Genomic DNA, 134,137 nt, shown 5'->3' with positions numbered 1-134,137 from the left:
TGTCCTCTTATTAGAGAGGTTCTTAATGTTTTAAATTTTTTTAAATGAAAATTTATGCCACATTTCCAAGATGCTGGAGAATAGAAGTATATGATAAACTGCCAGCAACATCCCATTATTAGTGCTTCATGGGTACTCAAAAGAAATCTTATCCTGGGGTAAGCTGTGAATAACCAAGTTCTTATTTGAACTGGTCAAGGAACAAATACGTCTCTCCTAGTCCCAGATGAAATAGGCAGAAGGAAATCTGCAACAAATATACTTGTTTTAGTTGGCAGGTTTAAATAGCATCATAAAATTCTGAGCATGATATCTTTGCAGACTGTAACTACAAACAGTATTGCGTGTGTTTTTGGAGGGAGGTATATGAAAATGAATCCTCTCTCAGTTTGCAATGGTTGTTTATCAATGCCACTTCTACGAACAAAGTATTATGATTACTGCTATCACTGTAAAATGTATTCTCAATATATGATGCTTTGGAAGACTTACACATGAAAAAGGTACATTACCACAGGGGAGCCTATCCCTTTTGGTGCTCAGCTTTCAGACTCAGCACTATTTCAGTGCAATGAGCTCCTCACACAAAGTGCTCGGCATCTGTCATGACACAGTCAATGCAAACGCAATGCAAACTTACTCCTGTGTTGCAGCATTTTCCTGGGAAGAGTGAAGAAGGATCAGCAGCGATGGACAGAATATGCTGGCTGGATTCTGAATAACAAATCCAAAACTCAACTTTAAATGGCCCTAGGAAAATCTACACAACTCCCCTTGACTTCGGTTGTTGCGGAGACTTGTGGATCAAATGAAAATAAATGCAATATTGTTAGTGTTACAGACAAATAATTCTGGGTCTGGATTTAAAAATGTCCTCCAACTAAAGCCACATGCAAACATACTGCAAATGTGAACATATGGCTTGAAGCAAGGCCCAGAGGTTTCCAGCCCTGAGGCTGGCTAACAGTCCAAATGAGCCATGAGTAATGGCACATCCTTCCTTCCTTGCAGTCAACGGATCAAGTGTCTTTTTGAAAGCAGTGCTTTAGCAAAACGTGTCACTGAGCTCTGTACAGGGATAACTGTGAAATGTAAAGGCTCCTGATGCAGCCAGGACAGATGAGATGATGCCTCTCTCCGACGATGAAGTGTAAATTGGGCAAAAACAACTGATCTACTAGATATCCCAGATGTCTGAACTGGAGACCACACGTGCCTAAATTTGCATGTGTAGCCAGTTTGACTACACACTCAAATTAGGCAAGCGGATTCACCTGCATTTTTGCACATGGCCTTGTGTCCTTCATGGTTTCAAAACCAGGCCCAAGATATTTGATTGTATCAGGTACTGGAATATAAGACATTTTCATGTGGTCTCCCCTTTCTCTCACTGGTTTCATCCTGTATCTCACAACAGACCTTGGCTCTAGACTCAAACTGGAAATGTGAACCAAAACTGGCTTACTTTCTGATCCCTGGTAATTTCAGTTTTCTATCCTGTTCCCATCCTGTCAAGAGTACCATGTAATGTACTGCATCCATGTCAGGGATCTAGCCATACCCAGCTCATTTCAGACTTGAAATCAGACAAACTAGCCTAGAAATTGGGAATTAGAGGCAGAGGAAAAGAGGAGGTTTACTAGAATGGGAAAGGATGAACCATTTAGTTTTACAATATTTTCAGTATTACAACTTTTTCTTTTATGGCTTTATTTTTGAGAAGCCGCTGGAAGAGATATTCCCAATTCTTTCTCTAGAGTAATTGTATAATGACAATCAGCATTAGCCTATGAAACACAGCTTGTGATTTGGAATGGCCAACTAATTCCTTACAGCGTGATCTACAACTTGTAAAAAATGGTCCTATAACATGATGAAGGACGTAAGATATGGTGATGTTATACATCAATATGTATATAAGTATTTTTATATAGACTTCTAGAATACTGCCAAACATTTATGACAGCTATATCACTGCCTTTTGTTTATATTTTTTTTAACTGTGATATATTCCACAGGCACGTTAACTGTTGCACTTTGAATGTCCAAAAGTTATATTTTAGAATAATAAAAAAGGAAGTGTTTCCAAAATGGTGGCTGTTGTGAGATGTTTGAAGAAGGGCAAACTTGCCTGAGTAATGGTAGGCATAAAATGTATTACAAAATGCCCCTGTTGCTATTTTGTCTTTAAGAAAAAATCCTGTAAATTAAGATCTTTATATTTCAATAAATGATATATAATTTAAGGTTATGTGAGGGGTCTATACTCACTTCTTGAAAGATGGCTATAAAGAATCAGTCCTTTTTTTTTGTTTGTTTGTTTTCTTGTTTTTGGTTTTTTCACATGGTATTGGTTAATTGCCAGAGGCACTTCCTACACTAAAATCTGTCCCTTTTTGCCAAGGGGAGCTAGGTAAGGCTTACTGCAGAAAAACACTATGAAAAAAAAACAGCGTTAACAATCTCCTGTCCTTGGAGTGGCCACATTTGATGAAACCATCTCTGAAATAAACAGCTCCCTGTCCTTCACCAGCTCCTGGCAAAGCAAAACTTCTCCTCATTTTGAATAGGATGAAGTAGCCTCAGCCCATACCTTCAAAATGAGTTTAAAGACATTTGCTCTCCTTCACAAAGAGAACTCTATCCTGAATGTTGCAGGGACATAAATAACGTCCTTTGGTCCCAGGGTTTCAGGATAGTTATGGTGCTGCTTGTGTCCTTACTTCTGTCCTCCTCAGACTTAGGATGGCTCCTCTGGAAAATCACAGATGATGCGAGACATAAGAACAGACACAATTGTTACTACTGCTGAAAAAAAATGACAAAGACACCAAAGTCCCTCCCCACCTCACCTTGGGTACAGAGCTCAGTGGCTCTCTGCGATGCTTCTTTCCCTTTGCAGAAGAAGGGCTCTAATCACCAGTAAGACACCACATATGTGTAGGGGACCGTGTAGGGGAAGCATTGCATGCTCTTGCTGAAGGGATGCATTTTGTGCAAATAAATGGAGCTCTTGCTGCACATGCAGCCCAGGTGTCCTGCAGGAATAGTTTCCATCTTTTCACTCCCTGTCCCAAGGTCTCTGCCAAAACAGGCCTAGACCTAGGGACCTGCCAGTGTGTGGAAGGGGCAGTTTGCCATATGGTACGAGCCACAGCACATAGGGTGATGTGCTGGGGAACCAATTGGGAGCCATTAGCCAAAAATGAGCCCGCGACCTGAGTGCAAGGACGCAGGGTTGCAAAACATCTGTAAGGAAAGCATAAAAGGCGCATCAAGGGCTGCTGCTGGACCAAGAAATACCAAGCGTAAGACAGGGCAAGGTAGGGAGGAGCCCTTAGCAGAAGACTTCAGCTTACACAGGTAAACAGAACTTTGGGGTTGCCATTCATTCTGCCGTAGGTTAGAAGGACTATGGCTATGGGGGAAACAAAGGCACCTCATGGGACCTGGGCTGGCCACTAGGCTGGGAGCTGGAGGCAGAGCCCGTGCGCCAGGGGAGTCCACGGCCAGTGCCCACAGTCTCCGTGGGAGGCTGAACTCAACACTCGTGGGCCTGACTGCCTTGCCACGTCTCTGCCCTCCACCCCTTGCAGGTGCACAGGCAGCTCTCGAGGGATTGCAGCACAGCAGGACTGTTGGGCAGCCCAGGAGCCTGTCAGAGCCCCTTCGTCTCCTGGCAGGATCGCTGGGACTTAGGTCATTCCTCACCAGGGCTTCCTCAGCCTTCAGCCTGATGGAGACTCCAGGGATCCTCAGGACATTGGCCCCCAATGTGGGGCTACCCCTGCTGATAAGACAGCTGATGGCAGGAAGTCTTCACCTCAGAAAGCTTTTACCCAGCTATGAAATGGGAAAATGGATTTCTTTTCTATTAAAATGGCTGACTTTCCGCTTAAAACAAACAAACAAAACCCGGAAATCAGAAAAAGAAAAAAGAAATGTAAACTTTTTTTTCCTGAATTTTAATTCCTTTCCCCCCCGCACCTCCCCCCCTTTTTTTTTCCAATGTCTTTGAATTGTCTCCATACCAATAACAGGAGAAAATATCCTGACAGCAGATTTATGATCTCCAAAAGTTTTAAGGCTTTCTTACATATGTTAATACCTTTACTGAACTGGGTAGCAACCCATTTACTTCTTAATGTGTAGTATTATTTCTACTACAACAAAAAAAGCTTTAAAACACTTTCAAAGTATTGCTGGAACCATGTCAGCAAGGAATAAAGCTTTTCTGAGTTGGCCACAAGATGGAAGCATCAGACTAAAATCCATTAAATAGTCTTCTTTTTTTTTTTCTGCTTCCACAGCAGCACAGATGTGCTGCCACTGCAGATGCAAAGCAGCTGGGATCTTTTACAGAAATAAGAGGTAAATAAATGCATATATTTTCCATCATGTCCAAATGTTTTGTTTGGAAATATTTTGAATCTGGGTATGATAATCATTATTTTCCATTGTGTAAGACCTGTAGTAGACACTCCTATTTAAGAATAAAACACACACGCAGCTCTGCTCTTACCAACAGAAAATTGAAACACAGTCATCATTATAGTCAAATAAGTTGCTTGGGATTTCCCCAGGGCAAGGTTATTTATTTTGTGTTGCAGTTCTTTATGTAACAGTATAAAGCCTGAATTCTAGTAGAAAAGAAATTTCTGTGGAAAGCACCATGCTATTCCATTGGTGTGATGGGTATGAAGGACACTTTTGCGTCATAAAAATATGAGTTTTAGTGGAGAGAGGGGGGATTTAGAATAAAACATGTTTTTATATGAGGGGGTGTGGTGAGAGCTTACATAGCCCAAGCTCAACTGAGACTGCTTTCATCACCTCCAGATTTATTCTCGTATTGCTTTGCTGTTTTGTTGACATTAGATGAAGGGCCTAGAAAGTATACAATATGCTTTGGATGAATTTGCAAACTCTTGCAAATCCTGGGGCATACTGATAAATCACACATTTCAAATCACACTTTGGCATTGCTGCAGTCTGCTATGAGGAGCTTCACCTTCTGTATCATTTCTCCACAGAACTGATGCAAGATTTGTAAGGAGGGAAGTGTGACTATGACCAGCTGATACAACTGAAAAAGAAAAACAGAAGTAACTCATGTTGGGGCTTGAGGAAGAGCTTGGATATCTAAAAACTTGACAGTGTTTTCCAGCTCCACTAATTAGTCTAGTAAAATACAAGTTGTGACCCCAAAACTTGCCCTTACCTTTCTGATCTCCTCAGATCTTCAAAGTTACAACAACTATTTCTTTCCCCAATCACTTGAAAAGAGTAGCATTGCAAATTCGCTTCTGGGTGGCTGGGACAAGAACCGCTGTGTTGTCAACAGTAGCATGTGCCTAGCTGATGTTGGAGTCTCGGAAGTGCCTATATAAAGCAGGCTTTAAGCTTTGAAATCTGAGCCACTTTGTCAAAGGTAAGCCAAGTATGTATGTATGTGCTACCAGCGACAGCACTACAAAATAAATGGCTACAATTAGCAAATGCATTTGGGTGTATTTGTACTTTTACAAAGTGCATTTGTCAACTTGTTGATTGACTGCTTCCAAAGGTAGAGTTTTGGGTTGCTCACAATCTACTTGACATGCAAAATGAAGGGTGTTTTGGTAGGTAAAAATGTTGCTATGCTGATGCAGGAAGGATGTCAACACTTTAAAGACAATCTTCAATTATAGGAATGAGTCTACTCATGTAATCTGGCGTGCTATATGACACAGACCAGAGGGTTTTCCCAAATTAATTTCCATTTGAATCAGAGCCTGTCATCTAGTTAAAAAAAAATGCATTCTTTTCTCATCTCTGTGAATCCTTGTGTAAATATCAGGTTTTGCAGCTGCTTACATGTGAGACATATTATTAGTTTGACACTCCGGGCATGCACCAAACCAGGAGTTATATTTCCACACTGTTTTCTTAGAGGAACTCAGAAACCCGTTAGCCATCATTTCTAGGCTGATCGTCTGGGTGAGCGGGGGAGCGGTTGGATTTCATCAACATATTTCAATCATTTTCAGTTCAGGTTCTCGTTTCTGTCTTTGGCAGTTTTGGTTATGGGTGCGCAACGCTCTGATGCTCTGCGTAAGCAACAGAGCTTCCTCTGGCTTGAAGTCAGTGGAGGGGGGCCAGCCCGAAGGAGGAAAGGTGCCTGGAGCCAAAAAAGGATATATAATATTTCCACCCTGCAAGAAAACACAGCAAATTCAGTCAAACATTAATATTTCCCCTCTCTCTCCCAAGAGGTGGGGTAGACTCCTTGGCTGTGTGGTTAATAGAGAAAACCCAGGTGGGATTGTCTGGAAGATGTAGAGGACATGGTGTTTTCTCCTTCTGGCCGCATTTGTTCAGCGTTGCATTCGGCTTGGCGGTTTTGCCTCCCACACACCGTTTTCAGCCTTCCCCTGGCAAAGCAAGCCAGGAGAAATGTCATTTCCCTGATCCAGCCGGGCTGCCAAAGGGTCCCCAGGGCCTTGCAAAGCTAATATGCTGCCGCTGCTCTCTTCCTGGGATCGCTGGCGGTTCCCTGGACAGCAAGCAGTCCTCCAAGCTAAATCCTGTGATAAGCCCTGTTGAAAACATTCGAGAGAAACTGGATGTTGAAGGAAAAGGGAGTTGAAAATGTCAGCATTCTGTAAAAGAGAAAAAAAAGAAGTGGTGTGAAGATATGTTGTTTTACTGACGAAAACTGAACTGCCCAAACCTATCCTGCACTGCCAAAAATTAAAAACTTTATTTTTTGGCTCAGATGTTTTGGTGTTCACATTTTCTGCTGAAAATGCCATGTTTGCTATGGGAAATGTCGACACAAGCTTCTTCTCTGCTGAAATACACTTTCACCTTTCTCCTCCAGAAAAGACTAGAAAGCACCTTATAAGGTCATGTGCTAAGAAAGAGACTCTGCTCTTACCAGGACCTTTCAGAGGAACTGCTCTTGGGAGTTGCCTTCGAACTGCAGTGGGGTATCCAGCAAGATTTGTTACCCCGGCAGGTTGCAGAAGTGCTGATGGCCTCTCCAGATGGGTTTGCGGACACGGATCCTTGCGACCCACCCCCCAAAGGACGCTGCCGGCACCTGCCCGCTCTCAATTTTTGATCTCATAAGTAAGCACAGAAGGGTCCAAATCCTGCCTCTGCCTTGCTACTTCACATGGTCTGAGATGCTGACAGCACCGTCTGGGAAAAAAAATGCTGAGGCCTGAAAAAGTAAAACGAGCTTTGAGAGAGTACGGCTTGAATCTTGAGTTTTGAAAATGAAGTAAGGCTTGTAGGAGGAACTGATATACTTTATTAGGTCCACCGATGTAATTTGTCTCTTTTATCAGCTGCATCAGTAGTCCTAATATAAGATATCACCTCTGCTTGTGAATCCTGTGCCGCTGTTATCTTGAGACCGTCTCATCTCAGGAGCTCTACTGCACCAGCACTGCGTTTTCTGTTGTGATGCTGTTCAGCTCTTCTCACTGAAGAATGAACATAGATAGGCCCTGGGAGAGGTGTTGAAGTAAGAGAAAGGAAGAGGTCTGTTTTCTTATGTATTTATTGAAAGGTAATAATGCAGCTTATGGCAAATCACTCTACCTTGTCCTCCCCTGACAGGGTGGGACTTGTCCCCAGATGCCTACTGAGGTTCCCTAAGGTACCTGCACTACAAGCCTTAGATCAGGCTGACTCGTGACGTTATCCACCAGCATCTCCTAGCAAACCATGGTATAGGAGCTGACAGATAGAATGACCAATGGGTATGATGAGCACCCAATCATCTCCTGAAGTGTGCCTGCATCTTCATGTGGTTGAGTGTCTTGCCTCTGCTTCACCTCCTCAGCTGTCCCTAGTGGGCAGGTGACTCGCTGGTCCATGAAACGTTTACAGCTCACTAGAATGTCCTTGGGGATACTTTCTGGTGTTTTCCAGTGGGAAATGCCAGGCTCTCAGACACCTTTGCACGGGCAGCTCCAGCTGTGGCCCAGCACCAATGCCTGCAGCAGTAAGTCCTAAAGAATGATACTCTCTGATCAGCTTGGATGGACATAGGGAGAGCTAAGGATTTACCCTTGAGGATATCACCAGCAGAGCTTCAGAAGACTGTAAATGGATTCACCAAAGGAGGCTCCCATAGAACTTTTTATTTCTGCCTTGAAGTTTCTTGCCATCATTAAACATGCCCTGGTTGAGTTTCCAGTCTCTCAGGTTTTGTGGTACTCTCTGCAAACCAGAGTAATGGCAAGAAACCTAAAAATACACGGGTAGGCCACTGACTCATTTCACTTAAGCCAAACAGCTGTCAGATGGTAAAGATTTTCCATTACTGTTATTATTTCTGTTGGCAACCTGGGTTGGATTCAAACAGCTGACAAGCTATATACCCTCTTATCAACTCTCCAAACCACCCATTCTGCCATTTTGTTAGTTTTATTGCATCTAGTAGCAGAAATACTGAGAAATCATTATTTTTTCTTTCTTTCTTTCTTTCTTTCTTTCTTTCTTTCTTCTTCTTTCTTTCTTTCTTTCTTTCTTTCTTTCTTTCTTTCTTTCTTTCTTTCTTTCTTTCTTTCTTTCTTTCTTTCTTTCTTTCTTTCTTTCTTTCTTTCTTTCTTTCTTTCTTTCTCTCTTTCTTTCTTTCTCTCTTTCTCTCTTTCTCTCTTTCTCTCTTTCTCTCTCTCTTTCTCTCTTTCTCTCTTTCTTTCTTTCTTTCTTTCTTTCTTTCTTTCTTTCTTTCTTTCTTTCTTTCTTTCTTTCTTTCTTTCTTTCTTTCTTTCTTTCTTTCTTTCTTTCTTTCTTTCTTTCTTTCTTTCTTTCTTTCTTATGTTGTTCAAACTGATGTGATGTGATGAGGCTGGATTGTTCATGCTTCTGAAAATATATATGTGCCTATATCTTCTTATCTCTTTGAATGATCAAATGTTCCAAGTATTTCAGTTCCACTGAAAAATGTTTTCTACATCTTTCATGAAATGAAAAGAAAGATTTTGTTTACTTTTCATTTCATCCTAATACCAACCAGAAAGTTTTAGACAAGTTTGGAAGTTTCCATTCTCCTGAATATAGAAAAAAAAAGTGAGAAGAGAGAAGACGCTTGATTTACTAAAAAGAAACAAGATATTTTAACAACAATGAAAAATCAAACATTATCCATCTTACATGACCCAGACCCTAATCTGAGATCACATCTTTTCTATAGATAAGGTACATCTTGAAGACATACACTTTTTGCTAACCAGTTGAATTCTTCTCGCTTCACTAGTTCTATGATTGGAAATACTTGAAGGCTGGACGTAGTATTAATACTTCAAAGCATAAGAGAATATTAGTTTATTGCAAAAACTATACATCTTTCAAACTTTTTAGTACATTATAATGACCACATCAAAAGGCTTTGCTGAAATTCTGTCAAAAATCTAAACATAGTTTCAGCATATCGCCTTATGCATGTTTTAAGTAAATTCTTCTGAATATAGAAATGTATGGCTATAAATCTGCCAAAGCCCTTCCAAATGTCCTATAGTTTCTCTTTAGTGAAGATATTGTTTTGGATGGAGTAATAAAAGTGAAGGTAATAAAATGGTCCTAGAGGAGCTGTAGGCACAAGGACTATCTGTACAGTGACTGGGTTTGCCAGAGTGCTGCTGCCAACACGTCCTGCACCAGTATAACCACCACTGGTTTAGCATTCAGCAAGCGGAGATTTTTTGCCAAGAGAGTAGCAGAGAGCCTCCTTAGCACAACAACCAAAAAAAGGCCTCTGATAAATATGTGCTTTTCCTGCTTCCCTCCTAATGCGGCAAATGTAACATTGTGGAGGACATCAAAAAGCAGTCTGGGTCTCCTTTCCTGTCCTTCTCCTCCCTTAAGGCCACATCTCCCCCATGACATGTCAGTGGTCAGTACTATGGAAAATCAGTTTGACTCCTTCTTCCTTCCCTGCAGGTGCAGTGACTCATTCTCCTGAACGCAGCTCCCGAGGACACGGATCCTTCGCTATATGCTGCAGTACTTTGACTTGTAGCCTGGTCTTGGGTTTAAAACCTAACAGATTTCAAAGGAATTTAAACAAGAGTGACCATCCAGAACAGAGATGGACCCTCTCTTTAAAAAAATAACTGTTTTGATGTAAGGGCTTCCCATTGGAGGAAGGAAAGAAGATGCAGAAAAAAAAACGGTATCATTAAAACAATGAACGAGATGAGCAATATAGACTGGCTCCTTGGTACCACCTCCAAAGGCTGAATTCATGACTCTTCAGTCTTTCATAAATAAGGGTCCCTTCCTAGGAACACTCTATTTCTAGTAGGTTATACAAAGGGTGGTCAAAAATGTCCTCACGTGGTTTTTAAACACATGCATCGTCTAGTTACAGGTCTGGAAAGATCCCTACTGACATAAAGAAATTTGACTCAGGGCCTTTCTTGATTTTGTAGTGTCCTATATGCTCCTCACTGACTGAACTTATTAGCCCTTGATAACTGTCTAGCAAGCAAAACGGCGATGGCCCTCAGGAAAGATCGGAACTATTGCTGTTCCCGAAAGCAAAAAAATCATAGGCTGATCCTTACAGCCTGGTTTAAAACCAAAACATTCTGGGCTCTTTCGTTTCCCCTTTGTGAACTTGCAAGTTGCATTTGCCTCAAGCTAGGATGCTTATAGGAGAACATGAAAGCCAGCAACACACCATGCAAGAGGGCGAGAGAAAAAACAGCAATTCCAGCAAAAGCCACGCACTTATTTGGAGCCGAGACTTTCTCTTTCCTCTCACCCCTTCCTGGGGAAGCAGCCATGAGCATTTCCTATCTTTGAAGTCCGTTTCTTCCAGCTACTCCCTGTCATTTCCTAGCAGGATTTGTCTGTGTATGAGAGTACAGCTGGAGTTGTTTGCTTTTTTTTTTCCCCTCCAGTGACTGCACGTGCATGCAGAGAGCTGTCAGCGAGGCCATAGGGATCTCGGACACAACGGCAAGCAGCACAGGAGCAAGGGATGCTGGAGGAACCTGGTATCGAGTTCGTCCTCAAACACAAATCATCTCCATGGTTTAAATTCAGTGCTTCCTGCAGATTTAACTGTACAATCGTTTTCACTGTTTTGCTGTTTGGGGAAAAAAATAAAAGGAACAGCAAGCCAGGAGGAAAGCTTCAGTTGTTTAGAGCAATGAAAAGAGGCAGAAAAAGAGCAGCAGCAAGTCCCCAGATAGGGAAGCACTGGAGATTAAAAGGATCAAAGTTAAACCTGTCCTAAAGTTTCCAGCTAAGGAGCAGCTGTGGGTAAGGAAATGGCAGGGGTAAAGCTGAGGGCTAAACTGCAGCTGCAAAGCCCAGGGCAAACACTATTAGACTTCCTTCAATTTCTATCACTCCATAGCAGCCATTTAACAGTGATGCTAAAGACACAAGAAGATGAATTTAAAACATGCTTTTCCCAGAAGCTGCCACCCCGCATTGCCCCTTCGATTTGCCCACAAAATGGAAAGCAGGCTCTTCCAGGCCTACTCGCTCTCGCTAGGAAGTCCCTGTCGTACCTTGGGAATCTTGAGCCGTCCTTGTCAGGAGGACGCTGTCACACTGGGGACTGTCTATTTGCCAAAATGAGCTAAAAGCAGCTTGGGGATTACACCTGTCTTTGCCAATTTTTGTCGCGGTAGAGCTTCCTGCCTCCAGCCTCATGCCTTGTTTCCTGCTGGTGTCTGAAGGATGCGTGCTGACAGCAGGACAAAGTGACGGCTGGGACACCGTGGCACTGGCTGCAGAGCCACCATCCGCAGCAGGGCTAGCCAGGAAGCCTGGGCGAGATGTCTTCTTTTACTCTGTCAGTACTGGAAAACTCTTACCAGGACTTACGAGTACTCTTTACCACCGGAAAAACGTGGCTTTGGCTTATCTGCCACTATCCACTCATCAGGGTGAATGTGCATGTTGACTAAAGCACATGCTTATGGTTCGGGAGCTCCAAGTTCAACTCTGCCATCTCTTTGAAGCTTAATTTTGCTGCGTCGCACCCCAGGCATGGGCCCTAGGTTGAGCCGGGTGAGCAGGTGCCACGTCTCACTTGCTGAAGCTGTAAGACTTTGCATACAAAGATTAAATATTTAAAAGTTCCCATGAGTCCCAGTTCCCACCTGGGTGCCCAAATCACTGCCCTGCAATGCTCTCTCTTGCACTGTTCATGTTTATGTTCATGTTCATGCAAAGAGAGACCACATCAAGAGCAGAGATGGCAGAAGTCTTTCCATGCTGCACCATAGTTTGCAAGGCTAAGGCAGTCTCCTGGGGAAAGGATGCAGGTACAAATCTCCTTGTACACAGAAAACAAGAGACAGATTTCCTTCACAGAGACGAGATTTCCTTCACCTTGAATATCCATCCCTGGCCGTAGTTTGGTGGGGTTCCCCTTCTAGCATGCAGATGGTAAGTGGATGATTAGGCAGAGGGGAGCAGCCTCTGATAGAAGAAGATGAAGTAGAAATACACACTTGCTTGGCTTGTATCAATTCAGGTAAGATACATTAACATGTTCCTAAGTCTATAGACTCAGAATCGGGAGCCCATTACATCTGGAGATATACAAGTACAGAGCAGAGTCCTTTTCCTTTCAAAAGTTCACAGGCCATAGTGGGTAAATAGAGTTCAGACACAAATATGTTTTTAGCTTAGGAGCGTTCTTTTAGATCTTTTCTCTCTGTTCTGAGAGTGCCAGTTTGGAAGTAATTTCTGAAATGTGGACATCTGTCTTCTGGGATCTGTACTGAAAACACCATCTTTTTTTCATATGGCTCACCAAACAAGCCATTCATTAGTGACTAGTTTTAATCGGTAATGACTTTGGGTCTGGTTCATGGCTGTCACTCTTAAGCTTTGTACCTTTATCAGTGGGCTTTGCATGAACAAACATCTGGGGTGCAGAAGTGGGGCTGGTCCTGCTCTCGGGTCACACTAGAGATTTGAATGTGACATTTCACTTCTCATCATTGACTTCATGAGCCTTTTTAATGTCTAAGGAAGGAAAGAAAACCCTACAGAATGATGCCTGCTCAGTGAAATTGCTTTAAAAATAACAGCTAATTTTCTGTTTGAGATGCTAATTTGCAGGAAGAAAGGTTTTGAAATAAAACCTAAATCTTTTAATTATGTGAGTTTTTTGGAGGTATAGAAGCAATTCTTCTGTCCTTAGCTGAGAAAGTATGTGCTATTTTACCCACATATCTTTTAGCACTAGCTAAAAGGTATTTCACACAAGTGCACATGTAAGAAAAAGCTTTTCATCAGTCTGAAATAAGGTATAAACAACCTCAGGAAGTTTGGAATATGTTATTAAAACTGTTCTCTAGTATCCTTGTTATATGGCGTTTTGGCATTACATACTTTAGTATAAGCTTATGAAACTCAGTTGTTGGCTAGCCTCTGCTATCGCATGATTTCTCATCAGAAAATCACATCCTTTTATAAGTGGGCTATGACAAGGAAAACTGTGTGCTGCCGTTCATTTAATGATTCATCTCTCTTGTTCTTTTCCTCTTGAATCCGTTCTTTTTCTGCATTCCAGTTTGCTGGTATCTCAGGCATTTCTCCCAGCTTTTCCCTACACATACACCCGCACCTAAAGCAGTCCAGCCTGGCCCAGCACCTGCACCCAGGAGGTGATGGCCCTTGTTCATCAGGGACCCAGGTAGCTGCGTTTAGAGCTCCCAAGCAGCTGTAAACTTGCCTTATATATGCCATGCTGTATATATGCCATATTGATCTAAAGCAGGTCGCAAGCAGATGCTATGCCTAAAGGATTTGGAAAATCAACTAAAACATCAGCCTTGGAAAATGCTGCCAGGCCTTGTAACTGTGGAGGCAACGTGTATTCATTAATGTTAGGAAGGTATAAGTATATAGGGTTGGTTATAGGGAAATATGAAAATGAATATGAATGAATATGAATATTAAACATGAATATGAAGCATTTATAGCGCTATATGAGGAAAAGTGTCAGGTAGTTATTTTCTTTGACAGTACAACTTGAACTGATTAGATCTGTATGTACCTCATATGACATTTGTCCCCACTTATATAATTAAAATACAAATTGTTCCCAAAAGGATTAGTTGTCTTCAGACTTTTGTCACAGGGCCGCAACTGCAATCATCTATCTCTTTAGAAGACCCTTGTTCTTTTATTGGGTGTGCGCATCACACTGAGCAGAACAAAGATCATAAATCATCCTATAGATTAAATAACAAGGCTGAAACCAGCACAGTAATGTGGAGTGCTGAGCATTGCCAGCACCAGTGGAAAAGTCAGCTCAGGCTTCCGGTGGGATTAGGGAACTATCAGAAGTGTCCAGAAGTCCCATAAGCGATCCGAATGCAGTCTCCCTAGGGCTTCCCGGTTCATCAGGTAGCAGCAGTGAGCACGGATGCAGGCCACTGAGCAGGCGGGTGCCGGTGCACAGGAGAGGACGGCAAAAGGAACCTTTCCAGCTTTCCATTCAAAATTACACAGGTGTTAACGATGCATTATCTATTAATAAGCACAATCCTTTATATAAATGACAAGTTTTTGTACTTTCTCTGGCTCTATGTTTTATATCCATTGAAAAATGCAGTTTTGGATCTACTTATGTGCTTATCTGAATTGCTTTTTCTGCTTTTCTACCACTCCTAAAAAAATTACTAGGAAACCTCCCTGCAAAGCCTCTGTAGGAATTCAAACTTTTTTTTGCTTGATGGCACCATAAGTAACAAATTTCTTCAAGGTCAGTTGCATCAGAGGTGCTGTTTAAAGCTTTAAAAATAGCTGGCGTAGTGCTGAATCAAATATATTTTTTTCTTGACTTGCTTTGTATTAAAGGCTTGAGCTGCAAACCTTACCCGGGCAGGATCTCCATTTATTTTAACCAAGCGCTCCTTGACTTTGCCTCCTTCCGCTTCTTGGTTCAGTCTGCTTTTGGTAGAAACCAGAGTGTGTAATGCATTACTGAGCAGCTCTAGCCTCCTGGAAGCAAGCTCTCCTTGCTCACGTTTTCCCAGCACAGTAGGACAGCTTTCAAAGGTGCAGAGGTGGCTTCACACCACGCAGTGATGCACTTTTCCCTGATAACATGCAGTGAGGTCCCCATGGAGCACAATTGCTGGTGCATCACTGGTTCCTGGTTGGCCCCACACTGGGTGCCTGGAGGTTTTGGGAAGTCATTAGCACCTTACGACATGGTACCAAGAGGTCTCCCCAGGTGATAGCTCTATCACCTCCATTTGCTTGCAAAGCAGGACCTCAGCTCCAGGGCCCCCCACAAGTGGATCCCCTTGACCCTGAATTTCAACCCATCAGCTCCACATACTGCTCCTGAGATCAGGAGGACTCCAGCATGGAGCGCAGTGGGCCTCAGACGTGGCCCGCCAGAGATGCACAAGTGGCACGATGCAGGAGCCCATGGAACTGCTGCGGCTCCGGGCACGCGGCCGAATCCGGCACGGCGCCGGTGGCAGCCGGCATCTGGCTCTGCTCTCACATTCGTGTTTACAGGGCAGGCAGGAGGAAAGCGTGTGTTTTTGTGGAAATGTTATTAAAATCCTGGAGAAGTAATGCCTGCGGAAGTCAGTTCTCGGAGACAATTTCTGTTTATGAAGGAAAAAAAGGGCAGGCAAAAGGAATGAAAATTTGGGAAAACCATTTCCTTGTGCTTTGGCCCAGCAAGCTCCACTTAGTGGAGGAAGAGTTAGAAAAATGTCACTCAGTTTCTAAGCTAATTAATAGATTTAACTTTTTTATACATATATACTCAAACCTATTGTTTTGAAGATAAGACAGGATTTTTCCCTTCTTTAAAACAATGGTTAAACTTGATATTCTTTTGCTTGGCTAAGAGACTGATAGGATTAAAATCTAAAAATATAACAGATAGAAACCAGATTGTGTTATCTAAAATATACATCCTCTCCTGTAGTGCTGGTAACTTAAGTTCACACAGTGTAAACACAGCATTAACAAGCTCTGGTATTGTCATTCAGGTTAGGTTATTTTCTTATATAAACTAGCTCCAAGCAGCTCATGAAGCTCTCTGAGAGATCAGGTACAAAGATTTCAACACATCTTCAGTCCATGAGTGTTTGATGGATATAGCGCAGTACTCTTGTTCGTGTAAATATTTGAAGTTAGAAAAACCTTCTGTTTTTAATTCTGTTAAAAAAAAAGTCAGTTTAAGCTAACTTCCCAGAGCAGAATGCTTCTCTCACCTCCTCTCCGACACACAAATCTGTGCCCTGCTCTGCTTCATGTCTGTACACGCTGCCGTGAGAAATGGCTTCGTGTAGCCACTTGGTCCTCCTTGTTCCTCTGGACCTGAACTTGCAGGAAGGTAGCAGGGGCCTTCCCAGAGCCTCCATCAACCTTGGAGGACAGTGGGAAAGCAAAGTCGTACAGTTCCCTGCAAATCGGCCACTTTCCAGGTTTCACACAAGCGCTTCTAGGGGATTCGGTCATTCTTCATGCAATCTCCACCACATAACTGCCAAGTTACCCAATGACTTGCAAGACCCCTCTGCTAGCAACAGCCTGTTTGTTTGACTTCTATGAAAGCTTGCTCCTTGTATTCACTGTTTTCTGAAAATGAAATACTATGGTTGCATCTCACTGTTATAAAGCAGGAAAAACTTCCCATTTCCAATTAGAGAGGACCTTCATAAACTAATATCTGAGAGAAAGGAAATATGGAAGCTGTTCAGATTCTCATCATCTTGTAGCATTGGTAAAAGTTACAAGTAAGAAAATCTAGAGAAAAAAATGCCAGCAATATGGAAATTGCAACTGACACTAAAAAAAATACATCCTGAGATGCCTGGCTTGACAAATTCAGAGCTAGAAACCATGTGTAAGAATCAGCAAACAAAGAAAACAACATCTAAATGTCAGAAAAATCAAGAGGCTGGTTCTGTAATCAGGGAAGGCAAAAGCCATGGCAAAATAGACAGCATGAGGCAAAAAGAGACCCTTGAGTTCTGGGATATGCTTGCTCCTGGGCTTTTTTTTTTTTCCTGTTTTCTTTTTTTTTTTTTTTTCTCTAATCTTTGAGGTTCTCTAATAGGATGCCTCCTTGCCTACACACTTCAAATGAAAACATCACTCTTCTGGTTACCAGCTGTACCTACCAGAGTGCTGAGGAAGAAGCCCTCTCATCATAGCAGCTGAGGCCAGAGAGGAGATGGTTGAACTACTGCGGTCCCACTCTTTGGAGGACTTTGGTTTGAAGATTAATAAGCCCGAGCACCAGCAAAAGTCAGGAGCAATTTCTGCAACATGGGTCGTGTGCCAGCAGCAGCCAGAGCTCCGCCGAAGGCTGTGGCGAGCGTGACTCACCGCACGCGGCTTCGCTTCCAGCACGCCTCAGTAACAGGCAGTAAAGTCACCGGCGCCATCTGATGCGCCTTCCCTGCTCCTGTTAAACACTTTGGGAGTCACAACTCCTGGGGAGGCAAATCCACAGCGGTAAAGAGGCTCCGACCGCCTATTTCTGTCCCCATCACTGTTCTTGGGCCCTAGCGGCCGCCTCGGCTGCTGGTGGCTCAGGACCGGCGTATGAGAGTGGCAGTGGCCCCGCTGTCCCTTTTGCTGCTCGAATCCCCTAGAAATGTGGCTCTTGGCACACTTAAGTTTGCCACTTCACCAGCCCAGCTCTTTTGCGGGTTAGTGTGGTTCTGTCCATAGCTTTTCTGGGAAAACAGAGGTTGCTTTGCAGTGGGAGAATTTTCTTTTAGAAAATTCATTAAAAAAAAATAGGCTAGATATTTTTTCCCCCTGTGCTGATTATGTGGCTTTGCAGAGAGGCCCAGCACAGGTCACCCCACGGCACCTTCATGTAGGGGTTTGTGCTGGGGGTGACACCAGGTTCCTGTAGCAAGGCCTTGGCGGAGGCAGTCGGTACATTAGCACATTGCTGTCTGGCTCCATGGTTTAGGTGCAGGCTTTAAGATCACTGCTCTTAGCAGGGAACAGGAAGCTGGGAAATGCAGAATATTGTTCTGGCACAAATAATACTGCCTAACACAACCCCAGTGATTTAGCATGTGTGTAAAAAGTCAGATAAACCAGACAGTCTCCCTTGGAAATAGCATCTGGTGAATAAACTTTTTTTGTTGTTCTTTTTTTTTTCCACTCTGAACGATTTCCAGTTAGGAGGATACACACAGAGAAGCTTACTTGGGTCAGAGATGCGTCACCCATCCCTGTATCTCCAAGCATAAGCCAAACAAACCCAGCCTGCGCCACATCACCAGTAGCGAGGGGGATCCCCATCAGAGCCAGCCTCAAGCTCTGCTTTTCCTGCAGAGGTTAATCCTATGGAATACAGAGCTGGCAGGGACCGCATGAAGTCTAAGGGAAAACAGGCAGCTACGTATACTTAGGGTGAAGCTACAGGTGGTCGGAAAGCAAGTCTCAGTGTATTCAACAGTCATCATTCACTGTTGAGAAATCTTTCCTGCTAACCTGTGAAGGAAACTACTACTTTTACCTTTACACTGAGGAACTTAATCGAGGATGTCATGCAGGATTTTCCTAATTACCCAGAAAGCAGACAAACGCCATGGTGGGTACAGTAAAATAGTCATGGTCTAGCCTTGGCTGCATGGAGCTTTGCAGGGGGTGATTTGCTCCCAATTAGCATCATGTGCTCAGTTATCTGCCTGCTACCCTTTGCCTCCCGTGGAAATGATCTGCTGCTGAGCTGCCTCGTGTCCTGGCCTTCACGGGACCCGGCACAGCCTTACACACCAGCATGTATTCAAGAAAAACTGAGACTCTGTTTGCAAGCTGTTCATTCACTTAACATGGGATTTACTACTCACAACAAATTTATCCTCACTGATTTATTCCCATCTTTGGTAGTGAACAGTTAATTTTCCTTGAGTACGACCTGCAGGGATGAATCAAAGCTTTTCAGCATCTGTAACTGAGTTTTAGCCATGTAGGGTAACCAGAGAAAGTATATTAGTACTAAATTACCCTTTAGTACATGGTGTAGAACCTTCCCTTGTCAGATACAAGTACTTTCACACACTGCTAAGGTGACACTGTTCTGGCATAAACTACCCTAGTTCCACTGTCAGAGTGACTTCCAGCCAGTCCGCACAGACAAGAAAGTTGGTCTGTCTTCCACAGGAGTGGAAGTGGAGTATCCCTAAGAGCCCTAAGGCACTGGCCTGCTTGCCAGGGCAATGAGAACTGAAACAATGAACTACCTGGTGCCATGGCAGAAAAAGAACAAAAAAAAAAGGGGTGACTCCACTGACAACCATAACGAGCTTGTTTCTGGGATGCAGCTGTCCCAGTCTGGGGAAAACACATTCAATTCAGGTCAAAAACATGAAGAATGCTACCATGCTCATAGAAAAAGAGAGTGATTTTAATAATGGAGATAAGAGAGACAACTCCTGTTTTATTAACAGTTTCCCTATCAATTCTTTCTTTTTTTATCTGAATGCTTATAATAAATATTACTGGGAAAGCATAGGCCAGCAGTTTCACAGATATGCTTCATCCTGACCAGTGTAGGACAGGTAGAGCTTCCTAAGGGGACATCTGCTATGACATCCAGCTGTGTGTGTGTGTTAGGGTTTTGTTTCTCCTGGACATCATCTTTATGTTTTGAAAGAACAAAAAAAAATGCCTGCTGCTGTCTGTGGATACCTCAGGTCTATTCATTTTATTTTGTTGTTTTTCAAAGTAAATATATTCTTCCTGAAAGTGTTTGGTTCTCTTTATGCACTGGGAAAAGTTTATTGCTGGCCGTTACTCTCTCTGTTCTTGAAAAAGAGCCCAAATCTGCAAAAACCTCACACCTGTGAGCAATACTTAAATAAATGCGACATTACACAGAGATTAATAGCAGGAGTAAGGATGATAAAGCAAGCTTGCCATTATGTATGAAAATACTCCTGAGCCCAAACAGGAAATGGCAAAAATGAAAGTTAAAAGTAAAAAAAAAATAGGAAAAAGAAAAATCTGAATGCCAGACTTTTAAATCCTAGGATCTATTTTCTGCACAGAATTTGTAAGTGAACTAATTGCAGCCACAGATGTGATGTCCACAATCAAGTGTTGAGCCGTGAATGCCATTTAGCCACTCTGTGCTTGATGTGTGGATATGAGCAGATGATTAATGGTTTCTTTATTTCGATTGCACCTGGTCATAAGTACAGCCTGCAAAAATTACCCCTCAGTAGCTAAAATGTCAAAAGTAGATGAGAAGCTGACATAAGGGTGGCTCAAAGAGCATGTCACTGTTATTTTAACGCTTTAGAAGTGAAACACACCCCATCAGTGCCAGTTTCTTAACCCCAGTGGACTTGGGTCAAATCAGTGCCATGGAGATGATACTGCGGGCGGCAGCATCCGCACATGACTCCGTGTTTCAGAATGGAGTCTACTGTCTGATGCACCAGCTAAGGCCTGCTGAAATACAGCAAAAGCTCATGCCAAAGTCCCTAAAGGAAGAAGAGGATCCCAAAGCTCCGATGACAAGTTCAAATGGCAATTTGAACGTTGTAAGAGGAGCCAGCTCTGGGAAGCACTGGCAATGGATATTTCTCACTAAAAGGGACAGCTGCGAGCGCTGATGTTGTTCAAATGGGATGGGGTTATCAGATGTGCTGCTATGAGCCACGCTTCCCAGGAGGCCCTATGAGATGTCAGCTTGAAAAATTAGTCTTTTCATTTTAGAAGGTAGATAATAGGTTTTCCAGCAACCTGTATCTGGGTTTTGCAAAATGTTTGGATTTGTTCTACATCCATCGCAATGTCCCTTTAGTTGTTAAATAGAAGGCCTTCGTTTAAGGCAAAGCGAGAATCCAAAATTCAGTTTTGCCTTTTACTAATCCTTTTGAATGAAGATGAAGGAGAATCCCATAGGCTTTTTCTTTCTTTTTTTTTTTCATATCATTTTATACCTTTTTGTGCTTTAAACAAGATGCATACAATTTCCCGGGCTGTATTACCATGGACTTTTCCAGCACTCCAGAGCAGCTGTGTCACTCCAGCAGGTAATGGTCACGAATGGCTGTGGTGCTGTGGCTGCTGGAAGGTCACAGCAAAGTCATGGCAGTCAGGTTTCTGCCTGATCCTCCTCAGATACGGGGCTAAGGTAGCACTTCAGAAGCACAAAGGCTCAATGTTATGGGTGGAAACGATGCCAGGTTTCCGGAGTAAATCCCATTCCTCTATAGCCCTTGCTGCCACAATGAGAGACTGACGAAAGGCTCTTCGCTAAATAATGTTAGCGTCAACATTTCTGAGATATACTCACTTGAGAGTTGTGCTGCTGGGTCCAACTGTCTCCAGAATGTAAAGAATCATGAATGTTCTTTTTTTTATTTATCTAGAAAAGGTCTTTAATGAAAATGTTATTCAGGATAAATAAATCTCCCAGCAAAACCAGCTTTGGCACACTAACTTTCAGCAGTTACTTCTACCATCTTTTCATCATGGAGTATATTATACTGACATGGACACAAGTTTTCGTACTCCCAATTGCTGTTTCATATTCTTACTCTTAAAGGGATTTTTTTTTTCTTTATTCGTGCAATTCGATTACAACAATGTAAAACTAAGATTATAGTGCAAGAATATAGGATTTTTCCTTGCCTGTGCTCAGGTTTGCTTCCTGACATAAGGTCTAATATGTATGTATGAAAAGCACTGCTATGGAAGATTCAATTTGTTGAAAAAGCATAGTCATTGATTTGTGATTCCTTTCTTCAGCGCTAGCCTCATCCATTGTATTAATGCAAATCAAATTGCTTTCTTTGTGAAACAATAGCTTTTATACAACTGTATGGCATTTTTATTACAGCTCCATTACACAGAAGGTATAGATTTACTTTAGAAATTCATCTTCCACGCTTTTTCTTTTTTTGAGTAGCGCAGAGTTTAGCCCAAAGCAAATACTTTTCAAGCAAAATTAACCAGAGTTTTGTTAACTGTGAATAGTCCTGGCTGCTTAAGGTTTGTTTTCTGTGGATTTTCCTTCTGTGGGAGTATCTGTACCAGGTCAGCTCTGGCAGCATTTGATCCATGTCTTCACTGTCGCAGAACCCAAGAGAAGACGTTACTGCTATGAGCATGCCTATGTGCTGGGCACTGCTTACAAGAGACTTGCTTCTATATCTTTGTATAAGCATCAAACTTATAGAACTTTTCAGAAAGTAACCTGCTCACAATTTAATGTCTGTCAGCTTCAAATAGTGTTTCCCCTAGACTGACATTTCCCTGATGCCACATTGTGGTGCCACAAGAAGTATGCCCTGCAGATGCAGTTGAAGTGTGGGAGAAGAAAGGTGCAATAGGTGGCAAGTTGCAGTCAAGAAGAGAAAAGCTACTCTGTTTAAAGAGAATCCAGAATAATATACTTGTGAAAGGAAGATTTTTACCTTAAATCCTGAAAAAAAAAAAAACTACAAAAAGTTGCCTGAATATAAAACGAGGCCGTGGCATATTCTCTTGCAAGTGTCATTTTTATAGAGTGTATCTTTTTTGGAGGCTGGTTAGAGCTGTGATGATAATTTGCATGTCAAGCAAACTGTCTTAATTTCCTTGCTCTTGCTTCACTTCTAAGATGTTTCCACCCGGTATGTGTTCTAACAAACATGTTTGTCAACGACGAAATCACAGCAAATGCTCAAGCTAATGATAGCGTTAGCTGTTAGTTTGGCATTCTGCTCTGACTTCTTTGGCAAATTTGTCTACAATGATAGCCAGAAATGATCACACTGAGCAACTTGCTTAAGCAGGGCAAAACATTCATAGGCTCAGGGAATCTGTGAGATATTGTATAGCCCAGCATTCCTATTCACAGTCAAGTTAATTTGAATTTGAAGTGCTTTAATATTAGCAGTTTTGATTGTGGACATGTACCTGCACACATTGCTGGTCTAAAATGTAAAAAAAAAAACACCTCACAATCATACAGCTGTCATTTAAATCACCTTTGTCCTTTGTAACATCAGCCATAAACCTGTGAAACTCTAAGTTCATTGCCATTATAATGAACCCCCAAGGTTTTTCTAACCCATCAAAAATGTAAATCATAGAATCATAGAATCATTAAGGTTGGAAAGGACCTCTAGGGATCATCTAGTCCAATGCCCCTGCACGCACGGGGTCACCTAGAGCACGTGGCACAGGATTGCATCCACGCCTCCCACCCACCTTGTCCCCTGAGTGTAAGCAATTTTTGATCTGGAAGACCAAAACAAACAGATATTTCAGGAACTCAGTGTTGTAAAGTTAATGATGTTATTGCTTCTGCTCAAATAGTGCCTGTCGTAGCACATATGAAAATCTGAAGGCGGCCTGATGTAGAGTCAATCACATTGCACTCGTATGGAAATATCCTTGCCAAGAGCAGTTTTAATTACTGCCACAATGGAATTACTTAAATGAGGAAAACCTGAAAGGGTGAAACGGGAGGAAAAAAGGTAAATTCAGAGAAAGAGTGAAAGAGCTATCAGGGAAAGAAGGAGACAGTAAACTAGGTAATACATTCTCATTTCAGGGTTCACCAGAGTTAATAATCTTGAATGTTCTGCTCATTGCTGGATCTTCATGGTCAGGTAGAAAATATACAACCAAGGCCCTTCAATTTGCAGTAACAATAAAATGCCTTCTACGCACTAGTGTTAATAACACTTTTTACTTAGGGCTCCAAAATCTCGGAGACATTCACACTGAACACTGCATAAGAGCTCTTGTCCACAAAGGGGCCAGAACCATGCTGAGCTGCAACACTTTCTAAGCAGATAACTTTTAGCTGCATTAGAAAAGGTCACTGTAGATGGGCTTTCAGTTTAACTAAAATGGAGGAAGTAGATCTTTGTAAATTTTGAATGTTTGTCCTGCTGAGGACAAACATTGTGTGAACATTGTGTTAACAATGTTCAGCTTCAGAAAAGTAACAAGGATGAGAGGTTTGTTACTCTGCGGTGTCTATGCTCTTCCAGGCTTAAACTTTTCTGCCTCATGTAAACTTTATTTATTTATTTATTTATTTATTTATTTATTTATTTATGGAACATGAGCCCTGTAAGGGTAGTTATTTCCACATGATGGAGATGAGTGGTACATCTCAATCTTATTCCCCGCCGGACTCTTTGCCAAGCTACACTAAAATAGCCAAGACACGTAACTCATTTGTAGAAGACACTCAAGGGGTGCTGGACCCTGAAATGAGAGACAACGGGGGCAATGGAGGTGCATATCTCCTTTGGACCTGGTAGCAGGACAGGGCAAATGCAAATGCAAATGGAGAAGAGGCGGTGACTCCCTATGGTGTCTTCTCCGAGTCGTGCCAGAAGGCACCTCCTTGCAGGGTTACACCGTAAGGCATGATTTGCCAGAAAGCTATTTGCAGAAATAGCCCTGGTAACTCATGCAGAACCCCTTCCTGTGGAGGTTTTCCCTTCAAAGGAGAAGGCAGGGGATTTCAAATGTTGTGTCATGTATCACACAGCAATAAAGCAGGAAGCCCAACATAAACACTGAAGTGTTATACAGTAACCTGCCCTTAGTATGTATTTACTACAGTATAGCAAGTCCTTGATGAGTTGTTGATAATTGTAAAAAGACAGGTGCACCTCGCATCGCTTTTGAGATAGAGCTTGAAGTTAAGCAAAATGGCCCATTTTTCTATAGCTCATGCCTCTCCAAACTGAAAGGCGTCAGGGGGGATTAATTATAAATGACAATGATTTATCCCAGCAATAAAAGTGAGTACTGGGTGCTAAGCCAGCATGCCACTTCTTATTCATTTAAAATAGCAGAATCCTGTGTCCCTGAGGATGATGATAAATATTTTACCACACAGATTTTAGGCAAAAATTAAATGTTCTAATTGACGATCACTGAGGATATATTTATTGAAAATTCACCTTCCAAAAGAGTAGCAGTGACTTTTCTTGCTTTCAAAACTAAACTTTGTAGTCTTCTAATCCCATTCGATGCCTATAAACAGAAAGTTGTCCTGCAGTGAGCCATCTCTTTTTCTTCCGCCTTCCTTTCAAAATACTAATTCTCCACCCATCTGTTTTGGCACAGAGGTACATTATCAATTAAAGTTCCTTGCAGATGTGTGTTTTATAGTGCGTTGTAAAGCTTTTTTTTTCCTAAAGGTCCTTTTGCTCTGCAGCATGTGTGAACTGAACTGAATGACTTTCTCAGTGTCTTACTGCACTCAGTCACTGAGAGCGAAGGCTCTTCCTCTGCCTGGCTTTGCCGATGCTTGTGCATTGAGCATTGTTGCTGCATTTCTAGCTTTCACAGATGGATAGCTAGGAAATGTGTGAAACTGCCTTGGGCACCAAGAAAACAGGGGCATCAAGCCAGGACTTTGAAAGAATACTTCCAACAAATGCAGCTGCAACGTGCCATGCGCCACACTGAGCTCGGCTCTCCTACCCTTGCTGGCTCCCTTCGCCTTCATCTAGGAAGGAGGCTGCATTTTAAGTACATGCAAGTTGGGAGATTACAGTAAAAGTACAAAATGAAATCTCCATTAAAGCATATGCAGATGCTTTGCTCATTGCTGTGTTATATCCCCACACGTGAGATGAGCAATGAAAGTGCTTAGACCAGAGTATCTTTCATCAGATCCCTCCCTGTTAGCGCCGAAGGGAAGAGAGGGCAAGGAGCAGTGTATGGATTCCAAAATTAAACAGTGTCAGGATTTTGATGATTCTTTTATTCAAATTGATTATTCTTCTTTTGAACTTTTCACTTCTCTGAGGATCTCCACTCATTATTTGAGCTGAGTGGTGATCCCCAACAATTCAAAATATTTTGACAGGAGAAATTGAGGACAGGAAAACAGACAAGCCTGCTCAGCAACAAGCCGAAAGGAGAGGATGGGAATGACCACTCCATCTCAAAGCCTAGCAGACCTGAGGCACTCTAGAAGCAGAGGAAGTCAGCCCAAATTTGGGTCTAAATAAGGAGGGAAGTGCTTGCCAAACCACCTAATCACAGGCTCTAAGAGGCATACCTGTCCCCCAAGAAAGAACAGCACTGGAGAATAAAAAAAGTCTTGCAAAATTGTAGCTAAATGACAAAATTACAGATACTGTATGAGTTTTTAAGGAATTCAAAAAAAAAAAAAGAAATATGTGATGCTAACAGAAAAGGCATAAATACAGACTATCTCAGCACAAACTTTTCTGCAGCAAGACCAAGGCATCTTTTCTCTGACTTAGAATGCATCCATCAGTGGATAACGCAGTGCAGGTTACCATTCTGCATGCACCTGGAATGAAAAAACCACAGCTGCTGAAGACCATCAGGAGGAGAATATGGAAATGCACCATGATAGAAACAGATGGTATCCCCCCCAACCTAGATTAATATTTACATTTGAACCACTTCATCTCAAAGAGACCTAGCAGAAACCAAAGAGGCATAGAGAAGTTATAAAAATTATAGTACTAGAGGGAAAACTATCCTGGTAACAAAGCTGGGTTGCAGAAGAAGACAAAAATGTACAAAATAAACTGGTAAATTCTGTTTCATACTATAGGGAAAAGAGAGGAAGGCAATGGAACTAAAAATCTATAATCGCAAAACTAATTAAATCACCATGCTTTGTCTTTATATAATGTATAATTAATATGTCACAGATGTTCTAGAGTCAAGAGAGATGAAACGATTATATACATAATATGAACATCTGCAGCCATGTGATACAGGATATAAGTGCTCATGTTGTATGGTAGTGGCTAGGTACTCGCTGCCAGAGTTTTGAATGAAACTTCTCTTATTAACAGGTTATTTCATAGCTGCTCTGCACTGGGCTTGCAGTATCTTTGAGCAGTTGGCAGGCAGCTGCCATCCTGTGTTCCTGCTGCTGCTGAATGATTTGGCCTTTTCTGACCTGTCATTTATTCTACTGTAATTTAGAGAGAGATGTGTATATATCAACCTCACACAAGAGAAGCTCTTCTGAAGGAAAAATAAATGATTGAGTTCTTCAGGTGGTTTAAAGCAAAGACTACATATTAAAGACTTTGATTACTATATATATGTATATATACATATATCTGTATGTGTGTTTATATAATATATATATATAAATTCTGCATATATTATACAGAATTGATCATACAGATGCAGATCTCTTCCTTGGAGTGCTGGCTGCCTTTAAGCAGCTTTTGCCTTTGAAAACTCTGAACCCTGGATGTGACAAAATCATTAAGTTTGCATTTTGGAAGAATCACAATGAGCACTAAAGAGACCCCACTTCCCACATGCAAACTTTCTAGTGATAAAGAGCCTTTTCAGCCTGTATAATCCTATTTACTGTTCTTAATTGGAGAACTGTGTTTGTCAAAAAGTACAGAAGTCTTCAGTTGTTTGGAAGTGAGTCTGGCTCATCAGCTCCCAAGGGAAGAAAAGAACTATTTATTTTAACCGTTAAGCCCAAATACAAACTGCACAATAAATCTGTCTATCCAAATACTGACCTATTTCATGTCATGTCAGGATGAAGCTGGCCTTGCTGTATGAGGCTATTGTTGCTAATAAAGAAAGTAAACCTTATTAAGGGAGCCACTAACCCGCTTCCAGGGCACGGCCCCAGCAATCCCCATCCTGCCGCCCCTTGCATTGAGCTGGCAGTTGCAGCATGCAAGGAGGCTAAAAATGAACCTCAATTGCCTAGCTCCATCTAGTGCCTGGGAAGCAAACCTTCAAGACCCTGGCTAATAATTCATGGAAAATAGCTCTGTTTGGCTATTTTGGCCCAGGGAGCCAGTTGTGCCCAGTGGGCAGTGAGGGGTGGTGCGAGGCCAGATGCACGTGTATGAAATAGCAGCCTTTCCTAGGTAGTTTTGCCAAGCGGGGCAAACCCAAAGCAACAGTGTTGCTCCGTGCCCAGGAGCCTATGCTGTGCCTTGGCTTTTTGCTCAGTCTGTGAACCAATGGATAGCTGTAAAATCTTTTGGAGGCAAATGGGGGAAGCTCGCCCGATGAGGTAGCTCTTGGTTTGGGCATGCTAAACTTGCCAAGAGACCGGCGCCTCCCCTGGGAAATTTCTCAGGGTCAGCAATGGGAAATCTCTGTTCTGCATTGGCAGAATTTATAAGGAAGATATGCTTTTAAACTCCTTAGGAATGCACCAAGGTCTGCTTTCCAAGAGGAAAATGCCCCTGGCATTTCTAGACAAAAGACAAAAAGGTCCTATTCTCTCTGCTCTCTCCTAAGTTTCCCGGAGGAGACCTGCGTAGGAAAGCAGAAGCTCAGGAGCACAAAAGGAAAAGGTCGTCTTTGGCTCTACTCAAGCCCAAAGTCCCCCTGAACCCACTGGTAGCTCCGCTCCTGCCCTGCCTCCTTGCCTCATAAGGGATTTCTCTTTGACAACCATGAGAAGAATTCCTGGAAAATGTAGAGCTGCTCAACTGTCAGTCACATTTCCCTAGTTTGACATGTTTCAACCGTGTGTCATTGGGAAGAGACAAGTTAGGAAAAGAGAGCAGTGGCCCATCCTCATCAGCTTGCCAGTCTGAGCATTTTGTACAGACCTCAGAGAGAATAGCCTGAAAACCATGGCACTGACTTCGAGAGTGAACCAGCAATAAGGAGATTCCAGAAAATGTTTAAGAATCTAATAAAGATTTCCATTAAAAATGAGCTAGTTTTCTTTCTGGTCAGATAAAAATAAAGTTGCTTGTTTCTTTTTCTTCTCTGCAAATACTCCCATATGGCTGGGTTTGCTCTGTACTCCTGTCAAATTTACTGGGAATTTTGTGATTAGTCCTTGGGAAGCGGAGCTGGCCCCACTCTTGCTCTGCAGAGCAGCCTTGGATGTCTCCACAGAAGACCAGCCTTCATTTGAATCCCTGGTAGCATTTCCAGGAAGAGCTGCCATTGTCCTGCGAGTGGGTCAGCTTTGCCATATGCAGAGTCTGCTCTTTCTTCGGTCATACCAATATCTTGTAACTCCACAACAGCAACTCTTTGCTCCGAGGTATCTGATTTGCATAATAACTAGATAGATGGTTATTGCGGAAAAAAATGGGCAGTATGCAAATCCCCGGGCTGTGGGAAGCTGGCAGACTTTGTGAGCCAGTTACAGAGAAGGGATTTGAGTAACTGCTATGCATGCATTTTTTAGGGATACATTTTCCATTAGTTATTTTAAGGTGGCACAACTGCAGGCCACCACCATCTGAGCATCTGTCTTCTCTCCTAGTCCCTTGCTTCCTTCCCAGTCTCTCTTTCCAACTCCAGATCCTCACTTTTTTTAGGAAACCCCAAGGAGGCCAAAGTCGCTCCCAAAGTTGCAGCTGGTTCCCACACCCTGCTGCACGAAGGAGCCTCTGAGGTGTTGACTGCCCCAGTGCCGATGTCCAGTACTTCAGTACCGTTATCCAGGGCTATTAACGCATAAGCCCTTTGCTACAGCACGATGTTGCTCAAATACCCCTAAAACTGAAGAGTAGCTTCAGCGGCTCCTCCTCCTTTATTCCACAACGTCCCCTGTTGCCTCCTTTTTCTAAAGCCTCCTTTAATCAACCCATGGCTAATCCCATCCATGCCTAAATCAATGTAAGGTAGTATAAGCTGCTTAGTTACTTAATGCCCCACACCTACATCTCCCAGCTTCCCCTAAACTCTCAGATGCTAAAAGATAAATACTAAAAGACATCTGTTGTGGCCATTTTGCAAATTTCCATTTTGCCAAAAAAAAAAAAAAAAGATAATTTTGCACTTCTTTCAGCTTCTCTTTAGGATCAAGATACCAGATAATATTTAGTCTGGTGACACAATAGTAAGGGGCATTTCAGAAAGGACATTTTGACAGAAAAGAAGGAAGGAATTTGCAGGTAGTGGCAGCTGGACATAAATGTAGCTTTAAAATGAGCTGCCATACATTTAAACAATGCACAACTAAGAGACAGTCATCATTAATAAACTTATATCTCTTTGGAGAGATAAACATCAGTATATTCTTTTATCTAACAAGCTACTGTAGGTATCATGAGACTTATTGACTCATGATCTTCAGTACAGTCACAAACCCACAGTCACATTTATCTACACTAAAACATTTTGCCATCTATGCTATCAAAATATTGCAGAAGTCAGAAGAAAATAAGTAAATCTCCCACAGAATCTAAAATATTTTGTAGCAATCGCAGCTAGGAGAAAACCAGATTGGAAAAAGGCTCACACACTCTTAAGTTGTTCAGAGTTAACTTGCTCATGCAAAAGATGTTAAGAGATCATTTTATCAAAGAATGTGACAGTTTTTTGAATCTCAAGTTTTCTTGAGAACATGGTTCTGTGAATTTGTAAATAATAGCCACCAAAAAAGAAATAATTAGTTGGGGGTAAGGAGGGAATATGTCTGAATCTTTGACCAAAACATACACAGAAGAACTTAACCTTTCCTGGCCTCACGCTGTTACTCTCTCACTTCTAAGCTTCCTGGATTTGACTAGCAGTGGAAAAGGCATAGTGAAAGGGAAGAGAAGTGGTTTTTATGGTATTTTGCTCAGAACAGACCAGGAAGTATCAAAAATCTAGATAAAAAATAAAGTCTGAAAGTAGGAGATTTTTAGACAAATTTCCCCAAGCTCAAGGTTTCAGAATAGTGTGGCTAACCTTAAGATAAATATTTCAGCTTGTCTGAAGAGATAAGGTCTCTAACCTGTACCCCTTAAAACTCAGTGGAGTTTTTTCATGCCTTTTGGATTGGGTTTAGGTGGGAGAATAACCCCTGGAAAAGATCATAGTAGTATTAATCAGCATGAAGGGCGTGTTTGTTGTTATTTTAATAACACCTCCTAAGATCTCTGCTTTTTACGTAACAGAGTGTTGAGATAAGATATCAGTTGAACCTTCGTAAACAGAACGTGATACTTTCGTGTTAATGAGAAACGTGAGATGTTGTAGTGGTTGCCTACGAGCTAGGGTGCCCTCTTTGCACCGTGGTGGGGCTGGCGACCGTCCTGGCCATGAAGAGCTGGCCAGGGACCCAGTGGCAGGGTGGTGCTGTGGGACCATGGCGTAGCCCTGCTGATCCCGTGCTGCCAGGCATCCCTAGTGGGATCCTGAAATCACGCAGCTTTTGGAATATTTTGGAAAAAAAAATGGGTTTCTAGAAACCCCAAAGGATTTAATCATAAATTTCAGGATCCTGCAGGAAAATTCTTCATTTGACACCATTTCACAGTACTTTTCTCAAAGCAGAAACAGGGTGAGGGCTCAGCTCTTGCTGTTTTCTTGGAAAGAAAGTTCATTGTTGGAGATGAGGAAAAGCACCTCTGAGAGTTGAGAAGCAGCAAGGAAGCAGCATTCCCATCTTTGGAGAGTACCTCCACAAAGGGAAGAGGGGTCAAATCCATGCACTGTTCAGGGAAGCCATGGGATCACTTCCAACAGCAGCAAACCCTTGCTTGTGACTGTGCTCCCTGTGCTCACATCCTGCAGCAGTGACAGCACTGGAACTCAGCTATTGCCACTGCTCTCCGAATGAATCTCTTTGGCAATGGGTAGGTTTTGAGTTCACACTTTGCCAGCAAGTCTAGGTGTGCAAGAGCGAGAAAAAGATATTAGGGTGGTTCAGTTCTCCTAATGTCAGGCTGAACAGCACTAGCAAGACTGAATTGCACTGGCTATCAGAGGACACCTGTCTATGAGCAAATAAAGCTGTTCAACAGCTCTCCTTTGCCTTAGGATTTCTCCAGAATAGATCACACTTTTTCTTCTGCTGCAGATGGCAAAGGGCCAAAATAAACACCCTGGTATACGTCTATGCACCTGAGCACGTATGTACGAGCAGAGGTTATCTGCAGTAGCAACGAAGCACACTCACCTTGCCCTCTTCCATCACCCCCACCGCCGCACACTAAACACCCCAGGTGCAGAGCGGCAGCAGGACGGGGTGCTGGGAGGCTACACGGAAATTGGAGGTGCCCGTTTGGTGACTAATGAGCTGATTATAATGTCTGTGGATGAATTTTGCATAATACTTGTGAAGGAAGAGCAGAGAGGGAAGTCAATAGGCTTGGACCCATTTGTATGCAAACAACCAGGCAGTCTGCTGCTGATGAACTTACAGACATTTGTACAGAACAAGGGCACGGAACAAGCTAAGCTAGGTTTGTTCTCTACCTATATCTTCAGACCAGTGCTGGGAAACTAGAGATAGATCAGTGACATTCATGTTACATTTGGTTTTAAATGTGGGGAAAAAAAAAAAAGGAGAGAAGAACTAATTATATGTTGCTGGCTTGATCTGTGCTTTACAAATTTGCGTTTATGAATTTTTTTCTCATGATTAGCAATTTCTATTTGAAAGGGTGAGGAAGTGCTTGGAAGAGTGAATTACTGTTCTCCACCGCTGCCAAGTCTCATGTTTTAATTTCAAGTTTCATGATTTTTGATGCATTTTTTAAAACTCATATTCTTGGAATAAAGATTCTTTAACATCTCCAGCTTTTTTAAAATGTAAAACATGAAGCAATTGCACCTAAAAGATCAGATCTAAAAGGCAAATAAAAAGAAGACAAAATGTGTTATTTTAAACCAGCTTCATGATTTTTGGTCAGGTTGTGTGATTTGGGAGGCCCGATTGATGAAGTTTTAATAAAGTTCTATGCTCTATTCATATGAAAAATAGTATGTCAGTTATAAAGGTACTTTTTCAAAACCAGTTGCATTAGCCAACTAAAGAGAAATATTTGCAGTGGCAAGTACAATGAAGGTGTTGTTTAGTTTACATTTTCCTACGGTACATTTCAGTTACCTCTCAGTTTAACATGTCATTGATATGGTAAAGAGACTGAGAAAAGGATCTGAGGTGGTTAAGGAGCAGCAGGTCAATAAATATGGTTGCCTTGCTCTGCACTTGGGCAGCGGATGTAAGGCCAGTTGGGCAGATGAGTTTTATTGCCTTCTTAAGAAATTCCTGGGATTCTGAAACCAGTTTCATTCTGGAAACATTTCTTAGTCGGTTACCTATCTTCTGCTTCAATGTCTGTGTTATTTCAGAAGTGGCCTATTCAAAGAAATGATTTTGATCTGAGCTCAGGTTCATCCTGTCAATGCATAAGTAGGATTTAGACTTTTTCTTTTTTTCCTTTGTATTTCAGATTTCTGTTCTGCTACAAATCCAATTTGCCTGCTCCAAGTCTATTTGTCAGGAACTACTACAATGCATCAGCCATCACAGTGCAACTGAAGAAGTTAATGCAAATTAAATAGTTCATTGCCATAGGAATATTCCATTCAGTCCCAAGAAGACATAAATGAGTGTAATAGAAGCAGCATTTTTCATTCAGCCTCAATCTCTTGCAGTACTCTTTTCTATTTCATTAAAGGTAGAAGCACATTTAGTGTGGAATAGGCAAGAACGCTAGAGAGGTTTGCAAAAAATAAGATGAAAGGAATGAATTAAAGGGAAGAAATAAGAAAGGGGAGACTGTCCTCTTATCTGGGCTAATTTTGTGAACACAGTGTGGTGTGTTACAGGAGTCAAATGACTGTCAGTGTTGCGAATTACTCTACCACATGCCAGACTGAGGTCAAATCCTCAGTTTCCAATAGCTGTTTTCCCTGGATCAGTGTTGATTCTTCAGGCAGACAAGCTCTGCTTTTTTTTTTAATTATTCTTTATTCTTAAAGGTCAAATTTAGAGACTGTAAAATTTGCTTGCCTCTGTCCTTAGCATAAAAAGAGGCAGAGTGCTGTTCTGCTTCCCTCCCCTTTCATATCTGTTTCAGCAAGCTTTTCTTACAACTTCTTAGCATTTTTTTTGTGCAGTGATAGTGCCCTTTAGCCCTCAAGCTGGATGCTGTGCAAGCATATGACATAACGTGATCCCTGTTCCCAAGGGCTTACAGTGTAGGTAAAACAGAATTATAATGATACAGGAAATGCGGCTTAGAGAGCGGTGATAAAAAAGGAAAATTGTCCATATTGAGTTTCTGATTACACCAAGTCAAAGACCTGGTGGTCCTGCCTGGACCTGTAGTTTCTCCCATGCCCGCAGGCAGTTGCCAAATGTGGACTCTTAGGACAAAAAAAGTCACAAAACTTATAGTTGTTTAAAGATCTGTGTCAGGAAAGCTAGTGAGGTTGAACCAAATAGATTTAAAGTATTTTGGCATCTCACCATCCTTTGAAACTCACTGTTAAATTATAAGAATTTTTTAGACAATTTTCTTTCTTTAAAGTCTCTTTTCAGGTCCCTTTTCTGTTGTATGAAAGAGCTATACAGAGCAACAGGGGAAAACAAGACAGATAACGGATATACAAATAACTCTATCTGATGCACTGCTGTAAAAAGTTATCTTTTTACATCATTTCTGAGAATAATCTGATTTTCATGCAGCAGAGCAAGGTTTCTTAGAAGTCATTGGTGTTCCCCTAAGAAGGGTCAGGGCAAAGCTGCTTATCCTGCCTCCATCTCAAAGCCTGGGAGAGGACTGGGGCCGACAACACTCCCAAGTCTTTCTTCTCATTTCTGACCTCCTGCAGTCATCCTAGAACAACAGGCAAAGGAGAGAGTTCTATCACAGCTTAATATTCTTAGCAGAGAGTTTACAAAGATAATTTAAAAATATACCACAGAATAAGGGAATAAAAAAAGAACCCAATCTAAGCATCTCTGTATGTGTGCATCTTGTTCTGTGACTTTGGGATGCTCCTTTTTCCTCCTCAGGCATCACTTTCCAGACCATAACTTACCTTGTTAAGCACATACCATGGCAACTGTGAGTTAAAAATGATAATGAAACCAGTTAGCAACTGAGCATTTTTTTCTTTTTTAGCTCTGGTGCATATATGAGCTGGGGTATGCATACGCTTTTGAAACAGGCAGAAGGAGATCACAGTTCCTACAGGGACAGATTTTCCTTCTTTACACTGATCTTTTTGGCTGCATCTTGCTTTCTGGTGAAGTGTAATAGCCACAGCTGAAGTTAAAGGTCACATTGCCGCCAAAATACACCAAAAGCTGGACCCTGCTCCAGGATCACACAGTCTAAACAGACGAGGCAATGAGAGTGAGGAATTGTTATTTAGAACGCATAAACATGTTTAAAGAGAACACATTTTTAAATCAGTGAAATGTCAGGACGTGGCATTTTTTGCTCTAAGATGTTCCTGACCCACATTTTCCAAAGTGGTGGGAAATGTGGGGTTGGTTCCTTTGGTGAATCCACACAGAGATCCCTTAAGGAAATCTGATTTGCACAAAGTAGGGATGGCTCGAATGCATCTTCAGGTAAGTGCCTGGAACAGCTCAGCACCAGCTTTCTTGTGCTCTCAGCAGCAAAGACACTTCTTTCATGATGATTGCTACGTATGGCAGGTAGCACACCTCCCCAGGCTGAGCAAAGTTCACCCTTCTGTTTGGGCGTCCCTGCACTTACAGTGAATCACCCAAATAGCTGTCAAATAGCCCCATGAAATAAAATCATACCCCAACAAGCTAAAGTGGTGAAAACCCTGCTGCAGATATAAGCCTACAATCTAGACTGCTAATGCAGTTTATTCTGATTGGCAAAAAAAAAAAAATGAACACAAGTTGTACTGAGACAAAATCTCTTTTCTGAATACAAGCTGATTCACAGCAAAAAATACGTACTGCTCTAACTAAATTGTACTAAACATTTGCTAACATAAACAGGGTTTGGGGGCCAAATGCACAAATATGTCTAGGTACTTAACTCCAGTGAAATTAGATAGGAAAATTGGCAGATCGGGGCCTCAGCATAGTTTCTATCTGCAAATTCTCACATGTCAGTAAAAGAATGCATCCTAAAGGTTACTTTTGCAACCAGAAAATAAAGTTGAAATAGAGATTGCGCAACATATGCAAGCTTCAGGAAATTCATTGGAAATTGGAAATTCATTAAATCTTCTGACAATACATATTTTGTGAGCTTTTGAACTCACGGTGTTCTTGTAGCATCCACACTGAGATCTTGGACAGCAAAGCTGACCCTGTTACAGACAGCCTTGCATGCTGGCTTTACGGGTTGCAATAATACAGCAGGTGCCTGCACAGTCTCAGCGCAGACTTGTCATCTCTTCAGTGTGTTCTTATTCCCACCTTAAGGCTTCAGGAATTTTTCCCTTTCTCTGTCACTGCAAGCAATGTCTAATTCATGGGTGAATTTCTGTCGAAAAAAAAAAAAATCCAAAGCCAGCATATTAAACCAGGAAATGGAGTGAGGAGAAGCAAGACATGCATGTTTCTAACTTTAAACTCCTGCTATGTGAGGATTAGCAAAGTGCCTGAGAATGCCACGTCTGCCAGTTTTCAGATGCAGACAAGCATTTCCTCAGACTACGTGCATACAGCCAATACTGATTTGTCAGCCACTTTGCCAAAATTGGCCAGAGACCCCTGAGAGGCAATAAACCTGAAACTAAGCATAAATGACTGAAGTAGAGAAATTAGAGTAATCATGCACTGTGACTGTGAAATCCTAGGTGAAGATATAGCTGAGTTTAACTTTGTTTTCAGTGCTCAAATGTAATTTAAATGGAGAAGTTCAGGTGCCTAAAACTAATGCCTTTGTAGATGACAGCGGTTGCTGGAGTTGTCTACCAGGGCTGGCAGCTCTGAGGTGGGATTGATGGGAGGATTTCTGCCCTGCTGGAGCAGCAGCTGCAAGCCAGATGGGATTCGCAGAGCTTCTGAAATGACATCAGACAGCGCTTATATTTAAGAAACTGAATCTCTATACATTACTTTCTTGGAAATAAAAGTTTTAGTGCCCATTTTACACTACTACTAAGTGTGCTGCTAAGTCAAAAGAATGTAAAATTGTGTAATCAAACACAGATTAAAAAGGACTGAAAGAAGGCACCTCAGGCAGGCTTAATGTGTCTTCTTACAAGTATGCATCATGACAGTCTTTATGATATCATATATCTTTTTTTCTACACAACTCAAGTCTCGCTCAGTGTTCTTTCAAAGGCAGGTAGATATTCAAACCTTTCCATCATTTAATTACTGCATATCTTTCAGACTGCTGTGAATACAAAATTATTAATTTCCTCATGGAAAATTATTAATGAATATTAATGAATACTTCTTTACAGCACCTCTTCCTAAGGAAATCACCTCAACTCCCAGTTTAACGTGGCTGTTGTGATGTCAAAATCCTTAAACTGACAAGGCAGATAGATGGTGGGGACAAAGCCCATTGACACTACATTCATGCTGTGTCCTGGTGGGTAATGTCTGCCCTCTCCTGAAAGCTGAGAATACACTCGAAATTGTCAATTGACAGAAGGCTCATCCATTCGATACGTTTCACTGTTACATGCTAAATGGTGCCCCACTTTAATTAGTCTCAAGACAGGTGGCTGGGAGCAGGGAAGGTGAGGGGTAGCAGCAGCAACGAGTCACCAGAGCGGAGGAAGCAGTAGGATCAGGTCAGTCTGGCAGCCGAGCCGAGGTGTTCGTGAGCAGGGCATGGGCAGTGCTGCTGTACAGGGAGCTGTTCTGCTAACACTTGAAATGCCCAAGGCAAAGCTTCACCAAGCCTGAGGAACATCCCTCAGGAACCATGATGACAGTCTGTCTGAAACCACCTGCCTAGTGTTTTGCGGGAATGTTGTAGTAGAGCTGGGCAGGGCTGTGCTAAGGAGAACAAGACTTAAATCCTTTGCAGACCCAGTCCTCAAGCCTCTAGGGCAACACCCAACTGCTCCACCTATAAGCGTGTCCTTTCTCCTCTGTCTTCTTCACATAACAACTTTCCAGCATCTTCAACAGAGGAAATGGGTCCCATGGGGTAAAAAGAAGGTGTTGTGGAAACCAAGCTATAATGTATATGCATAAAGGGAGTCAAATTAAGGATGTCCAGAAACTCTTAATCTTGTCATTTCCTAATTTCTTCAGTTACATTCCAGTGACAGGTATTTGAAAACAAAATAATAAAAAAGAAATATTTTCCCATTTTCCATCAAAAAGAAAATTCAAACAAACTACAGAAGAAAATTAATTCTATGATGTGAATCTGTCTTAACTCTTACCAGTGGGATCGGGATCTTTTCAGGTCCAGAGCAAATCCTCTATCCTCTGTCATTAAGGTTTTTTTATGCTTTTACTTGTTTTGCCCTCCATTCTGGTATGTCTGTAGTTACTTGTTTTGCCCTCCATTCTGGTATTTCTGTAGCAGAAAAAGATTTCATGTTCAGGAGGGCAGTATGGTTACAATATCTCTGCATATCCCCCTTTGTCCCATCTCCCCTTCAATGCCTGCACACTTCAGCTCACCCTACCAGCTTGCCTCACTCCCATTTTCTTCTCTGCCCCTCCCTTGTTGTTGCCCCTCCTTGTGCCCTCCCTCCTTTCCCCTTATTCCCTGGCTCTGCTTTTGGCCTCTTCCATCCACAGTCTCTTCTCTCTGTCTTCTCTTTCACTGAACGCAGTTCCCGCTTTGGTGTCTGCCAGTGGGCACTGCCTCACCCCTCCATGCCCTGTACCGATAGGAGTATTATAATATGATGACTGCAGAAAAATAGGATTAGCAGAGATAGTGTGTGGGTTAATGTCGTTCCTAGTTAAATTGCTCTAATAATATTTGTTGTATATGTGAGGAAAGATTTTATGTCACACGTTGAGAAAAGGCTGTCTCCTTTCTTTGCAATGATGTGCTGTGGGCTTGGCAAAAGGAACACTGTGCTGGCTCCAAAGTCACATTTCCTGTGGCCAATTTAATATTGAATTAGCATGGGGCTAAATCCATAAAGAGACTGAAGCTTCACAGTGCTCAAAGTCATGATCAAATCTCAGCCTTTTCTTGAGACCAAAAACAACTTTCCAAACTCCTTTTATACACCATGGTGCTTAGGCTGAACACAGCCTAAGATGCTTTGGCTCGGGGTGGTGCCCTGGACACTGGAGAGGATGGTCCCTCTCTGTCCGTCTCTTCCAATGGACATTATGGTAGTGGGACATGGGGTAGCCAGAGGCTTTGCAGGGTGTCAAGGCCATTTGTGCCCTGACCGGTAAGTGTGCATTAGCAGGAGGCAGACAGACACACCACAGATTGATTACAGCTTGGAAAACTTCATGCTTACTGCTTTTAGTAAATGCCAATACTGGAGACTTACTTCCTTGTGGCTCTTGTTGTCTAACATATTAAAGATGAACTCTTTAAAGCACATGGGTGTTTGGTGCTTTACATCTCCTTACTTAGTAAAGCAATTTTTCACTTGGCCAGTTATTTTAGTGGTTATCGAGACGCACTGGGACGACTGTCAAGAAGACCTAGGAGCTAAACCACCTCGCAATGCTTGTCCTGGTGTTGTAATAGGTGTAAAATGTTAGTTGCCAGGTTTGATGTGCACAGCCTTGAACAGTTGCAGGAACTGTACGTTTTACATCCTTGAGGCTAGGACCAGAGCCAGCTTCCTCGGTAGGTGTTTACCCTTGCCACAGGGCTACAGATCCCATCTGTGGTATCCTGGCCTGCTGAATATTCAGTCTTTTCATGCAAATTACAGTCACTTTAGTGGAAGAGACTGAGCAAAGCCCACTCCAGGGACTCTTTGTGGTTGGAGTGGGAGATGTGGGCTCACGTCTCTGCTTTATCTCCAGCACTGGAGACTTGAAGCCCGTACCCCAATGCCCTGGTGGCTTATTCCTTGCTAGTCTGAACATAAAGTTATGCTCCTTGCAGTTCTCTATGGAGTTCTTATGCCATTACTTTAGAGGTAACACAAGGCATGGGAAGCTGTGCAGAAACACTTGCTGGGAATTTGATGTGAGCTAGGGATGATTCTGGGCAACTTCTAGAACTTTGTGCAAGGCCAGTGGGAAAAGTGGCACTTGCAAAAGCTGAATGAGACTTTTGACCTTCACCAGTGGGCTTCAAACTGGCAGACAAATGTGTAATAAGAAAATGGTGGCAGGAAATATATGCTCAACTCAGTAAGTCTTCAGATGGCATGCAGATTTTTAAAGGTGAAAGAAGGTAACCACTAGAAAAACTTGCCAGAGGATATGGTGACTGACTTGAAAAAATATGATAGTTTGGGTTACACAGGCTACCAGGATAAATAATCACAAGCAGCCCTTTCATCTCAATAATTATTTTGAAAAGAGCTACTGGATATTTAAATAGCCCTGATGGGTTAGACCAGTTTTTATCTGCCCATTATATGCTATTGTGTGAACTCAAAGAATCATTTAAAAATAAATACGTAATGTTGTCTTCTTCCTGAAACTTCTTCAGCATTTCCTTTTGAATGTCCTTCTTTTAATCAATGGTTATACTCTAACACCAAATGAAACATGTAATTTTGGTTCACTTGTTGCTAGTCAAAGTACCTCCCATTTAATTACAATAGAGGAGAAATTTTCCTCTTGCCCCATCTCAAATGGCTGACCCAGTTTCTTCCCACCTAATTTCAGTTTTCTTAAATCCTGTTCCATAACGTCCTTCTTCCTCCAAAGGGAAGTGACAAAAATTAATACTGAAGAGCTCATGACATTTACAAGAGGAAAAACTTGAAGATGGATTTTTAGATGTGGTGTTCTGCCTAACTTTGTATTTCTTTCTGCATATTATAAACTGAAATGCTTGTTGTCAGTACACGTGAATGTGTTATAACTGAATTTGCTATAGACCAACTGGTTAGGCATCATGTGTCATGATGCAAAGCTGTGAGAACTTGCTGAGTATGAAAGATTCCATATCAATCCAATCTTATTTTTTTTGGTGGTACAGGTGAGATATGTTCCTGCCTCCTTTTCAGTAATGCAATCTTAAAGTTTATTATATGAGATGCCATTTTCATTTGCACGTGGCAAACTAAGGAAACTTTTCTCTTTTCCTCTTTTCCTTCAGCTGAAGTAGTTGGTTGTTGCACATGCACAATCTGTGTTACTAAGCAAAGTTGTATTGTGCAATGTTTGTAGTTCCATATGCACAATTAAAGCACAAACTGAGATCTTTGCCAGTCCTCTTTAATAGCACTTATGAATATTTAATAGTTGAACAGTATTTGTTAATCTCTTGTTGAATGCCAAGAACAGCACATTTCCTCACGTTCAGAACTGGTCTGCCTCTTTTCATACCAATCCACCAAGTTTCCTTAACTGTATGCTGTACAGTCTGGGGCCATGCAGACACCCTAGCGGGAGGACTTGGTGTGGGAAAGGTTTGAGAGAGAGAAGAGAGGGAGGAGAGAGGAGAAGAGCACTGAGGTAGAGAAGGAGCACATTCCTGTAGAGCTGGCAGCGCCTCCTGGCCCGCTTGGATGACAGGCTAGCAAAAAGTTTGGAGAAATAGGTGAGTGTGGCAGCTCCTGCCCTGTTCCTCAGTGTATATACAGGCCATTTGCCCTTCCTAAGCCCTTCCCCATTCACCTTCTTAGAACCTGTGGACTATAGCAATGCCCAGAATTGGGAATTTTCCTGCTGGAGCATTTCTGCTGAAATTTCTGCTATGCTTGATTGTAGAAGTTCCCTCATTACAATTTTCAGTCTTTGCTTAAAGGTATGGACCCTCTAAGATTATGTGTCCTTGGTGCAGAGCCAGCAGTGAGCTGTGGCAGATAGCGTGACATGTGGTGTGGATCTGCCGTGAGATGAGGTGGCCACTGTCACTCTCCAAACATTTGTGGTCTCTGTGAAGGGGACGGGCTTGGTCTCCAAGGAACCTGTGTGGGAAGCGCTGTGACAGGAGACCGAGATGGTCTCTGGCTGAAGTGCATGACCCATCAGGTGTTGGCAGGCCGTTATGGGGTGGAAAAGACCTAGTTGTGCCTCAAGAGGCACAACCAAGTGTCAAGACACAGAGCCCAGGATGCCAGCTCCTCAGAGACACACAGGAGGCAGGACCAGGGCCAGAAGTTTGGAGATGGGGAAGAGAGAGTTGCCTTTCCTAGGAGGTTCCTCTTCAACCCCTAAGCCTGAGGGGCCAGCTCTGCTCCTGCCTGCTTCACCTAACTGCACTGCCACCTCCCAGCCACATCTGCTGCCCTGAGAGCTCGCCCCTCTGCCTCCACCCTGGCCCTGGCAGCTCCTTGTAGAGCTGTGAGGAGGCAACCCCCCACCAGAAACTCCCAACTCTTGTGGTCTCTCTAGCCACAGCCTGGGAAGGCCTTAGCTGCTGCTCCACAGAAAGGGAAGGATGGTTGGTTCAGGACTGTGGGAGTCAAAGTCACCAGCCAAAGCCACCAGCCAACATTTAAAAGAGACAGAATTGATGGGGGCTGGGGAAGGCATAACCAGAATAACTACCCATGCCCAAAGACATGTTAGGTCAAATGCCCCTGGTGATTGAGGCAGGAGGGTAGGAAGAAATTCCTGATGAGGGGAGATGACCAGGAAATTCTGAGAAGCCAATTCTTGATCTTTGCATAATTACTACAACCTTCTTCCTCACCTGTTCCTCTTTCTTTCATGCAGCTGAGAGCCTTTTACTGTTTCTTATAACATCCTATGGAGGTCTGACTCAGCTTGACTTTTGGCAATACTTTTATTGAACACAGATTTCTTTGCCAATCAAATATTTTTGTGATACTTCTGAGCTCTCTGCTACTCCTAATATAACTTCTGAGATGCTGACTCAGTTTGCTTAGTCTGGAGCCCTTTTCTGCAAGATTTTCTTTTGCTTGGGATAAAAGTTGCAGATATGGTGCCTTGCCTTTGGCTTACATGCGTTTATTTCCATTCATGTCTCCTACTTCCTCAACTAGCTGAATTCATTTCATTACACTGTAGAAACTGAAAAATGTTTAAATCTTCCACTAAATTTAAGCTGAATCAGCTCGCAATCATGAACCTAACTTATGTTCTATAACCAATTATACTTTATAACCAGAGAGAATATAGAAAATACTCTAGATTTTCTAACATCTTCTCTCTTATCTGAGGATCCTTCCTGGGCCAAACATGAGAGGTCTCTGAAGCCCCTTCCCTCCCCTCATTGCAAGTGACCAAAGCTCCCTGCCCTGTTTCACACCCAGCGGGCATCCTGTGGTTCTTTGCTTCTTCCAGAAATTCCTGCCACGTGCCTGACCATGAAACCAATGAAAAACCTGTTGCCTTTCACTGTGGCAGTAGCCTGGGAGCATTTGTTCACTAGGAAACTGGTAGTTTGTATACCAAGAGCATGTGTCTGCTGAGCCTTCCTGCAGTGATGTGTACTCACATGCTGACCTGAGTGCCCCTTGTAGCACTAAGCTACAGGAACTACTTTTTTTTTTTTAATCCTCACAGGACTCCAAGCCAAACATATCCTTATCCAGGCTTTTCCTGCTTATTTCTTCTGGTCCAGTAAACCAATTGCACAGATACCAACATGTAGCCATTCCCAGCTTGAGGTATGAACAAGCCCTATGGTGCAAATAAGCACTACAACTGCAAGACAATGCCCATGGGGGCATGACATTTTTATCTTATTTCCTGATGTATCCACTAAGTACTGACTGAAGATTGTGATTCTGAGGATGATGCCTCATCATTAGCAAATTAGATGCTGTAATCTAGTTCTAAATGAATCTTCTTAGGGGGCATTATTCAGGGTCAGATTAAAATTAAGTGAGAGAAAGACTGATTAAAATGTAAGGTGAGCTTCCGTTCTGCACTTCTGGCGGGTGCCGCACAAAATCCTCAAAAGGGCAAAGGTATTTTTAAGCTATCTTTCATGCCTTGCTGTTTTTGGCCTTCTGTGTGACTTTCTCTAAATTACAATGCTTCACAAATCCCATAAGGATGTGCTGCTCCTCTGAGTCCCAGTCAATGGGCCAGGAAAGGGAAATAAGTTCTTACGGAGCCTAATACCATGCTAAGAGAAGGAAAATCTCTTTACAACTGAAGGTGGGGTTTAATGGTTGTTGAAGCCACTTGGCCTATGGTTGCAATCTGCAGCAAGGTCTGTGCAGGCTCACAGGAACTTGGGCTAGCTAAGCATTTCAGCTATGCTAGTGTGTGTCCATTAAAACACAAGATCCCATGTTGGATCATGCACTGCTGAGGGATGAAAAAAAACAATCAGAGGCCTTCTCAGTTTGCTTCTCTGTTCTTTCACCGAATATTGTCCTGTGCTTCTGAGAGGGAGATAGCCCAAACCAGGGTAGCAGAGACCAGCTGCACCTTACTCGAGGCCCAGCTTATCTGGGGATGTCTCTGCCTGCTTTTGTGTTCCCTGCCCTAGACCAACCCTTATTTACCTGTTGTAACCTCAGGTTAATTCCGTCTGGATTCAGATGACTGGGGTGCCTGTACTGATTCCATTAGAGTAACGCGGAGTGCTGCAGATGGCCAATAAAATAATATTTGCTTTTAATTTTGACTGAAATAAGTGACTTAATGAGACACTGTATTTCAAAGCTTTGCTACGGCAGATCAAAACTGTCCTTTTAATTAACTGCCGTGTTAATTAATTAGATGTGTGTGAGCTGATGTTTAGCTGCAGTCAAACAGCGTCGTGTTTATTTTTCTCACGCTTTCCAAATGGCATTAGCATTTCTAGTTCCTCATCTCATATCTGCTTTCTCATTTCATGAGTGAACATGAAGGGTGTTTACGACAAATAACACTTTGAACTCTTCTGACTTGATCTCCTCTCCGCTGCCTGCATGTGCTGCAGTGCCCAGGGGGAGGTAGACCTGCTGGCTAGTGCTTCCCAGCACTCCTCAACCTTCCACCAACTCAGGCAGAACCCCTGTGCCACTGCCCCAGATAGACCACTGGTGCTCAACAGGCACTGCCCCACGTGGCTGAAAACATTCTCTTTCAGGCTACACATTGGAGGAAAAAATATTATTTGTTTCTAAGCAGGGTAAACTATAAAACTGGTAAACTACCCAGCTATACAGCAGATAAGCGATGAAAGATGGAAAGCGCGTGAAACCGTCTCTACTCCCAGCTGCCTCTTGCCTGGCCTTGGTGGAGACCCTTGCATCGGTGTGACATGGGAGGAGGACCAGGCCACCACATTTGGTGGAGAGATGCTCCAGGGACTACTATGAGAAGCTGATATTTTCTGTTTCTATGTGCAGTCCTCCAAGGGCCTGATTCCCATCTTAGGCCTCAACTCTGCACTTTGGTTTTCACTTTCTCTGTGTCACCCACTAAAGCTCCTTGTAGTCTTGGTAACTGCAAGGGAAGTTGCTTTTCTTCACTGACCAGTAGGTCTGCATGGGGCTTTCTGAGCCAATTAGTACTGTCTTAGTTGAAGCCCTCCTAATCTAATTAGGTGTCTTTCGTGGACGAACTGACCACAAAGGCCACATATCCACAACTACAACTCCATGTGCTGTGTCTGGTGACTTTTCTGTCCAAGATTTCTAACATAAGAGCTCCACATTTGTTGGGTGATATATTGCACTTTCATGCCAGGGCAGCCTGATCCAATTCCTACAGGAGTCCATAAAAAGGCCCCTGCTGACATCTGGCTTTCACTCAAGACCTACATCTTTATCAGAAAGCTTTGCTGTCTGCCAGTTTTCTGAGTCTAATGCACACATTCAGGAAAATGCCGGGGCAACTGGAAGAGTAATGTTAATGAAAATAGACAGGTATATCAGGAATCCAGTTTAAGTCTTTTAACCCAAATATTTGGCACAACAGATTCTACTACAATAGATCTTAGCCTTTCCTCTGAAATCCCTGACAAATAGTTTTAAAATCTGGCTAATTTTACAGACATCATAAGGGTATTAGCATTTATTTCCAGGCCAGAGGATAATATTACTGCATTTAAAAAAAGACAGATACTTGAAAAATTCCTTTCTTGTCACTTGGCCCCAAGGCTGGTCTAGTAATGAATGAACAATCAAAAACAAAAGCAAGATCTTACCAAGAAGTGGTGACAGCTATTCAAAGAGCAGTTTTTCCTTTTTTTTTTTTTTTTTTTGAAAGTCTGCTGTGTAAGTATTTATCTCCATTTGGAGTATCATGATCGTGCTTCTGGTGTTTCTGTTGTCTTTCTTTTGAGGATAGACTAAATTTATATTAAATATATGTATATATTAGTTCATATGATTAATGTGGGGTTAGATATATATGGTAGATGTAGGTATGGGTGTAATAAGCCTTTCTGTAGGCCAATTTTGAAGTGGAAAGAGAAAGGCAGGGATCTCAACTACTAGGTAAACTGAGAATAGATTCAAGATGAGCCAGTGCTGATGAAAGCAAGGAGGAAATACACGGGGGCAAAACAGGCCGAATTCAAAGTACAGAAAAGTAGCTCCTGTTAATAATATTAAAGAAAGAGAGATTGCTAAAAACCTACCCACCAAACAAAAGGAGGAATTTCAATGGTCCCATCTATTTTTAAATGATAAATGGAGAAAAGAAAAGCTACTTCCAGGAATGGAAGTATAGGCAGATACATTCAGCATGTTAAGAAACAGGGGAAATAGAAATTTTCTAAGGACGCACTTTAGGCAGACTGCAAACTAAGTCTGTGATGGGCATTTATATCCTGCCAGCTATATACCAAATGCTTCGGGTTTCAAAGTCTATCTATCTTGGCTATTTTTTGATCATATATTTTTGTGAATTTCTGGAGAGAGGTAACTGCAGAAAAGAGTTTCACATGCAGAAATCTTTCATGATCAGGAAATAAAGGCCCCAGGATGAACTGATTAACTTTGGTAACTAACTGGAAGAAGTTACAAGTTGATTCTCCTCTGATTTCCATTGGTGTAAAGTCAGAATAGCTCCATTCCTGTCAGTGGACTAAGCCAGCAAGAATGAGAGAATTAGTGCTCCAAGGATATTTCTCTGTTTCGAAGTCCTACTGAAGTTCAACAGTGGTTTTGGATTACTTGAGATGAAACATGCTGTACAAATGTAAATGTGTCTTACTGCAAAGTATCTGCTAATTTTATTCAGGGAAATAACCCTCGCTGCTCTGAGTTCAGTGGCAATTTGCATAATTTCAGGTAAGTGAATCAGAAATGTCTTTCAAAAAGGAGGCTAAACCCTAAAGAATTTAAAATGAGAAATGACACAAAAATGTTGAAACTCTCACGAATTGCCAGATTCTTTTCTTTATATTTCATCTTTTCATGGGGATCAAATCCCAAATAAGAAAAGGGAATGAAGGAGGGAGAAGGATAGAAACAAACAAACCAAAACAAAACAAAAAACAAGCTGAATATTCAATGAAGAAAGGGTATAAATGAAGAACAATCTTTTTTTTTTTCACTTGAGAACAAGTGTTGTCTGATGACTATTTTAGTATCTCACAGTGAAATTAAAAATACCATGTCAAGGATAGAAAGATAGATAGTGTTTTGTGTTTGTTTTTAATTTACTGCAGTAGAAAAAATTCCTTGAGCCCCCTTCTAATGTCATCATTTCTGTTGCAGAAGGTTTTCTATTTCTAAAGCATAAATACCTTTCTAACCTTCTGCCAGATTCTGCCTCCTTCCCTGAGATATGGTCATGAATGTGACTATCAGAAACACTGAAGGAAAAAAAATCAGCACAAAAAAGGCTAAATCCATCAAAATTAAGGGCGGTATGGTGGTACTCGTCCTGACTTTACTGAAGGCAGGATTTCAGCAAGTAAATGGAATTACTGAACACATCACAAGGCTCTGTGTGCTAGAGGGGCTCCTCCCATCAGCTAATTGCTTTAGAGTGTTTTCTGCACATTTTACAACTGGCAAAGATTTCCTGTGAAATCAGGCAGAAAGGAATTGCCTGGTCTAAGATGGTTCTCAGATGGTCTTCAGGGGAAAAAAAAAAAAAAAAAAAAAGTGTTTGGAGTCCAGATGATGAAGGGTGTCCTTTTCTCCAGGCTCCAAATATGAATGGCTACTCTTTCAACAACAGGTTACTTACTCGATCCTTGACAAGAATCTTCATGACAAGAAAATGTTGGGCTTTCTCTTAAAGGGCAAGTGCAGAATATACTTAGAAGATCTACTGTGACTTAGTGACAACAAGCCTGTCTTAAAATACTTAGAGATTTTGCTTCCTTACTCCAACTGGAAATATGTTAGAGGTCCTCTGAGGATGAGAAATTGCTTTCTAATTCCCAGTCAAAATTATTGATGGTCACTTTACTGTCACTTGTCCTTGTGCCAATGAGACCTTCTCACTTAAATAATACTTTGCCCAATGGTGATTAGCCATTTAATAGATTTATACAGAATTATCATAACTTGATCTTTTGGGCTATACCATCGACACTGTTTTGTTCAATTTCTGTGAGCTGAATTCTCTCTTCTCTCTTCTTTCTCTCTCCTTTTTCTCTTCTTAGTTGTTCTGTGTTACATTTCTTCTTATTCGGATTCACATTTTTGAGTAGGGGTTGTACAGGGTGGTCTGAATCAGGTTGTAACAGTCTTTTTATAATGTCAAGAGCAGATCTCCAGCTGCGAGAAAAACTGAGCTGATGCACCCCACAGTTACATCTGTATTTTTCTGGCTACATCACACTGATTGATCACATTCATCTTGTGATTGCCTGGATACCAAGGACTTTCTTTTCCTCAGTCTCTTTACCCTGACAGTTTTGCTTTTGTGTGCCCAGTCATTTCATCAGGAATGACATACAGCATGCAATCATTTAGTTAACTCTTTTTACATGGGTCACCTGCCAGTATTCAGGAGGCCTAAGGATAAGCTGACCATGGAGTAAGGCATTTCTTTGTTGTCACTGCACTGACTACAAAAATCGCATACAATTTGCATTTCCTTGAGTTATATGTGGAAGAGTCACACAGGAGAAGACGATTGCTGTGCTGGCAGATCCCACCTTCTTTTGAGCCAGTGCAGAGACTTCTCCCAGTGCTTTTCCTACAGGACTACAACCAGTGCTATCGGTGGGGCTTCTGTGCCACTCCTCTCTAGTTACTTTGGCTAATGCCATGACAGACTTGTAGCTCCACCAGAATAAGGGAAGGAGGGTTGTCACAAAACTAAGAAAGATGAAGAGGTTCTTATGTGTAAGCATGAGCAAGGAGGAAGTTGCTGATACAGCCATCTCTAAATCTGGTTACCTGATGTAATTTTCACACAGATGCACACACACACAAAAATGAAATGCCTTTTTTACATTGCTAGTGTTCACATAATTTTAAAAATGCATATACACGCAGGTGTTGCATGCCATGCCTGTTAAAATCCCTAAGCATTGCTTCTGGAACTGCCAGTGAGAGATACTAGGTGGTCAAAATGTGTTTGAGAAGATTTCTTGTTATCACCCTTCCTTGCTGCTGCTGTTCTGCTACCGTGCTCTCATAACACGGGAGGTTTGGGTTCTTAATAAATAAGGAGACAGTTATTATGCTTTGGAAAGTATCCAGCATTGCTTCCATGACTGTAATGAGCCTCAGTAGCCTAGCCCAATTCCAACGAAAGTCCAGGAAAACTCAGATCTTGCTGACAGACCAATTCAGAAGCAGATGGGTAACCTGCAGTTAACAGCACACGATGAAAGTTGGAAAATGTAGATGAAGATTAGCTTAAGTTTCTCCAGCATAAATCACAGTAAATGGTACCCCAAGTAGGCCAGAGCCACAGTCCATAATGCAAATCTCAAAGGAATAGCTGCTATCCGGGTTTCATAATGTGTCTTTTTTTCCCTCAACCATTATAAAGACAGTAATGATAAAATGGAAATAAAAATGCTTTCTACCTGAAGCATTGCCAACACTGAGTTTGGCAAAGTTAATGAGTTTGATGGGAAGGCTGTTTTGAAGGGAGGCTAGGATGGAAAGGTCCATCTGTGGGATCTAAAGAACCTTCCAGATAAGAAGTCAGTCCACCGGTGTGGACTTTATCCAATGTAGACTGCTGGAGTGAAAACATCTCTATCTGAGCTGGTTGTTTAGCATATTCATTGGAAGGAAAGAAACACTTCTGGGGTGTGAGTCATTTAATGCTAAAGCAGATGTCTACAATACTTCTGATGAATTACTCCCGAAAATGCTGCTTTCTGTCTGTTGATTCCTAAACAGATAGCCAGGAAGAACACGCTGTATTGTAGATGTTCAAAGATACATGAAATGAGCTTACCCCAGTGTCTGAAGCTCATTAATAGTTTGGGAAAGCTGTAAAAAATATTGCTGTTCTGTAGATAATCTTCTGTGCTATGTATCTTTCAAACAATAAGACTTAGGATTCATGCATGATCATGCATTGTGACTGCTACTCCTGCTAAGGGACAGAGCTGCTATAAGTCATTGGGTACTGTGTCCTAATTTAATAGTGCATTGGACACAACACACTTTCCTACCCTTCATCCAAATAATACTGTAAATGTTAGATTCGAACAAAGAAACAGACAATAGGGAAAGACAAAAAGGAGTTTATGCTTATTAAAATCTGAACAGGTCAGTCATGCCTCAGGCTACTTTAAAACAGCAAATTAAGTGTAATTTCAGATAGGAAAACTGAGGTTAAAGACATCATTTCCCTATGAGATAGCCAGCTTGAGTGCTGCATGGAGAAGGATTGTACTGGAGTCATAAAAAAGGTACAACCATATTTCTCATTTATGATCATAGTGCAGATCATAACTTGCACAACACTTGCACAAAAAAAAAATTCTGCAGCAGAAATCACAGAATAATCATGCCCTCCAACAGACCAGTCAGTTGTTACAGTGGAGTCCAAAAATGAAGTGCCCAAGGTGTTGCAACTATTTGCGATTTGTAGTGGCCCTTTGTAAAAGAAGGAACCAACAACAAAAAAGTACATATCTCTTGCCCAAAACAATGTCACTGAGACATAATGGGAAAGATAATCCACCACAAGAGAAAGCCACACTGAAAAATATAAACTGCAGCTTCAGGAGGGTCCAAATGGTACATATAGATATATGGTTTTGTCACAGATAGGGAAAAGGAAGCTGCTTTTTTGAACAAAGCAGAGCCGAAAGGAAAACAAAATGATATATTTTCCACTCTTTCATTTCTTAAGGATGTGGCGGTCAGGTACTGCAGGATATTTTTCTTTAAGAATGTTGTTTCTTTTCCTTCCTCCCTGAATTTCCTTTCCCCCTAGATTTCCATTGCATTTCAGTGTGCTTCAAAGTGCTTCAAAGCAAAGTGCTGCTGGAGGAGGTTGTCTTGAATCTCAACATGCGAAAAGGGAGAGTTTTATCTCCTACAGGTAGGCAGGTGTCACCTGAGAGCAGTGCCACTGCTTTGAAGGGAGGCGCTGCCCTTGCAGGAAGGAATTTGCAGGTGAGTCCTGACATAAGAGCTCCCTTGAGAGCAAACAGCTCTCTATCAGCTGGAGCAACACTTTGATGCTAGGGGTAAACGACCGGTAGAAGTAGGTGCCTGCAGGCAGTCTATATGGTACTACGAAAAAAAAATCCAAACCCAGAGAGAAAAATAATTAAGGAAAAATAAAAAGGTCGAGGGGATGCTGGTTCTGAGTGTAAGAGCAAAGCAGGAATGTACATTCCTTACTAGCAGTGCCCTAGGTTACACCGGACAAACAACACCTTTACCAAGCGGAGACCAGTAGAGCTGATGGCTTCCAGGAGCCAAAGTCCCCGGGGATGGGACCCGTACGAGGACCAAGGTGCTACAGCAGGCTCACAGCATGGGGATTTTCCTCTATTACTGCATCAGTCCTGGAATATCCAAACCACCTTGTCATCTGTGCTGCATACCCCAGGCCAAGGAACCAGATACAAGCAGGCAAACAAACACTGGTTGACTATTAGCTATTAAAATGAAGGGTTCCTGTTATTTGTTGCCCTGTTATTTTTGCTCTTTGAGGTTTATACTATATACATGGCACATATTTGAGCTTTTATCTATAGCCATTAGGACTGGAACTTTTTAAATGAATGCTGAGATTCTCACATAATGACAAGAGCTGAGGAAAACATCAAATATCATGAGACATGTGAAAAACATCTTAAGTTGGCAGAACTACACATAAAAAGAGACAGCTCTTGCCTTGAAGAGCTACGGTCCAAAAACATGAGACAAAGAGTGGTAGAAAGTAGAATTACCGCAATTTTATACATACAGGAAGATTAAGGAACTTGCTGATGCTGAAGCTAGCACAAATCTGCTGAAACTAAGTTTTGCGCCCTAGCTATAGGCATACATTTCGTCTTCAATATACAGTCTTAATTGTCATAGGGAAAATAAATTATTTTGCATGTTGCCGGAGGATTTTATTTTCCTTGCTAAAACAGGCAAATTATGCTATTTTCGTGACTTGCAATACTACCATATGCTTCATAAATAGAATTTTTTGCAGTATCAGATACTAATATTTTTCAGTGAAACCAATGAAAACAATGTTATAGCTCCCAGTGAAAATAATTTGGCAATAGATTCTGTTAGCATTTCTCAGATTAGTTGTGGGGCAGAAAGTATGTGTGAAAAAGAAAATGAAATCATATGTCCTGAGATTCTTTAAAGCATCAGGAAGGTGATGGTGGCTGTGGCCTTTACTCTTATGTTGCTCTGCAGAATATTATTTAAGCATTAACTGCAGCATTGAACAAGATAAGCCACTTTTACCCGTTGATGTGACTGCATCATTTTCTCTACGAGGTTAATTTGTTTTAGTCTGCCAGATTATTTTCATCAAAAACCTGGCCAGTTCTCGGCTGCAGCGTATTTTGACAGTCATTGACAACAGAGTGTTCCTTCAAGTTGTGGGAACATTGATTATAGTGGTTGTAGAGATGAGATAAAGCTATATGTCCTTGTTCTGTATTATTTAATGACTCATTGAAATTAATAACTGTCGTGTTCTTATCTTGCATTACAGTTGAGAAGCACATTGGTTATAGCCAACAGTAAGTTGAAAAGCTGGTTGTTTTGCTAATAATCTGTTGCATTTGTGAGTTGTACAGTCATCACTTAGTCTCCAGAATTTTTCTGTCTTTGTGTTCTTCAAAAATCCTGTAATATCCAGAGGCTATTTTTTAATTACTTGATTATATCCTACTTCAAGTTAATGGAAGTGAACATATTTGTATTACTATTAACATAATGTAACTAATCGTGTTTTAATTTCTTTGCCGGTAGTTGCACAGAATAATGAATTGATTAGCATGGCAGCAGATGCCATCTTCATCAATGACTGAGTTAAAAAATAAATCCAGTATTGAAGCAAGATCTTTGAAATGTTAATCTATAAAAAATCTCTAAACATTTTACTGATCAGTAATTTTATAATAAAACTCTTAAATTAAAAACAACCTAATACTAATTATACTGTAGCTCTTCATGGGCACTTATCACTGTGGCTCTTGCTGCAGTCCGACTATTTTCCTTAAGTTTTCATTTTAAGCATCAAATATTTTACATGACTTCCACATATGAACTAGAAATACTCAGTAATAACTTTGTGTTAGTGTTCATGGTTGATGAATTGCTTCTGAGAGTTTGGGATGTCCGTGAATTAGCTCGTGCTGGCAGGACGGGGCACGGGAAGCGTGGTGAGCCTCAGCTCAGCCAGAATCTTACCCGGGTGACACTCGGTTTGGTTTGCTGGGTTCGTTTGGGATCACCAGATCTGCTGACATAGGCTAATGCCATATCTTTCCTTCAAGCACTGCCCTACATAAACATGACACGTGGCTTTGCAATAGAGTCCCTGACAAAAGTACACAGGAAAAGATTTCTGAAGATGCTTGACCCCACTTCTAAGTCCTTTGTGATGTTGGCTTTGTTTACTTGTTTTGGGGGATTTTTTTTCCTGAACTTAATAGCAAAATAACTTTAAAATCTTTTATTTGGTTGCCACATACAGGTACCATAAAAACCTCCCCTATGGGTAAATAGGTATTTTTCCCACCAGTGTTTCCTCCCCCTCCCAGTTTTCACAGCGCACAACTATTTCCACCTCTCCATGTCCTGCACACAGAGCAACCCTCTGGTCAGTCATGACATTTCATTGTTATAAAGTAGGTCAGAGTATTTACTTTCCTCTAGAAGTCAATCTGATTGATTTTTCTTTCCTTGTCTATTGATTGTAAACCTTAAAGAATATTGCTATTGTCATGGTTGCCTCAATAAGAGAAGATGGAAGGGAGACATAATAACAGTCTTCTAATATGTAAGAAGTAGCCGGAAGGAGGACAGAATAAACTCTTCTTACAGTGGTTGAGGCAAGAAGTTTAGCAGCTTAAGATGCAGCAAGAGCAATTTATGTTAGGCAATACGAAAACTACTCTCAGTGCTGAAGCTGTGGAAGACGTTGCTAAGGGAGACTGAGGATCACTATCTTTGGTGGTCTTCAAACTCTGGCTAGACAGGTATGGTTGAAAGAGAGCTAAAAAATTCTTAGGAAAGCAGAGTGAGCTAAACAACCTCTCATTTCTTTCTGTCTCCTACTGTCCTGCAGAAGACAGGTTCTGTCCCCTCAGCTCTCCAGAGGTTCCAATACAACTTAGTAATGAAATGGAGATGCTAAGTTTAATAATCTATGGGCAGATTTCTTTGGGTGAGGCACCACCCTGACTGCAAGACCCCTGGAGCAGCAGTACAGCACGGCATGCAGACATGGGAGTATCTACAAGAACCTCTCCCTGCGGTTTTCCCCTACCAGGGACATCCCACACCTTCCCAGCACCTCTCTATATATTGCATATTCCACCCCCCACAGACTGCAACCCAAGTTCATCCCCTCTTCCCACTTCTAGATCTGGAATGACGGTTCCCTGCGTCCCAACACTTTGGGCATCCTGTAGTACTCCCATGCACTGAGATCTTGTACATATTCATCCTGCCACATTCCCTCACCACCTCACCACTGTGAACAAGGAATTTAGTGGAAGCCTGTACCTTACAATCTGACAAAGGGGAGAAACCTTGCTTTCTGTGTTTTACAGTTGTGCTGCTCTGAGGCAGTATGAGCAGCACCTGAGCACTGCAGCTGGGAAGACCTCAGTACCTTCCATGCTCTGCGCTGTCTGGAGCTTCATGGCCAACATAACTCAGCTTTGTGCCTCCTCCTTCCCTGAGCTGCGGTGGTTTCCCACACCCACGGGACCCTGGAGCTCGACGAATAGGCACTGCAGAACTAATATTTTTCTCTGCTACATGATGGGTTGAATGTTTTCATGCTCAAGATGTCCAGGTTCTGGCAGTTAAAGTAGCTCAGACGAGGCCATTTTAGTGGCTGTTGTCAGACACCTCAACACTCTGTGTTGATGTGACAACCCATCATCACATGCAGACAGGAAGCAGCAAGCAGGCGAGAGCGAAAATGTAACAAAAAGGATTTCTCTGTCTGCCAAGGGAACAGCCCATGGGCAAAATCCTGCCTGCTCAAAAAGTAGACGGCAGAGTCAGAAATGACAGCTTTGGATTTTTAGCATTGTCTTCTTAGTTGAATTTTCATTACATATCCATCAGCTAATAAAATGTAGGTGAATGCAGACATCATTTGGATTTCCTCACAGGTTTCCACCAATTAGCTTTCTCTAAATCATGTATTTCTACATCTGCTTCTGCATTTATGCATCTAGATTTTAGTCAGCTATATCACACAGGGAGCACATCATAATTTCTCTCTGTTTTTCAACGGATTTTTTTTAAATATATATGCTAAAAAAGTGAATTAAAAATGACTCTCTTTTACTTCAAAAGTAGAGTAGAAATTGCCAACATCCTCCTCCATTTCAGTTTCACCTCTGAATCTAAATTCACGCATTCCCCTTTTGCTCTTAAAAAAAAAAAATCCATAAATTTACTTCATGGCAGTTGTAGTAAACTGTAGCACTTTAGAACAGACCTTCTGTGTTTCCTTTTAACATAGACCCTGTCCCCAGTAAGATTTATGCATAAGCAAAAAAGGACATAATGATAGAATTTTTGGTTAAAATTTTCCCCAGACTTTAAGCAATAAACTGATCGCAGGCTCAAACTTCTCAAAAATTGAAATCTTGTGATTTTTATCAAACTTAATCTTCCAAAAAAATGCTGACTTTTTTGAAGCAGACACTTTTTCAAAAAAAAATCCGATGCAAAACTCTATTTTCCTATCGAAGAAGACTTGGATGCTACATTTGTCATCCACCTACCCATTTCCCTTGATGCATTAGAAAATCCTTCCTTTAGTCATAAATACTGGAAGCTTGGAGAGGAGGAAGCAAGCCCACTGCAGAAAAGGATCCACAGGCTGCAACTCAAGACTTACCTCCGATAAGCCTTTGGGGGCTTATATTGCTCTCCTGTGTACCTCAAGGCTATTTCTCCATTATTTTATTTCATGATTTTTACTTTTTGTAGCCTCCGAAAGATTTGTCCTCATGCAGAATACATCATTTGTGTGGGTATGCAGCTCCTTCAGTGCACTCCGGATCTGAGCAGAAGTGCTAGTGGAAATGCACCTCATGCCCTGTGGCAGCTGTGGGTCATTTCACTGTCTGAAGCAACCCTGGCCAGTGTAAGCTGTGACTCTATTACTGGCATTTGTTAGAATATCTCTTCTGCCATTTGCTGGATGTTTTAGCATAGCTCTGTTAGCAAAGCCTTTTTAACATAGGTAAGAAGTGATGATCCCTTGTGAAGGGAGGTTCAGGTCCACGTCCAGTCTGCAGCAATGCCCTAGAGAGTTAAGAGGCATGTGAGATCCCTGGAAAGCGAAACGGAATGCAGGTATTCTCCTGCTTATCTGACTCTAGCTGTATTTCATGGGGTTGTCCATGCTGGGAAACACAGGTATCAGTGAAAATTCCTAGCTGACACCAAGGGGCAATTGCTCCACTCACGAATGCTTTCAACAGAAGGGTGGCTAAGACAAATTAGTCCCAAATGGGAATGTCTACACAGAGTTTTACCATGGATTCATTCATCCTTTCTCAGAGTACAGGTCTGGTAAATTCAGGCCAACGTAAGCCCTGTATTTCTATACACACGTATACACGAATATACACAGAGTGTATATTCACGATATACACGAATATACTGATGCTCCCGCCTGCGTCAGTAAAAGTGTGACATCCAGATTCCCTCCAGTTTCTCGGTGCTGGAAATGCAGCCATTCTGGTGCAAATTAAATGAGTCCTTCACAGATAACACAATCATTGCCGCTTCCTGCATGGAGGAGCCCCAAATTTTCATCGTGTTTAATAATCAGACACTGCAAAATGGCATTTTAAATGTATTCACAGCTTTCAAGCATCTGGTGCATATTGCTGATGTGTGACAGGCAAATAAGTTGTCTTTATTTAGGCGTGTAATGCCACAGCCAGATTATTTAAGGGAGACTGTATGAGAGAGGCTTATCGGGGACCTTACCTGGCACTGCCCTTTATTCATCTTTCGAAAGAGTATCCGTGTTCAAAGAGTATTTGCATAACTTGAGCTGCTCAGCAGCAAAGCAGTCAGCATCCTGCTATCATTAGTTTTTACCTCACTTATACAAAAATCTATTTATATGGTGAGCAACACAGATCTTACTGTTTCTTATGTTTTGAAACATGCTTCAAAATTGCTAGCTAAGGAGACAAAACTTTATCAGGAATGTTTAGTCATTTTGGAAGCCAAGAAATATTATCCTAAATTTTGGCTAAGCACTTTGGATATTTGTTTCTCTTTTCATATCTTCTTTTTGTATTTTGTATCCAAATGCCAAACTTCTGATATTTTATGGCTTCTTGAAAGATAACACCTACCAGGTCTTCTCCGTTTACTCTAATCAATTGTAAAATTGATTGAATTTGCGTGTATTTTGAAGATACATTTTAATCTGAAAAGGAATCTCAGGGAGCCTTTCCCAGGTTTGAAGATCTTTGCCTTTTTAGGGGTTCGTATGAAGCTGTTTGCTCATATCAGTGAATGCAGCCCTGGCATCCATGCCACACACAATAATGAACATACATAATCTCCATCCCAATAATAAACATAAAACTAATCATTCATACCCTCACTGTTAAGGAGAACATACATTTAAGAAAAAAGGTCATGCAGGAACTGAGAGCTTAAGAATAGCCGTAAAAATTCAGATCAGAAAATCTCGTCTCCAACAAGTCAGTTGTCTTATTTAAGAAAATATTATTCTAGTTTGACAAGATTTGTTTCCATATCTATTTTTAATCGGCATCAGGTTTATTTCTATCCTTAGAGTCAGGTCTATACACACTATTCAACATTTTGTTTTCGTTCCAAATAGTTCCAATAGAGTTGTAATATCCACACTTCCTGCTACAGGTTTTTAAAATACTGACATGCCATTGACTTTCTTCCAGTCTTCTGGAAACTACTGGAAGTTTTCCAGTGTGCTGAAAATCACCATTTCTGGTCCCGAGTTCTCTTCAGTCATCTGTCTTAGAAATCACAGGTGCAGGTTATTCAGACCTGCTGATTTTAAATGTTTAATCTTAGTAGCTGCTGTTTTATGTCTTCTAGCTTTATATTTAGAACGACAATCCACACATAATGATGTGATCTCACCAGACTTAAACTAATACAAGTTGCACATGGGGCCAAAATCCTTTACCAGAGGTATCCCATACCTTTATCAGAGGACCCTTTTCAACCTAAACGGGTTAGCACTATTTCTGAGGACTCCAAATGAGCAAGCACACAGACCTGAAGCAATATTTACATCTCAAAACCTATCTCGTCTTTCATTTTTACAAGCAAATAAACTTTTTGCTGTGAAAGCTGAAAGAAAATCCCATGAACCTGAAATAGATGTGCCCCTGAATCTGAAGGGAGCCTTGAACAAGCTGTGGTGAAGCCAGAGGAATTTTAAGCAGTTTCACTCAGGTGCTAACTCAGGGGATGAGGGACACTAATCCTTATCTCAGCCCCAGAGTAATGAACTTGCTCCCAAGTACTCTGGAAAGTTCACACTTCTGTCAGTAGTTTTGGAAGCTTTTTGGTAGTTTGGTATTTTTTTTTTCCGAGAGTTACACCCCAATTTACCTAAAACTCTCTGGCCTCCAAACTATCTTCTTTGGTGCTGTTTCTAGCCACCTAGTACCAAAGCTATGAGGCATTTTTAATGAACATTTTCTGGTGTGTTTTAAACATGAATGAAAATGGAAAAAAAAAAAAAAGCCCTCCTTGATCTAGAGGGGATACCTCTCTAACTTCTACCTTCTTTGGTAGCATCGTGGTGGTGGCTCTCCTTGACTCTGTGGTCAAAAAGCCAGGGTCCTATTTGCAATGTGATGGGGGAACCAACATGTGTCCAGAACAGAGCTGCACCCAGGTTTCCAGACTGTGCTCCATGGCTTTTGCCTTGCCTTCTCCATTGCTGGCTAACAATCCAGCATCTGAAGAACTACCCATCCCTGTCCTGTTATTAGCAAGCAAACAAGAGGAACCTATTAAATACATGCTTTAAAGCATTACTCTGGACAGTAAACACTTTGTTGACACTATAGTCTGTGATGAGAGAAGAACTAACAGGGCTCAGGGTCACAGTTTGTGCGATGATAAATGTTAAGCACTGTTCATGCTATTCTGGTTCAATGTGGTTTACCTCAAATGCTTAATGCTGGGTGTTATGTATTGTGTACAAAAACAAACAAAAAATAGCTGCTTTTAACGTCCTTGACAAGATATCTGACTTTATAAGTTCCCAGCATTCAGATCTTGCCATATCATTTGCCTTTGAAGTGAAACCGAACAGCAGTTGATAGGAGTGTTTTGATGAAACATTTTCTCACGAGAAAATGCAGATTCATCAATATGGAAAATTTTCATGGCAACGTATAGGAGCAAGATAGTAATTTAGGGTTAGGATAAAAATTCTGAGTCAGAGGGAGAACCCACAAGTGGGTGAAGCATCCTGCTGTGATATAAGGAATGAATCTTTCAGGTAGTATCCTCAGTGTACCTAAGCCAGTGTCAGCACTAAGTCCTTGTTCAGTGTTGGAAATGGCAGGTAACATTTTTGGATAGGCAGTAAAAGTTTTGCAGTATAGAGCTGGCTTTAGGTATTGCTAATCAGCAGTGGTTACATTTCTGGGCCTGACAACTGAATTCTGATGATGGGGAGCATTATTGAATATTTAGAGTGAATAACTAGTTGGCTTTACCCTCACTAGGAAAATTTAGCATGTCAAATAATGTTTATCACCTGCTGTAAAGCTATAATGCACTTTTGTCCACATTTGCAAGTTACTCAACCAAATACCATTATAGAAATAACACATCAAAGAGACTGTATATTATAGAGCTTAAGAACCATAGATCAGAACCATTGAAGTGTGACTGAAGGTGTTCACAGAAAGACCTAAAAATTAACATCACTGGAGAGACTGTAGGAAAGTGGGTGGAAGAAGAAGTGAGTTATTATTCTGCCTTCCCACAACTCATCAAACTGAGCTGCTGCTCCAAGCAGTCTCCCATTACACACACTGGTTCCCATTGCCAGTCCATGAATCACTTGTAGCCATGGAGTTAGCTATGGAGGGTAAATGGTGCTGCCCACTCTGTGCTCTGGCCCTAAAGGCACAGCCAGGACTATACCTGAGCGCATCAGCCCACCTGAGAGTCTACAGGACGTTTGACTGACCTCCGTAATAGAGGGTCAATGCCAGCCCAGATGGTAGACCGAGCTAACGCATGACTGTCTTGTCTTCACCAAATCATCAAGCCCACTGACTTTCATCAAAGGGCTTCTGTGTAATGAGGTCCTTCTGATACTAGAGCTGGGGAAAAATCCAAGTTCAAAGCCTCCCTTCAAGCTTTGCAGTAAAGACATTAGGAATAGAAAGCACCACAGGCAGCAGGGTTATGCTAACTTGATCCCAATAAGTCTCAAACTCCATAAAAACACAATACACCCTATAGGTAACTTCTTCCACAGTTGACACTCATCCACATGGACTCGTGCTGCTGCACACACTTCAGACAGTAGTCCTTCTCCATTCCTAAATCACATGGTCACAGACTCCACTTTCCTAAGACAGCACCATCTCTAACCTGAGTAGAAATGGCTGGCCTCAGGCTAGGTGTCCAGGTGGGCAGGTGGTGGGATGCAGCTGCACGCCCAGCCCCACAAAACCTATCCTGTATCAAGATGAATGAGGGCCTCCAGGTGAGCTTAACGCCATGAACTACTTCTGGAGGTCAGAGGGTCAGCTCCTAATTTCAGAAAGAGGAGACCGCTTTGGTCTCTGTCTTTACAATGCAAGAGCAGAAGTATTGTCCTCTTGACAGCTTATCTTCCTCTCTTTTCTGGGAGGATACTTTTTCAGAAACACAATGTTTGTTTTCTCTCCTCTCCAGATAAAGCTGCCTTTTTCCTCTAGCTACAGCCTTTTTAATGCAAGCTGCTAACATCAGTCATTGCACGTCTGTTAAAAGCAACCTGCCCTTTTCATGGCGTTGGAAAAGATCTGCCCCATTGTACCCTGTGCCTGGTTGGAGTGTTGACTATCTGTATAACCTCTTGCCTTGTTTATTTACACTGAAAAAAAGTTAGAAGCTTTGGAGACTGAGTAATTCTTCAAACATTTCAAAGGTGAAGAATATGTCTTTCATTGGCTTAAGTCATGATTACTGCACTGCAATAAATCACAGTCCTAAACAACTACACCTGAAAATGTTTATCTAATTTGGTATATGTTCATAATGAAATGCATTTAACTAAAAGCATAATTGCTGCTGGAAGAACATCTGAGCCTTATTGCCACAGGATCTGGAGATGCAGAAAGTGTTCAGTAGTCCAGTGACATAATAATGATTAATTATACCTGCATTTCTAAGGTATCTTTAACATATTTCAGTGGAGGTTACTGGGAAGGCTCTCCCTTTGAAAATAAGGTTTCCTCTTCAGGCGAGTGGACAGGATCAGAGAAGAATAAGCCTAAAAATTATCACCCTTTGCATTTTATCTGTATTAGTCATAAGCAGAATCAACAATATTTCAATTCATATAGGATCAAGTAGAGGAATCTGATGCTGGGATTCTGAAACAGCAATAAGAGTGAATAAAAATAAACTGTGTGTCTGTCATTGGCCTGAACATGTTCTTGATAACAGAATCCTGGTGAATCTGGATCTCTCAAGAGGTCAGGCAATATTAATTTGGCTGAATTCATCCGAATAGGAAGCCATACTGCTGCTGTGACTGCTTGTATAGTGCAGTTACAGAGTGTATAAGCCTTGAGAAAAGTCCTGAGTTTTTGTGTCAAGGCCACTGCTCTATGGACAAAGAATTACTGTGTTCTGGAGAGTTTTTCCCATGGCAGAGGAAAGGCTTTTTGGCTGTGACAGCGTTATAAATGTCCGGATTGGACACGCTTAAGATTTTCAGTTTTCAATTTGCATAGCAATTTTTATGTCCAAGCTAATCTGAATTAATTTTGAGAGGAAGACTTTGTGAGGCACTGTATCAAATGTTGTTGTTGTTGTTTTTAATTCAAATTACAACTACCATGTGTTCTTCAGTTACTAATTTACCAAAAGAAATAAGAGCCACCCACGAAAAGCTATCAAGTTCCCCAAGTGAGATTTGATCTCTTCCAGAAAATGCTTGCATACGTTTCATTCACATTAAACACTGCTGAGAATCCAAAGATAATGAAAATTAGGCTACGTCTTCCTGATTTCAGATGTGTAACTCAGAGGCAAAGGGTGCTTTGAGGACGCATCATGCAGACGCTGGATTTGTGAGCTTGACATTAATCATATTTTTTCTGTCATGCTTCACGCTTACTGTATTGCTACATTATTTGCATTATGCAGTAAGCCACAGTCATAAACAAATATATCTGAAAATCTGTATTGTGAAGGTTCCAAAACTGCTTGAAGACATAACTCCTGCTGCCGCACTCACATGCATTGAAAAAGTGCTAGTAATTGTTGGAAACATTTGAACTCTGCAGCAATTTCGCTTCTCTCCTACTTTTCCTTCACAATCACTTTTCTTTGGTTAAATGCCTTATTATTTAAAGAGGTTTGTGAGAAATGCGCTCCAAAAAAAAAAAGTATTGGAAAGTTTTCTTCCACAGTGAAGTCTGCTGGAGACACAACAAACTCTGTGGGGAGTGTTAATAAATTACGGCGTATCTGAATCCAAATATGACAGACAGTGCCAGAAGAAGCTGCGAGTGCCTGGAGGATCTTCCGCTGCACATTATGATGCTGGACAGGTTTGAGTCAGAAACTCAGTGCCATTTCCAGACAAGTGGAGGAGAAAGATAGTTTAATGTTTGAGCTTCTTCTATTTCATTTTTTTTTTCTGCAAGAAATGCCTGCTGCAGAATCAATCTGCCTGGGATATGTGATAGCTTAATAGCCAAGAAAGTTTAGGAATTTGGAAACATGGAAAATTTGGGAAAACGAGTAATTACTCCACATGTGGGCATCTATGTTCACCATTCACATTTAAGTGCATTCAAGCAGATGAGTTGCAAGCAATACGCCCGCCCGCAGGCGCCACGGTCACGTTTGCAGGAGTGTATATAATTATTAGCTCCCTGGATCCCTGCCTTGCCCCAGCAGAGCGAAAGGCCAGCACAATAGTGGCCTTGGGTTTTGTTTGCCATTGTAAAAATGTGACCAAGTTGCATCATAGTTTCTTCATTAATGTGCACAGGAATTTCACCAGATACAGATCTACATCAATACAACAATAGCTCATGTTGGGTTCCTAGGTTATGTTCTGTTCTTTTTCCTCAGATTGGCACGTTACCACTTTAAAAAGTGCACTGTGTTATTACTATGCAACTTAATCTTCAGCACACTACCCATAAGATTTAAAAACAAAGCATACTCTTTTAATTTGGGTTATAGCTTCTGTGACATTTATATTTACTTTCCCTTTTTCCTATTCTGATAAGTTAAAATGCCCTGCAGTATTTTGCAATTTATGTTGGTATGTTTGTTTCCATGGAATTACACATTTCATGTAGCAAGGACATACATTTATCTCAAGAGTTAATAGACCTTTTTTAATCTTGCAGATATCAATAAAACCAAATAGCTCTTTCCTTTTCACGTTAAAAAAAAAAGACATTCTTTCTATTAATGATCATTATTAGTGGCATTTTCCATTCCCAATTTAATAGTCACCTCCTGTGTTTACAACTCTTTCTGCACGAAACAAAGACACAAAATAGCTCATCAAGGGGGAGAGGCTATGATGGATTGCTCCTTTACTAAGGGGGGCTCCAGATACATGTGACTGAAGTGTTTATTTCAGAAATGTATTGCTTGGACCTAAATTTTTTTCCCACTTCAAAGCCTGGGGGTAACTAGATCAATTCACAAATATATCTTCCTTCTTTCATTTCCTTACTGTGTCATGATCACATGAAACTTTCCAAGGGTCAGATCAGAAATAATTATGGTATTCTTATTTATAATGGAGCATAGAAACATGAGGAAAATAAGATGAAAGAGACCAAAAAGAAACTGGGGGATGTCCCCTCTACTTAGCAGATAGGAAATAGCTGCAAGAAAGGACCTCATGTGTGTCTGGGCAATATTTCCTAGGGTTAGCAGACACACAGATTTGCTAGGAATACAAGGAATAGAGGCATTTGCTTTATCTGAGTTGCACGTCCACTACAGGTCAGGATGGCGAGCAGTCTCTTATATTCAGCTCACAGAAGCATCCAACTCTGCCTAAGGAATTGTTCATATTTATCAGGAGATTAGATAACTTGGGAAAATCATCACCACTTCCAGCTTTTGAAAGTTATTATTGATGATGACTATTACTGATGATGGTCCATTGACCTCGGCTAACTGGTGATCGCAGCGGTGCAGCCCTTTGGTCCGCCTGTGACCAGACTGCTGATACCCACGTTTGCCTAATCAAATTCAGTGTCTCAATTCGAGTTCACGGCTGTCTCAGAAAGGAATGAGAAATCAAAAAGATCTTAGTGAAGGAACGTGACAGGAGAAGAGGCTGGAGAAGTGGGTGGGAAGTTGGGGAAGAGTGAGGAGAAGGCTGGCAACAAGAAAAATAAAAATAAAATGAGATAGCAGCAGAGGAGAGGAAGGGATAAGTCCAAGCAATTGAGGGGCAAGGAAAGCTTCCCCTCTGGTACAAAGGGACCCTGCAGAGTGGGTGCTGGAGCTGGTGCCGGCAGTGGCAGCCAACGCCACAAGCCCAACACAGCAGAGACTTTTAAAGACACATTCAACACGAGATGCATTTCCACAGCGAGACAGACCTGGGGTAATGCAAGAGAGATTGCAATGACCCTGAGAGACTCTCCATGAGTCACAGGGGACTGAATTAATGGCAGACATCTAAGACCATAATTTGGGGCCCTGAGTATTTGACCCTTTCTACAGTTAAGCGAGCACAGTCATATGCCTCTCATTTAGCTCATATCCAGTCTTTAATCAACACAGGCTAGTGCCAGAGACATCAAAGTCCCAGATCCTGCCAGCACTGCTTGTCACTCCTTCCCCTGGGTCATAGGTAATGCTCCATTTCTTTAATACCAAGCAGGGGAGGAATCCACCGCTTCACTGTTTTTTGGGCCCGGAGGTCTCAGCATCATGCGGAAGACAGTACGTCCAAGGAGGATCAATTTTCAACCTGGGTCATCAATGGCTGAGCAATCTGTGTAAACAGTTTTTGGAAGATTTTAGCAAAAGGCAGTTCAACCATCCTGTGCTTGAGGAGTTTGAAAACTAGAGGACTTTTTACAACAGGAGGCACAAGTCACATGTCGCTTCTCTGTCTAGCAAACCGAAAAAAGCACGCTGCTTTCCAAAACTCCAGTTTTGTAATAGGCAGTATGCTCAAAGAGAACAGTGATATATCTGAAGAAACAGCAAAGTTACATGTGGGCAGTATGTGGCCTTTAAAGGGATTTAGGCCCGGAACATAGCTTTGCAAAAATAACAGGAACAATGCACATTTTTCTGCATATTCCTTGCAGATGTAAATATTAGTGTCACTTGGGCAATAATTCTGTAGGTTTAAGTTCCCAGTCACAGCAATAGATTGGTCTAAAATTTTTGCTGGGGTAATTATGCCAAGCAGAAGTCAATAATACACAGCTCTAAGCAACACAGCTATGCTAGTGAACGCTGCTAGGTTCGCAAAATTGTCTTCAGTATTGCTTATTCTGCTCAGAAAACTGGAACAAGCTCTACTGGGAAATTGCTTTATTTTGGTTTAAGCAGCCGTTCTTCGGAGAGTTTGCCAGCATTCCTCCACCAAAAAAACATCTCTAGTGCAGACAAAGACTTTGCAGTGAAATATTTTTTTGTAGAGATGTCTTACAATTCCACATTGTACTTGCATGTCTTGACTCTAATGACATTCTAGTTAAAAGTAAAAACATTCCCTGCTGCCTGGTTTGATTTAGCACAGAAATTAGATACAGTTTGTTTAAAAAAGAACTTTTAATTGTAGCTCAAAATAGAGTGAAATGGCATAAAAACTGATGACATGGTCCAAAAATATGATTCTATTTTGAACATCTAAACCGTATCTTGTCTTATAAATGTTGCGATTATCATAAAAGTAAAAAAGAATCGTAAGAGCAGTAAGACTGTTCTTTTATAGATTGGGAAAACCTATAATAATTTGCCTAACAAAAAGATGCTCTGTAAAGATATGGCTGCCACTAAAATTGAAATACTTCTTATATCTATTGCATATTTGGCTAAAAAGGAGCTAGCAAACATACATCTTTTTATCCAGCTGCAGTCAATCAAATAGTGCAAGACGACTACAAATGAATATGAATTAAAGTTGTCTCTGAGAAACATAACATATATGTTGGTCTTTTCAGAAAAAAATATACCAAGAATGTACTAAAGTCTACTACCAATTTACGCACAAATGGTTCTTCCATAGTCCTTCCAAGGTGGACTTACTTACGATGGATGATGCTACTTAATGTAGTGACATCAGCATACATAGGTCATACACCTATGGGTGACAGCTTCCTGGTGATACTCCCTACAAAAAGGGTCACAGGAGCACAAAGCCTCTGCTCCCACCCACTCAGGGAGTTAATGTGGATGTGGGAGGGTTGTGAACATGTTGGAGCACACTGAATAGCTATGGCCAGGAAAATAATATGTCTTTGCAATGTTTAATGCTTATCTGTTGGGCAAAGCTTTCTGACACCAAACCCTAGTGCCTTTTCCAAATGCTAGTGGTGCTGTCCCCATATCCATTCCACAATCCCCAAATGCATCCATGATTGGGGATGCTCTGCACTTGCTGGCAGCAGGAGACTCAGTACAGATGAACTGAAAAAAAGTATTTCTTCTGTCTCCTTTCTCCTCTAATATCTCTGCAAAAAAAAAAATGTAATTTATCTCAAACATCTTTGGTAGAAGGAAATTGAAAAATCTATGTGGAACCACAATCTGGCTGAAGGAACTGAAAATTTTAGTAGACGCGGTGTCTAGAACTTGTGAACTCTAGGAAGCAGCATCTAGAGAACAAGTGCCTAGGTTGCAGTCCACTATGCACCTCCAACAGTGCTTAAGCTTGACAGTAGCTTAGGCAGCCCTATTCTTCATCTTCCTTTTCTGTATTATGGTTTGCTATATTTCAGCTTAGGTCCTGACTAGATCTATTGTATGGCCACATATCTTTTCCTAGCACAAAGGAGTGGAAAGAGCAGAGTACAAGTTACAGGGGTCAGGAAAACACAGCCAGCTTGAGGATATGTGTTGCTGAGGTATCTCAGCAATGCAGTGATACAAAAAGCTTTCTCATCTACTACTGCTTCTGGCCCATCTTAAAAACATCTAGGAATACTCTGCTTCACTAGCACACAAGCACTCCTAAGGGATTAAGAAAGCCAATATGTACCAGCAAAGGAATTTTCCTAAAAATACAGTTGCTAGGCTTGCTGAACTGTATCAGGCAATACTCTTTGCTCCATGTCACAAAAATTCAGAATAGCAGAGGGAAGCCAACTGAGTGGCAGGGTGTCCACAACCTGCAGACTTTTTGCTGTGTTCATTTTGATGCAGAGAACAGAGAGGAGCTTCAGGGAGGAAGGCAAGCTGGACTATAGATGGAGAGTGCAAGTCTGCTAGCGAGGCTCAGAGGCATATTGCTTTATCTTGCCAGAATGTGACATCTGCAGCATGGCATGCTGGAAGTGCTCAGCAGCTGCTTTGGCAGGATAATACCTCTAGATGTAAGATCTAGATCCATGCTTGCTATGAATAAGAAGTCTCTGTGTCTAAACGCATTGTAGTACTCTTTTTGCTTTATTTACGGAGGAAACTCCTTGCTGGTCGTATTTGCCAACCTTACTGATCTTTACATAACTAGAGGAACTTATTGGTAACCTCTGAGACTAAAAAGCATATGCAATTTAGAGTTGGATCCATTTAATGTTCCATTTCAGCCACCTGCCTAAAGCGGTTGTGTAGATTTTCCCTGAGGACAATGACATTCTGCGAGTGTGATCATCTCACTTGCACTAGGTTGGGTGAGCGCCACTCCTGAGGTGCCTCTATTTCTTCTGCATTGGATATAGAAGTCAAGTAGGCCTCTGTTTACAATGGGAATCCTATCTTCATTACGCCATGTAGCTGACCACCAGGCAGTATGACATGGCTACAGACCAAATGGATATTTGATATACTAATCCAGATCCTTGTTATTGCCTGAGATATAGGCTGCAGTTTTCTATTTTATCAATGTCTGATAGCATCAGCCAGCTATTAACCCAAGGGCTGTGATCTGTTGCTAGCTCCTTGCACAAATGTTTGCTTGTGGAAGGATTTCTGAATTGTTTGAGAAAGAAATTGAGATGCTAATGTTCTTGCAGGCTCTCAAGGGTCAAAATGACACATGCCTCATCATATGATCATGTTGCAGAAACTAAGAAATCATCTATGAAAGAAGATCAAAGAGGAATTCTAAATACTATTTACATGATTCTCTGGTTGTTTCAGCTGATCAACTGTGCAGTGTTTGCTGTGCAGTAGGAATAATTAACATGTCATCAGGGTTCAACATATAATAAAGCCTTAAAATTTAACCCCAGGTCAAGACTGACTAAGATTCAGCAAGCAGCACCTGTTAAATTTGTCTTTGAAAAGAACTATCCTACCATGCTATTTTGATCTCTTGCCATGGTCATAAATCCTGTGCACATTGTCATAAACTAATGAGCGGACATTTGCTGTAGACCCATTCTGACTGCAACACTAACTCCCCTTCCGAAGCCCCAGGCACAGGTGATGCCTTTCTGACATATGAACTCCAGCAAAAGCCAGGAGGGAAGGACTCTCCACTCACTGAGGTGTAGCTAGCTAAGCAAGCTGTTGCTGTGACATCTGTGTTAACAACAGACCATATGTGGTCTGTCCAGAGAGGGCTGGGCACACACCAGAGACTGGACATTTAGCAGGTCATACATAAAACTAACATCTTGCATAGCATTTAATATAAGGCAGTCCTCTGCCCAAGCAATGAGCAATCAGCCAGCTCATGTGAGGGGAAGGGCTATAAAGCAGGCAAGGTATCCAGCCTTAGGAAGAGCCATCTACTGCATTTGTGTTGTTTAAACTCCCCTGGCTATACAGATGAAAATTCAGAAAGGGGAAATCACTTGCAAGTCACCTTCACACCTGGCTTCAGATAGAGGTATCAAGATATTTACTTTGGTGTTAGCAGGCTGACCCCTGCTGAATAGCAGGATTTGCTTTTGCAAGGTGCTGGCTCTTGGCAACAGGCCAGTTTAAGAAGTTCCTTCTAATTACTCGTTCTCATACCTCTTCCTTCTTCAACTTGCCACTAGGACGGTTCACAAGGCCACACAGTAAACCAGATCCCAGACGAGATTAGGGATGAAAAACGACCTTTTCTGTGCTTCCTCAGAATAGCTGTAGCAGCAAACCCAAGAACTATCAGGTCTAAGTGCCACAGAGGGGAACTGAGTGAGAGACAGAAGGGCCAGGACTTCTCACGCTTGTTTTGCAGCCAATGCTTTGTAAATCAATGTGACAAACAGGGCTGAACAACATAGGAGTCAAAGAAGGTGGCAAACCCTGAAATTCTGTACCCAGTGAATGCACAACCCCTCAGCACAAAGGCCATATACCTACAGGGTTAATAGGCTCTTAACATTTGACTTTTACATTTGCAATATTTCCCACAAGGAGAAGATGGCAAAGGGATGTTCCATATTTCTAAGTGAACTCCAAATAATCACAAGTCTCTGTTTTATTTGGAGAATTTCCTGTCCCAAACTGGCTCTTTGCAGGACTAACAGAGCCAACAGCTTCTTTCTCCAAGGCATATCTTACCCCAAGGTGTATCAGTGGTGAACAACTCCACATTTGGTCTATAAAATGCTTTGGACCCTGTGGCAGAGAAGGGAGGCTCTCACATGTAAATATCTTTAAAGTCAGATCAAATGCTACAAGTGCAAAGACCTTCTGAACTCTCCTGCTAGCAGAGTCCTTCAAGCTTAGGAAATAATACGCAAGCCATTGTCTGGCTTAATGTAGGGTGGACAACTGGGAAAATGGGTTTGTCAGCAGTGTTCCTGAGCTCAGGACCAGGAACATCACAGAAGAGGGAACTAATTAGCATGTCAGAAAAAACAACAACAACAACAAATATCAACTCCTGAATATATTTTTTACATTAATGCAGTTGTTTGTATTTTAGACAGATATATACAGAAAAATTGCAAAAACTTCTGGATAAACATCGCACCATTTCAATATCGACTCTCTAAAAATAATCCTGATATAAAATAGGAAAATTTTCACAGAAAACATACCTTAAAACTCATTTGACTGAATCTGACCATACTGAACTTATGTGGCTCTACTAAAACTGCTTAAACGAGAAGAGAAAAAAGGAAAAGTGACCATCCTATTTGACAGAATATTACTTCTTAAATTCCAAATTTGCAAGACTTCTAAAACTAGATGATTTTATTAATATCAGCAGGCTTTACAACACCTGTCTCACAATGACAAATACAACTCTTTTTCCTCAGCGTCTTCATGAACTGAATTTTTCCATCTGCCTATCCAGCTAGGACAAACTAAGTCATCAAAATGCAAATTCATCAGGGTAGGTAATTCCACGATGCCGGGACAGACTACCTCCATTGGAGCAGTGGTTGAAAGTGTCTGCAAAAGCTCACTTGCTCTAAATAACAGGCTGCCTATGGAAATTTTTGAAGGTGACTGCATCTCAGTTTGAAAACTCTTACGGATGCATGTATCAGAAAGGCTGAAAATGTCTTCCTTGGGTGAAAAGATTAGAGGATCGGATGCTAAACTCCTCACTTTCCAAATGGGGAGTGGGCAGTGACTACCACTTACGTGGCCTGTGGTGTGTGTGTTTTTCCACTAGGAAGGCCTGCTGTGTACCCGCACCATGAGCTTGGGGATTATAATACACACTGTATTAGGAGACACACATAGCTGAAAAAAAAAGCCCCAAAGGCTTCTGGCAGTACAAGATAGCTGTATGAAAAGGGAATAAGACTGACAGGAAAATAATCTCTTGGAGGCTTTTGGTTACCAAGAATTGTGAGGAAAGATTGCAAAAAAATATGTAGAATTGTCTGTACCTGCTAGGCAGCCCTTTAAGAAGACTGCAGCGTCGCCTTGTTAAAGGCACATGCACAAGGGCACAAATCAGTACAGGATTGCCTTACAGTGTCTTAATTTAGTAGGGGTTATTCAAAAAGTTGTGGGGCAATGAGCTGTTAGCACTGTGGATACTGCATCTGTCTCCGGCAAACTTCAAACCTTATTTTACCAAAGCTGGGAGTTTCCAGCCCGAAGACCTAAGAAGCACCTTGATGTCTAAGAAGTTTAGTTGCCAGTTGCTATCCCTGAACTGAGCGGGGCTGGACAGAAACTGAGATACGCTTGTGAAGGAGCAGTGAGGAAGGCCAGCCCAGGCGCCTTGGTCTTCCCGTGAAACATGGCAAACAAGTCACATGGACTCCCTGTTTACTATTTTAAGAACTGCCTCCTCTGAACTGACTGGTTTGACTCTAATAAATAACAGTTGGGTTTAAGGCTGGACACTGATATCCTTGTTCCGCACAAGGTTGTGGGGTTGTGACAGCCCTGACTTGCTCTGATACAAGGAGATGGATAGACCAGGCCCTGGGATGGGACTCGGAGCGAGCAGAGGGTCATATGATCCCACCCGGACAAAGGGTGAGTGCTTGGGGCCAGACATGTGAGAGAAGGGGAGGCAGAGGGAGGAATTACAAGAAGCACAACCCAGGTTAAAAACAAGATTAGAGCTGTACGAAGAGAAGCCGGCACACTTCTCTAAACTACACACGCGTGTAAGCAAATCACACCTACAGAACTTTGGAGATACCTACCAAATCTAAAAAGGATCGCAGTAATTACGACACAGCTAATTTTATCATGCTTAATGATAAAATTAAAGTATATTTTAAAGGCTACCTTGGCATAAAGCAAACAAGGTTCACCTAGTCCAAAAATTCCAAGAGGACAAACTCTCTGCTCTCCAAATCACTCTTGATGAATATCATACTTTTTATGACTATGAATATTCTCCTTACTCTGGAGGCCCCTTTGCCTTTTATTTCAGGTTATATGCCGGTGGAATTATCATTTGACCTCCAAATCACTAAATACAGAAAATGCTATACTCTACAAAAATGCCAAGCGAGTCAACTGGATCTCATGTGGCTCTCATCACCTTAGAAGAAACACCTGATAAAAACTTTCTCTAGTCATTCATTTAGATTGCAAATATGGCATAGTGCTGGTAGAAAACACAGAAGGACTCTCATAAACTGGAAGGCAAAGGGACAAGGTAGTTCTTGTCATGAGATGCAGAGCCTGGAGGTGTTTTTGGCAATCAAGGAATGAATACCCTGTTCAGAGCAGAGATAGCGTGCAAGGCAGAGGTCTTCAGGTCTGACCACCAAAGCCACTGCTCTTAAGCAACCATGGAATGGTGCAAAAAGCAGCTAGCTAAGAGCAGCTCGTGAGAAAGACAAGCCAGTTATTTTGCTGTGTTAAATTTGTCTGGGCTTTCACTTGCAAAAAAAAGCACACTAGTAAAATAAGACAAAAAAAAAAAACCACCTTGAAAAAACCCACAAAGCGAAGTCAGTGCATGAAGTTACAGAGTTTTTGAGGCTGTGTCCTGCAGCTCCAGCCTTCAGCAGGGGCCTCTGCAAGTAGAGGAGCAAATGATAAAGGGCTGAGCAGCACTTTGCAGTTCATAAAGACAAATCTCTTTTCTTAGTAAGATTGCTGGGTATAAACTAACAAAAAATGCTATCAAGAAGATTAGAGCCTTTATTTTCCACTTAAGCTTATAGTGATAAGACAGTTTTTACAATGGTGTGCTATGCATGCGATAACAGAAGATGTCTTTAAAAACAGTGTATACTTCAAGCTTCAGTGATGACGATTATATCTAGGCTCTTGACATATGATGCTGGAAAGCTCTTTAATTAACTGGGACAGCAATATTGATGTGAGATCACAGGCACAATGGGATTTAGTGAGTATTTTACAAAATTGGATTAGAAGGAAATAAGAGATATTTCTCACTTTAGCAGGACTGAATGGATTAAATCTGAAGGTTCATATTCCAGAGGGGAACAAGATAAAGGTGTCCAATTTACTTGCATTTATTTTAGAGTTTTTCCTGTTAAAAGCAATGAAAATTTCTTCAGTTAAACTACATGGAAGACTTTTAAATCCTCCCATATACAGATGAAAACTTAAGATACACGCCTACCAAATACCTCTTTTTTTTTCCACAAAAAGCATTTTCCTGCTTGTAGTCAAGCATGAGGACACAGAAGGCTACAAAACTAATAAAACTAAAGGTAATTGGATGTCCCGAAACTTAGAGCATTCCAGAAAACAGGCTCAGATGGGTCCCGTACCAACAGCCTAGACCAGCAGATATCTGCCTTTTTCTTTTCTTTGTTAACAAACAAGAGGCTTAGAGAATTCACAGTCACGGTTTTGTTGATGAAAATTAAGATACAGCAGGGTGGTGAGTAGATATTTTTGCATGGTGGTCATATGACATCCCTGACGGCCATACTTTAGAATTACTGTTTTAGATGAATCCATTGAGTAGTCATTTAATTACTTTTGACTTTTAGAAAGTTCAGCAAACCTTTATAGCAGTGAAGAGATAGGAATGACAACAACGCTTGTCAATGAGTACATGTTTCGAAGTGTCTTCATTTCCCCAAGCCTTCAGGTACCAGAGGCAAGTTAATCCCAGAGCAGTCTGGGTTGCTGGAGTTTCCGTTTTCTATGGAATAGAAAAATCCATTAGTCTGCAATTTAGGAAAAAAAAAGAGTGTGTGTAGCCTTATAGAGGATTTCATCCCACAAAGATAATCCCACAAGATAAAGGAGGGAGTCTTGCTGGCATTAACTGGCTGTGTTTCACCTTTTCTTATTAGATACACCTTGCCATAGAGAGATAGACTCCACAGATTATTTATACTGTAAAGTTTTAGTATAGAAAGGTTTTCATAACCCAGCAAATAAACTGTTTGATGCCATCAAAGGAGCTGAGATAATTTCCAAATACATTTGCATTCATATACAGAAAAAAAAAACACAAGTCCTTCATATTAGCTCACCAGTTGTTCAATGACATGAGCTTAATCCTACCAATACAGTTGGTTTATAGAATGTTTACTTTGGTAAGCAGTCCCATGGATGTGGGTGAGACCACTGATAACAGTAAATAAAATCTTTTGAACCAGCTATTTGAAGGAGCCAGTCCATAAATGTTAAGTCATTTTAAGGACTTCAAACTGAAGTGAGTTTTCCAGACACGCAGTTTCATCTGTTTCCTCAAACTTATCATTTTTATCTTCAAAACCATTGTTTCTGAAGTGAGGATTTTTTTTCCCCTCTAAGATGTCAAACTGCCACAAGTTGGTACAAGCAAACGATCAGTAGACATAGCATTATCTGTCCTAACATATTGCTGTGGTACCACAGAAACTGGATAAGTGAGGGGGCTACCTTGCCTGGCTGCAAATGCAAAACAGACCTCCCCTGCCTTAAACTCACATATTCTGGAGGAGGGTACAAATGACCCAAGGACGCCCTTCACTGATTAAGAAACACTTCCCTCCTGCCCTTTATACTGCAAACAGAATATGAACAAGGCAACTCTGCCTTACATGCAGTTTTCATTGCAATATATTGGACAAGGGAGAAAGGGCAACTGCATTTGTCATTATGATTATTAAAAATAAATGAAGTGGCAAGGTTATACCCAATTCACCTGTGCCTCCCACTTAACCGCTGCTATTTATAGCCATGCAAAGCACATGGAGAAGATTGTTGCCATTCTGATTTTGAGATGTTTAACATTCAGCTAAGGCTGGGCAAAAGAAGGTCCAAGATGCAGGGCAGTGCAGAGTTGGCCCTCATGTGATCAAGCATGCGCAGAGCACGAAGCCAGGCCACCAACTGAAATAACACTAATCAAGAAGAACAGGGAGAAACCTGTCATCATAACAACATCACATGTCCCTTGATAATGTTGCAGTGGAAACCTCCTGCAGCATATTGTGCACTCCTTCGCATCTTTAAGAACATAACTGTAAATGCTGCAAGCCCTCATAAAAAAATGCCAAATGCTTTTTTTTTTCCCTGGAAAAGATTAAAAAGAAACACAAAGACACCTAGAAAATCTGGGTGTCATGAAAATTTTGAGTATTTTAGGAGCTTTTTTTCTTTTATCTGCCCAGAATTAATTTGATGAGGGAGATATAGTGAGAAATATGATTTGAAAATGATGTTTGATTTTGAAATTGTTGGCATGCTAACAAAAATGTATTCTGCTTTGCAGGCAAAGAAAGGGTTTACCCATCAAAAGAGACTAGCTGTCAGAGATGAAAGAGAGTAAAGAAACCGAGAGCTCCATTTTAAACATATAAGGCAAGACTTTCATCTAATGTTGGACCATATGGGACAGTGCTATTAACCTCAGGAAAAAAAAAAGACAGTACTGAGAAAGTAAAGAGGGGAAGAAAAAAAATGAGTATTTTGCCTTCAATAACTTTTCTGATCTGTACATGCTTCAAAAAGTCTACATTCATGCTGGTTGCTTTTCTACGAGTCCTATCCCTCCTTATGAACATTAAAGAGTGGCATTTGGGGTTTCCTTGGAGCTCATGCACCCTTGCCCACCCAGGCTGCTCTGGTCTGAGTGCAGCAGGGCAGTGCATGTTCGACCTCGCCGTCTCGGGGAGCAGTGTGCAATGCTGACGGACAGAGAGCCATTTCTGCACTCAGCATCATTTCGGCAGCCTATATTATTCCAAGCCGACAGGCACCTTCACTCTTGCTCTGCACGCACACAAGCGAGGGCTCCTCGGTGCTCCTTGCAAACGGTCTATCTCCTCGATGCTTAAAAATCACGAATGCACAACCTACTCCCCACGTTGCATTTGCAGACTAAATTCTCCTCGCTCTTTTCGAGCGCTTTCCTAGCACTAAAGCTTTTATTTTTTTTCATTTTTTTTTTCCCGAGAACTAAATGGATTACTTTCCATCTCGCCCTTGGGGGACACGAGAAACAATTGCTCGCAATCCTCTTTGCGAGAACCCTCTCCGCGCTTAAGCTCCCCTCTCCTTCAGCCTTCCCTCCGCCGCTCCAAAGCGGCGCGCTCCCTCCACCTCGGTGCCTCCCCCGCCCTTTTTTTTTTTTTTTTTTAAGGGGTGGGCTTGCGCTCTGCTTTTTTTTTGCTTTTTGTTCGTTGGCTTCTTCTTATTATTTTCATTATTTTGGGAGCGCCCCCCTCCCCTCCCGTCCCCGCGCCAAGCAGGCAGGGGGTCGCCTCACCTGGCCCGCGCCGGGGCGGGGCGCGGAGGGCGCCGCGGGGGCCGCGCAGGGAGGCGGAGCCGGCGCGGCGGGGCCGCCTCTAACTCCGCAGCCGCCCGGGGGGGCTCGGGCATCCGTGCGCGCCGGGCGGTGCGAGCGGCAGCCGCGCCGGGGCGGCATGGAGGGCGCTCGGGAGCTGGCGCGCGCCGCGCTGCTGAGGCTGCTGCTGTGGAGCCTCCTGCGCGCAGGTGGGAGCCGCGGAGCGGGCGCGGGGACGGGAAACTTTTGGCCGCGGGAGCGGGTGTCGCGGGCGAGCGTGGGGCGCTCCGTCGGGGCGGGGGGGAACTAATAGTAATAATAATAATAATAAAAGCAACGGCCTTTGTCTGCAGGCGGCGGCTGCGGGCGCTGGCAGCGGGGCGTCCCCGCCCCGGCTGCGGGCTGGGCTGTTTTGGCAATAAACTCCGGCTCGGGACGGAGAGTCCCCGCGGGTGGGTCCAGCGGCAGCGGGTGCCGCCGTCCCCCCGAGGTTTGCAGCGCAGCGCAGCGCGGGCGGCGCTGGCCCTTGCTGTGAAGAGGGTCGCGATGCTCGGCAGCGTGGAGCAGGGGTTGGAGTCACTGTGTCTCGCGTGGCGCCGCTTGGGGGGCACGGGAGCACTGCGGGGCTGCGGGTGCCTGTGGAATTGCGCGCAGGGAGTGTTTTGGAGTAGCGCACCAGCGTCTGCAAGCGGCCAACTTGCGAGGGAATCCACCGCTTCGGTGGGAGAGAGGTGTCGAGGGGAGCCGTGCACTTGCTCCGTGTTGTAACTGCCTCTTCCAGCGGAGAGGAGTGCTGGGCAGCGCTCTGGTGTATGAGGAGACGCTGGGGAAGTCAGTCTGTAGTTTTTCCGCTGCTGGAAACAAATAAAACAAAAATCCCCTAGCAGTAGTGGTGGTTTATGATTCTTTGTTGTAAGCACTTTACTTTGGCATGGGAAAGAGGGCGGTAGTTGATTTATTTACTCGGTTATTAATTTTGTTTTGGTAGTATTTTTGTTTTGCGCCTATTTGCTCACTGATAAGCGCAGCCGGAGTACGATAGCTGACAGTTTGGACTTTCCTGTTCAGAATATCTACATGAGCGGCTGTCTCCACACACACCAGGCTATCCAAAGGATATCCAAAGTGCAGTAGTCAGAGACACAGAATTCCCCTAACACTGTGTAGTTCCCTGAAATTTCCTGGAAAGCACATTTAGAAGTTATTCTATTCTGCCACCTGTGTCTCTGCATATTCCAGGCTGGAGGTTGTGCCAGAAGACAACTCGTGTCCTGGCATGGGTGTGGGACATCTCAGAGATGACCGACTGGGCAGAGCCCCAGGGTTGTTCTGGAGCCAGTTTGACCCGGTGTTGCTTTGGGGATTGCCCCCTTGCAGGCACTTGCATTGGATGATCTCCCGCACTCCCCATTCAGTCCTGTCCTGTGTGTTGTTTATTCATATGAAAGATTATATTAAGTATCTTTTTCTGGCCTGTAGTCAAGAGCTTTTCCCTTTGGTTGCAAATAGGGAAGGGGGAGGTAGAAAACAGAGCTCAATGTAACTTGTTGGAGAGTAACCCCCTCCTCTCTTCCCTCCCCACAGCCCTTCCCACTTTTTCATACCTCCAAACATACTCTTGCACTTCCATTTGGAGGGGTGCTTGGTCCTCCTGCCATGGAATATTCTAGAATAAGCCTTTTCTCTGTCCTGCCCTGAGGCTCCCCCTGTCTGCAGCGCAGGTCTCCCTAGTGGTCTCAGTAGCACATTTGCCCTGGAGCCAGGGCTGCTGCTTTGCCGCTCGCTGGCTCCGCAGCAGAGCACCGGGAACCTCTGCCTGTGCCTGGGGGAGGCATGTCTGTTTTCATGATGCTTCCTGGCACCTGCCAGCTGGCAGGGAGCAAGATTGAAGGAGGAAGATTGAACCTGATAAGGGCCGTGCTTGCTGTGGCTGAGACAGTCTGGACCCCTCCAGCCCGAGGAATATCCTGCCTTCCCTCCTCTGCGGTTGGTTTGTTATGTTGGGCGGCCTTGCTCTGCCTGTCCCTGGGGTCTCCTGTGGCTTTTCCTGCCTCCCCTGAAGCAGCCGTGTGGATTCTCCTGCGCCTAAATGTGGCCCAAGGCCACGGCCGGGAGCAGAAGTCAAAGATTGTTCAATACTAGACTCCTTTCCTTCCGCTACAACTAGGGAGCTTTTCTGAGCGAGCGTATAAGTGATTTTTCTTCAGGCTTTATAATAACGAATGTGATAAATTTGGCAAGGAGAGAGATTGACATTTGCATCCAGCTTAAGTACAGTTCATAGAGACTAAAGGCATTTCCATGTGCTTTTTTTTCCAACAGAGAGCCTCTCATGGACAGATTGGCCCAGCTGTAAGGCTGTTTGGCTGTGTTGGCTCGCAGGGGCTTTCATTTCACTTAAGCACTCGTAGAGAGCTGCTGTTGGCTGTTGAAACAATAACATGTCTTTGCAGGTGCACAGATTGAGTGAAGGATCCGGAATTGCCCCACGTAGGGATGTACCGTGGTGTGCAGGTGAATCAACACTGATACACTAACCACATGGCGATATGCGCCCGTGGTAAAGCCTAAGGAAGATCCTAGGAGTCACATCCGAGTGGGTGTTTCTCATTGTGCAACTTGTGCTATTCTCTCTCTGACCTGTTGTTAGAGATTCTCGTGACCCCTCGGGTTTCTCTTACATTTCATACTGCTGTGTTATTAATGATAATTCCTTGTTAGTGAAAGCTACTCAAAAGAATTTAAGGCAGAATTTGTCAGGCTAAATACCAAATATTTTGTATTTGTATTTTGAAGGAAAGTTTCTGTCTAGCCTAAAGTTACAGTAAACACTGGAGGAGTCTGAAGGTAAGGAAGAACAAATTCTGGACAAAGCAAGAACAACACACCATCAAAGAGTTTTAACAATATAAACATATATTTATCTGCAGTACATGACATCCAGTCATACTGGTCTTGTAAAAGAGAGGCAGTAATTGCTCAAGGTTGAGCTGCTTTTCAGCCGTCTTTTTCTCTCTGTCCATTAAAATAACTGCCATTACAGAGATCAAGTGTTACACATTGTCTTGCTCTGTGTTACACACGCATTATTTTACAGATGTTGTTTTTCTTTTAATGTGGTACAAACATCTTCCAGGACTTTGACTCATTTCCTTGAGTCTCGTTCAGCTGTTTAAAGAATAGGTGGAGGAAATGAGAGCTAATATCCTAATGCATTACATTTAGTGTAAGTACCTTCTCACTTTAGGTGAAAACATTTGCTTTTTTGTAACTTGTGAATGTCCTTCTGAATCTTCCCCTGCGCAAGAAATAACCTGCATTTGCTTTTGTCCATCAGAAACTCGATCCTGTCTGTGTCCCTTCTATCTTGATAGGGCTTTAGGTGTGTACTGTAACCTTACGAAAATAAGGAGATGTGATGCTAAAAGCCAAGTATATTAGAGAGGGGTGACCCAAATTTCTGCATATTATATGATTTGGACATTTATTAAAGAAAAACTGAAGAGAATGCGCATACAAACTACCAGCACTTATAAATAAAATTGTTAAAATTATTATCATTGTTTTTCTGTGTCATTTTACTCTACAAGTCTTGCACTTTTTTTAAATGATTTTTAGGAAACTAGTCAGACGTCCAAAAGGTGCATGGCCTTCTATAACAATGAAACCTGCCAACAGTCCCAAGGGAACGTAATTTTACGCATGTCAGTAGTTTCTCTGGCTGATTGCCAAACATAATGGCAACTGAAGTATATTGTTTGTCCACTGGCCAAGATTGCTGCTGTTAGTGATAAAAGCATAAGAGGAATGTAAACATCTGTGTTTGAAGAGAGAATGCCACTCATTTTCTAGGTTATACCAATTAGCACAGTAAATGTTAATCTCTTAGTGAATTTGCTCTTGGGGATTCAATTGCTTTATTCAAAAAACATAGGTATTCAGATACACCTCAAAGGGGATTTTTAATGATCCTTATAAGTCACAACAGAAATTTTTGTACAGTGTATGTGGTCATGTTACCTTCTACAGCAAACAGACATGTAAATATAGAAAAGTTTCTAGTGATGTTAACACACTGTGCAACTCTGTGCAGCTCTTCATATATCGTTCCTAGAGATTGTAACTGAAACAAAGCATTATTTAGTAACGTGATCAGCTAAATGGTTCTGTGGTTGGGGTTTGGCAAGGGTAAATGTGTATGATTTTTAAATATCATCAGAGGGCTGAGTTCCCAATCATGTAACGTGGTTATTAAATATCTGATACTGGGAAGAATCCACTAGTCAACTAGGTGTCAATGCTTGTAGAGCTGAGTAATAACGAGGATGCATGGCCATATTTAAGTTGAGAAAAGAGACATCTCGCTTCTTCGGAAACAGTGGAAAGAAAGGTTGTAAGCCAGATAGAGATGCTTCCTGAGTATGAAGTTCCTTAGAAGCCTGACAAATGCCATTTTAGTCTCACTTTTCCTTTCCTGCTCCTAGCTGTCTTAACTGAACGTACTATTCATGACGGGATAGACTTTTAAAGAAAAGCTCTGTGCAGGAGGCACGTTGGAAAAAGTAAATCCCACTGGGTAGTTCTACAAGGAGTATCAGAAATATTCTCCTGTCATTCAGAACCTGTCTTAGATTTTTTTTTTGCGGGGGAGAAAGAGCTGAATTAACTCTAAAATCATCAGGAGTGTTTTAGGTATTCCCACAGATAGACCACTGAAGTAGTTAGCCTACTGGACAGTATCATGAGATTTAAAAACTTGCACTTGTCCCTCGTTATCTATTTTTTGTTCAGAAGTTAATGGGTGCACCAACATAACATGCTGAAGCTTTAGCCTGTGGCTCAGAGGATGGGAAATGTAATTCTTTGCTGAACAAAATCTGCCTTTCTGCAAGGTTCACCTGGTTCCTGAGATTGGATCTCTAAGAAACAGAGCAAACCTTAGGATGCCCTTCAATGCTGTGGGAGTAAACCTATAGGAGACCCTCAAAAGTCATCTAGTCCCTTTTACCTAGTGGGGTCAGGCATAATGACTTTTCCAGGTTCATTTTTGTTTAGCCTGTACTAAAACAGTATAGTGATTCTGCTACCCATTTTTTGTAGTGCTTAGCTAGTTTTTAAAGTTTAGAAGCTGCTTCTGTGTTGCTTCATTCCTTTTTTTTTTTTTTTTTTTTTTTTTAACCTTCTCTGGGGGCAGAGGGAACAGGTGATCACCGTCCTCTTTATAGCTGCATTTTACATACTGACAACTAACACCACATCTTTAACTTCTTTTTTCTGTGCTGAACAAAAAGCGTGTGAGGCAGTTCTGTCAGGCTAATACCTCTTTTGTAGCCTGTCTTCTGCTTGTTCTTCTCGTCGCTCGCCAACTTGTCTACATTTCCCCCCAGATACGGTGTGTAAAATTGGCACCTGACTCCAGATGAGAAGCTCAGTCCTGTCAGATATAACAAAAATAGGTGCCTCTCTGTGTAATGTGCCACAGTTTGATTCAAAGCGTTTTAAAATCCGATCTTAATCATGATTAAAATCAGCCAACAGTAAGCCTCATTTTGACTGCTTTGCATTTGTACTTAATGATTTAGTAAAGAAAGGTTTAACCTCCTTTATTGCAGTTGAGATAGGGTTTTAATTAAATGTAGCCTTTTCACTTAGTGTTATACTTGGTTTGATTAATCACTGTGCATGTATTTAAGCAATTATGTCACTTATTATATATGCACTTATTCTGGTTCTTCATGTTTGTTTTAGTATGAAAATAGAAAGTGTTGACAGTTCTTATGTATTGGATAATTATTTTTATATTTACGATTTGCATTGATTAAAATGAAGGAAACTCAAATTCTAAAGAGTTCTGTTAGATAAATAGCACCATAGAGAAGGTAGCCAATTCAGAAGAAAAAAACTGAGGTATATCTTGAAATAAAGAATTAGTGCTTGAAAGACCTATCTGTAGTCAAAACCAGTAGTATCTAATCACCATGCTGCAAAAATTTTAGAATGTGGTTAGATCTCATCCTCTTTTATCAAGTTTTTATTCTTAGAATGGAAAAGGAAAGAAACATTCATATTTTTCAACTCCTGATCAGTATCTCGTCTCTGAATGGACTAGTTGCTTAATTGAATTGTACTGAATGAACTGAAATGAAGAAGGTATTTCCTCTGTACCTGCTAGGAGACTCCAGATGGCAAAGGCTGGTTTATCACTGCAGCACAACCTGTGTAGAGGTGCTCAGCTTCTGACTTCCGTTAATTTAGTTGTTTGATTATCTTTAAAACATTGGCAGCAAATGTTCTGCTGGAGTGATGCTCTGCGTTTCAATTTTTAATGATCGCACAAAGTGTAAGCTTTAATTTGTGTTTTTGTGTTCTCAATTTTAATTTTGAATATCTAATATTTTAAATGAAAATATGTTTAAGCTGAAAAATACTGCTTTTTATTTTAATATAATCTTAAATCTTAAATATGTTATATGCTATACTTACCTGCCATGGTTGTGTTATGTATCTGAGAAATGTTGATAATTTTTTGCAGTAGCACCATATTGTTGACATATTCATTTTCTGCTACTTGGTGACTACCAAATTCTTTACTTTGTTGCCAAACTTTGTTTGCTATTTTGTGTACCATGGAAGTGTTTTCTATGCCTGCATAGATGAGCATAACTTTTATTTTCAAAGATAACAATTTCTTCTCCCTGAAGTGGTTCATTGTAGCACAAGCTGTTGAAGTTTCCTATTCCATAGCACTTCTGACTTCCAGCTATTATATGTTAAATTGCTGACTTGGCAATAATGCTAACATCATCCTATATAGGATTTGGAGTACACAGCGCAGTAAAAGAGGTCAAACAGAAGGAGCAAGCAGAATTGAACTCTGTGTTTTGAGTCTCCTCCTGCAAACTAGATGCCGTCATACAAGATGCTGCAGTGAGATTCCCTGCATAGGCAGGCACACAGCCTGTGCTTGCAGCAGGATGCCCTCTCTTGTCTCCTCATGAATCTCTCCTGGAGTAGTAAGAATAACTTTTCTCAGTAAGCCACTACCTGCCTATGGGCCGTGTACATGTAATTCATGATAGGGTTGTAGTAATACACTTGGAAATAAAAAAAAACAATTTGCAGGCAAAATATATACATGATTCCTTGGGACTTCTGTTGACAGTGGAAGAAGTTAACGGGCGAGTTATGTATTGCCTTTTAAGATGCATACAGATATATAAATAGTCAAAAACACATGCAAACTTCCGTCTTGAATGCATGTGCAAGACAGAGCTTTTCACCAATCCCGCTGGGTTTTGGCACAACTATATCAGACTAGCTTTGTTCACCTTGGAACTCTGAAGAAGCTGCCTATGAATATTTTTTGGTCACAGTATCAACGAATTGTCTTTGCTCATACTTTCAGAAAATATGTCACGATTAAAAACACGTTTGTTAGGTTTGTTGCTGTCTGTAAGACTTCATGATTTTACAAGGTTTTTTAGCAACATTCTAATTAGCAGCACCTTGCAGTATTTGGATGATGCAAATCCAATTTATTGCAGGCTAACTAAGATTGACTGAATGGATAATACTAATTTATATGGGCAAATATGGAAATATTCAAAAACTTGATGCCATGTGTGTGCGTTGCATATGATTGCAAAGACTTCAATTTCAGTAATAGAGCTATGTAAATGCCTTAGCTGCCTTATTACTAGAACAGTATTACCAAATTCTCATGAATCTGTTAGCCCTCTCAGTGAGGGAGAAAGAATGCAAAGTAATATGTGTATACAAGATAACTGTGCCTTCTTCCAGAAGTTGGTTGATTGTGTTATTATCTTAATCTGAAAGTGTTATTTACTGCTGTAATCTTCTAGGAAAAAGTACTGAACTAAATATCTAGAGAAAGTAAAAAGCACTACTCCTCCTTGTGGTATTTAATGTGGTCCATCATAAGAGCAATGATAACATAATTATGCAATTATTGGTATATTTTTTTCCTCCCTTGAGGCCTTACGTAGATGATTACCAGTGCACCTTTTAATGAAATTGCTACTATTTGATAAAATTGCTGCCAAGATTTGAAATAATTATAATTTGCATTGCCAAAAGTCTTACATCTCCTTCCTCAGTTGAGCCTTTTTCAAATAGACATTAGTTCAGATGGCAAAACGATTCATTCTTCTCCAGTTTTCTCGTTTATCTTCATTAGAACTACCTTTTTTACTGAATTTCAGAAAACATACCTTCAAGCCCATCTTAATCATTACAAGAAACATTCTTTTAAAATGGAAGTGAATAGACACTGCACTTCTTAATGTAAATGTCACCAAAGAGAAATGAGAAGGAAAAGCCATTAAAGCAGTAGACAAAGTGAGTGACAGCTGAATTTGAATATAGTTTGCATTAGCACACTTTTTCATCCCTTTAAATTGTTCTCTGTATTTACTTTATATTGTGTTTATGTATGTGTGCAACATCTGTAAAAGCTAGTTTGGGAACAACTGGTTAATAAGCAATTTGGGGAGTTTGAAGGAAAAAGGAAATAATTTTGTAGGAGTAAGCATCAGTCTAAAAGACTTAAGACATCTCAAAGCTGAAAGTATTATAACAGCAGTTACTCTGTGCAAATATTACGTAGAGGTGTGTATATACATACATATTTTCCATACTGTGTACTTTTTGAATAAGAATCATCAGTCATTGTTTTGAGCTCAGGCCATATTTTCCTTTAAAAAAGACTATTAGATCAGTTTTGCTTTGGGTTTTGTTTTGTTTGTCAACCCACTGTGTGTAAATTCCTTCTGTGGTGGTAAGTTTAGTAGAAGGAACCATGATGTATCGATGTGCTGTGATATAATGATTTGTGCATCTGGAATATGTTGCTGCTCATAGTGTTTCATAGTGTATATAATACCTTTCTGAATCTTCTTTTTCTTTCTTTCTTTTTTTCTTTAAAGAGTATTGTAGCCAGGCATGGAAAAAGAGCATGGATTTTAATCCTGTTATGACTGTTTAGTCCTGTTCTAAAGCAGAGGGGTATTTAGCTATGTGCTTGCTTTTGAGAAAATGCCTCTATTGCAGAGTTAGCCTTGTCAATCGGAAAAGACAAGCTTCTTGCTAGACAGACTCTTCATGTCACTTGAGTTTTCCTGCTCCAGCAAGGAAAAGCAATGCCACTTCGGGGGAAGAGGAGGGTAGTTCTTCTCTCTGGAAGTTGCAGTTATTTCCTCCAGTGCTTTCCCCCAAGTAAAGGACATCTGTGTGGGTTTTGCACTAGCCCGTAAAGCCAGCTCTGACGCATGTGTTTCACAAGTCACACGCAGGCTATTGTCTGGTCAACCTGCTCGTGAAATCATCCAAATAGTATGAGTGATTGCTACAGCAAGACCTGCTGGCTTCCACCCAAGAACAGGCGATCATCTGGGATGCTTGTGCTTCTTGTCTGACCTGAAAAATCTTGTGGATGTTTCCTTTGGAGGGTGGGATCTGCTGGGGACTAGTGAACTGGCTGCATTTGCGTGCCTGCCCTGTCCTGTCCTGCCACCTGGCTTGGGCTCTGTTTCTGCTTAACCAGGTCTCCTTGGGAAGGGTGCATAACCCATCTCCAGGTGTCTCCTCAGCAGTGCTGCTTGTCCGAGCCCTTCTGCCCTTTGGACTTCTTGGAACAAGTCCCAGTCTGAAGGCAGGCTGCTCACTGTTTTCTCTGGAAAGGGCAAATCCCAAGTGTTAGCTGCTTGTCTCGCAGCATGGCTTCCCAGCGCGCAAGCCACTCGGCGAGCTGTGTTTGGGAAGTCAGCAGCAGCAGGATGGTGCAGCAGCGCTGTCTGTCCCACAGCCGCGGCTCCAGCTGCCTCTGCGGTTCCCCACGCTCTGGCCTCCACACGAACAAAGGAACCTTTTGTTTCTGGCACCTTCCACTTCCTCTCCGCTGTTTGCCATGGGTGGGAGCCAGCTGGCTCCACACTAGCCCCTCATGTGGGGAGATACCTGTTTCACCTTGAGGAAGGCTTGGTGGCTGCCTTTGGGCATGGGGCTGCTGTCCCTGTTGTGCATGCCTTCCTCCCAGAGCTGAGAGGGGAGCCATGTCCCAAGGTGGTGATTGCCATCGTCACACCTTAGTGAACATTATCCCCTTGTTCTCTGCTTAGCCACCTGGAGCTTTTGAGAATCCCGGACTTCAGCTCAAGTAATAGCCCTGGAGCTTGGGAGGGCTGCGTTTCTCCCTGAAACACACACAGCGCTTGGGGGAGGCTGTTGGTCATCATACAGCGCTGAGGCTGTCAGATGAGTTAGAAAACAAAACAGTGAATTCTGCCAGGCAGGCTGATCGTTTCAGCGCTGCCTCCCCCCCGCCCCAATACATGCTTGGTGACTGTTACTTTTCTGAGAGGAAGTTGGGACAGGAGGGAAGGTCCGCACTTCTGTGAGCATGGATGTAGGGTGCCCATGTGTGCCGAGCATCTGCAATGCTTCTGGGAGATAATCCTGACTTTGGTCTTATACTAAAGCACGTCTGTGTCTTTGAGGAGACACTAGCATGGATGTTGGTGTGGGTGGTTTCTTTTGCCAAGTAAGAGGCTATCCTGCTAGCCTTGTATTTCCCCTTGGCATAGCTGAAATGCTGCATGATGTAGCCTTCAGATCAGATTATTTAAAATTGACGTTTGCCATTGCTAAACTTTCCATCTAGCATAAGGGAGAGTGTCTGTTCAGCCAAGTGGAACAAAACAAGTAAGCGCTATGATAACATCTCGCCTTTGAAAAATCTGGGAGATTACGTACATCAAAGCAAATTAAAATTGCCTCAGTGGGGCTAAAGTGTGAGGTTTACACTGTATTTGTTTCCTTGGGACATAAATTGGGAGGACGAAGAAAATCAAAGTGAAAAGGTCTTAAATTCAGCTGTAGTCACAACATATGTCAAGTGTATAGTGGCTGTAACAAGAGACAGAGTTTGTAAGAGAAGGCAATACTAATTAGACCAACTAATATTATAAAGAAAAGCAAGCAAGCTTCTGGCTAAAACTTCTGCATTTGTGCAAAAGAAGCGACTTTTGGTTCTGCTCTTTTATCAAACCTGTGGGAAACGTGTGTGTCTGAAAACATGTCAGCTTTTCCAGCAGCACTGGGTATACTGAAAGAGGATATTACCTCCCTGCAAGCCATGTCTTGTTGATATCCCTAGTCCTCTGCATCTACAGTAGTACCACTACTTTAACTGATAAAGCCTATCTTTTGTTTCTGTTCTCTTATGTTATTCTAGATGAGAAACTGAAAAATGTGGTAAGTAAGGTCTGTGGTGATATCCCTTGAAATGAAGTCAGTGCCTGGAATGAATAGAGTCTAAAACTGAAACAGTTTCTCTAGTTGCGTCCAGTCCTCACAACCTTAACACAAACATAACAGATATTTTTTTCCTGTGAAGTTTAGCTCCTAAGTGCATTCATCATGGAAAAACATGATCTGGCTCGGTGGTTGTAAATCCAGGACTGATAATTTGGAAATGATGGTCAGGGAATGGTTTTCGCTGTATAAGATTAGCACAATTTCCATGGGGGTTGTTGAACACTGTCAAGGTCATGAACAACAGGAACAAGAGTGCTGTCCTCCTCAAGGGCAGCCCAGCAGTGTGCTGCCCTGGGAGAAGGGAATTACTCTTGTTGAGTAGCGCTGAACCCACTGTCAGATCACTGCTGATCCCCTGAGCTTGGCAAAGAAAGGGGCCTCAGGAGCCTGTGTGCAGTGGTAACCTTCATTCCTCTGTCCAGATTTGGCTTTCGTCTGCCTTGGAGGTGGAGCTGCCCTTTAGGGTAGCTCTTGAAGGCCTCGGGTAAGGGAAGTGGCAGCTTCTAGTGTGTTGACAGTGCAGCTGATGTAGCTAGTCTCCTTGGGATCTGAGAGTATTTGATGGGGGTTAGGTGTGGGGACAGGCAGTGAGTGGGCATGTGGCCACTATGCAGCCTCAGAGTATCCCACAGTTCATGCTGCTCCGGTCCACCGTGTTGGTGGAAGGGCAAGGCATCCAGTCATGCATATGGGGCTCTTCAATCAAAAAGAGGGAGTCCTGGAAGGAAAAGAAATAGGGATCTTCGCAATGAAGTGTTTCTGCATGGTGACTGAAGCTGAGCTGTGCCTCCTCTCTTGGTAGATGCTTGGGATAAGTTTAACGTGGAAAGGTGCTGGATAAGGTACAGCTTTAAGCCATCTCTGAAAACAATCTGTTATTACCAGCTTCTTGTTCCTTTTACTGTTTAGCTAAGAGCTGAAAAAGGAAACAGCCTTAAGGCAGGTATTAAGCTGTTGGCCTCAGGTTGTGCAGGAAATCTGTGGCAGGACGGGGAATAAAAGCCACAACACTTGACTCTTCATCTTGCTCAACGGCAGCGCCAGGTCCTTTGTTTGCTTGGCAACCGGAGATGAACTCCGGTGGCTTATGAGTCTAATGTGGATTTGCACCTGATGTGCTTTTCCCCGCTTCGGCAGTGTTGTGGCTGAGGCAGACCAGGATTCCACAGATTTTTTTTTTTTCTCCTCCTCCTAGGATGGTGTGCTGTTTAGCCAAAGCTTGTTTGTTTGCACATCCCCTTATTGTTACAAGAACATTCTGCTGTCCTTAATCATATCCCTGCAATCTGAGCTGCATTTCCTATCAGTATTATCTAGAGCTGCTGTATTTTCTAATTCCTTCAGCCCAGTTTTCCAGATGTTCCTTCGGCTGCAGAAGTTGCTGCTGCTGTACTCCCCCTCTTTCCTCCCTCTCCCCGTTTTTAGGGGTTAGGAAGCTGTGTGCAACATATTCACACATTTTGTTTCTTTTTTCAGTTACTGAGTTATGTTCCTAAGTGATCTCAACAATGTAATGTTATAACTAACTTCAGTACATTGCAAGAAGAAAGTAAAGTAGTGGAAGTGACTGTTTCCAGCTATAGGACACAAACTTAAAACATCCAAAGTGAGACTTCGATTGTCCAATTCTGAGTTTTGCATAGTATTTTGTGGACTTTTTTTTTTGGACTTCTTTTTCATTGTTACCTATTAGGTATTTGCTATTATTGTTATGTTTTATTAGCATATGATTACTTGCTGTTTGTCCTTGAGGGCAAGCCCAGAGGGGAATCCAGAACGCCAGTGTGGTGTTCTGGTTATGTCATCTGGGGAGGGTCTGATGTTTCGAGATGGGACTTGCAGCTTGCCACAGCCTGCGGTAGGATTGATGCGTCCAGTTAGCCAGCAGCAGTCATGGAGGCAGAGGGTTGGTTTCTTCTCTTTCCATCCTGTGCTAAGATCGGATGGGCTTCCCGGTGGATGGGACAGTAATAATGAGCTTCTGGTCCACCTCCTTTTCCACGGTATGAGTAGGGGGGGGCATCCTTAGTATAGGCCGGGAGAGGGAGCAGGGATGCAAAACCATGCCTGAAGAGAGGACAAGTTGTGAATTCCTCCATCCTGTTGCCCAGAGTGAAGTTGTGCCTGTGCCAGAGATGAATATGCAGCCCTGGGAGGAAACCACTGACTCCATGTCCCATGATTTTGGGATTCCCACCTGGAAATGTGTTACCCTCCCCTGCCACCAAGACCTGATTCCGAATTTATAGCTTTACTAGTATATATTTTTTGTTTATAATTTTGTTGTGGGAGTATGCAAGACCTGGAGGAAACCCACTGTGCCTCAGGTGCAGTACAAACGGAGTAGCCTCTGCTGTGATGTGTTAGCAATCTGAGAAAAGATCAAGACATAGCAGATGGACATGTGCTGCTAGAGATTAGTAGACTGGATTACAAACTGTTGGTAAAAATCCCAGATTTTCGTTACTTAATTATTCTCTCCAAAAGCATATACACAATGTAATTCCTATCTTTCTCAACACCATTTACTCTCTTAATTCTCCTTTTTAAAAGATAGGAGATATTTAGGTGCAAAATACTAAACGCATTTGATAGTCCTTACTTTCACCACTGTTAATTCTTACCCTGCCATATTCCCTTCCCTTGAAGATACATTGTTTTTGGGTGTCAGACAGATTGAGTTGTGGGAATCCTTTGTGTAAGGCATTAATTCTGTTTGTAAATTCTTCTGCAGAAAATTACAAAACTTGAGGTGCTGACCTGAAGGGTTGTGATGCACTGCTATGGAAAAATCAAAAACATGGCATAAAAATATGAAATATTTTAATGAAATATATGAAATATCAGTTTTTCTCAGTCTTTCTTGGGATTCTAGTTTGCCCTCTGGGGTTGTCCTCAAGGGCAAACGGCAGGTAATCATATCATATGCTAATAAAATAAGACAATAATGACAAGTATTTAATAGTGCAATAAAGTCCATAAAATATTGTGCACAATTCAGAATTGGCAATTACTATTTCTAGGATGCTTGCATGTAAGTGCAGTCATGTGAGTCTGCATAGAGGATTAGTGGAGCTCACATGGAAAATTTCTGGTAGTGCTGGTAAAATGACTGCCCTTTTGATTGGACACAGATAGAAACATTTTAATAAGAGGTAGATGGTGTGCAAATGGGAACTCCTGCCAAAATTCTGACCAAAATCAAAGTAATTAGACTGTGATGGTCTGACTGACCTTGCTGCCTAAATGGTTGCTGTTGAATTTTTTTAAGGAAGAGCAGCAGTTACCTGACCTGGCCTTAATCCACTATACCATAAGAACAACCAGAGCTACAAGATAAGTGAATTAAGTCTGGAATTTAGTCTTGTCCCAACTAATTATCCAATTGTTTTGCTTGAATGCATGTTGTTATCCCTGAGGATAGGGAAATTTAGCCTTTGAAAGGAACCCCTGTACATGTTTTTCAATGCGAGTAGTATTTTTTTTTGTGAAGTATGTTTCCCATATGCATATGGACACTATACATCAAGCCCAACTGTGCAACATTGTGTTACATATTAGACCCTGAGGAGAAAGCCATGCTCCTGGGGTTTGGAGAGGCTTATGCAGTAGCCAGGACTGTAGTTTTGGATGCATGGCTCCAGTGTCTGTTGCCCAGGAGTGCCGCCAGGAGGAAGGGATGAGGGCAAGAAGAGGGATTTAGGTGAGAGGCAGAGCGTGACAGAGCATGAGCTCCTTGTTGAGCTCTTAGTACCGCTTTGCTCTGCTCTGTTCCTTTGCTTGGTGGAACTCGTTGTGGAAACTTGAGATTTGACCTGGTGGGACCTTGTGCCCTAGGGGAGGGCAGAGAGTAAGTTTGGAAGGAGAAGCAGCCGAGCTCCTGGCTGCAGAGTGTGTTTTGTTTGGATGGTCAGGAGCATGCGCTCGAGTTGCATGTTGCTAATCCACTGTGTAAACACTCAGGAGAGGAGAGGAACGGAGGGAGCAGTTTAACAAGCCGGACCCGTGGTGTCTCGTGGGGCCAAGGAAATGGGTTTATTCTCCGTTGGTCCCTTCAGATTAGCTTTCCCCTTGCGCTGGTAGGAGCGTGTCCCACAAACGTGTGTGCGTGACACAGAGCTGCCAGTGAGGTGCTGAGGGAGAGTCTCCCTCTCCTTCCTGGTGCAGGTTGCGTGTTTGGTGCTTTGCTTTGCCGCAAGTTCATGTCTGCTCATCTGGCCACCTTGTCGCGACTGAGGTTTCCGTGTGTTGAAATGAAAGTCTCACATGGGGGTAGTGGTCAGCTTCTCCTTTCAGAGGAGCATCCGGCCACTTGAGGTGGAGGAGAGATAGTGGCTGTTGCTGCTGGAGGAGGCGGGTAAGGCAGACTGAGGCAGTGGGACACTGTGTTTTTCTGCCCCTTTTGCGCATGGCCTAGTGGGCAGGCTGGGCCTGGGCCCTAGGGAGCTTTGACATGTGCTTGAGATTAGCTGCCCTTCTCTTGTCTGCAAAGCTACTGCTGGGTGGACCTGAGCTCCAGACATGTTGGGCTCTTGCTGTGTTCAGCCCAGCAGTTGTGTTGTGGTTCAGGCTCACGTCTGCATTTTCGTGAAGCAGATTTGAAATGTGATTTTTTTTTTTTTCTGAGAATTTCTCAGATGGTCATTTACATGTTCAGTCACGGAAGCATATGTGTAGGGTTAGTGGTCTTTGTATGGAGAATTTCCAGTAGCACTGGAAAAATGACTGCCTTTGTCATTGGGCACTGATAAATACATTTTAATTAGAGGAAAATGGTGTGAAAATGGGGACCTCCTCCAAAACCCAGTCTACAAACAAAGTAATTAGTCTCTGCTGCCAGTCTGGATATCTTCAGCTTCCTACTTTGTCACTGCACTGGATTTGTCAGGAAGAGGAGCGGTTACCTGACCTCATCCTAATCCATTATATACCTTAATAGTGGCTAAAGCTGTGAGATAAGTGAATTAAGTCTGGAATACATAATCTTGTCCCAACTAATTATCCAGTTGTTGTGCTTGATTGCCTGTTGTTATCCATGTGAGGAAACTACCCCCGCCCCCAACTATGTGGTTTTTGAATGCAAGCAGTAGTGCATTTTTGTGGTATGACTACTGCACGTGGAATTTCAACAGTGAGGTCAATGGTGCTTCTTAGGAGAGTGACATTGCCTAATGGCACAGTTGTGAGCTAAGAGTTACCTGTAGGACTAAAGAGCTACCCCTGGGGAGGGGAAGAGTTTGTTCGTGCAAGACTTGCATATTGGAGATGGGAGCTGGAGAAGCCTGATTTTTTTTTTTTTTTTCTCTTGTTCCAAGCATGCAGTAGAAGTTGGGAAATTGTTGGGAACGGTGAATTGAGGCTGCCAATTTTACAGTTTTATTTTCCTGGAACTTTTGAAGTTGTGTTTTGGCATGTTAAATGCTAAGAACAGATTTAAAGTGACTTTGGTGACTGGGAGATTGGCACCCTGGTGGCAATAGTTTAGTAGTGTTGGAATGGTATCTTAGAGGATATTTTGCATGGAATTATTTTTTTTTGTAAGAAATGACAAATTACTACTTCACGTAAAGAAATATGCCATGCAGTAGAAAGTATGCACTGATCCCATAATTAAACTGGACGCTTCTATTCTTAGTGTGACTGGAGTTTCTAAATACATGAGAGAGCAGTTAAAAAAGAGCAAGGGATCTGTAATTCTTGGCAACAGACTGAATAAATGGCGAAGAATGGTTAAAAGTGTTACCGTGTAGAATGAGGCTCCTACAGCCTTGAATTAATTTTTAGATAGCTTGGGTCTGTTCCCGTTCAAAAGCCAAATTGCTGTGGAAACTGATATATCTGAAATTAGTTTCAAAGGTTTTTTAAAGAGCCAATTATTTGCTTTGTGTGCAAAAGGTCTTATAAGCCAAAAGGTATCTATAGAACTGCATGAAGTGGATGCAATTGCAGCTTATTATTTTTAAGAAGCCACCTCCAAAGATGTTAACTGCACATATCCAATCATTAATAATGATTTTGCTGCAGGAAAAGAATCAGAGAGTTGTATTAATGTACATTGGATTTTTTTTTCAGGTGGTTCATTGCCAGAAGAAGAATCTTGGCTTATTGTAAATAAAGGAGAGGGATTAAGACTGAAGTGCGATGAGGAGGGACCCGTGATTTGGAATTTCCAGAACTCGGACCCACTGGCAAAAGCAAGGAGTTCCAGCGAGAAAGAGTGGTACACCAAAAACGCAACAACCAGAGACATAGGCAGATACATATGCAAAAGCGAAGGGAGGATTGTCAAATCTTTTTATGTTTTTGTTAAAGGTAAATGTTAAAGAAGGCTTTTTGGGGGCCGGGGCGGGGGGGGAACGTGCATTTGACTTTCCCCCCACCTTTTTCTCACTACCAAGGGTTATCTTGAGAAGGCCAAGGCAAATTCTGGGTTATTTCTTTGCTTGTGAGTGCTCAGAAGCCTTTTAAATTACCTTCAAACATTACGTGGAATCACTGTATGAGCCCAGAAAGATTCAAAAGTTATTTTTTAGATAGTTGGGTAAACCCAGAAACAGTGAAAGTCTAAATTGAAAAAGAGAAAAGAAATCCTCCTGGCTGATACTTCCTGTTTAATTAATACAAAGGTAAATCCTAGGGAGGAAGAGAATTTGAGGTGTAGAAGAGCGCAGTCCAATAGGGTAAGTATTTCCTGTTCAGTAGGAAGAAAACTAACTCCCAGTTTACTTTCAAAGAAGGCGTTTGTCACTGGAGCAAAGCGTTCCCTAGTTGCTGACCTAGACATCCCATGCTTATTATCAGTAAGATAGTTTTTGTCTTAAACCAAGTGCGTAGCATTATCGCTCCTCCTAAGCCACTTCTCTCAGTAGTTCCTCTTAGGTTGTTGTCTGGAGATGTCTATCATTCAAGTGGTAGTAGGTCAGTTTACAAGAGGAAAGAAAACTTCTCTGTTTTTCTAATTAGTCTTTAGGGAATCTCTGCTCTCTAGCGAGAGAAAAATGGGAACTGAAATAAACTTAATACAGAATGTTTGTCACTGCCGTAGCCTGTATTTTTGTGTTCAATTTTAATGAACCACCAAGTTCTTAGTGTTTCAAAGTCATCAGCTAGCTTGGGTAACTTTAGTTGTAAAAGTATTTAAAATACTGTGTCTTTGTGTGCTGTGGTTGAGAAAAAAACTTTTTTAGAAATGGTATCTTGGGAAAGATTACATTCTTATTTTTCACTCATATGTGCTGTTTCAATGCCCAGGGTTTTCTTAAGACACTAAAAATAGCCCCATGCTTTCAGGGAGGGGAGAGAAAGAGAGAAGTTGTTTGGTGCTTCCTCTGGCAGCGCTCTGTGTTCATTTAGATTACATATTTTACAGAAGTGAAAACCATAATTTGGGTGCTGTTTGACTACTATTCGCTCATAAATTTCTTTAAAATCCTCCTGTGGGCATGAAAGCGTACAGCCCTGCCACTAGCTGAAAGCAGATTTTTTCTAATGGCCTGTGAAAATCTGTTTACTGTTGGTTGAGGGAGGTGGGTTGAGGCTAAGCAAGACAAAAAAAAATCCTCATATTAAAAAAGATTATTTTTAGTATTACCAAGAAAGAGTAACCATACAGGTTGGGTATAAAGCTTCCTTGGATAACAGTCCTCAATGACTGACTAAGGGCTATGGAAATTTTCATGTGCAATGGCAGCATTTCTTACAGACCTTTGTTTTTTCCAGATCCAGATGTGCTCTTCCTTGTTGATTCTCTGATATACGGAAAAGAAGACAGTGACATCCTGCTGGTGTGCCCATTGACAGACCCAGATGTGGCAAATTTCACCTTGAGAAGATGTGATGGCAAACCTCTCCCCAAGGACATGATGTTCATTCCCAACCCCCAGGAAGGCATCATCATAAAGAACGTGCAGAGGTCATTCAAGGGGTGCTATCAGTGCTTGGCAAAGCAAAACGGAGTGCAGAAGATTTCAGAACATATATTCCTGAATGTGAGGCCAGGTAATGCCCAATTTTCACCACCAGGTAGATGGGCACGGCTTTTGGGCAAAGGAAGGTGATGGAAGGTATTATGTCCTGGCCTAGCATTGCCGTCCTTGTGGAGGATGCAGCTGATGGTGTCAAGTGGGGGCTTCTGGGTTCTTATATTCAAAGGCAGCTCAGTTTTCAAACCAAGGGAGTGCTTTGTAGTATCTGTGACCATTACAGGGTGTAGGGGAAGATGGTTGGTTTAGGAAACTTGTCTCGTTTTTGCTGGGCAAAGACAATCACGACAGCAAGCATGTGTCCAGGCTTGAGGTGGAGAGTGTTGTCAGCCGCGCTGCCTAACATACTGCTCTGTTCTTTTACTTGGTTGTTGTGGAAACCTGAGATTTGACCTGGTGGGACCTTGTGCCCTAGGGGAGGGCAGAGAGTAAGTTTGGAAGGAGAAGCAGCCGAGCTCCTGGCTGCTGAATGTGTTTTGTTTGGACGGTCAGGAGCGTATGCTTGAGTTGCGTGTTGCTAATCCACTGTGTAAACAGGAGAGGAGAGGAGCAGAGGGAGCAGTTTAACAAGCCGGGCTGCGTGCTGTCTTGAGGGACTAAGGAAATGGGTTTATTCTCCGTTGGTCCCTTCAGATTAGCTTTCCCCCTGCACTGGTAGGAGCATGTCCCACAAACGTGTGTGCGTGACGCAGAGCTGCCAGTGAGGTGCTGAGGGAGAGTCTCCCTCTCCTTCCTGGTGCAGGTTGCATGTTTGGTGCTTTGCTTTGCTGCAAGTTCATGTCTGCTCATCTGGCCACCTTGTCGCGGCCGAGGTTTCCCTGTGTTGAAATGAAAGTTCCATGTAGGGTGTAGCATGGGGACGAGAAGCCAACGTCTGGTCTGCTGTGGTAAACTGAGGAAATCTCTACTAATTTGAGAATTATAGAGAATTCTAATAAGTAATAGCAAATTTTAATTAATGAAAAGAGAACTATAGGCACTACAGGTGTCTCGTGTTCTCTTCTGATGAAAAAATTCAAGTCAGTTCTTGATGCCTCCGTTGTTTGTTTTGTAACAAGTTTCAATTTTTTTTCAGGGATAGTCAACAGACAATTGACTGAGATAGCTGGCTTGTCTCTAACATGGGTGAATGCAGTTGTAGTATTGAATGTCTTTTACCAGATGAAGTCTTTATTTGCTCAGTACTGTTGTGACTTCAAATGGGAGGGTGATGAGCTTACATCCATCAGCCCCCTGACCATAGGCAAGAGTCAGTTGCCTGCCAGGCCTGTGCCCTACATGTGCTCTCCATGTTCTCCGTTTTGAGGGAAGTGTTCGGTAACTGGAAGCGTTTACTGAAGGTTATCAGCAGTTATACAGTACCACAGTGTTGCTGTTACTGTGCTGTGGAGTCAAAACCTGCTTGAGTTCACCAGACACAACTCCTATCTTATCTCAGCTGACGACTTAGCTATACTGGAGACAGGGTTCACCTTTGAAAAACAATATTTTTGTAATCATAACAGTGGTGCTCAGGCCCCTTTGCCCAAGCTTCTGGTGCAGAATTACAGAATAGGTGTCCGTGAAATGGGGACCTGAGCACACACTCAGACATGTACCAGTCCTGGATTCGTGACAGAGTGTCAATGCTCAGCTCTTCTCTGAACAACGAGGGTCTTTGTGGCACTGTGGCTGTCCTTATGTGTGGCTGGTGGGTGCGGATGCACCGCACATCTGCTCCGGCTTCCTCATGTCTCTCGGGTGCTGCTGAATGCCCGGAGTGTGATTTTATGTGAACGCTTATGTCTGAAGAGAGGCAACATGTTTCTTTGTTGTGTTCCATAGCCTCTTGCAGCCAAAGGAGGAGCACGTTGTTAAAACATGAATGGCTGAGAAGCATGGCATTTTCCTAAGTTTTTAACTAGTTTACCTGAGATAGCGCCAAATTATATGTCAGAGGCAGGAAGAAAGTCTGGATTGCCTTATTTCAATCTGTTACATTTGCAGTTTGGAAGTGATCTGCCTTGCATAAAATCCCTAGTGGGAAGTTCAGTTCTGCTAGGACGAAATTGGAGTCTCATAAAGGAAAAAAAAAAATGAAGAAAGGATTAACAAAAAAACAACAAAGCAAACCATGGCAGGAGTGAAGGAAGAACTAGTGAGTTTTGCTGAGATGAGACATGAAGCTAGCCAATTCTCAAATAGTGTAGGCCAGCACTACTTAACTATTGCTAAAAGACACACGAAATGGAAGAGTGATACAGCAAGCCCATAGCACTTAAGTTTTGTGGCATAATCCAGAAAGCTCTGATGGGTTTGCTTGTAACCTCCTACATCTCGGTGGCGATCTTGTCAGTGGCCTTGGCTCAGCTACCACTGCCTTTCATTGAACGATCATCATGAGCAGAAGTCATGATGCTTTTAGAGGTTGGTGTGCCGAAATCCCCAAGCTGCTCCTGTGCTCAAAAGTCCCATACCATCCCTAGGAACAGAAGCCTTCAAGGTAGTTCGGGTACTTTTCAGTACCTGTTGGACAGAATGTGACGTCTACTTCAGTATTTTATATCTTAGAAGTTGTAGCTTATTTTACTCTGCAGTTTTTCAGTGGCTGCTTGTTGCTGTATTTTTAATTGAAGTACAGTATTTTAATAGTTGTCATGGAGTGAGTGGTCTCATTGATGGTTCAATATTGTTTATTTAAGCAAGTGGCTGAGCGCTAATAAGTGTTATCTAGCTTTAAGCATTCTTTGAAAGGGGATTGAAGCAGAAGTGGCCTTGTTCTAAAGCGTACTTGCAATTTGTTAAAGAAATCTGAATACCTCTTGGAAAGTTAATGACTGTTGATTTTTTTATCCCCCTTGGAAGCTCTGAAGGTAATGAAAAGTAATGCACTTCTAAATTGTGTTTCAGTTCACAAAACTCTTCCAGTCATTACCTTATCCAAAACCTACGAGCTTCTCAAGGAAGGGGAAGAATTTGAAGTTACATGCTTAATCACGGATGTGGACAGCAGTGTACTAGCAAGTTGGATTTCTCACAAAAGCGGGGTGAGTTCCTTTAATTGTATCGTGTGCTGCAGAGCAGAGTAAACAGACTGAGCCCGTAAACATCCACGTGCTTATCTTGTGCGCCCAACACTGGGTCCGTTTCAGTTTGCTCTTTCCTTAAGTTCAGCATCCTACACACTGGTGGGGCTCCAACAACTTCCCTGTGCCCCGGGATGGACTTGTAGCGTCGTTGAATGTAGCTGCAGGGACAGCGTCTGCCCAGTGGCTGTTCCCAAATTGCAGAAGCTGAAGTGAGGCTTTTCAGCATGAAGTTTGGGTGACCTCGCGAGGCTACCGAATGTGAGAGCATGGAGTGCCTACACATCACCTTGCAATCAATGGGAGCTGCAAATAACAACACATGGACTGCAAATTGCATATTCTCGTCGCTACCGCTAACAGTGAAATACCTGCTAATTAGCATGGGATTGTATGTGACAGGAATAGTAGTAAGCATTCAGAGTGATTAATTCACTTAGATTACACAGTGTGCCTTGATAACTGCAAAAGTTCACGAAAATGAACCAATGAACTAATTTCTGTCTGTAATGATAGTGCGAGTTACTGTCTGACATTACCAAATTAAATTACTGGCGAGCTAAGTGCTCTAGGAGTGTTTGCTCTTGACTGCATAGTTACTCTAGAGAAACAGGAGCTAGCGGGAGGTCTCCTGCCTGGTCACCATGGGTGCTGCCTACTCTGTGTTTGAGGTGCAGGCTTTATATTGTAAAATACTCAAGCTCTGTATTGAAAAATAGTAAGAGTGGCACAGACAGCAGCAGATGCTGGCTTGTTTGCAAGATCACTTTTTAATCTTCTGGGTATACCATGAAATTGAAATGAATTAAAAGCTCCTCTGAAGACTCATTAGTAACTGCTGCCATATAAGTTCCCATGCTAATTGGCCAGTATTTTACTGTTAATGGTAGTGACTGGAATACATAATTTGCAGCCCATGTGTGTGGGGAAAAATGGCCTCTGTGATACTGTGATGTTCAGATAAATCACATATCCTCAGGCAAATAGTGAGCTGGAGCCCACTTCCCTTGGGTTCGGTTTGCCATACTTAGCTAATCCGTCGGCTCTGGCAGAGCTGCTCTCACTGAGTGCTCACTGCTCAAGAAATCCCCCATCACAGCTCCGAGGGTTAAAGAGGTCTAAGTGACATGGAGGCAGCGTGGGACCTGCAGATGGAGTTTTTGGTCCTGTGCCAGGGTCAGCTGTCAGTCTTTCATCCGAGAAGTTAATTTTTTCCTTGTTTACCCCTCTTTTCTTTGTTGAAATATGGCAATCTTGGGGTATTCCTTTCAGTTTTTATGCTTTATCTCTTTTCATTTTATGAGTAAAAGCCATGAGGAAAATATTTTTGACCAAATAAGCTTGACCTTTCTGTCCTTTCTGGTAAATAGCAGGGAATGCTCTCTTTTAAATACCGACTATAGAATTAAATTTTGCACTGAAACAGAATACATAAAAATAATGTTTAAACAGAAGCAGAATTACATTTTGTCCTGAATAGGTCAAAGAAAAAAAAAAAAGGTAAAAAATAAGTAAGAATAAATAAATAAAAATTTAAACTTACTTTTGCCTTTATGGCAGAAGCTGTCACTGCTTTTGAAATTAGGAGATTTGTTATAAGCAAGTACATCCATACAAAACAAACTTTAATTTGTGTTTATTATAGCTCACAAGGAATTAAAACTGTGTTGAGCAAGTAAAATTTATCTAGAACCACTTGGCACCTCCAAGATTTGAAATAATAGCACTGGAAAATCATGACAAGCTGAGGTCTGTGTTTGTACTAATCAGTGCAGTTTTATTAGTCTCCCAAACCAAGCTGAATTTTCTCGCGGAAACTAAAGTCAAGAGCTCAGAGCATTTATTTTTCCTTTAGTTTCTGGCATGAATACATAAACATTATCATCCTATACTAAGTGCTTTGGAAACAGAGTGATGTTTCCAGTTGCCATTGGGGTTAATAAATCTGGATTGTCATGGACTGAGAAGCAAACGGCCTTCCAGAAAGAAGGTGCCATGTTACGCAGATCTCCAGCGCTTCTCCCTGCAGCTTATTTGCAATGAGGGAAACACCACAGAGCTGCGGCATAGAATGATCCTGCTCAAAACTCAGCCCCAGCACCTTGAATTCTCTTTCCCTTGTATTTCCCTGGGAACAGCTGCAACCGTTGGAGAATTCTGTGACTTTACACAGTGCTCAAGTGATGTACCATGCTTTAAGATTACAGCCACTTTTTGCATTAGCTTCTGGTTGTTATCAAAGTCAATGTAGAGTGGTCATCTTGCATCAAGCCCTATTGCAGGAAGCGTTGCAAGTGTGCACTGAGAGTGGATTTTGAGGAGGAAAACCAGTAAAGAATAAGGGCAGGGCATACAGCTTACGAAAGGATGTTATCTGTCAAAGAGAGCTGATCATATACTTGTTTTGCATGGAGAGATTCTAGTGACACGTTTGTTGTGATGGCTTATTATTCCGGTTTAAAGTTATGAATATTAATATAGCGAAGTTATAATTACGTCTATTTTTAATTTATCTAGGAAAGATGCAGCATACACAGTATTTTAGATGTTAATTGTTTTTTATCGACAGATTGTTACAAGCAAAAGCAGAAATTTGGGTGATTATGGATACAAAAGGAAATTAACATTGAACATCCGTTCAGTGGGAGTTAATGATTCTGGAGAATTCACATGCCAAGCAGAAAACCCTTTCGGAAAAACCAATGCCACAGTAACCTTGAAAGCACTAGGTAAATTGTTTTTGGAAAAATGTAATATTTCTGAGAGTGGGAGGTGGAAAACTAAAATACTGGGTAGTCTTCCTTTTCCTCCTTTTCCTTTCTGAAAACCTGAAGCAGTGAAGTTGCTTGTTAAAAGGTTGTGGCTGACTGGTACTGTGCTGGGATGGTGCAGCGATTGCTGGGCTGTGTGTGACTGCCTTAATTTCTGTACCCCCTTGCATGCTAATGGAAGGTGATATTAGAAGAACCACCCAATAGTGCTTCAGTCTCTCTGGTTTGTGTCATCCTTCCTGGTTTAATTTTAAATTTAATTCTGTCTTAATGAAGCAAGTAATTTACCTTTGCTTGGTATTATCCCTACGCTTAAGTAATTTGGCAGCTCAAGCACAAAGCGTATCTTTAATACCTGCATGCCAAGCATGAGAAGTTTTGCTGACATCGACATGTCAGTGATTTTTATGTAGGAGAAGTTGTATACTTATTTCTACCTAAAATAATACCGTGAGCAACACTGCAGTACGCACAGGCGGCATGCAGTTTTCCCAGTGCTTGCCACAGTGGTAAATTCACTATTCATCCCTTCCAAAGGTTTTGGATTATGTCCCTTAAAAAGAGTGAACTCCCTTCCTTTATGTGTTTACTAACAGTCTCATTTGGACCTCCCCATAATATTTATGTATTAGCTTGGATGACACACTGGTGTTTGAATATTAAGGCCTCCAAATGAGTGCTGATTTGCTATACTAATTGGTGCCATACTGGTGTACTTAATTAGATGCTTCTGAGCAAGTCCATGTAGTTGGTCAAAACAGCTTCAGCTCTTCACCTTCCAAGGACCTAGAACCTGAAGGAGATGTAGATGTGAAATGGCTGCTTGCTTTGGGTGGTTGTCCTTGTATTCATTTCTTTCTCAAAACTGTTCTTCTCCTGCACAAATGTTCCTTTGAGATGGCTTGTTTGGCTTTCCCAAGGAACTTAAAGAAAATAGATATATCTGTCTTCTGTGGGTCAGGTCTGCAGCGCAGCTCCAGAGGTTTGTACGTGCTTGAGTGCTGCACCGTTGGAGGGGCTGAGGCTCATATCAGTGCTGATGTTTTTCTCACTTGCTACAGGGAGACTGAATTCATATGTAAGACACTGAAAACAGTGTTAAGTCTTAAAGAGTATCTTTTCTCCGAGGGGAATAATGTGAAAGCTGCCATTATAAGTGAAGGGAGTTCTTCATTACAGAGATTCTTAGAGCTACAATGTATGCAAATGTGGTCTTAAAAAAGGAGCCACTTTGGAGAGTCTGATGACTAAAATACAATGATCATAGCATTGTTAGAAGTAGAAAATGCATTAGCAGGTTTGTATTTAGTGAAATACAAAGTTTCCATTCAATTAAAAATACAAGAGAAAAGCCGAAACCTTTCATTTTCACAAGAATTGTCTCCCACAAGCCTCTTAAATTTGGCCTAAATTAAAATAAACCATCTCTCTCTACTCCTTTCACCGTTCATTGTCAAATTGACTATATTTATCTTAACTGTGCCAGCTCCCAGAATCATGGAAAGTGATATAAGAACATATGGGAGAGATCCTTGAGATTGTATCAGATTCTAAATTACTGTGACTTTAATGTTAGCCAAAAGGTTTATGAGAAATAATAGGTATAGTGATAAATTTAATAATTCTTTTTTTAGCAGTTGGTTGATCTAAGCATAAGCAATTTCTAAAATTCTGTTCAGGGTCTGATAGCATGATCATAAAATTTTATTTGCAGGCTCTTGGTTACAATCTTGATTTAGCTTCAATGGGAGATTCAGTATTTATATAGAAAATAGGAAAGAGATTTGCAAACCAGCTAAAAATCCTATGTTTCCAGATTTTAAACCTTTACTCTGTTTTAATGCTAGCTTTTTTTAGACCAAACCTGCCTGCTGCCTATTAACATCTTCCCTCCTCCTCTGAAGTATCTTTTAAGTGCTCTGCCAACTCTGCTTTCACCAAGGCCTGCTGGCTCTAGTTTTCATGAACTGAGGTGAATAGCTGACCAGTTGGATTACTACAAGTGGGAAGAGGCAGAGATTTGAGATTGACTTTCGTTCTGAATTCAAGTTCTCTCAAGAAATGTTTCCCTTTGGTTCCAATCTGCCTATCAAGCTGGTAATTCCAGCGAATTTGTCTAAGACTGAAAAATTTGTCTTTTGAATAAGCTAAGACTAAAGCTTATTAATGAAATTAAACTCGCTGAAATAAGGATATTGCTCTGCATGATACTTCGGAATGGAAGCACACAGTGATAAATGGTATCTGACAAATAAAAAATTAAGACCCAGTAGTAGACAAAAAGAAATGTCTTAGTTTAAGAGGTATACAGCCCCACAGATTTAGCTTATTTTTCTCCAATTAAAGCTTTTAATAGCTTCATTTGTAATGTCATTCTTAATTACACTTGACAAAGAAATGTTAAATACTCTCCTGTATTGGCATAAATGATCAATCTCTCTTGCTTTTGTTCTTGGTGTTTTTTTTCCCACCATACAGTCAGTGGCTCTGATTTTTGGAAAAAAATAAAATAAAGGAGTAGAATTGAACATGTGTTTGCATTCTTCCAAAACCAAATAAAGGATATTTGTCACCAGAAGATGGAATTATTTCTATTAAAGAACTCAAGGCTGCTTTATGTTCTGTGCCTCATTACTATATATAGCTAGTGGTCTTGGTTACAGCAGGTGAGAGTTCAAGTTCTGCTTGCTAGATAAAGTTTCCTGTTTCACAGCTGGATGTTTGATCTCTGATCTTAAAGCAGGGTAAATGTGGTTAGGGTGCTGACAATCCTCTAAATGGTTCTAATACTCTTTTTATTTCCCTATTATGAACATCAGCTAAAGGATTTGTCCGTTTGCTTTCACCAATGAATACCACAGTAGATATAAATGCAGGGCAAAGTGGAAATTTAACAGTTGAATATGAGGCGTATCCAAAACCGAAGGAAGAAGTGTGGATGTACATGAATAAAACACTGCAGAATTCTTCGGATCATTGTGTCAGATTCAAGACTGTGGGCAATAACAGGTAATAAGAACAATGTAAGTGTTATTGATTTCCATTTGGAACAGCAAACTATACTCTGCTCTGGAAAGAGGAAAGTGGAGAGGAGAGAATGTTGTAATTCCTTCCCCTGCTCCCATCATTGTCAGTTTGAGATGCAGAGCGCACTGCCCTGCATGCCCCGGGGTTTGTGTAGAGGTTTTGTCTCTGCTTGTGCTTGGTTCCCTCTCTGTATCTGGGTGTGCAAAGCCAAGGTTTAATTTCGAAAGGTCTTGTAGTATTGTCTGCCTTACCACATATAGTGGTGTAAAGTCACCTAACTATTTGAAATAGCCAAATCTGACCACACTATTAGAAGGACCAGTGTGCCACATGCGCCGTGAATGGTCCACATGATGACATTGCTGCTCAGTAAGCAAAAGTGCAAATTTGAAGTTGTGTGTGTATGGAGACTCACTCCACTGCCAGAGTACTGTGCTCTGGAAGAAGACTATATATATACAAATATATATATATATATATATATATATATATATATATATAAACCCAGTGAAACACCTAGCACATGTGGCCTGCATTGTGTGTCCTAGGTTCCCCCTTCAGCAAGTAGAGGAGCACAAGGTGGGGTAGGTGTGGAGTCCCAGCCTATTGCTGAGCTGGGACACAGACAGCCCACACATCTGGACCTGAGATATGTGGAAGTTTCTACTCTGTAGAACAAACACATCCATAAAATACATAGTGAGAGTATCTACGTGGACAGGGTGTGCAGAAAGCAGCACATTAATAATTCACTTCTTAGTTTTCTCTGTGGGAATACCCTGGGCTGATAGGATCACCACACGTGAGTGTCAGTAATGCTTAATTTCTTCTTTGCAGCTACACAAGTGAACTTCAGCTTACCCGACTAAAGGGAGCAGAAGGAGGCATTTACACGTTCTTTGTGTCCAATTCTGATGCCAGCTCCTCTCTAACGTTCAATGTCTACGTGAAAAGTGAGTAAAGTGAACAATCTGAAATATTTCATTACCACAGTCATTGTATTTTATACAACATAATGTATGCACAAGATGTCACAGTGTAGCTCAGCATATGAGAAGATGGCTGACGTGAAGCGCACTCTGTAAAATTATTTAAATGTCAAGATATAAAAATGCGGAGTACTTACACAGATCCACCTACTACCCAGCATGACCTTACAATGCAACGAGTATGTTCCAGAGGTTACTGGAGAACAGATAGATAGTTTATATTTAAAAAAAAAAAAAAAAAAAAAAAAAGGAAGCAGCCGGAAAGATAGTCCCACAAATAAGCATGTACCATAAACCTTTGATAATTTCAGGTGCAGCAGGTATACAGCGATTAACTATGTAATTTGTATTTTTGGCAGCCAAGCTAAGCTATTAATTGTCTTTAATTTGTTTGAGTTAGATGCAGAGCTTGAAAGCTATTTAGGAGGATTTTTCGCTTGTGCCTTTTGGCATCTGAATACATCTATATAATAATGTAGATCTACATTATTTTAAAGAACCTGCACATTTCTCAAACTATGCAGACTATCATCTCTAGGACACAGTTTTAAAGCAGGAGTATCAGTCTCGATTCCAAACAGCAGTTTTTCAAGGCAAAATTTCTTAACTCTTCAAGGCAAAAGCTAAACTCAAAAATAAATTAAATGAAACCTTTAGGAATCTGTGTCTTCTTTATAAAAGAGAATTTCATGCTCTCAGCAGACAAATATTGGTAGCTGCTAAAGGCCAAGTTTAAGAAAAAATTAAATTGGGAAGGAGCTGCAAGAAAGCTGGGGAAACTAAGGTGAGGCAGGCAATGGTGCTTTCAAGCCCAGCAGGAGGAACTCTGTAGGAGATGAGTGAATATGCTGCAGATACAGTTCTGTGCTTTTGTGCTTCAGCAGCAATATATCCTTCTCTGGGTATGGGATTCTGCAGAGGATTGTTGAGACTTCCACAGATGCACTAAAACCTGTGTATTCATTTCTGAATTCTTCCTATTGTTCACTAAAGTGCTGCTTGTAGTAGATACCCTTTGCAGTTCTATAGTTTGGAACTGGAAATGCTTGGACTCTTTTTGGAATCTGGCATTTTTTCCTTGATCTGCAAATGTACTTGTTTGTGTTGCTGTGCCTTTTCCATTTCTTACCTGTGATATCTGAGTTGAGGACACTGCTGTTGGCAACAGATACCCTTCACCCCTGAGGATAAGTGTGGGCCACAGTCACAAGGGGTAGTTCCACTGCCTTAACAGACTAGAGGAGCAAATTGGGAGCGTAAAGCCTAATTTCTGGTAAGGAATGAGAGAAATTGCAGGTTGCCAATGGGGCCATTGGTTCCCATGAGGCTGGATGGTGTTTTCTGTCTGGGGCATCCATGGAGGAAGGGCTGTGGGTGCCGAGCACCACGTGTGGTTTGCAGTCTGACTCAGCTGTCCTGAGCTCTGCAGTCTGCTTGAGAGCGATCTGGGGAGGAAGACTATGGAATCAGTTTTGCCATCTTCAGGTTTCAGTTCTGAGTGCACAGCTCCTTTTTGCCACTTTTTAGGAATCTGCCAATAGACAAAAGTGAAAGCTCACAATCCCTGTGGCATACCAGCCACGGGAACAGCATGGTGCACCAAAAGAGCCAAGGCAGGAGATAACGTAAATGAATTAGTTCTGCTGAATGATCCTTGCCGACGAGCAGCAGCATTCGTGTCTCCTGCCTTCTTCCTTCAACCCCTGGTCTTGTGAGTAGTAATGGTTCAGGCCTAAAAGCGAGGAAAGGCATTTAGCCATCTCAGTAGAGTCTGGGTGACCATGCACTGCATCCCTGGATGGATTATGGACATTGCTAAAATGGGTAATTTGATGCTCTCAACCAGAGGAAAGAAAAAATAGGTAGTTTAGTTAAAATGTCAAAAGAAAATACTTATTTATTTATTTTCATTTTGAAAGATGAGGTTAAATAGATAGTTTTGTTTTCTAAAAAGCTGCCCTCCTCTCTTCAGTGGCTCATCCAATGCTCATCGCTTAGGTATGAAGCCCAAAGTACACAACCGCATAGCCTATTATTTGTAAAGCAGGGTAACTGCCAAAGGCGAGTTGTGTGTGGGTGGGTCAGATACTGATCTAATTGTCTGTTCTGACCTGGTGTTGTAGTCAGTGGGGATTTTGCATATATTGCCGGGATGTGGCTTCTGATGTTTACACATCTGGCTTGGGCAAGTAATCAGCAGAAGATAATCAAACAGGTAGAGCAGGATTCGTAATCAGGAGGAGACTATCTTCACGTAAACAAAAGTTGATGGTGAAGTATTTGCTGTAGTCTTGTGCAGAAGTACTCGCCTTGGATGTAAATACCTTTAGAAGCTGCATGTGCTAATCTGAAACAATTGAAACTAAATTGAATAAAAGAAAAGGCAGTTAGGCACAGTAAATGTGACATAAAGTGTGACATAAAGTAGGTGAGGAAGGAGCTCTAAAATTAGGAGCCAAAAATAAAATTACAACTTGACAAACAGCATTCTGAACTGAGAACAATTAAGGAACTGAAGAAATCTCCAGAGTGGCAAACTACAATGTGCCGAGCAATTAGTGGAGGAATTTTCAAACTAGCGTCTGAGTTTAGTGCAAAATAGTATCTGGGCTTAATTAGAGTCAACAAAATATTATCTATGCAGTTCTCATACTGCAAAGAGAAAAACAGTCACAATATTCCAGGTCACCTGAATTCAGCATTTTTCCTGTCACTGGAATATAAAGAGAACATATGCAAAGTCACCATGATATTATAAAAAGATTCATTCCAATCCGGAAAATGTTGCTTCAGGAAGAAAGTTGCCTTTCTTTGACTGTAATGGTAGACAAGAGCAATTAAATGTTACTTTTGAGACATTTATTTTCCTATGCTAATGATGGGAAATTGATAATAACATGTAATTAAATTAACAATGTTATCGTACAGAACATTGAGTTAAAATAGGAGCAGCCTCTTATAAATCCTCTTTCCTACATTCAGACTCAACAACAAATGCTGAGAAGCAGTTAATAAACTTAATGAAATTAGGGGTTTTAAGACATCTAATGCCTGATTATGGAGGAGAATATGCATATATGCTGAGCAATTTAATGCAGCGTTAAATATTTAAAGGGTTAAAGCCCGAGCAGTAAGCAATGAATAGTCATTAAGAGCCTGCCTAATACCAGGGATAATGAGGCTGTGAAAATCATAAAACCTCTTTTGGAGTAAAATCTCTTTGAGGGAAGATCATTTAGTGACAGCTTCGTGCCTCTGTGTGCCCGCATTGCTCCCAGCCAGCCTGGGGCACCTGCAGCTCCCCGGAGGAGGACAAGTCCCTGTGGCTGCTGCAGATGCAGCAAGTTCTGTGTGGCCAACGGCACCGGTTGGGTTGGCGATGAGAACAGCCGCCTCCACACCGACCCCACGCAGCCCCTCATCTCCGCCGGGTTCAGCAGGGCACGTCCGTGTCCACGGCGTTGGGCCCACGCTGAGCTCTTGCTGCCCATCCAGGCACGAGCTGGCTGCCAAGCCGGAGCCGCGATAGCCACATCAATGTGGCTAATGAAAATTGCAGAATTCAGCCATTTCTAACTGAGTTTCAGAAAGTCGAAGTAGGCATACCCTGAACTCTCACCCTGCTTGAGAAGTGCGCTACCCGAAAGTCCTGCACCAGCCGAGTAACGCCGGCAGCCCGTCTCAGCACTGTGCAGCCGTGTGCGTTTCTTGGTTTGCATAAAACACAACAGGCAGATTTAGAAATGAAAGAACATTAGGTTCCTGTAACATGAGTCATGTGTAGATGGTATGTGACTGAGACAGAATGTATGTGTGTTTTGTTGCCTCCAATCTAATCAACAAGTAGAATTTTCGTTAGGAACTCATGCGCAGTGCAAACCAGCCTCTGTATGTGTGCAGCTCTTCTCCGAGGTCCATCTGCTTTTCCCCATGGTTGTCAGTGCAGTTCCACAATTTTCCAGGACATTATAAGTTGATCCTACCTTTGTGTAAATTTATATTAACTGATAATGAGCTTTTAATCCATACCTGTCAGTTGAGAAGTATCTTTGGAATATAACCTGGCTCTTCCATCAATATTTTTTTCATAATTTGAAAGGAAACTGAGGTAGGTATGGGAAATCAGACCTCTAATTCAAGTTCTCCATGAAATAAATCTTCCTAACATTGGTCAGAATTATGTTGTTAGTCCACTTGTTAGGTCTGTGACATAGTACTAATGTCTGTTTAGCCTGTTTTTTATTTTTCTTTTTTTTTATCCATTTTCCTGCCTTACTCAAAACAGCAGCTCCTCAAACCAGTGCAGCAATAGTACAGCAGAGTGGGAATCAGATGAGTTGTTTTGTTAACTTGCTGGATGATTATGAATTACAGCTTAGAAAGCTGTAATCCTTCCAAATATTAGCTTCCTGAACATGCAGTGTTCCAGCCACTTAGCCAGTCAGGCATTTGCACAGCAGTATTTTCATGAGACGTGGGTCAGCCCTGGCATAGAGCACTGCCACGGGGATGGAGATGGGGATGGGTTGTGTCTGTGGGAACATGTGCCATGTTTTTGACGAACCATGCATCTGTGTAAGCATTAGTTGCATTGCACTGCTGTTCCTTTTCTGAGGAGGTGTGATTTGACAGATATAATACAGTTCCAAGTGTGAAGAAACTGTCCTTTATACCTAGTAGTAAAGTCATCCAACACAGGAACCGGAACTGCATTATCGTTCAAAAACCCGAACAACTTTGGTATATTAAGCTCCTGCCTTTGCTGTTTTGAGATTTCCATCAAACCAGATATATAGGCAAGGTAAAGTATTCTTTTGAAATCCAACCTAATCATTCACTATAAGAATTTGAATATATTTTCACAAATTTGCAGGTAGTCACTGCTAGCAGCAGTGACACAAAGAGACAGGCCCAGACACCCTTGAACATGTAAAACTCAGTTCAGTTAAGTAATTCCATGGGTGGTAATGTGCATAAGTTGCTGAGGTGAAGAACAAGTGGCAATGCAAATTTTCTCCTCCCCTAATATATGACTGTCATTTGTGTTTATTGCAGCAAAACCAGAGATTCTCACTTTCGATATACTTAGCAATGATATTCTCCAGTGCGTAGCAGCTGGCTTCCCAGCACCTGACATATATTGGTATTTTTCCCCAGGGACTGAACAGAGGTGAGTTCAGTAACTAGAGTCTCCAGACACTTTTCTAGATGTCACATGTGTAATTTATAATTAAAACCAGGAGTGTAAAAAAACTTGGTAAGAGGTATGCTCAAATGTTGCATTACTGATTTTATCATTTTAGATACTGCATTATTTACAGTGGTTTGAGGGGAAAGGAGGAGTATGCTTCATTACTCCCCATTGTGTTCACCCCAGAAGGAGGAATAATCAGCACTTTCTGCTGTGGAAAAGCAAAAACAGAACTTTATCTCTGCTTTATACCAGCTGACTTTGAAAGGTTTATATAAGTTTGGCCCCACATGACACACATTTTGTATGTAATTTCATGGAATGACAGTTGCAGAATCACTTGTGAATATGGCTGTTATCTTTTGTTTTATTGTGTAGCGGTGTAATTTTCCAAGACACAAAGTAATTAGATTTCTATTCACATGAAGCAAATGACAGAGTAAACAAGTCTGGAGTTATTAAGAATAAAACCTGATGTGAAGTTACCAGGTTTTCAAAAAGATTGTAGTGTTTCGCTGTGAAGTGAATATTTGTGAAGCCTGTTTTGAGATTTTCTTTGACTTCAACTGTGATTGTAGATCTCATACTGTCAAATCATATATTTCCCACCCACATAATTTACTTATGCCTAAAATAAATTTTATTTTCCTTTTTAATAGAAATCTTAACTGTGTGTTCAAAAAAAAAAGGAAGGTTGCATACTTTTAACTAGTTGATAGACAGTTTCTTAGGAAAAAAAAAGTGTATTTGGTAGCAGCTTGAAAGAGCAAAGCTGTCTGTTTTTTGGCCACATATAACCGATGCTGCATATATATTTTATATATTTATGATATTTTGTGCTGTAATAAGACAGTGCTTCAGGCAAGTCTTCAGGAGTAGAAGAGGACCGTACCGAATTGCTTGAAAATGTTGCTGCAGGTGCCAGTTCCACAGTGCAGAGGCGCTGAGGGGCTTGCAGACGTGTGGGTGTTTCTAGCCAAAGGAGAACATAAAGACATGTGGTGTCCGTTTGCATCCAGTTTGATATATGAATCCATCTTGCCCACTGCATGGAAGAGAATGAGAGATCCTGTGTAGGCTAAGAGTTGAGGATAAGATCTTCAACTCATTCTGTTTATGGAGCAGTGTTACTGAGTCCCTTCCAGATCATTAGCTAATGACTATCTACTTTAACAGGGCAACCTGTCATTCCTTCTGGATAGTAACTCAGAGCAGGTAATTATCAGTGTTGTTTCTCCCAGGTGTTTTGATTCACCAACAGTATCCCCCTTGGATGTGAGAATCAATTACACAAATTCCTCGGCGCTGTCCTTCGAAAGGATCCTGGTTGAGAGCACCATCAACGTGAGCATGTTCAGGAGCACCGGCACCGTGTGCTGCGAGGCCTCCAGCAACGGGCACAAGAGTTCTGCTTTTTTCTACTTTGCTATTAAAGGTAGTGGCTAGAATGAATGAGACTACAGTATAAACTTCAGTAAATGTTGGTGCCATTCAGCTCTTTCCATTGTAAGAAAATTAGTATTTTCAGTGTGTAACGTTTACCGTAACAAAGCTTGCTATGGCTGAGTGCATGATAACATATTAGACTACATTTTCTGCCAGTGCGTTACTTTTCATTTTAAATGCTGTGGTGTAGTGTGTTAACTGCTTCAAAACTGCAGCATGACCGTTATCTGTTTTTCTTCGGTCTGCAGTGTGATCTAGCACAGAGACAAACCACCTACAGCGCTGCAGTGCGTTACTTTATCGCTCTTGCCCCTTCTCTTTTCCTGTCTTTGTCATGCGCAGGCCATCAGCTCTCGCAAGGAAACACTGCATTTTCTTTCTGTTTTTATAGTGTCTCAGGAAGATGGGGTCTTAAGCTTGAGTAGAGCTTGAAGGCCCTGGTCTTATAAAAGAAATAACAACAATATTCTGCAAAAGTGCTTAAGAGTTTTGACATCTCTAGCAATATTTGTGAGTTTGCAAAAATAAAACTCAAACAGAGATTAACTGGAATATGTTAGCAAATCTTTGCTTTTCTTTGCAAAGTCAAATATTCAGCTTTTTTTTTTTCTTGTGATACACAGGGATAACATATAGCCAACTGAGCTAGATTTGGGGCATACTGATTTTATGGCAATAGTATTCTTTTTGCTACTTTGTACAGCCTCTATTTGCCAGGAATACATTATAGAGATCACACTTGGAAAAATGGATTTTAAGAGAAATCTTACTCATAAGTATCTGCCTTTATCTTGATTGTGGTCATACAAAGCCCTGCATTAACTGGTCTTGGTTTCATGACTTCTAACTTGAAGAAGTTGAGACTGGTGAAGAAACAAATTACTTGGTTCTTATCTCTCCTTAGACCTTACTCAGGAAAGTGATCCTGATGTATTTAAAACACATCTGGGGAAGCCAAAGCCCTAAACCTTGTCCAACATGAAAGAACCAGAAAAAAAATCTCCTGAATCTTTTTAATATTGTTTTTCTTACTCACTGTTTAAGCAGAATTTTCTGTTTCTTTCCAGAGCAAATCCGTACCCATACCCTTTTCACACCTTTGCTAATAGCATTTGGAGTAGCTGCAGGACTGATGTGCATCATAGTCATGATTCTGGTGTACATATATTTGCAGGTAATATGCGAAGCTTCTTTGCCTGAGTTACTAAAGTGTATGAAGCATCTGCAAATGCTTCAGTAATGACAGCCTTTCTCTTTCCTTTCCAGAAACCCAAATATGAAGTTCAGTGGAGAGTTGTTGAAGAAATAAATGGAAACAACTATATTTATGTAGACCCAACACAACTTCCTTATGATCACAAATGGGAATTTCCTAGAAACCGACTGAGTTTAGGTTAGTTTAGGTTTATATAATTTCATCTGCAAGGTGAAGCTTTCCAGTCTTCTAAATAGAACTCGTGGTCAAACACAGCAGGGTTTGGTTAAAAAGACGTAGTAATGCACTAATGGACATAGTGATAATTGCTCATACCTTAGGGGAAAAAGCAGAATAGATGTAAAGTAAAATGTTAAACCTTTATGAAGAAGTGTTCCAGGTTGTAATGATATATTTTGTTTGTGTTTATTAGGTAAAACTCTTGGTGCTGGAGCTTTTGGAAAGGTTGTTGAAGCCACTGCTTATGGTCTGTTTAAATCTGATGCTGCTATGACAGTAGCAGTAAAAATGTTGAAGCGTAAGTCACTGAAATATATATATATTTTTTCCAACTTCCTTCTGGTGGGTAGTCTTATTTACTGAATGTTGAATTTTGCCTTACAGCAAGTGCCCATTTAACAGAAAGAGAAGCTTTGATGTCAGAGCTTAAAGTCCTGAGTTACCTCGGTAACCATATTAATATTGTGAATCTTCTTGGAGCTTGCACTATTGGAGGTAGGGTTATCAACAGCTTATAGATTTTTTTCTATTACGTTTATTGTTGTTGTTGTTTGTAGTCAGAAGAAGAAACTATGTGAAGAAGAATACAGTACTGTTAAGTATGAAAATCTGAAATGCTTGCTTAGGTGGTTCACTGCTCATTGTGATTATCATCATGTATGTCTTAAGTTTTTTCTCCACCGCCCTGTTTGTCAGAAACTAGCAAAGATATGTGAATTGGTTGCTTGTTGGCATCCAAAATGAAGTCAACAGGCTCATCTTGTATCATCCCCCAATGTTCTGCTTAAACTGTTAAGAGTATTTGTTAATGCACCATTAAAGTTACAAATCTAAACAATAAAAGAATGAGTAAAAGAATTTCCCAGAGAAATAGTATTGCACGGCCCAAATGTTTTATATTCAAGAATATTGACATTAACATTATTATTATGCATAATGTTTATTTTTTGATACAGTAAAAGCTATAAAACCACTGAAATGTCAATACAGAGTGGATACAGCTCTTTTCCTAAGAACCATAACAGTCATTTTAATTTATGTGCATTTTGATAACAGGATGACATTCTTTTGTACAGAAGTATTTGCTTTTCAAGGTTTGTTCCATTTTTCAAAGAAAGGGAGCTTGTAAAAATTCAGTGCTTTAGACGGAAGTACAGCATTTCTCACTTTCAAATTTAATGGTTTAAAAATAGGATAAAGCAATTTGGTTTAAATGATCAGCAAAGCAGACTCACTGGCCTAAGTACATATCTATTTCAGGCAGCTGCAAAATCATGGGGACTCTTAAGAAAATCTGAAGATAATCACTGTTTTTGCTGTCAAAAAAAACTATAATTATTAAATTCAGAAAATAGAATTAAATTGTTGAGTTTAGGAAATGGTGGAAGGGAGTAACCTTACAGAAGAAATAACATTCAGCATGATTACATATTCAAGTGTCATAGCTGTAGTCATTCACTCAGAAAACATATATCTGATCTATAAACATCCGCACTGGAGATGACTTGATTCTCCTTTTAGATTTCATTTTAATATTCTAAGACCTTTTGCAATGTAGTTTTCTGTCTCAGCAGGCTGTTCTGTTTGAATGATTTTTCCTATTATACTGCAGAATATAACACTCTACATCATTTCCAAAACATTACTGAAGGAGTGTGAAGCTCTACTGTAAACAGAAGTGAATCAAAAGGATTAATGTTTGAAGCTTGAATTACTCTAACGTTTGGAACAAATAACTTCCTTCAGGAAGTGAACAAAATCAAACAGATGTGTCTGGCCAGAAACATTATCACATGAAGAGAGGGAAAAGGACTTATTTGTTTAATTTTTGTATAATGCAATACTATTGAGAGCAGGGGAGAATTAACTGGGAGTGACACAGCTTTAGCTGGACAATAGTTGCAGATCTGTGAAAGGGAGGATGTAGGAGGCTATTTTTCTATAACTTTCCAAGTCTAGACAGTGTTGGGTAGTGTGATTTTTATTAGTGTAGCTTGTGTGTTTAGCTGAATGTTATTTTTACAGAAGGTTTTATGCTTTGAAAACAATGCTCACCTGCTTTCTCAACCACGCATACATCTGCAGGTCCCACTCTGGTGATTACAGAATATTGCTGCTATGGTGATCTTTTGAATTTTCTGAGGCGGAAAAGACATTCATTTATTTGTCCAAAACGTGAAGATCGCACAAAAACAGCAGGTTATGAGAACCTGTTGCCTCAGACAGAGCCTGCAGTGTAAGTATGATCTGCTGAAATGTTCCTGCATTTTGAGAAACACAGAAGGAGGGCGTATCAAAGTTCATTAGCGATAAGAAAATTGGAGAAACCTTTCCTGCAGCAGGCTTTGAAGATTCTTTGCTGTGCAAGAAAACAATTTATTAAAAGAGACCGTTTGTACAATGGGTGACTTATTCGAACAGGGCTCAATTCATTGTATGCATTCTGTGTTTTACTTCTTTATCAAATTTCCTGTAGTTATTTCACGCCACTTCTTGGCTCTAATCTTAATATGTATTTGTGTTTATCATTACTACTAATCATTGGCAGCAGTCATTTAGCAGCTTGAATGACAATTCCCCCAGTGTTGTGGTGGTAAGGTTCTGAGCTCTCTTAAGTTCCTGCCTGCAGAAATGACTTTTTACAACAGAAACAGTGCCTTACTGTATCAGAGGCAGCCTGTTGCTCGTGGTTCACTAGACCTTGTGATAATACAACCCATGGCGCCGTTCTCAGCTTGCTCTTTTGAACTAAGTTACTTCATCTGTATATTTTTCACTGTTCCATTTTAGATACAAGCCTGGTGTTCTCTCCAAGTACATTTCCAAGCACATTTCCTGCTAACAGATTTCCTTTTAGAAAGTAAAAGAGAAATCATTTGCCAAAACTTAGAGTTAGTTACAATAATCCCTCCATTTTTGATTTTAGTCTGTGTGTGCCTTCAGTGTTCCTTGTCCCAGCAAGGCATATTCACAGCAAGGCTGTACAGGCAATGGCATTATAGTAAGCAAATAGTCCATCTTATAATAGATGGATTTAAAGAAATTACTCCTTTTCATTAGGAACATGAAGCCATGGTTTTCCACAGGTGTATCTCCTTCCTCTTTTGAACATAATAACAATGGTGCCTTTACCAAATTCTCATATTAGCTTTTATTGTAAAGTTGCAGCTGCTAAACACTCCAGAAGTGCTTGTGGTTTGGTGATGACTAGAGCTATTGGTGATCTCATAACTACTTTCCACGTTAGCTCTGTGGCTGCATTTATTGTTCATAAAATAAACAGATATCTCAGAATGGAGAAGGGCCATCTATGTATGTGAGTTCTAATAGCATATTTTTGTTCATCTAAATGAAAAACACTGAAGTTCATCCATTGTTTCTAAATGCACCTAACTTTATGGGAATCTGTACTGCTCAACTATAAGTAAGAAAATAAGCAATAAAAAAGCTTAAATTTAAAACACATAGCAGATCACGGTCCCAAGCCTTGGCTGATTCTTTGATTTCTGTCCTTTGAATATCCAGAATTTCCTTTGGAACTCATGAAGCTTTGAATTCAAATGTTTTTAACCATTTTGTCTTCTGCATTTCAATTGCCATGTGAACTGCTGAAATACTAACATAGAAGTTGACCTAGATGAAAGAAGGAAGCATTAGCAGATCCTATGAAACATCTGGCCATTCATCTATAGAGACTGTAGTCTTGATAAACAGTGCACACGTGAAAGGTTTTGTTTGCCAAAATCCAACCTTTGGGATGCATTGTAAATTTTCCTCACAACCCTCACTTTCTATACAGGCCTTTTCTCATCGTTTTTAGACATCTGTAATTTTCCAGTATTATTAATTTGTAAAACATTTTACTCAGAATGGTAGCTTAAGGTTGACTTTTTCTTTGAAACTTCTCACTAAATGACATTTAATCTGCTGCCTTTACAGTGATGTTGTCAATGAGTACATGGACATGAAACCAGGATTGTCGTATTCAGTCCCCCCAGAAGCTGATAAAAAAAGACCAGTGAAATCTGGTAAGTACAATAACAAGAAATTGTATCTGCTCCTTGGAGTGCAGAGAGGAGGGGGTTATGGAATTTTTGAGTTTTAAAATGTTTGTGCGATTCATACCCATTGGTATGAGAAGATTAAAAAAGAATATGCTAAATTACAGTGTCTTGTATTTGTCCACAGTTTTGTGGACTACCAGGATTATTTTTTACTTTTTGGCAATGGGTTCTTTCTGTGGTTTTAGTCTGGTACTTGTTCAGATCATTGTTTTGTTTAATGTAATACAAATTTGTTTCTATGTGATTATACCCAGTCCACTCAAAAGCAGTTGGTGTTTATATTGCATAGGATCCTACTCTGATCAGGATGCTACCCTTTCTATGTTGGGAGACGATGGGCTTGCTCTAGATGTTGAAGATCTGCTAAGCTTTTCCTACCAGGTGGCAAGGGGCATGAGCTTCCTTGCCTCTAAAAATGTAAGTAAGTTAAAAAATTTTGAGAGACAGAATCTATGTCTCTGATTTCCTTTAACATCACATGTCATATCTTAATGTAGTCCACATGCTGAGATGGAATTCATGAAGGAATCAGATCCCTAATGTTTGGATGTCTTCAAAAACAAATTAGTTTTGAAAGTTTGTTTTGTTCTCTGTGGCACCTCTGAAGAGTATGCAGACTAAAGATCAGTATGAAGACAGCTGAAAAGCTATTTGCATTTTTAAAAGTTTTGAGTATCTGTAAAGCTTTAAACAATGCCACAATTGATACCTCTGTGATACAGAATGCTGTGTTTAGAGGAGGGAGTGGTGTGGGTGTTGTGTTTTGTTTTGGTTTTTTTTTTTTTTTTGGTGTTACTAGATAACTTGTTTTTAATTCTCTTAAAAAGTAAAATCAGTGTAGACACTCACAAATGATCTTCATTGTCTACACTGAACGAAATAGGCATTCTCTAGGTGTCACAGGAGGGACATGGCATATCAGAGAGGTGTTTTTACAGAACAATAGGCTTAAACACTGCATAATTGTGGTCTCCCTAGGAAGAAAAAGGAACAATGACAGTTAACATGTAATAATAAAAATTGTAATTCATATAGAGACAGGACTGGATAGTAGTGCCTTGAATGCAGTTTCAAAAGTAAACTTGCCCTGTTTGAGGAAAGTGAGGTAAACCAGCAATCCTGTGTTAACAGTGGGATGTGTGGCCCTGATGCTGCTCCAGCAGAAGTCCCTGTTGAAACTGGCACTTGCAAAGTTGAGTGGATCTTATTTTTTTTCTGCTGTTCCTCCTTCCAAGTGCATTAACTTATTTTTTTCAGCTCTTCCTAGCCTCAAAACGGGCCTCAAAGACGCATCATTACAGATTTTAACGGTCTTCACCAGACTCCTGCCTTCTTCACTGTTCAGGACAGGTGGTGCTTAACAGACATACTCTTTATTTATTTTCCTACAGATAGCCCCAGAAATTCATTGTGCGTCACTCCTGGTGAATGTTTTCTTATAGTTTTTCATTGATGGATAGAGCCTCTGTCTCACTGAATAGCAAAGACAGTAATGGCTGTAAAATCACATCTCAGGGAGGCTGGGAAGTAACTTTGCATCCGTTTGCCAGCACAGAATTAGGGATTTTATCACTGAATGAAGGTAAAAGTTCCGAGGTTTAGTCCTCTTTGCTCATTGTGTTGTGTTCATACATGCCTCTGGTGAAGCTCATCGATGTTTAGGCAGATTTACCAAAGCAAGTCCTCAGAGAAGGGGGTCCCGCATGGACCTGTAGCACAGAGTGCCCAGCTGCTCTTCTCCAGTGTATTCGTGTGTCAGGGCTCAGACACAAAAGTGTTTCTGTGGGGGATACGTGTCTTTCCTGGGGGCACGATTCCCTTGATAAGTGCATCACAAGACAGTTCTCCCTCCACTGGACAAAGTCTTTATTCAATAGCAAATTCAACTGCTTTGGGAGGTGTAAAGCAGAGACTCACCCGATACGTGGCCATTCCCTTCACTTTCCTTCTTTGGGGCAATTACACTGTTAGTTTTCCACATGCAAAGGGAGTGATGATTTGGGCAGGGATTTGAATGAGTCCCCCAGAGAGTAATTGTCATTAAAAATAGTTCCTCAGTGTGCAATTCATGCACTTCGTTGGCTTATTGCAGCCTTCACTAAGCATTTACTGACTTTGAATTGATCAGCTCTTCCATTTTTTTTTTTTTTTTTTGCCATTTTTGCGTGGAATTCCTGAAATTCTCTATTTCAAGGAAAAAATGAAGAGAAAAATTCAAGCATCCTCAGTTGTTTGTAGACAGGGAGTCCTATGTGTTTTATATGATCAGCAAAGGAAGAACTTAAGGCTATGTTTTCTGTAGTAGATGTCAAAAGACAATTCTTTTGGCTACCTCCTTTCATAAACGCACATGAATGTGCTCCACAGTTGGGTAGAAAGAAAATATAAGTCCTGGTAAAGTCAACAACCCTTCTGTAGCTGCACTTACAAACATGTGCCTACTTCTGAAATGAAAACCGGAATATAAGCTAGCTAGGTCACCAAACACATCACAGTGTTCATCACAGCATGTGAAAACCTCCAAGTATTTCCAAAGGCTTAGACCTACTCATAAAGCTCTCCTAGGCAGGTAGTGACTTAAGTCGTCCAGAGAGGTATTTTTGAAATGGGTGTGAGTCTCCTAACTTGTGTGTTTTGAAATCGTTACCATGATCTTGCCTGTTTCCAGCTTTTCAACCACAACAGTAGCTTCATAAAGGATTGGAATTGTTTTAGAATTAAATTTCTCCGTGTTTGTCCTATGTTAGGAAACAAGTCAATGACTTTGATGAAAAGGTCAAGAGAAAAATCTGTCCCCAGCATAGAACATGCACATTAAACTTTTCCTGCAAATGTTGGAAAAAAATTAAGTGACTGCAAGTAGTCTTTTCTGAAAGAAATGCATAGAGAACCTTAAGTGTGTGGATCAATAGCATGGTTGTAAAGCTACTACACCAGTGTTTTAATCACCTGAATAAGCTTTTTAACAAATTATTTCACTGTGACCTTCAGCTAATCAAAAATGCATAATGCAGTAAGTATATAACCAAGAAAACATGCAACCAAGCAGCAGTGCTTTAAGGATATTATAATGTAAGTGAATTTGTTGTCTGTTTGTTATTTAGTGCATTCATAGGGATCTGGCAGCAAGAAATATTCTCCTCACTCATGGCCGAATAACAAAAATCTGTGACTTTGGCTTGGCAAGAGATATAAGGAACGATTCAAATTATGTGATCAAAGGAAATGTAAGTATATATGATATTTAATCCACCAATTTTAAATTTGGGAAATTCCTCTGCATTCTCTTGACTTACAAAGAAATCTCTTAGACCATATCTGGACCTCTCAATTCTGGTATATATCTGTTCTGGCCAGGGCCAGAACTGTGTAGAGAGGCAATTCCTGCCCTCCTTATGTGTGTTGCCAAATGTGAAGTGTATACATACTGTTATAACAGAAAATCCATGCTTGTAGCTGAACTTCTGCCGTGCTGGAGGAGATGCTTTTGTTGCACCAAGATAACATGTAGTCTTTTTGTTATATCTGGACATACTAGAAGTTACAACTCTGTGAGTACAGTAAGTTTTGCTGTTGGAATACTCTGGTAGACTAAGCCTAATAGTGATTACTTGGGAACTTCTCCTGTGGGCATTACTGGTTTTGTCTATAACTGAAATAATATATTTTAAAAACATCTAAATAACCAAGGTTTTGCATCCTCCTCTTTGTTATAAAATGTTACTCAGAAAGCAGAAACAACATTCTAGAAGTGTGAATTTAGTGGTTAGTGGGAAGCAAAGAAGCCTTGTTTTTTTTTTTTTTCTGATTCCATATACTTTAGCCTTTTATGTGTAATAAATATGGCTGTAACTTTCAGCTATAGCTCCTACCCTGTAATAAGTAAACATCAGTCGGAATGAGACACAATATTTTGATGAGAAAAGCTTAAAACTTCCTCTGCAGAAGAGTATCAATTATACTAGCACCTACTAGACCTTCGCACAGGTACAAAGACACTTTGAAGTGATGCAGATTATATTGGCAGTGCTTGAAGTCCCCTTTTAAAATGCAAGAGCAGTAAAAAGAGTCATACTGCAAAAGAAAATGAAGCCTGTCTATGGTTAGGCTGGAGAAGTGTGCTGGGAAGGTGATTTTCCCCATAGGTATTTTGCATCTCAAACTGATTTTTGCGTTTATGTTGCTGTTTTTATTCCACTTCATGTGCACCCATCTCCTACCTTCAGAGCAAACACCTTGTGATTTGTGCAGTTTTTAAAAGAAATGAAGAAGAGTGTTCAGCAAAGCAGTCTCCCACCACCCCCATGTGATGCACAGTGGTCAGAAAGTCAGAAGTTGGTCTCTAGCTAAGGACTTGACCACAAACCACAGGTTACCTGTCTGGGATTTTCAGGCTGGAAAAGAAAGGAAATCCCATGCTGAGATACTTCTCACTGATTTTTTTTTTTTTCTGTTTTGTTAACCTCAGTTCACAGTACTTCGAGTTTCCCAGGTACCTCTGCTGTCCCCCAGCAGGTCCCAGACAACCAGAGCAACCCTCTTTTAGGCTGCAGGGATGTAGAGAGAAGGTTTTGTTTGTTGTCTTCAGTGCCGGAGTTGGTGGCAGCCACTGCATGCCTGGAAGTTGAGATTAGGGAATAGTAGGAGCCCCAGAAATTCAGGGATGGCTCTCCTGGCCAAACATTCAGCAGCATCTAGTGTGAAGAAGGCTGTTTCTAAGCTTGATGTCAGGTCAGGAGGTGCTTGATCAGTCAGTGCGCTAGGGTTGGGAGGTGCAGACCAGCTGCTTGCGCAGGAAGCGGGCAGTAAGTAATTACATTTTACTCGTCTAGACTCTACTTTAAATTTACCAGATTTTACTTAGGCTGGAGGGTCAGAAGAGGATAGGCTGGAGCTGCTGGTGGGGGAGGACGCAAGGGCTGTAGGGGCATCTGGGAGCATCTGGCCTGATCTTAAACCAAGCCAGGAGCACTGAGGGCCTTGGCAAAGCTGGAGCTTGGCCAAGCAGAGCGTGGCTATCCCTGCTCTTCAGGACTCTGGTTGCCTCTCTGTTGTGCTACATGTTCTTGCAGTTACCTGAAATGTCAGGCAGCCAACGAAAAATCCTACCTGTCTTCTGCCTCATTTCTTCCCTTGTCCATTCATCTCCTTTCCACATCTGTCGTCTTCCTTTACAAGACATCAAGGCTCTTCTCTGTGATGTGGTTGAAATATGTGTTTGAACATATTGTTGCAGGATCACTTAAAAGGAAGAGGTCTGGTTTCTCCTGGGGCAGGACAAGCACTTAGGACAGAGGCTTAACTGGCTCCTCCAGACAAGAAAAAAGGCAGAGTAGGGACAGGAAAAAGAAAGAAAATGCAGAGGCTTTCTGCTTTTCACCCTTTCCCCTGCTCTGACTGGCATTCCTGAAGAATATCTGTTCCCACATGAGCCTCTGAAAATGCTCAAGATGTCTTTATGTGAATTTTCACTTTTTTTTTTTCCCCCCCTTGTACACTAAGGAGCTAAAGCAGATGTCTGAACTGAGTATGTGTGGGGACCTTTTCAGTGATAGCTATGATGGCCAGGCCACAGAAGGAGGCTTGTATGTTTGCATAAGGAACAGTGCCATGTTTATACATACTCTTTTGCTCTGATTTCCTGCCATCTCTTACAACCAGACAAAGGGAATCACACAGTATACAGAAAATCAGAGTGCAGGGAGCTGCACAAGTTTGGTGGACCTATAGGAAGATGGATCATTAACCATGAAGCACTTGTTATTCTCCCTAAAATGCAGAGAATTTCCATTTTTTAGGTGGATAGTTCTGTTATCCAGTTAAACAGGTATTTAAAACACGTAATATGTCTAAAAATCATTGTATGTTGTTAAAATTTACACCTGATGTCCATTGTCTTATTTGAATCTCTTTTCCCTGGAAAGGCTCGACTCCCTGTGAAGTGGATGGCGCCTGAAAGCATTTTCAATTGTGTTTACACCTTTGAAAGCGATGTCTGGTCTTACGGGATATTCCTGTGGGAGCTCTTCTCTTTAGGTAAGCTGCGTCGCGGTCTCTGCTGCAGGAGACCCGTGTTCATCTTGGTTTTACCCCGCTGTGGAGGTGACATTGCTCACTTGTCCTCCTAACAGGAAGCAGCCCGTATCCAGGGATGCCTGTGGACTCCAAGTTCTACAGAATGATCAGGGAGGGATACAGGATGTTCAGCCCCGAGTGTGCACCGCCTGAAATGTAAGTGAGCAGCCTGCACCTCCCATCACCAAATACCTGTGATGGTGCAGGGGAAGGGAAACTTCCGTGTTTGCATTAAGACTCTTCATAGTGCTCCACTGTCTTCAAGTTCCTTTCAAATTTTATGCATGCAATCTAGTTAGTGTAATACATGCCTATGTTGTTGCACACAGTGCAATACACTCTTGCCTTTTAACATCTGATCACTTCACCATGGCATCTGCTCTGTGTCACTCCAATATTGGTAGATTGCAGAGCATGTTGAACGTTTTTATTTCAGATAAAGCAGTCAGTAAGATGTATTATCAAAATGTAGGACACCTGCATTTGTGCTGTGCTTCCTGGCTGCGCAGGGACTGGCCACTTCGGAGTCATCCTTCATTCACTGTTTCGTAAACAGACTGACACTTATCAACCTGTCAAAGAAAACTGTGCCCAGAGCCTCTCCTGAGTATGAAGTCCTTTGTTGTCACAAGCTCAGGTGTTAACAGTGCCATTTCTATTCTTAAAGGCACTTAAGTTAAATGGTGAGTGGGTGTCACACTTCTCTGCCTGCTCACTCTCTAAAAGCAATAATAGAGGCAAGACAAGAGCTCTCAGAATTCCCTCATCATCAGTGCTTAATTTTAGTATCTTTGCAGGTATGGCATAATGAAGAGTTGCTGGGATGCTGATCCTCTACAGAGACCCACATTTAAACAAATCGTCCAGCTGATCGAGCAGCAGCTTTCAGATAATGCTCCCCGGGTAAGTGTGGGCTCCATATGGCTTTTGGGGTCAAAGCTGTTTTGAATAAGAGCTTAGACTAGAGCTGGAAGAAGGGAAGGACCTCGACACTTCCTTAGGTTTTTTTCCCATTATTATCTATGTGCTGTAAGTTTGGGTGTTGGGAATGCTCTCTGCGCTATCCCTTCTGCTTTGCAGGACTGTTTCTGCCCAGATGTACAATAGTTGTCTGAGTCCAGCCACTGAAACAGGTATCAGCTAAACAACAGGCTTTGCATGGCTTCATGTTGCACGCTCAAAATATACCCACCACAATAATTTTGATTATACAAAATACACCGGTACCTTTTAAACTCATCCTAATCTATGAAAGCCTTTATTTATCTGGGAGAAATCTCAGAAGTGAAATACATTTAACTTTTATTTGAAAAGCTTTCTGGACAAAGGTGTCAAGCTTTTTTGGCTATTCTGTCTCTTCTCAGTTACTTCAGCTCATTGTATTCACTGTTCTTCAGACTTTCTCAAGTAAAATGTTTTCTGAGATGATAATTGGATAAAAAAGTCCAAAAAAAAAAAGTCAAGGGATGTAAGAGCTTGGGATTTTCTCTCACTCATTATTTGATTTTTAGAAAAAAAAAAAAAAAAAAAAAAAAAGAAGAGAAAGGTTTAAAATTTGGTCTAGAAGTCAAGCTTGTACAGTCTAGATGCTGTGTTTGGACACAAAGTACACAGCTTGCTAACAATTCGAGAAAAGAAAAAAATGAAAGCTGTTGGCGTTCAATTGCATCCTGTATAGTATTTTTGGCAGGTGCAGGCATTACTAAAACAAAGGCAAGAACATGGGAAAAAATGTTAGCGATGTTACTGGGGTAATTTTAACAATAACCCGAGCTGCATTTTTTCAAACTTAGCTTATATTTAATGAGTAGTCGTAAGCTACAGTGTTTTTGATAACCAAGGTTGAGGTTCTTGACTCATTTAAAGAGCAATTACCTCCAAGACCTTTGGAAACTTCACTGCTGGCAAAAGAGCGCTTTGTGAGTGTGTGTGCAGGAGCTTTTACACTCTACTGACCACAGTGTTTGGGCTCTGCAGGTTTATGAAAACTTTGCAACTCCACCTTCTGGTCAAGGGAACGCTACAGATCACTCTGTGCGGATTAACTCGGTGGACAGCAGCACTTCAGCGACTCAGCCCCTCCTGGTACGCGAAGATGTTTGAGAGAGGGGCTGGCGTCTGGAAGAGGAGGAGCCCACGTGGATTCACCATTTGAATTTTGCAGGGAGTGAGAGGCATGGATGACTTTAATAATTTCTCTTCCTTTTACTCACTACTACCACTGTGTAGCTGAAATGTTGTTGTAATACTGTCCTTTACCACACACTGTTACACATAAACTTACTCTGCCAAGCACGGTTACAGGCATCATTGCAATGTTAACTGAAGCTGTATATATGTTGCTATTGTTGTGTGTATTTGCAGTAGAGAGCCAGATCTGAGGGGAAAAAAAAAAGAAAAAAGAAATCCTGAGCCAGGGTGTGGAAAGAGATGAATATACAGATCAAACCAAAACTGCAGCGGTCCTGCTCTGGATCTGTGTCTGGAAAGCATTTTGTCATCTTCTAGTTAACTTCATTTTGCTGAGTTTAAGAAATAAATCAATGTAAAGCTACTTGCTTCACAAGCCCCTTTCCACATGAACCTTTCCCAGGCAGGCATCCAGGCTGCAGGCACCGAGGGTGCTGGGCATGCCAGGGCGAGCGAGGGAAGGGAGCGAATCCCTTGGGCTGTGCCGTGCTCCGGAGGGCTGCAAACCCTCCTCTGGGATTCGAGCCAGGTGCTGAGAGGGTAGCGCAGACCTTTGCTTTTGCTTCCCGTTGCGGAGCTGGAGCTGGAGCCCGGCCGTGGCAGCGCTGGGGCTCAGCTGCTGCTTTTCCTGATAGTCTCTTCCCCAAGTGGCCACCAGAGATAGATGGGCCCTGCTGGGTTGGTCGAAGTGTGGGGGAGCCGTTTGTTAGAAACTATGTGTGATGTGCAGAGGAGAGACTGTTTAACGAGTCATCTTATCTGGAGGGGAGCCGGAGACGCAGATCCTCTCCTGAGGGTCCTTCCTTTATCTTTCCCTGCCCAGGTGAGTATTTCTCATAGGCAGGCTGGGATAGCACTAACTGGAAAGGGCTATTCCCCACACCCGGGGCATTTCATCTTTCCAGCTCTACCCTAGCACTGGGACGATAATGGAAGAAGAGCTTAGCTGGGAAACATGGAATTTCTAAGCAGGACCAGACTCTACCTTCAGCCTTGTTTTGAATGGAGGAGACATTGGGGTCAGTGTCTGGTTGAGCCCAGGGCTGTGCTGAAGTGTTTTATAAGCCCTTTTGTTCCCATCACTGCTGGTCTTCCCTTCCTTCATTTCCATCACCTATAAATTAGTAAATGCATTGAGAGCAACATTTCAGAGACAGAGTACTAGTTAAGTACCTATTTATTTACAATGCACTTAAGCACTCTGTAATTTATACTTTATCAGGATTTTGGTTGAGTTTACATTCATTTTAAATGTGTAACTAACTACCCAAATGCAAGATAGTTATCTTGCGATAGTTATCGCTGGTAGTATATTTTAGGTTATAGGGAATACCACCCTCTTTATATGACTGTGCATTTGGTTTCTTGTTACAGAAATACGTCTTTCAGAGCTAGTGAAAAATCAGCCATTTGCACTGAACTTACCTAGGCTGTCGCACCTTTCCAAAGTTAGCCAGTTGTTTGGAGGCACTCTTATGCATACTTGTTGTTGAGCATTTTCAGTTTAATGCTATAAAAGCTCTTTTGTAGTGTGTTGGCTTTCAGAGCAACTGTAGACAAACTAGTTGTTATAGATGTCTCGGTACTTTACAGACACTTAGCTGAAAGAGGTTTGGGGGGTTTTTTGTTCTTGAAATTTATATTTTTATAATTTGGGGATTTTTGAAACTTACTTTGCAATGGCTTGGTGTTTTGAATGGTTTTATGCATTGTTTTTTGTAAATATGGAAATGTAGCAATAATGTCCTTTTGACTATTCTGAGTCCTTGAGTCTCAAAAATATTTTTTTATATATATATATGCAAAAAATATATGTATAAATATGTAAGTGTTTGAAAGTTTATGAAACACTTATGGATATGTTGCTCAGTTGTAGAATTGCAGTTCAAAAAGTTCAAATAAATTCGTAAATATGTATTCAAATGCTGCTGTGTACTATGTTCAAATGAGATATTTTCATGTAAGTCAATAAATTCTTGGGTTGAAGCAAAATCTCAGCGTCTGGCCACACAGAGGTAAAGTTTGGAAATCTGAAATGTTTTTGCAAATGTGTGCCGGAAAACCTTGGTGTTTTTTCTTCACAGATATTCTTTTCCTGTGAGTATACAGGGGAAACACTTTGATGATCGCGTGTAGGTTTATTTTGTAGGAAGGTGCAGTTAAGATATTGGTCTGGTAGACAGCAGACGCAGTCTGCATGACATGAATGGGAGCATTTAAAATGGTTAAATACATAGAAGCGGTTGATCTTAAAAGTGGTTGATCTTAAAAGCGGTTGGTCTTAAAAGCAGTTGGAGCCAACAGAAGACGCCACTGCAGACTGCCCAGTATCGCCTTGGCGCTCACACACGTGTACGCGCACACGCACCATGCACCGGCCCGGCCTAGCGCTGGCGCTGGGCAGGCGGGACGCGGTACTGCGAGCACTGCTTGGGTGCTGGGGGTGACAAAGCTAAAGGGGGACTGCGGGGCTCCCCTGGCTGCTCCAGACACACCACCTCGCAGCGGGAAACCATCTGCTTTTATCCTGCTGGGAATCTGCTTCGTCTGCCCAGACCTGGCCCTCTGCTGCAACAGGCCTTCGCATGGTTGATGCATGGTTTTAATAGTAGGTACAGAGCATTTTTCTGTGCAACTTCTTAAAAAAAAAATCATTCTTCTATTTTCTTCTTACAAGGCTTGCAGTGATTACTGCCTCCATTCCTGTTCATGGTCACACACACCATTTCCCTACCCCCAGGTGACCAAATCATTTTTCTGTGCCAGCTCTAAGCAATTGCTTACATGGAAGGTGACATCAGGAGGACAGATATACGTTAATATGTATTTTAGCTGTCTTTCAGACCATTCCTGTACCCAGGAAAAAAAAAGAACCAGAACCATGGTACCAGCAGCTCTCTGGACCATCAGCAAGAACAGTTTGGGGAATCTCAGATGTAACATTCACTTGGCCAGAAAACAAACAACAACAACAAAAAAGTAGGGAATTTCTTTACATTTTATTTACAAGCAAGAGAAAAAAGTAGCTGAAGGCTCTGTGGGAGAGATGATGATACTGAAAACACTCTTCATGTAGAGTTACTGAGCAATATAATTTACGTGTATCTCTACCACCTGTTCTGCAATCACCAAAACCAGAGGCTTGACTGCTATTAAGAAGTTGAGTGCTGAATATATGGTGAAACATTTTTTGATTAATGGAAGCAGGAGAAATGATGAATTTGTGACCAGTTATGCCTGGAATTAAGAGCTCTGGAATAAAATAACTCCACATGTCCAGAGCTAACAGATCAAAAATAACTACTAAGTCATTCTTACCCAAAACTGAATATATCAAGCAAAATGAAGCTTGTCTGCTTGTAGGCTCTTGACAGCCAAGTGTAGATATTATGGTGGAGAGGGAAGCCCGTAAGGGATGCTGGCTATAAGAACATCTGGCAAAAGGATGTGAAAGGAGAGATGTCAGCATAAAAATGGAAAATTGATAGAAAAAGGCAGGCTGCCCAATTGAGAGGCAAAATATGACCCCAATCTGCGGTCAGTTCAAAGCTTGAGGACTTTTTGTTTAACGTTCTCCTTCACACCTGGACCCTGTGTAAGTCTGCACAGAGACACGTGGAGACACGTTGCTCCTTGCCAGGCCCCAAGGAATAACCAGTCACATCACAGACTAAAATGTCACTCCAGAAGCTGGGTGACAACACTGCAAATTACAGAGCTTTCTAGCTTGAAACTGAGACAGTGAAAAGTTTCCCTCTGTCTGAACACAAATTAGAAAACTTCCTAGTTATTCTTCGAGGAGATCTGTGCCTCCAGATTCAGTTCTGTATCTCCTGAAAAGACGATGAGCAATTGCACAGATGTTTTAGCCCTGGCTTAGAACTGAAAATACAATATTGTAAAAATAGGAGAATATACAGTTCTGTTGTGGTTTCCAAAAACTTATGTAGCTATAATAATGGTTACAGATGGCCCTCCATTACATGTTTCCTGAGCACTAATTTCTCAAGACATTATTCCATACTAATAAGTTCATCTCCAAAAAAATCACTCTGACACTATTTTTTTTCCTGAAAAATTGTCCATATTTCTTAAATTGATTGTATGTCACTCTTTCAGATGGCTATTTTCATCTGTCATCCACCAAACAGGCAATGAAGAGGATTTATTCTACCAGCAGTGATTTCTTCCATGACTTCATTTTCTATCCCTGTCCTGGAGGTCTTTTTGGCTAGGTTTTGATGGGCAGTAGAAAAAAAGCTGACCCCAAGTGGCCTATTGGACTTTGCACGCACGTACCTCTCCAAGCAGTGTCAGCAAGGTCAGGTAGGAGTTTAATGCTCTCTTGGCAGGTTTAATGCTCTTCAATTTCAGGCTACCTTCGGAGAAGGCAGTGTGTAACTGCCTCTGTAGCCCAGTGAAAGACATAGTGCAAGTTACAGAGAAACTTTCTCCAAGGAAGGGCAAATAATCCTTGGCATCCTGCAAATATATATATTTTGAAGAGCAAGCAGCAGAAATGGCTTGGTTGGATGCTTGGGCACTCATTTTTGGTGACTGAAATGTCCAGGGATGACATGGTGGCGGGGCGTTGTCATTTGCCAAGCATACTTCAGCTTGAGGACATACTTGGACCTGTTTTGTTTGAAACCTCCCTGCTGGAGGATGAAGAGCTGCAGAGAAGGGGTGGCCAAAAGGGGCTACGCTCGGTGCCTGGTTTGGCCACTGCCCAACGTCTTGCCGCATGGCTCCACACCACTGTGACCTGCCTGCAGCCCCTCAGCACACCCTGTCCCAGTGTGCTGGGTTTTCCTCTCACCGTCAACAAAATAAATACTCAAAACACCAGTGACACGGAGTGCTCAGCACCACTGGCCCGTGTGGCTCCCAGCTGCCGCATACAGGGAGCACTGTGACCCCTTTCCCCTCCATCCCCAAGCACTCTCCCTCCTTCCTTCCTTCCCTTCCTCCTCACTTTGTGAGGAACGCAGCAGAGATGATGGCTGGGGTCTTTCAGGGTGACACACGTGCCTGTGCATGCAGGGACAGAAGAAGTGAAAGACATTCCTCATGCTGCAGGCCCCTCAGTGCATTAAAAAAAAAGGGGGGCCGAGGGGTGATAACAACCTCCCCAAAAGCTATTTTTCACATTTCCTCTTCTGGTTAAAATATCAAAACAATTCCAACTCATTTATCAGATGAAAACTATTTTGTGTGTTGCCTTTCAGTCATTTTCCATTCAAAAGCATTTTCTGTTCTAAAACATCTTTCTTCTTTTTCTGGGATGCAATTACCAAATATTCTTGTCACAATTTTCCAGGATTAAATGTTATTTGGAAAACTTTAAAATTCCCATGCAACACCAATTGAGTTTTCAGCTCCCTCTGGAACTTCAGAAGATTGAATTACCAAAGCCAAGTGCTGCTCCACATACCAGCTTTTCCATAAGACAGAACAGCCCAAAGGTGGCAATTGCTCCACCAAAATCACTAACTACTTTCACAACCAGTGACACACATGAGGATATACTTGAGATGCCACATTGATAAGACCAACAGAGACGCCTCTAAAGAGACGAACGGGCCACATCAGACAACTCAGGCAGTTTGACACGGCCGAGCTCCTCTTCCCCTTGGTGGCACTGGGCAGGGGTAGCATTTTTTGGAGAGCACGGCTGGTTCCAGAAGGACAATCGGCTGATGGCTAGAGCAGGCGGGAGAGCTGGAGGGTGAGCGGACACACCGAGGGGAGATGGTGTCCCCAGTCCCTGCCATGCCTGGCAGGTAACTTAAGGTACAAAAGTCAGCTATTTTGCTATGTGCTATGGGTGAGGATATGAAAGACACAAAGAAAATTCTCTGTAGCATACAGAGGAGACCAGTCATTTCTTGGGATGGAACTGTCTAAGTGTTTATTAATACTTCAAGTCAAAAGAAATATATTCACCATTTTACTTTTAAATTCTGATTAAAACTAATAGCACACTTCCCCCTCATAGTTTAGCATGAAAGGTTAGAAATCACCACAAGAGTAAAACTGCTATAACACATTTTAGCTGTTCAAGCTGAGAGAAATGAGACAGCAAAGGGAAAAGGAACATAGATTTTAAAACACCTTCTCTTTTCACAGTAGAAGTAAGTGTATACAAAGCATGTTGGTTAGCATCCTCTGAACTATCTTGATGAGCTAATTAACCAGGATAAAATCAAATCACTTCACTAGAATTAGTAGTGAACTCATTTTGGAAGTTTTATTCTCTTCCTTATGAACGTCTATGAGCGTTTCTGGACATGGAGAAAGTAAAGGTGCATGAACAGTGCCAATAAAAATCCCCAAAGGAAATTAATAGAATCCTTGGATATAACTGCCACCTCACAAGCCCAGCATCTTGCTGTGATCACGCTTTTTTGATTTCTCTATTAAGGCCTAACATCGGAGAAGACATCGTTCTTGGGGCAAACTGCCTAAAACGATGCCTTGCTCTAGCAGGAGGAGGCTGCAGGTCCGGCGAGGTGCTGTGTGGGTTTGCTCTCAACGCACGCCGCGCGGCAGAGCGGGTGCTAACAGCCGCACGCTTTTATTCGAGCCCCGTTAGCCCAGGCTCGGCGCCCGGTCGGAAACAAATCTGCCTTTAATCATCGTAAACCGCTGCCGCCGGGATTGCCGGACGTGTGACGGTCACGCGCTCTCAACAGCATCCCGGTGCTCCTTGATCTCCTCCATGAGAGCAGCCGCCTTCGCAGGGCCGAGCCTGCGGCGAGGGCCCCACCGCGGCGGTTTGGAGCTGCTCTTATCGCCGGCTCAAAGCAGCGAGTGTTCGCAAGCCTCGCTTCCTGAGAGCGCGGAGCAGGAGGAGGCGGGAGAACCGGCTCGTGTCACGTTCTTCTCACTGCGGAAAATGATTTAAGAGGAAGCGCATTACACCTGCTTTCTCATGCACTACCCTGAGTTCAGGACTGGGAAGAGAAAAATGTGATTCCTGGCAGGTTTGAAGTATTTTGTATTGCACAGGGCCTTTGGTAGCGTAAAATTATAAACGGAAAAAAAAAAGCTGTTCAGCAGTTGGAATGAAAGATTTTTAAATCCCTCATTTCTCATCTAGCATCTCAGCAGCCCAAGGAACCACTTATATCACATGAGAAATATTGTACGAGTTGTTAACCTCACAGCTTCGCCAGGGATCTTTTTTGGGCTGATGCCCATAAATATTGTGGAGCAACACACAGCCGGCGGAGCCAACACAGAGAGCAGGGTCTCTGCCTTGCCAAGGTTTCTTTTTGTGATACCCAAAGTCATTTGGAGCAGCCTGGGTTTCGCCCACCAAGCCTCTTTGTTGCCAGCAGAGAAAAGAGATGAAGAGGTGGCACCTTGAGCTTGACATTTGCACTGCATGAGCATGAAGGAGATGGTACAGAAAACTGCAGGCCCTGCTTGTGTGGCACCGTGAGGTCATTGCAGTCCTGTGAGGAGCTGTGGAGGTTGTTTGCCCCTGACTTGTAATCTGTGGTTACATACAAGGCTAACCACAGCAGTACCTGCAAGAATGGCTTGGGCTGATCTACAACGTATCAGCTGGAGAAGGAAATGTCTCGACTCCTTTGCACAAGGAACTTGAAAAAAATCTGTTTTGCTTCTCCTCTGTGACAGAAAAACAACCTCTGGTGTTAGCAGGAGTTTTAGGAAAAGTCTAAGAACAGCTTTCCTCCACTGAGACATTCTTATCCTCTAGGATGGATCATCCGTCATGTATACTTTACTGAATAGCTTGACCATCAGTTAATTATTTTGAATTAAAAAGAGTTGTCCTTCTGCTGACAAATTACCTTTATGTTGCATAGTGACACACATTTGCCTAGGCTCAAGTTCATATCAAAATATGAAACCACACCACAG

General features: G+C 41.7%; 1 protein-coding gene across 1 annotated transcript; it reads left to right on the top strand.

Annotated features, from left to right (window-relative positions):
• Positions 1-76,814: 76,814 nt before the first annotated feature.
• KIT (KIT proto-oncogene, receptor tyrosine kinase) lies at positions 76,815-126,481 on the top strand. Its single transcript, XM_088524793.1, has 21 exons — positions 76,815-76,884; positions 94,034-94,321; positions 95,729-96,007; positions 98,881-99,017; positions 101,626-101,785; positions 104,647-104,836; positions 105,692-105,807; positions 110,899-111,013; positions 112,276-112,469; positions 113,548-113,654; positions 113,747-113,873; positions 114,109-114,213; positions 114,300-114,410; positions 116,001-116,151; positions 117,855-117,943; positions 118,269-118,396; positions 121,084-121,206; positions 123,904-124,015; positions 124,111-124,210; positions 124,852-124,957; positions 126,032-126,481. Exons 1-21 carry the CDS (start codon positions 76,815-76,817, stop codon positions 126,155-126,157), a joined length of 2,934 nt encoding a protein of 977 aa, XP_088380919.1. The 3' UTR covers positions 126,158-126,481.
• Positions 126,482-134,137: the final 7,656 nt, after the last annotated feature.

This window comes from Tinamus guttatus, unplaced genomic scaffold (assembly GCF_059628265.1).
Source record: "Tinamus guttatus ecotype Peru unplaced genomic scaffold, ASM5962826v1 Tinamus_guttatus_pri_ptg000213l, whole genome shotgun sequence".
NCBI classification, from domain to species: domain Eukaryota; kingdom Metazoa; phylum Chordata; class Aves; order Tinamiformes; family Tinamidae; genus Tinamus; species Tinamus guttatus.
The sequence above is the reverse complement of the archived record's forward strand: the minus strand, read 5'-3'. Positions and strand labels throughout refer to the sequence as shown.

Excerpts from the sequence above, each read along its gene's own strand:
- KIT (XM_088524793.1), top strand. The coding sequence starts at position 76,815 with ATGGAGGGCGCTCGGGAGCTGGCGCGCGCCGCGCTGCTGAGGCTGCTG. Across the intron at positions 112,470-113,547 it reads TTTCTACTTTGCTATTAAAG|AGCAAATCCGTACCCATACC; the intron begins GTAGTGGCTAGA and ends GTTTCTTTCCAG. Across the intron at positions 116,152-117,854 it reads CCTCAGACAGAGCCTGCAGT|TGATGTTGTCAATGAGTACA; the intron begins GTAAGTATGATC and ends CTGCCTTTACAG.